Raw genomic sequence first — 142058 nt, 5'->3', positions numbered from 1 at the left:
ACACACACACACACACACAAATTACCAACACACTGAAGAGGCTAGAGTAGCAACAAGAAGCATACAAGAAATATATGTGTTTATTTACTTTTTTATTTTTTATTTGTTTGCTGGTACTACAGTTGGAATTCCAGGCCTCACACTTGCTACGTGAGCACTTTACGCTTGAACCTTGCTCTACCCACTAGCCCTTTTTGGCTTTATGTTTTTCATGACAGAACACTTGGCTTTTAGATATACATTTAGTAACTACTTCTTTTTTACCACCATCTTTGGGCTTTCTTAAAGATGGAACTACTTGACAATGGGTGCTGGTGGCTCATAGCTGTCATCCTAGCTACTTGGGAGGCTGAGAACAGGAGAATCACGGGTTGAGGCCAGCACAAACAGAAAAGTCTGAGAGACCCAATCTCAACGAAGGAAGTTACACCTGGTACATTGTGCCTGCGATCCTAAAACTACAGGATTTGTTGTTGTTGTTGTTGTTGTTGTTGGTAGTGGGGCTTGAACTCTGGGCCTGGGTACTGTCCCTCAGCTCTTCAGCTCAAGGCTAGTGCTCTACCACTTGAGCCACAGCACCACTTCCAGCTTTTTTTCTTTTTCTGTGGTGCTGAGGATTTGAACCCAGGGCCTCATATGGCAAGCACTGTAACACGGAGCCACCTTCCTAGCCCAACTACTGGAATTTTAAAGTACATAGTAGTACCTTAGGCACATACCTGGCAGGAACCATCAAAAACCCCCAGGACATGGCCAGGCACTGGTGGCTCACACTTGCAATCCTAGCTACTCAAGAGGCTGAGATCAAGATCGGAGGATTGCAGTTCAAAGCCAGCCCAGGCAGAAAAATCTGTGAGTCTCTTTTCTCCAATAAACTACTCAGAAAAGCCAGAAGAGGTACTGTGGCTCAAGTGGTAGAGCACTAGCCTTGAGCAAAAGAAGTTCAGGGATAGTCCCCAGGCCCTAAAAGAAAAGAACATCCAAGTCATGGCTCAGCAATAGAAGGCCAGCCAAGCAAATGCAAGGCCTTGACTTCAAACCCTAGTACCACCAAAAAGAAAAAAGATGGAACTGTTCCTAAGCAAATCTTCATCTTTTTGCTTTAGTTAGTTTCCAAGTAGCGTTATGCATTTTTTCCTGGGGTTTGCTTGCCTGGCTTGAATCCTCATGCTAATGGTCTTCTGAGTAGCTGTGATTATAGGTGTATACCATCATACTTGGCTTTATTGATTGAGATGGAGTCTTGCTAACCTTTTGCCCAAGTTGGCCTCCAATTAGAATCCCCTGGGTTACAAGTGGCTTACTCCTGTAATCCTAGCTATTTGAGAGGCTGAGACTGAGGGGGAATCACAGACCTAAGTCAACCCAAGCAAAAAACATCCAAGAGACTCCATCTCCAGCAAAGAACCTGAACTGGAGATGTGGCTCAAGTGATAGAATGCCAGCAAGAACCAGGCCCCTGAGTTCAAGTCCTATATTCACCACAAAAGGAAAAAAATGTAGATCATTGCAGGTTCTCAAGGTGCTTTTGAGTTGTTTTTTTTTTTGTCGGTCATGGAGCTTGAACTCTGGGCCTGGGCGCTGTCCCTGCGCTCTTCAGCTCAAGGCGAGCGCTCTACCACTTGAGCTACAGCGCCACTTCCGGTTTTCTGGTGGTTTATTGGAGATAGGAGTCTCACGGTCTCTCTTGCCCGCGCTGGCTTTGAACCGCGATCCTCAGATCTCAGCCTCCTGAGTAGCTAGGATTACAGGCGTGAGCCACCAGCGCCCCTCAAGGTGCTTTTGAATTATGAAGCCCATGGTTTTCTGGTTTCATTTTTCATGATCTTTCATTTTGGTTACTTTCATTGGCTTATCATCGTCCATATAATTTAAATTGATGAGCACCTGTTTCTATTTCCTTTTCTCTATTTTGAGACACCTTTGCAATGTATCTCAAAAGCTGGCCTCAATCTGTGATCCTTCTGCCTCGACCTCCTAAATGTTAGGATAATGGGTTCCTTCTATGTCTCACTGTGAATTTTCCAACAGTTTGGTTTTAATCTGTTGCAGTTGAGTTTCAAGATATGACTTGAGCAGATTTTGAAACAAAAATCTTAAGGAATAAAGTTATTAATCCTTACATTTTTCTGTAAAGGAAGGAAAATTTTAATATAACATGTGATGACTTGAAAGATGGTGAGAAACGTCGTATCCCCAATCCTACTTGTAAATTTGAAGATGCCTTTCATAGTTACCCTGAAGTGATGGAAAATATTAAAAAGGCAGGTTTTCAAAATCCAACACCAATTCAGGTATGCTTTCTTTGAATTCTCACATTTTACTGAATGGGATTTTTTTTTCTCCCTCAAGCAGTATCTGACTGTTGGAAGTTAAGTTAGCACACTGAGTGCCATGGTACATACTAGGTTCCATGGCTCACACCTGTAATACTAGTTTGAAACTAGCCCAGACAGGAAAAAGTCTCATGAGACTCTATCTCTAGGGAAAAGAAAAAAACAATTTTTTTAACCCCCATCTGGGGCTGGGAAGGTGGCTCAGTGGTAGAGTGCTTGCCTTGCATGCATGAGGTCCTGGGTTTGATTCCCCAGCACTACATAAGCAGAAAAGGCTGGAAGTGGTGCTGTGGCTCAAGTGGTAGAGTGCTAGCCTTGAGCTGAAGAGCTGAGGGACAGCGCTCCTGAGTTCAGGCCCCACGACCGATATCACATCTGTTGAAAGGAACTGGGAGAAAAGGGACAATAAGGGATGCAAAAAAAAAAAAATGTGCTTGCTTTTTTGTTTTATTATATTTATTGTATTTATCATTGTTTTTCAGTCACAGTCATGGCCAATAGTTTTGCAAGGAATAGATCTTATTGGAGTAGCACAAACCGGAACAGGGAAGACACTGTCATATTTAATGCCTGGATTTATTCATCTAGACTCTCAACCAGTGTAAGAATTCCATTGGCTGAATTTTCTTCTCAGGAGTTTAATTGATGCATGGGGGGTTGCCAGAGAGTACAAAGTATATCATGCAAAGGAAAATATTAATTGGAGGCATGGCTCAGCAGTAAAGCACCTGTCTAGCAAGTGTGAAATCCTGAGTTCAAACCCCAGTATCACCAAAAGAAAAAAAGAGTGTCAGAGCTGGGAATGTGGCTTAGTGGTAGAGTGCTTGCCTAGTGTACATGAAGCCCTGGATTCGATTCCTCAGGACCACACAAACAGAAAGGGCCGGAAATAGCACTGTGGCTCAAGTGGTAGAGTACTAGCATTGAGCACAGAGAGGCTCAGGGACAGTGCCCTGGATTCAAGCCTCAGGACTGGCAAAAAAGAAAAAAGAAAAAGAAAAAAAAAATGAGTGTCCTAATTGGGAAAACACTTTCAGGAAGCAACAGGTTATGTCTACCAAAAGTCTTGAGAAATATGGTCATCAAACTATTTAAGTTGCCCTATGTAAAAAATTTAAAACAAAACTGAACAAATAAGTTGTCTAAAACAGTTCTCTATTTCAGTGAGAAAATGTCTGACATTTGAAATCAAGTGAAAAAGTCCTATTAAATAAAATAGACAATAGGCTTTTCATTAGCTAGTAGGGCTTAGTGTCCTATTGTTCACTGGGGTTGTGATATATATCACTTATTTTCTGTTTCCCCACTTGATAGGAACTGTGTTTGTGTCATCTGAAACAATTTATAAAAACCTGTCCAGCTGGTTCTGGTAGCTCACACTTGTAATCTTAGCTACTCATGAGTCTTTAGACTTGAGAATCATGGTTCAAAGCCAGCCTGGGCAAGAATATCATGAGACTCATCCAATTAACTACCAAAAAGCTGGAAGTGAGGTGCAGAGCACCAGGGGCAGAGCACCATCCTTGAGCAAAAAGCCAAGCAAGAGCATGAGGCCCTGTTTTCAAGTTTCAGTACACACAAAAAAGGACAGGGAGGGAGGGAGGGAGGGAAGAAAAGAGGGGGAGGGCAAAAAGAAAAGACTTATCATGCTACCATATGCTTTTCTTAGGTATATGAATTATAATTAGTAAACCAAAGTCTATAGCATACTGAGGGAACTTTTACTCCTAAGCTGACAGAAAGCTCAAATATGTCTGGCTATGACTCATTTTGAGACTCACTGCTAGCAATCTTGGACTGAGTCCAGTCCCCAGTACCTCAAAAATTAATTAATTTTAATTAATTAAACAAATTCTACATGAATGAATGAACCAGACATCTGAGACAGGGATTTTAATATGAATGTTTCCTTTTCAAAGAGCTAGAGAAAAAAGAAATGGACCAGGCATGTTAGTCCTTACACCTACCCGGGAATTAGCTCTTCAAGTGGAAGCTGAGTGTTCTAAATATTCATATAAAGGTCTTAAAAGGTGAGTCATTTCTAGGGTCATTTCTATACCCACATATGCATGAATCGGGAAGACATTTGATTTGTTGAATTTAAATTTTTGTGATCCTAAGGATTAAACAGATCTTGAACTTGATAATAAGCAAATGTTCTACCACTGAGTTATTACTCCCCCAGCCCTATAAATTAAATTTATTTTAATCAGTTCATAAAAACAAAATCATACTTCTTAATAGGGTACCATATGTTTCAATATATGTGTATTTTTTTGTGTGTCCTATTGAAATCAGATTCAACATCTTTTCCCAAAAATTTACCATGTAGTTCATAATGAAAACATGGAGGGGCTGGGGAGGTGGCTCAGTGGTAGAGCGCTTGCCTCACATGCATGAGGCCCTGGGTTTGATTCCTCAGAGCCTCATAAACAGAAAAAGCTGGAAGTGGGTGCTGTGACTCAAGTGGTAGAGCACTAGCCTTGAGCTGAAGAGCTGAGGGCTAGCACCCAGACCCAGAGTTCAAGCTCTATGACCAACAAGAAGGAAAGAAAAAGAAAGGAAGAAGGAAGGAAGGAAGGAAAACATGGAAAATTTTTTGTAGATGTGTGTGTGTGTGTTTGCACGCGACCACCCCCCACCCCAGCCCCTGGGGCTTGAATTCAGGGTCTGCAGTCTATCCCTGATCTTTTGCCCAAAGCTAGCACTCTACCACTTGAGCCACAGCTCCATTTCCAGATTTTTGGTAGTTTATTAAAGATAAGAGTCTCACAGACTTTCCTACCTGGGCGGGCTTCAATCTGTGATCCTCAGATCTCAGCCTCCTGAGGATTACAGGTATGAACCACCTGCTCTTTGTAGCTTTTTGATACATTTTATCTGTAATCACTCTACTGAACAATAAAACCACTGGAGTTCTTGCTTTTTGTCTAACTTAGTGTTCTGCATTTTTATAACTTCATTGTGGGTCAGGCATCTACCCCACTCCTGATCCAATCAACCAACTGTAGCCATGTTGAAGTAATGGTATGAGCATGGTTCATTTTATTGTGTACCAAATGCTTAGGTTGATTGGGATTTTGAGTTGTAATAGGTTATTCTTTGCCTAAACATGATCCTCTGGATTTTTTTTTAAGTGTTTGTATATACGGTGGTGGAGATAGAGATGCACAAATACAAGATATTTCAAAAGGTGTAGACATCATCATTGCAACTCCGGGAAGACTGAATGACCTACAAATGAATAACTTTGTCAACCTGAAAAGTGTAACCTATTTGGTAATATGGAATGGGGGTTTGGAGTAATAGGAAGACAATGAACTATTGTTAAAAAAGCTTTTTAGCATGGCTGCCTATCTTACTATTCCAGTTTTAGATTCTGGGACTAATTCTCATTCCCTTTAGCATGTTAATTAGATTAGACATTTTAATTTGTTTCTGTGTGCCTGTAGAGGGCCTTGAACTCAGGACCTAGGCACTGTTTCTTAGCTTTTTCTCTCAAGGCTGTCACTCTACCACTTGAACCACAGTTCCACTTCCAGCTTTTTTGTATTATTTGGACATAAGAATCTCACAGACTTTAGTGCCTGTGCTAGCTTTGAACCTCATCCTTAAGTCTTAGCCTCCTGAGGACCTAGGATTACAGGCATAAGCTACCAGCACCCAGCTTATTTTTATGTATGTGTGTGTTTGCTGGTTCTGGGACTTAAACTCAGGGCCTCATAGACTTGCTTAGCTTTTTCTATCAAGGATGGGGCTTTAAGCCAGGAGCCAGTGGTTCATGCCTGTAATCCTAGCTACTTAAGAGGCTGAGATCTGATGATCACAGTTCAAGCTAACCCCAGGTAGGAAAGTCTGATCTCCAATAAACTCAAGAAAAACTAGAAGTGGCACTGTGGCTCTAGTGGTAGAGAACTAGCCTTGAGAAAAAGAACTTCAGAGACAGAGTCCAGAATTCAAGCCCTAGGACTAGCCAAAAAAAAAAAGAAGGATGGAGGTTTACCATTGGAGCCATAGCTCCATTTATAGCTTTTTTCCTGGTTAATTAGAAATAAGAATCTCAGACTTTTCTCCCATACTTTCTCAGATCGCAGCCTCCTGATTACAGGTGTGAGCCATTGATAGGCTGCCTAAGACATTTTAATTTCATAACTAGATTTGGGCAATTGGAAAGTCAAGTAAAATTAATGGACTGGTTACACCTGGTAACTGCAGGTAGCTCCACATTATGTTGATTTCTAGCAGCTTAGGTTGTGGGAGGAAATGAGATTAGATTCCTAAGAAACACAAAACATGATCAGCCACCTTTTTCCACTGTGAATTCAGGTTTTAGATGAGGCAGACAAGATGCTGGACATGGGATTTGAACCCCAGATAATGAAGATTTTGTTAGATGTGCGCCCAGACAGGCAGACAATTATGACAAGGTAGGTTGACCTAATTATTGTATGAAGTCGGTATATTAGATTCCCATTCTGTTCAGTTGATTTTTTCACAATATTTGAGAGCATTAGCTAAAATAATGTGAAGTGTTACTGTATCAATATCTACTTTATTCTTAACTATCAGGTTTCTGTAGGTACAGATAGGGTTTTGTTTGTTTGTTATGCTGGTTCCGGGGCTTGAACTCAGGATTTGAGTGCTCTCTCTCAGTGTTTCACTCAATGCTGGTGCTCTACCACTTATGCCACAAGATTTTTGCCGGTTAACTGGAGATAAGAGTCTCAAGGACTTTTTTGCCCAGGCTGGCTTTAGGCTCCTCAAGGCTCATCTTCCTAAGTAACTAGGATTATAATCAAGAACCACCAGTGTCTGCTCAGATAGGGTTTTATTCAAAAATGTTGTTCTTTATGGACAAATCCTTTTTTTTTTTGGGTCCGGTCGTGGGGCCTGAACTCTGGGCCTGGGCGCTGTCCCTCAGCTCTTCAGCTCAAGGCTAGCACTCTACCACTTGAGCCACAGCGCCACTTCGGGCTTTTTTCTTATGTAGTGCTGAGGAATCAAACCCAGGGCCTCGAGCATGCAAGGCAAGTGCTCTACCACTGAGACACCTTCCCAGCCCCCTTTATGGACAAATCCTATATTACAAAAAGGGTTCATCTGTCCTTAGAGGTAACATTTGAATACTGATTTTTTTTTCTCATCCAAGATAAAAGGGAGAAAATAATTATTGTTATTTTAATTATGAGCAGTTGATCTATACTAATTTCTTCTGGGCTATATCCTTTATCTTCATTTATTAAGGATAAATAATACTGAAGAAGTATACTAAGCCAGGCATTGCAAGCTTACACCTATAATCCTAACTACTCAGAAGGCTGACATCTGAAAAATCATGGTTCAAAGCCAACCCAGGCAAGAGAGTCCTTAATGCACTTAATCTCCATTTAACCACCAAAAATTCAGAAGTGAAGCTGTGGTTCACATAGTAGAGTGCCAGCCTGGAAATGAGAAAGCTAAGGAATAGCTTCCAGGCCCTGAGTTCAAACTTCAGTCCTGGCATGAATGAAAAAAGAAACAATGAAAAAAGAGGAGAGGGAGGGGAGGAGAGAAGGAAGAAGGGAAAAATAATCTAAATCTCCTGTTTTCTGTAATCTTACCCTTTCAAAAAAGAAGTTCGATTTCATTTTAATACTGGGAGGTACAGAAGGTGGTCACTCCCATTATTTTATTTTATTTTATTTTTTTATTATTTTGTTGGTCGTGGAGCTTGAACTCTAGGTCTGGGCACTGTCCCTCAGCTCTTCAGCTCGAGGCTAGCGCTCTACCACTTGAGCCACAGTGCCACTTCGGGTTTTCTGAGCGGTTTATTGGAGATAAGAGTCTCATGGACTCTCCTGCCCAGGCTGGCTTTGAACCTGGATCCTCAGATCTCAGCCTCCTGAGTAGCTAGGATCACAGGCCTGAGCCACCGCGCCCAGCCAACTTCCATTATTTTATACATGATTGAAGAAGCATTTCAAGTTAGATACACTTTGATTTAAAATTAATTTGTATTTGACATAAGAGCATAGTTTTGCCTGCTAGTAACCTTGTATGAATAAGATTAAGTTTTTTTGTCTATAAAGGCCAAGGTAAAACTAACCTAACACTGATTGCTTTATTACCTTTTAATACATTAAAATTTGCTTAAAAACGTAGCGATCCTTAACCCTTGGATTATACAAATCTTTTTACATGTCTGTGTGTGCCTGCACTGGGGTTTGAACTCAGGGTTTAGGTACTGTCCTTTAGCTTTTTCACTCAATGCTGGTGCTTTACAACTTGAGCCATGCCCCATATCTGATCTTTAGGAAGATGAGTCAGATTTTTCTGCAAGGACTGGCTTCCAACCACATTCCTCATGTGTTGGCCTCCTGAGTAGCTAGGATTACAGGCATGAGACACCAGAGCCCAGCTATAAAGAACTTTTCATTAAACCTATTTTAAATTTTCATTGAGTCGCTTTACTAGCAACAGTTCTTAGTAAGGTTATTTATAAAATATATTTTACTTATTGAAAAATGGAAATATTAACATTGTATTTATGAATAACTTGAGTTCATAGTATTTTAAAGGAAATTTAGTAATGTATTTTAATAAAAAATTTTTGAGACAGAGTCTCACTGTGTAGTCCAGGCTGCCCTGGACTCAAAGTCTTTTGCCTCAGCCTTCTAAGTGTTGGAACTATCATGCACTAGTTTGTAATGTTATTGTGTCTTATTTCCAGTGCTACTTGGCCATATGCTGTCCGTCGCCTTGCACAATCTTATTTGAAAGAACCAATGATTGTCTATGTTGGCACGTTGGATCTGATTGTAAGCTTGTTTTCTTTTATTACTATTAAACTTTTCTTATTTAAAGCACATAGGAAAAGGGATAGGGGTGGTATGATATATGTTTAGCCTGTGTGAGGAGGCCCTGGGTTCAACCTCCAACACCAAAAACAGAAACAGAAAAACACCCCATAAAACTCATAGCTAATTTTGACATGTCTATTCTAAGCTCTATGAATTGACAAATAGTCTCTAAGTATAAAATAATGCATAGTTTACATAATGTCAGGAACATTCAGGAAATGATATAAATGCCTTATATTTCTCTTCTGTGAATACGACCAAAATCTGTTTTATTTGAGGAGATGTATGTTTTACACCATTATGCATTGAAGAATGGCATCAATAATATTTGTGTGTGTGTATGTCTGTGTGCGTGCATGCATGTGTGGGTGTGCGTGCATGCGCGCAAGCACGCCTGTCATGGAGCTTGAACTCAGGGCCTGGACGCTGTCCCTGAGCTCTTTTTGCTCAAGACTGATGGTCTACCACTTAAGCCACATCTGCCTTTGTTGCTGGTTAATTGGAAATAACAATTGCATGAACTTCCCTGCCCAAACGGGCTTTAAACTGTGATCTTCAAATCTCAGCCTCCTGAGGAGCTAGGATTATAGGTGTGAGCTACCAGTGCCCAGCTACCAATAATGTTTTGAATTTTCTTGTGTGTGTGTGTGTGTGTGTGTGTGTGTGGGTGGGTGTGTGTGTGTGTGTGTGTGGCTTGAACTCAGGGTCTCACCCACAGTCTTGCTCAGCTTTATTACTCACAAGTGGCACTCTACCACTTTAGCCATGCCTCTAGCCCAGTGTTTTACTAATTAAGTGGAAATTCAGTCTCACAGACTTTTCAGCCTGGGCTGGCCTCAAACCTTGATTCTCTAGATCTCAGCCTCCTGAGTAGCTAAGACCACAGCCATGAACCACCAGCACCCAACTATTTTGAAATTTTGTAATAAATTGCCAAATACTGAATTGATACTCAAGTGTCATAATCTAATCATACTTTATTGTAAGGAAACTACCCCAAGTGTGTCAGCAAGATAATTTTGGGGGTTTTTTGTTCCAATATTGTGGCTTCAATTCAGGGCCTTGCAAACTTGCTTAGCTTTTTTCACTCAAGGCTGGCACTCAACCACTTGAGCCATAGCTCCACTCCTAGCTTGTTTTTGCTGGTTAATTGGGGGGAAAAAGTCTCTCACATTTGTCTACCCAGGCTGGTTGTGAATCCTCAGATCCTCAGATCAACCTCCTGAGTAGCAAGGGTTACATTAGATACAAGCCACCTGTGCCCAGCAGGAAGCTATTTTTGTAAATAGGGAATGTAGGTGTTCCTAAACTAACATTTGAGTGGATAAAATATCAAAGCAGAAAGCTGAGCCATAAATCTTGTGGAGAAATAGGTAATTTTGCTCTGATCTCTGCCTTTGGGTTTTCAGTACATTAGTGAATGACAGGTTTTTCAGCTGAGGGGTTTCTCCCTCACTGGGCACTGTGATCTTTGAATCTTCTAGGCTGTGAGCACAGTGAAGCAGAATATAATCATCACCACAGAGGAAGAGAAGCGAACTCACATCCAAACGTTCCTGGAGAGTATGTCACCTAAAGACAAGGTCATTGTCTTTGTGAGCAGAAAAGCTGTGTAGGTATTTCCTTTCTACCTTTATTGTAATCATCAAGCAAATGGTTTGTTTACAATTGTGTCTGTGTGCCCTGAGATTTTCAATGGCATTGCCCCTGTTTGTTCCCTGAATTCAGCTATTTGTTAGTACACTGATGGTGGTCTGGTTAACTTATATCTTTTGCTTCAGTGCTGACCACTTATCAAGTGACCTGATTCTTCGACAAATATCAGTAGAGTCTCTGCATGGAAACAGAGAGCAGAGTGATCGGGAGAAAGCTCTAGAAAACTTTAAAACAGGTACATTTACAAAACGGATATCACTGCCATTTAAAATAAGTTCCCTACCTAAGTGCCAGGACCAGCAAAGATAAATAAATAAGTAAATAAATATAAAATGAGTCTCCTAGCCTGGCATCACTGAGAGATAGCTTCTTTCCTTGGAACCCATTTCCAGGATTTGTCCTCGGTGCATGTTCCCAAAGTATATTCTAAGTATCAAATTAACAATTATATAATGAGCAATATACTCTAAATATCAAATCTCCAATATCAAAGCTCTAAAGAACTAGGTCAAACCTCTAAGAAGTAAGTAGTCAAATGCCAAGAAATAAAAAGGCTAATGTTCAAGCTGGGCACTAGTGGTTCATGCCTGTAACCTTAGCTAATAAGGAGGATGAGATCTGGGGGGTCATGGTTTGAAGCCAGCTAAGGCAGGAAAGTATGTGAGACTCTTATTAACCACCAAAAACTAGAAATGGAGCTATAGCTCAAGTGGTAGAGAATTGGCCTTCAATAAGTACAGGGACAAAGCCCAGACCCTGAGTTCAAGCCCTAGTATTGTGACAGATGAAAAGAACAGATATTAACTTGTAATGCAGGTTATATCTCAATGTCTTTGAAAGGTAGACATCTTTCTGACAGTTCGGATAGTTCAGGGACTATTGCTGAGACATGGTATCATTCATATTATAACTTGCCAGTAGTCTGATCAAATAATAGGAGTAAATGCACTTTGTGTGTGTGTGTGTGTGTGTGTGTGTGTGTGTGTGTGTGTATGTGTGTGTGTGCGCGCATGCGCATACCAGTACTGGGGTTTGAACTCAGGGTCTGGCATTGTTCCTTAGCTTTTTTACTCAAAGCCTGGTTCTCGATGACCTGAGCCATGGCTCTACTTCCAGCTTTTTGATGCTTAATTGGAGATAATAATATCTCAGACTTTCCTGCTTGGGCTGGCTTTGAACCTTGATTCTCAGATCTCAGCCTCCTGAGACTACAGATGTGAACCACCAATGCCTAGCTGTCAATATACTTTGCTGGTACTTCTTTCAGGCCTGAATGAGTCAATATTCAATTGTTGTTTTGTCAGGAAAAGTGAGAATACTAATCGCTACCGACTTGGCATCGCGCGGTCTTGATGTCCATGATATCACACATGTGTACAACTACGATTTTCCACGGAACATTGAAGAATACGTGCACCGAGTGGGGCGCACTGGAAGAGCGGGGTAAGTGACGTAGCCCACCCTGGAAAAACACCAGTTGTGGATTCTCATCCCTGCCCTTTGCACACCTTATTTTCTCTGTGCGTGTGTGTGTGTGTGTGTGTGCGTGCGTGCGTGCGTGCGTGCGTGCGCGCGCGCGCTAGAGCTTGAACTCAGTGTCCTGTGCTTGGCTTTTTCATTCAAGAGCTGGAGCTCTTCCACTTAAGCCACACCTCCAGCCAGGCTTTTTGCTGGTTACATAGATATGAGAGTCTCTGGTTTGCGTGCCCAGGCTGGCTTTGCATGGGGATTCTCAGAGCTCAGCCTCAGGAGTGGTTGAGCTTTTAGGCATGAGTCACTGGCACCTGGCAAGAATAGTGTTATCCAAAAAAACAAACAAAAACTTGCTTGGAAATGCTGTGTTCCTCACCAGATCCTGCTTTTCTGTTCAACTAGATCTCTGCCATGGTTACTTTCACGTAACTGTTTGTGATTCTATTCTGTTTCCAATTTATAGTGTTTCAACACTGAGCTGTACCAGTGATTATATTGTTGTAGACGATCTATAAACAGGCGTACTTATGAAAGAGGAACTTACCCCTTGCTACTGTGGACACACACACACACACACACACACACACACACACACACACACACACACACACACAGAGGAAGTTTTACACAACTGTAGATTAGCCTTCCCAAACTGGGGATTCTGGTTTGGGATTTTTTTCTTTTTCTTTTTTTTTTTTTTTTATGTCCGTCATGGGGCTTGAATTCTGGACCTGGGCGCTGTCCCTCAGTTCTTCAGCTCAAGGCTAGTGCTCTACCACTTGAGCAATAGTGCCACTTCCGGCTTTTTTTTTTGTTTCTGTGGTGCTGAGGAATCGAACCCAGGGCCTCATGCATGCAAGGCAAGCGCTCCACCACTGAGCCACTTTCCCAGCCCCAAACTGGGATTTCTGTATCTTCACACTGAACCCATGAGAAACAGAAAATATTTGGAAAAGAATTTCTATGTTTGGCCAAGCACAGATTATGCCTGAAATCTTAGCTCATTGGGAGAGTGAGATTGAGAAGATCAAAGTTCAAGGCCAGCCCAGGCATATACAAGATCCCTTCTCAACCCATAGCTGGGTGCAATGATACGAGCCTGTTATCTTAAGGAAGAAAAGTCCATGTGACTCCCATCTCAACTGAAGAAACCATGCGTGGTGTCATCCCAGCGACAGCAGTGAACATAGAGTAGGCAGATCACAGTCAAGGCACAGGCCTAGGCAAAAGTGAGACTGTCTGCCAGGCACCTGTGACTCCACCTCAAAAATAACCACTGCAAGGGGCTGGGAAGGTGGCTCAGTGGTAGAGCGCTTGCCTTGCATTCCTGAGGCCCTGGGTTCGATTCCTCAGTACCACATAAGCAAAAAAAAAAAAATAACCACTGTAAGCGGAGTGCTGTTGGCTCACACCCACAATCCTAGCTACTGAGGAAGGCTGAGCACTGAGGATCTCAGTTCAAAGCCAGCACAGGCAGAAAGTCCTCAAGACTCTTATCTCCAATTAACCATCAAAAACCCAGAAGTTAGCCATGCACCAGTGGTTCACGCCTGTAATACTAGCTACTAAGGAGGCTGAGATCTGAGGATCTCTGTTCAAAGCCAGCCTGGGCAGGAAAGTCCGTGAGACTCTTATCTCCAATAAACCAAGCAGAAAACCGGAAATGACGCTGTGGCTCAAGTGATAGAGCGCTCACCTTGAGCTGAAGGACTGAAGAGCTGAGGGACAGCGCCCAGGCCCAGTGTTCAAGCCCCAAGACTGGCAAGAACAAAAAATAAGTATAGCAACAAGCTCCACAACTGATGAAAAAGAAAAAAGAAAAAGCCCGAAGTAGTGCTGTGGATCAAGTGGTAGAGCACTAGCCTTGAGCAAAAGAAGCTCAGGGACAGTGCCCAGGCCCAGTGTTCAAGCCCCAAGACTGGCAAGAACAAAAAAAAAGTATAGCACTATTTGTGTTGTGCCTCTGTAGGTAATATAATTTATCTAGATGTAACTTAAAAGGAGAATATATGTATGTCATATGCAAATACCATGCATATGCTATATATATAGGAGTTGAGCATCCTCAGTTTTTTTTTGTTGTTGTTGATTGTGGGGACTTGAACTCTGGGCTTGGGCACTGTCCCTGTGCTCTTCAGCTCAAGGTGAGCACTCTACCGCTTGAGCCACAACACCACTTCTGGTTTTCTGAGTGGTTTATTGGCGATTAGAATCTCATGGCCTTTCCTGCCCCAGCTGGTTTTGAACCTTGATCCTCAGATCTTAGTCTCTTGAGTAGCTAGGATTACAGGCGTGAGCTACCAGCGCCTGGCCTCAGATTCTTATATCCTTAGGGGAGTCATGAGTCTAGCTCCTTTGGATACTGAGGGATAACTATTTAGGTTCTAAATTCCTAAAGAGAGTATTCTCAACCTTAATATTCAACACAAATTTGTGTTTCCACTTGTGTGAAAAGTTGAAATTTTTGTGCCATTACCATGGTTTAAACAGGGCCTGAGCTTGAACTTGTTTCTTGTTTGCTCACTGTTGGCACTCTACATACCTCCATCCCAACGTTTTGCTGGTTAATTGGGAGATTGAGTCTTGCGGACTTCCTTTCCAGCCTGTCATCAGACTTCATGATCTCAGCCTCCTAAGTAGAATAACAGGCATGAGCCAGCAGTGCATGGCTCTGTTTTCAATGTGAACTGTATTACGTATATAGACTATTAAAAGAAATTACATGAGCCCCTTTTCCTCTCTCTTGAAGGAGGACCGGCATGTCTATTACACTTATCACAAGAAATGATTGGAGGGTTGCCACTGAACTGATTAATATTCTGAAAAGAGCAAATCAGGTAAGTGTATGCTACGCTCTTCAATCTACATCTCAGTGTTTCTGGCACCGTAAGCCATGGATTGGGACATATTGCTTATCAGGAGTGAATGTATGCTCTGAGAACCAAAGCATGACAAACACAGTGAGGATGGGTGTATATACAACCAAGAATCTCACCTGATGTCAGTGAGAAACTGGCACAGTAGTAGCCAAGGGGATTCATAGATGATGTTCAAAGGATCCCAATATTGAGAATATGCTCAGGTCCAGATGTGAAGCCAAGCCAGAGGGACTGGTGTATATTACAGAAAAAAAGCAAGGGAAGCCAACCAGGAAGGGGAGACTATGAGAAAAAGAGGCTTAAAATGGGTAGGGCAAGCACTGGTGGCTCATGCCTGAAATCCTAGATACACAGGAAGTGGAGATCTAAAGATCACTCATCTCTAATTAGGCAACATGAAGCTGGAAATGGCATTGAGCTTCAAGTGGTAGAGCACCAGCCTTGAGCAAAAAAACTAAGTGAGAGTGTGGGGAGCCCTGAGTTCAAGCCCAGTGCCAGCATGAAGTAAGGAGGGAGGAAGAGAGGGAAGGAAGGAAGAGGAAAGGGAAGGAAGGAAGGAAGGGAAGAAGGGAGGGAGAGGGAGGGAGGAAGGGAGGGAGGGAGGGAGGAAGTTGGGTGGAGTTCTATAGCCTGGAACTATTAACTCTATGTAGGACTTAGCAGACAGAGAAATGTTCTATCATTTTATTGGTTTTTGGAAGATGTTACATCATTAGTTGCGTAGGTTTTTCTTATGATCTTGGAGCATTTTAGCATATTGAAGAAAAGAAGTCAGAATCCTAACCACATTTAATCATTTCAGAATATTCCAGAAGAGCTTGTCTTGATGGCCGAGAGATACAAAGCAAATAAACTGAAAAAAGAAATGGAAAAAAAAATGGGAAGACCTCAAGGAAAGCCCCAGAAATTTTATTAACGTTTTTGTGGCACTGCCCAACCAGAGGTACATTCCATTTATATAACATAAACATTTAAATTCTTGCCTTTTATAACTAAGTCTTGCTTGTGTCTATCATCCCTGCCACCTGGGAGTTGGAAATCCAGGAGGACTGTGGTTCAGGACCAGCCTGGGAAAAGTTAGTAAGACTCCATATCTCAGCAAAGCAAGTATGGTATGTGCTTGTAACCCCAGCTGTGAGGGAGGCCAGAAGTAGGAGGACAGTAGTCACCTGGCCTCTGACAAGAAAGAAAGAAAGAAAGGAAAGAAAGAAGAAAGGAAGGAAGGAAGGAAAGAAAGAGAGAAAGAGAGAGAGAAAGGAAAGAAGAAAGAAAGAGAAAGAGAGAAAGGAAAGAAAGAGAAAGAGAAAGGAAGGAAGGAAGGGAAAGAGAGAGAGATACATTAATTGAAAAGTGAGAAAAAATTTTTTAAAAAGAAAAAGAAAATATAGGGTCATGGCTTAATGATACAGGCATTTGCCTATCAAGCCCAAGGTCCTGAGCTTAGAACCTCTGCACTGCCAAAAAAAAAAAACTCCCAAACACCTAGGCTTTAGTAGTGTGTTTGTTACAATCAATATTCTCTCTTTAGGGCCACTAAACTACCAAGTTGTTAGGTGTTTCTTTAAATCTATTTAATGTACCTTTAGAATTAGAAGTACTAATTCAGGGTTAAAAATAAACTTGAAATTATAAATAAAGACCATTAAAAGTAGAATGCAAGCCAGGAACCGGTGGCTCAGGCCTGTAATCCTAGCCTCTCAGAAGGCTAAAATCTGATCATCACAATTCAAAGCCAGCCCCAAAGTCCCTAAGACTCTTTATTTCTAATTAACCACCAGAAAGCCAGAAATGGAGCTGTAGCTCAAAGTGGTAGAGTACTAGCCTTAGGGAAAACTCAGAGATAGCACCTAGGCCCTGAGTTTAATCCCCACAACCAACAACAAAAAAAGTATAATACAGTTAGTAAAGGTAGACACTTCTCTAAGAAACTTGTAATACATCCAGTATAAATACTGTATCTTGTGATTCAGCAGTCCTCTTCTAGCAAGGTATTCTAAAAGTATGTTTGTACACAGTAATGTTTGTAGCAGTAAAAGATTAACCAAAATATCCACTAGATATTTTATAGGTAGATAACAGTAGTAAATATATGTTATGCAGTTGTGTAAAGGACATGTGAGCCATATTTAAGATGTCTTAAGCAAGCCTGGCAAGATAGTACATGACTGTAATCCCAGCTCTTGGGATGCTGAGACAGGTGGATCCAAAGCTCAAGGTCAGTCCAAGCTACACTGAAAAATTTTGTCTCCAAAAACAAACAAAAAGATGTTTTAACTGTTAAAAGCAAATGGCTAGTGTAGGGATGGGAGGAAAAAACTGAGAGCGTGCGAGGGAAGGGATGACGTCCAAAAGAAATGTACTCATTACCTGACTTATGTAACTGTAACCCTTCTGTACATCACCTTTATTAAAAAAACAAACATTTTTTAAATGCTAGAGATAAAGCTTGGGGAAAGAGCATTTGCTTAATAGGCACAAGGCTTTGGGTTCAATCTCCAGCATTACACAGAAAAGATGGCTATTACCAAAAATGTCCAAGGATAGCTGGGTAGCTCATGCCTGTTATCCTAGCTATTCAGGAGGGAGTTGCAGCTCAAAGCCAGCCCGGACAGGAAAGTCTATGAGTCTTATGTCTACTTAACCAGCAAAAAGCCAGAACTGTAGCTATAGTCAAGTGATAAAAGCACCATCCTTTCCAAGCGAGAGTGTGAGGGCCTGAGTTCATGCCCCAGTACACACACACACACACACACACACACACACACACAAGTATTGGTAGGCATATAGAAAACTGGATCCTTGAGCACTTTTGGTGGGATTGTAAAATGGTGCTGTAGAAAACAGTACAGCGTTCCATTAAACATTAAATATAGCATAACTCTATGATATCACAAGTCCACTTCTAGCTATCCAAATTTTTCTTGGTTGTTTTTGTTTTTTTTTTTGGTCCAGTCGTGGGGCCTGAACTCTGGGCCTGGACACTGTCCCTCAGCTCTTCAGCTCAAGGCTAGTGCTGTACCACTTGAGCTACAGCGCCACTTCCAGTTTTTTCTTTTTTGCTTATGTGGTGCTGAGGAATCGAACCCACAGCCTCATGCATGCAAGGCAAGTGCTCTACCACTGAGCTACCTTCCAGCCCTAGCTATCCAAATTAAAGCACAGAAAGCAACATTTATTCATGAATAATTGTAGCAGCATTATTCATAATAGAATGGTTCACATAGGATCAATCTCATACATAATAATGAAATATTCAGCCTTACAAAAATAAGCCAGATGCTGGTTGCTCAAACCTAATCCTAGCTATTCAGAAGACAGAAATTTAGAGAATCAAGGTTTAAAGCCATCCTAGGCAGAAAAAAAATCTGTGAAATTCTTATCTTTAATTTATAAGCAAAAAGCCAAGTTGGAAGTGTGGCTCAAGGAATAGAGCACCAGCCATGAGCTAGAAAGCTGAGATGGCTCTGAACTCAAAACTCAGTACCAATCCAGGCACTGGTGGCTCACACCTGTAATCCTAGCTACTCAGGAGGCTGAGATCTGAGGACCACAGTTCAAAGCCAGCCCAAGCAGGAAAGTCCGTGAGACTCTTACCTCCAATAAACCACTCAGAAAACTGGAAGTGGTGCTGTGACTCAAGTGGTAGAGTGCTCCCCTTGAGCTGAAGAGCTGAAGGACAGCGCCCAGGCCCAGAGTTCAAGCCCCATGACCAACAAAAAAAAAAAAAAAAAAAAGCCTCAGTACCACAAAAAAGAAAAAAATATAGGGACCCTGTTAATTAATAAATTGAGGAGGGGAGGAAAGAAAGAAGAGTTATTCTGAGCAAAATATAATATACGCAGGCCTAAAAAAAAAAAAGAGTAGGCCAGCACTAGTAGATCACAACTATAATCCTAGCGACTCCAGAGACTGACAGCTGACTATTGCAATTCAAGGCCAGCCAGGGAAGAAAGTCTATGACATCATTATTTCAATTAACCACTAAAAAGCCAGAAATAGAACTAAAAATGAAGAATTTATTGTCCCATGCTACAGCATAAATGAAGCTTGAAATATTGAAGACATTCTTTAAGTGAAATAAGTCACTTACAAAAAGCCACAGTGTATGTGACCAAAATCTCAAATTCATAGAAACAATGAGTAGAGGTTGTCAAGACTAGGGAACAGGCAGTTATTACTTAATGGAGACAGTTTCAGTTTTACAAGATGAAAACACTCTAGAGATTGTTGGCACACAATGAGAATCTAGTTAACACTACTGAACTGTACACTTAAATTAATTAAGATGTCAGTAGAAGCTGAACACCCAGAGGATCATGGTTCTAAGCCAGTCCAGGCAGAAAACTCTTAAGAGTCTTATCTCCACAAGAACTGGAATCAGAGCTGTGGCTCAAGTGGTAGAGCTCTAGCCTTGAGCAAAAGAAGCTCAGGGACAACACCCAGAGCCCAAGTTCAAGCCCCTGGACTGGCACCAAAAATAAAAAAACAAAGTGTCAGTAGAACACTAGCATATAAAATTCGGTGCCCTGAGTTCAAATCCAAGTACCACCCCCAAAAAAATAATAAAAAGATTAAGATGGGCTGGGGCATGGCTCAAGTATTAGGCCCTGATGGCCAAAGGATAGCCAAACAAACAAAAAAATGATTAAGATGGTATTTTCTTTTTGTATGTCCACTCGCACACACGCGTGGGTGTGTGTGAGTGTGAGTATGTGTGTGTATGTATGTGTATGTGTGCGCACGTTTGCGTGTGCACGTGCACTTCCCAACATTAGGGCTTGAACTCAAGGCCTGGCACACTTTCCCTTAGCCTTTGTGCTTAAGGCTGGCACTCTACCATTCTGTCTTTTTGGTAGGTAGAGATAAAAATCTCACAAACTTGCCAACTAGGCTTGCTTCAATTTGAGATACTCAGATCTCAGCCTCCTGAAGAGCTAGGATTATAGGCATGAGCATCACTGCCTGACAAAATGGTAAGTTTCATGTTAATGTTCATCACCCTGAAACTTTGAAAACAAACAATTTGGGGAATAGTAATTTACTTTTCTTCTGCTTATTTTTCAGAATTCAAGATTTTTTAGAAATAGATACTATTTAAAATGGAAATGTTGAAACATACTATCAGTATGAAGAGACTTGACTGATTCCTTAAAATAATAGTGTTTTAAAATGTAGAATTCAATATTTTGTACTTTCTTTAATAAAATCAAAAGTATTTACACTTGTTGAGTGTTTTTTTTTCCCATGAGTATTATTTTTTTGGGGGGGGGGGGGAGGGGGTCCGGTCGTAGGGCTTGAACTCTGGGCCTGGGCGCTGTCCCTCAGCTCTTCAGCTCAAGGCTAGCACTCTACCCCTTGAGCCACAGCGCCACTTCCGGCTTTTTTCTTTTTGCTTATGTGGTGCTGAGGAATCGAACCCAGGGCCTCAGGCATGCAAGGCAAGCACTCTACGACTGAGCTATCTTCCCAGCCCGTCCCATGAGTATTATTAAAGATTTAGCCATCTGAGCCATCTTCCCAGCCCGTCCCATGAGTATTATTAAAGATTTAGCCATCGCCAGGCACTGGTGGCTCACGCCTATAATCCTAGCTACTCAGGAGGCTGAGATCTGAGGATTGCGGTTCAGAGCCAGCCCAGGCAGGAAAGTCTGTGAGACTCTTATCTCCAAGCGGTAAAGCGCTAGCTTTGAGATGAAGAGCACAGGGACAGCGTCCAAGCCCAGAGTTCAAGCCCTACAACCGACCAAAAGAAAAAAAAAAAGATGTAGCCTTTTTAATGAAAATTTTTTTTTGTTTTAAAAGAAAACTTTTGGGACTACAGTTTGACAATCAGACTCAAGACCCTGGCTTCCCTCCCTGACATCAAAAGCAAAACACAATCTATATCCTGCAGTATTGCTAAGGTCACTCTTTAAAATTTTTAATAAGCCAGGCACTGGTGGCTCATGCCTGTAATCCTAGCTACTCAGGAGGTTGAGATCTGAAGACTTCAGTTCAAAGCCAGTCTGGGCAAAAAAAGTTGGGAGACTCTTTTTTTTTTTTTTTGCCAGTCATGGTGCCTGAACTCTGGGCCTGGGCGCTGTCCCTCAGCTCTTCATCTCAAAGCTAGCGCTCTACCACTTGAGCCACAGCACCACTTCCGGCTTTTTATCTGCTTATGTGGTGCTGAGGAATTGAACCCAGAGCCTCAGGCATGCAAGGCAAGCACTCTACCACTGAGCCACCTTCCCAGCCCTCTGGAGACTCTTATCTCCAATTAAAAACCAGAAAAATGGTAGTAGCACTGTGGCTAACGTGGTAGAGCACTAGCCTTGAACAGAAGAGTTGAGAGACAGCATCCAAGCCGAATTCAAGCCCCATGACCCACACACACAAAAAAAGTAATAGTATGATGGGCTGGGAATGTGGTAGAGTGCTTGCATAGCATGCATGACGCCTTAGGTTTGATTCCTCAGTACCACATAAACAGAAAAAGCCAGAAATAGCACTGTGGCTCAAATGGTAGAGTACTAGCTTTGAGCAAAAGAAGCTCAGGGACAGTGCCCAGACCCTGAGTTCAAGCCTAGGACTGGCAAAATAATAATAATAAGAGATGGAAGAATATAGCACCAAAATAATAGGGAATTGGCCTACCTCTCTCTATGTTGGGGTACTAACACATGCTTCCCCCCAAGTGATCAACAACAAACAAATGAACAAGCTGAGTATTACAGGAACTGAAAAAAATGTAATTTGTATACACAAGGAGAGAAAATTGTGAAGAACGCTCCCCCATCCTGCACCCATGCGGCTAAGCCGCGAAAGGGGCTTGCGGCTGCCTGGGACTCCAGGACCACTAGCGGACTGCAGAACACAGACAGAAAACTCCCACAGCACCGGACCGGACTGGACAGGGCAGACGAGACAGAGACCAGAGGTGAGGCTTCCACAACACCCAGACCGGGAGAGCTCCCCGGCCTCATTGCTCAGCCCACAACCAACAAGGCCGAGCTAAGAGTGGCCCAGGACACTGGACCCACCATTGTCCAGAGCAGCAGCTTGCAGATACAGAGCTCTGCCACAGCACTGCTGCTCAGCCCACAACCAGTTCCAGGATCAGTGAGTACCCTGCAGGGGCCACCACCCCCCACGGGAGACCAGCCCTGGTGGTGACCCACAGAGCTTGACCTGAACCCCTTCCTCCCACCCAAGAAGGAGCACCACACTTGAAGAGGATGAAGAGGCCAGAGCCCTTCCATCGGGAGCCGTGAAATGGGTCCACACCGGCCCCTGCCCAGAACTCTGAAACCTCATGCCTATATCCTGGAGACCCAGAGCTACTCTCCCATCACTGTGCAGTAGACATTTCCAGTCACATCCCTGGGGCCGCAAAGTGCAGGGACACGTGCACAAGCCATAGCAGGCCAAGCACTGGCCACTTGTGGGGAGAAAACCTAACTAGGGGCCAAGGCACAAACAAAGTCCTGTGTACCCATAGGGAGCCCAACCCTTCAGAAGCCCATGCCTATCCCAGAGGCCTAGGTCTAACCTCAGACTGGACTGAGCTCCTTTCACCTAGCCCACGGCTAAGCACATGCACAGGTGTTTTGCTGAGCTGGGGACACAGCAGAAGCTAGCCTACCCAGTGTGAACTGGCCCGGGCAAAGCAAGGGCTGCCACCTGTCAGCTGGCCACAGTCTGACAATCCCTGAACCCAAATGCCTAAGTAACAATGAAAGCTTACAACATTCATGGACAGTCAAACAACAAATCAAATCCAAAAACCAACAATAAACAAGGGAAGGACCCCAGTGAAAGTGAAGAGATGGAGGACAAAAGAACCATTAAAGAAATGATGACAGAATTGGCCAAAGAAATAAAAGGGGAAAAGTGAAAACAGTTTCAGGAGTACAAAGAAGAAATGATGAAGGTAATCCAAGACTCCAAAAAGAGATGCAGATAAAAATAGACATGGTATACACCTCACTAAAAGATGAATTAAGCCAGGAGCCAGTGGCTCACACATGTAATCCTAGCTACTTAGGAGGCTAAGATCTGAAGGTCGAGGTTCAAAGCCAGCCTGAGCAGGAAAGTCTGAGACTTATCTCCAATTAACCACCAGAAAACTGGAAGTGGCGCTCAAGTGGTAGAGCACTCGCCCTGAGCTGAAGAGCTGAGGGACAGAGCCCAGGCCCAGAGTTCAAGCCCATGACCGACAAAAAAAAAAAAAAATGAATTTATATTTTTAGAGCTGATACCAGAAGCATAAAAAGCTCAAATTTCCACAGTGCAAACTACAGGGAAGCCATAGGTAACAGAATAAGTGAAATGAAAAATAGAATATCAGGAATCAAAGATAAAATTCTGAAGAGTTGCAACAGAAAGTCAAAGGTATGGGGAAAAAAACACTAGGAACTTACCCAAGGGAAATCCAAGAATTGGCAGGCCAAGAAATCAAATCTATGCATAACTGGGATCAACAAAGGGGAAGGATTTAATAGTAGAGGCATGGAAACCCTATTCCACAAAACAATAACAGAAAACTTTCCACATCTTGAGAAAATCTCACCGCCCTACCAGAAGCATATAGAATGTCTAGTAGACAGAATCCAAGAAGAAAGACTTCTAAACGCATCATAGTAAAAACATTACACTTGAATAGCAAGATACTGATTTGAAATGATGCAAAAATCATAGGGCTGGGAAGGTGGCTCAGTGGTAGAGTGCTTGCCTTGCATGCATGAGGCCCTGGGTTCGATTCCTCAGTACCACATAAGCAGGAAAAGCCAGGCCCAGAGTTCAGGCCCTATAACTGACAAAAAAAAAAAAAAAAGATGCAAAAATCAAAGATGGAGCTGTATTTCAATGGAAAAAAGATCAGAATCTTCCATGCCAATGAAAATTAAAGGAATTCATGAACACTAAGCCAGCATTACAAAGACTATTAATGGGAAAACAAAAACAAAAAAACACATCAGACAAAACTCACTAAAAGACCAATTTAGTAAGCACCGGAAGAGGAGACACAAAATACAGAGAAGGGGCTGGGAAGGTGGCTCAGTGGTAGAGCGCATGCCTTGCATGCCAGAGGCCCTGGGTTCAATTCCTCAGCACCACATAAGCAAAAAGAAAAAAGCCAGAAGTGGCGCTGTGGCTCAAGTGGTAGAGCGCTAGCCTTGAGCTGAAGAGCTGAGGGACAGCGCCCAGGCCCAGAGTTCAGGCCCCATGACTGGACCCAAAAAAACAAACAAAAACAAAATACAGAGAAACAAGAAAACAGCAAGAAACATGACACGTCTCTCTCTATAATAATCCCAAACATTAATGGATTCAACTCCCCAGTCAAAAGAAAAAGAACAAATTGTATCAAAAAAACAGTATCTATTCATGTGTTGTCTCCAAAGGACCCATCTACCTCACAGCCAAAGATAAAAACAAACTTGGAGTGAAGAGATGGAAAAAGATCTTCCAGCCGGGTGCCAACTGTAATCCTGTAATCCTAGCTATTCAGGAGGCTGAGATCTGAGGATCATGGTTCAAAGCCAGCCCAGGCAGGAAAGTTCATAAGACTCTTATCTCCAATAAACCAATTGAAAACCAGAAGTGGTGCTGTGGCTCAAGAGGTAGAGCATTCACCTTGAGCTGAAGAGCTGAGGGAGAGCACCCAAGCCGAGTTCAAGCCCCACGACTGACCAAAAAAAAAAAAAGATCTTCCACACAAATACACCCTGCAAGAAGGCAGGAACAGCCATATTGATATCTGATAAAATAGACCTCATTAAAATAGACTTCTCACTATACGCAGTACAAAGAGACAAGGAAGGTCATTACATATTAATAAAGAATAATCCATAAAGAGGAAATCACAGTGGTCAATATCTATTCATCAATCAATAGAGCACCTAAACACGTTAAACAAATACTCTTAGACTTACAGAACAAGATAGACTCAAACACAATAATAGTGGGAGCTTTTAACACCCCAGTCTCTCCAATGGACCTGTCAACCAACCAGAGGATTAGCAAAGAAGCCTCTGGACTAAATGACACCGTAACCCACGTGGACTTAGCACATATCCATGGAGTTTTCCATCCAACAACTCAATTCACATGTTTGTCAGCAGCCTGTGGAACATTCTCCAAAATTGACCATATAGTTCACACAAAGAACCTAAGCAAAGACAAGAAGATTGGCATAATCCCTTGCATCCTATCAGACCACAGTGGAATCAAACTAGCTCTTAACAGCAAAGCATACTGTAGAAATTACTCAAGTACATGAAGGCTGAATAGCACACTACTGAATAACACCTGGATCACAGAAGAAATTAAAACGTTCTTACAGCTCAATGGAAACACATCACAACAGAAACTCTGGGATACAGCAAAAGCAGTGCTGAGGGGAAAGGTATAGCCCTAAGTGCACACATAAAACAACTCAAGTAAATAAGCTCATGATGCAATTAAAACTGCTAGAAAAATAAGAAAAAAATAGTGAAATTGTCAGACCTCTTGAGATTAACAAAAAAGGAAATTCTAATTAACAAGATCAGAGACACCACAGGAAACATTACAACAAACATCCAAGAAATCCAAATGATTGTTATAAAGGACTAAAGAAGAAAACCTAGCAGAAATGAACAAATTTCTAGAAACATAGAAACTGCCTAAAGTAAACCAAGAAGATATAAACCAACTAAACAAAGCAACAACATGCAAGATATAGGAAGAAAGTCGGTTGCTGGTGACTCACACCTGTAATCCTAGCTACTCAAGAGGCTGAGATCTGAGGATCACGATTCAAAGCCAACCCGGGCAGGAAAGTCCGTGAGACTCATCTTCAATTAACCACCAGAAAACCAGAAGTGGCACTATGGCTCAAGTGGTAGAGCACTCACCTTGAACTAAAGAGGACAGGGACAGTGCCCAAGCCCAGAGTTCAAGCCCCATGACCGACCAAAAAAAAAAGAGAGAGAGATATAGGAAGTAACCCAAAGTCTTCCAATAAGGAAACGTCCAGACCCAGATGAATTCACCACTGAATTCTATAAGACTTCTAAAGATTAACCAATACTAATACTCCTCAAGCTTTTATATGAAATAGAAGCAGAGGGAGTAATCCCAAACTTGTTCTATGAAGCCAATATCACACTCATCCCAAAACCTGGTAAGGATCCAACCAAAAAAGAGAGTTACAGACCAATTTTCTGATGAACACAGATGCAGAGTTCCTCAATAAAATATTAGACAACAGAATCCAGAAACAACTTTAAAAAAATCATACATTATGACCAAGTAAGCTTTATCCCACAGATGCAAGCCTGGTTTAATATATGAAAATCAATAAATATAATTCACCACATCAACAGAGCCAAGGTCAAGAACCACATGATTGTTTCAATAAATGCAGAAAAAGCCTTCGCAAAAAATACAATATCCATTCATGTTAAAAGCTCTGAAGGAACTAGGAATAGAAGGAACATTCCTTAAAACAATGAAAGCTATATACGGCAGACCAACAGCCAATGTCATGCTAAATGGGGAAAAACTAAAACTATTTCCCCTAAAATAAAGAACAAGGCAAGGATGCCCACTGTCTCCACTCCTCTTCAATATAGTTCTGGTATTCTTTTGTTTTGTTTTGTTTGTTTGTTTGCTTTTTTTTGGGGGGGGGGGTCCGGTCGTGGGGCCTGAACTCGGCCTGGGTGCTGTCCCTCAGCTCTTCAGCGCAAAGCTAGCGCTCTACCACTTGAGCCACAGCACCACTTCCGGCTTTTTTCTTTTTGCTTATGTGGTGCTGAGGAATCGAACCCAGGGCCTCTGGCATGCAAGGCAAGCGCTTTACCACTGAGCCACCTTCCCAGCCCAAGTTCTGGTATTCTTAACCAGAACAATAAGGGAAGAAAAGGACATTAAAGGCATTCAAATAGGGAAAAAATTAAACATTCCTTTTTGGCAGATGACATCTTAGACCTGAAGGACCCAAAAAAACTCCACCCCCAAACTCCTACAGCTAATTAATCACTTCAGCAAAGTAGCAGGATACAAAATTAACCCACAAAAATCCGTAGCCTTTCTGTAATGCCAACAATGTAGAAATAGAAAGGGAAATCATGAAAGCAACCCCATTTGCCATAGCCTCAAAAAAAAAAACAAAACTAGGAATTAACCTAACCAAAGATGTAAAAGATCTATATAGTGAAAACTATAAAAATCAAAAGCAAGAAATTAAAGAGGGCACCAGAAAATGTTAAGACCTTCCATGTTCATGAACAGGTAGAACCAATACTGTGAAAATGGCCATACTGCCAAAAATGATATATAAATTCAATGCAATCCCCATCAAAAGCCCAATAACATTCTTTACTGAGATAGAGAAAGCAATTCAAAAATTCATATGGGACAACAAATGACCTAGAATAACCAAAACAATTCTAGGTAAAAGAAGCAATACAGCTGGTATCACAATACCAGATTTCGAACTACTACACAGCTATAATAACAAAAACAGCTTGGTATTGGCAAAAAAAATAGACCAAAGATAAATGAACAGATTAGAGGACCAAGAACTAAAACCACATACTTACAGTTATCTGATATTTGACAAAGGAACCAAAGACATACAGTGGGGGGAAAAAAGTAGCATCTTCAACTCTTGGTGTTGGGAAAACTGGGCAGCCATATGCAGAAAACTAAAAGTGGATCCCTGCTTGACATCATGCACTAAATAACCCAAAGTGGATTAAAGACCTCAACATCAGACCTGAAACTCTGAAACTACTGCAAGAGAGAGTAGGAGAGACAATAGAACTTATAGGTACAGGCAAGAACTTCATGAATAGAGTCTCAGGGGCACAACAAATAGGAGAGAGACTTGACAAATGGGACTATATTAAAACAAAGTTTCTACACAGCTGAGTATATAGCTACTAAACTAGAAAGACAGCCAAGCAATTGGGAAAAAATCTTTACCAGCAGCAATATATCAGACAAAGGCTTAATTTCCAATATATACAAGGAGCTCAAGAAACTAACCCCTCCCAAAGCTAATAAACTCAATCACTACATGGGCAAAAGAACTAAGGAGAGACTTCTCAGAAGAGGCGAGAATGGCAAACAAGAGTGGCTTAGTGGTAGAGTGCTTGCCTTGCATGCATGAAGCCCTGGGTTCAATTCCTCAGCACCACATAAGCAGAAAAAGCCAGAAGTGGCGCTGTGGCTCAAGTGGTAGAGTGCTCGCTCGCCTTGAGCTGAAGAGCTGAGGGATAGCGCCCAGGCCCAGAATTCAGGCCTCACAACCAACAAAAACAAAAAAAGGCAAACAAACACATGAAGAAATGTTCATCGTCCCTGGCCATAAAGGAACTTCAAATCAAAACAACTCTGAGATACCATCTTAACCCAGTTAAAATGGCCAATATTTTGAACTCTGACAACAGCAAATCCTGACCGGGATGTGGAGAAAAAGAAACCTTACTACACTGCTGGTGGGAAGATAAACTAATAGTAATATTACTCTAGAAAGCAGTCTGAAGGTTCCTCAAAAAACAGAGACTTTGGGCTGGGAATGTGGCTTAGTGGTAGAGTGCTTGCCTAGCATGCATGAAGCCCTGGGTTTGATTCCTCAGCACCAAATAAGCAGAAAAGGCCAGAAGTGGCGCTGTGGCTCAAGTAGTGGAGTGCTAGCCTTGAGCAAAAGAAGCTCAGGGACCAAGCCCAGGCCCTGAGATCAAGCCCCAGAACTGGCAAAAAAAAAAAAAAAAGAGACCTTCCCTACAACCCAGCCGTAACACTCTTAGGCATCTACCCTGAGCATCATAAACCAGGATATGATAAGGACACCTGCACATCCATGTTCATTGCTGCATTATTCACAATAGCCAAGGTATGGAAACAACCCATATGCCTTACAACAGATGAATGGATCCAAAAAATGTGGTACCTATCTATATACACTGGAATTTTACAGAGCCATTAGAAAGGGTAAAATAATGTCATTTGCGGGGAAACGAATAGCACTACAACAAATCATTTAATTGAGGTAAGCCACGCTCAGAGAGACAAATGGTACATGATCTCCCCAATGTGCAGAAGTTAGATTTGAAACACAATGGAACGTGACAAATTATACAGGATTCTAGACACTCACATACAGTAAGACCAAAAGAAAATAGTCTTAGGAGAAAATCACCAAATCATAATGCCCAAGAGTATCTTCATATGTATATAAAATATACATACTGAAACAAACTCCAAAGATATGGAAACAAAGGACTTTTTTCTTAATTTCTTTTTTCATTTTCTGATGACTGTATTCTTTACCTCATATACCATGTATTCATGTGCACATCTGAGTGGAGGTGGGGGGGGGAGGGCACAGAACCAGTGGAAAATGGTTGAAAAAGAGCAGCAGTGGAGCTCACTGGCTGCACTGGACACTGATGAAAGTGAACCATGCAACTCATGGGCGGAGATGGGAGGGAGGGAATGGGAGAGAATGAGGGAACAGATGATACTATGCAAAATAAATGTAATTCTTACCTGGCGTATATAAAGGTAACCCCGTTGTATATCACCTCTAAAACAACAAAGTAATAAAAAAAAAATAATGATTATAACAGATGTTGCCATTGCATTGAAAAAGAGTGTTCATGAGCATTCATCTTGGGAATAAAAAGAAAAGTTTTTGTTATTTATCTTTCTGCTTAGTGATTTAATTCTGAATTTGCTATAAGATATTTTATTGAGGTATACTTTTTTAAATGATGGCACTTCATCTACTGTGAAATTTAAACAAGTGAAATAATCAGGAGACCAAAACATGCAAGAGTTTTTTATCTTCATGTTTATTAGCCCATAGCTCTATCTTAAAGTTCTAGAAAAATCAGTTGCATTTCCACAAATGTTTCTTCCATTGTCTTTCCCTTATAGTTCTCTGTTATCTATTCCTTAATAAGTGACACATGTATCTGGGTGCTGGTGGCTCAAGCCTGTAATCCTAGTTACTCAGGAGGCTGACATCTGAGAATCTAGGTTCAAACCCAACCCGGGCTGAGGGACATCGCCCTGGCCCAGAGTTCAAGAACCACAACCGATCCAAAAAAAAAAAAAGACATATACTAGAATTTGTGTAACTGTGGAGGGAAGGGAATGGAAATTAAGGATGGAAAGAAAGAGGGAAAGATGGTTTCCAAGGGCTGAGGGGAGGGGTAAAGGAGATTTTGTTTTTCTGTTTCCCCGCTAGTACTGGAGATTGAACTCAAAGCTTTGCACTTTTGCTTTTTTGTTCTTTGGGTTTGTGTTGTTGTTGTTGTGTGAGCTGATCCTCAGGCTCTTCAGCTCAAAGCTAGCACTCTACCACTTGAGCCACAGCACCACTTTCTGGCTTTTTTTTCTTTTTGCTTATGTGGTGCTGAGGAATCGAACCCAGGGCCTCATGCATGCAAGGCAAGCGCTCTACCACTGAGCCACCTTCCCAGCCCCTAGCTTTGCATTTTTGTTTAGCTTTTTCACCCAAGGCTAGAGCCACATCTCCACTTCAGGCTTTTTGCTGGTTAATTGGAACTGAGTCTCTTTGAGACTGAAAGTTGAACTCCATAACTGGCACTTGCTTTTTGCTCATTGGCTAGCTCTCTGCCACCTGAACCACACTCCCAACCCCATCTCAGTCAATTCTGACAGCTATGTAGGGGTCATATTCATTCCCTCTTCCAGGAGAAAAGTGAGGGATACAGAGATTCGGGCCATTAGTAAGATGCAAACTTAACAGTTTGGGTCTGTACATTTAAAAATGGCTAAATGGGGGCTGGGAAGGTGGCTCAGTGGTAGAGTGCTTGCCATGACCGACAAAAAAAAAAAAAGGCTAAATTGATCAATTTTACATTATGAATACTTTGTAAGAATAAAGGAATACAGAATATGTTTTGGTTTTTTGGGGGGGTCCGGTCATGGGGCCTGAACTCTGGGCCTGGGCACTGTCCCTCAGCTCTTCAGCTCAAGGCTAGCGCTCTACCACTTGAGCCACAGCGCCACTTCTGGCTTTTTTCTTTTTGCTTATGTGGTGCTGAGGAATCCAACCCAGGGCCTCAGGCATGCAAGGCAAGCGCTCTACCACTGAGCCACCTTCCCAGCCCCAGAATGTTTTTAATTATTTCCATATCTTAGAGTTCATATTAGCATCATTTTATATCACCATATGTACATAGCCATTTTTTAATGTACTCTGTGAAGTTATTTCTTTTTTTTCATTTTTTTTCCCCTTTGGTTTACTCTCTGGTGTCACTGTTCTTGATTTTGGTACCCTGTGTCTTGAATATATGTTTATCTGAGTTGGGGAAGGGAAGGGGAATCACAAAATGGTGAGACAAAGGACAAAAAGTGAACCAATCTAACAGCCATACTCACAAGACACTATCTTGGAAATGAACTTCACAACTTGGGGGGAGGGGAGTAGTAGGGAGGAAAATTGGAAGAAAACGAGGAAGGGGATTCGACAAGAAATGTACTCCTTACCTTGTGTAACTGTAAGCCCTCTGTACATCACCTTTACAATAAAATTAAATTAAATTTTAAAAATTATTTCATGCCATAACTAGAGCTTGAACTGAGCTCAAGGGCTTACTTGGCTTTTTCTGCTCAAGGCCACAGTTGTACCATGAAAGCTATACCTCTACTTTGGGTTTTTCTGACACAGTTTCCTGCCCAGACCAGATCTATACCTCGATCCTTAATTTCAGCCTCCTGAGTACCTAAAAGTCTATGTGAAAGCAAGTCCAGAAAATGTGTGTGTGTGTGTGTGTGTGTGTGTGTGTGTGTGTGTGTGTGTGTGTGCAGATGAGCGCACGTGCACCAGGAACTGAGGTTTGAACTTAGGGCCTTGGGCTCTATCTGGGAGCCATCCCTTGGTCTTTTCTGCTCAATGCTGGCACTCTACCACTTAAGCCACAGCCCTGCTTCTAGATTTTTGGTGGTTAATTGGAGATAGGAGTCTCACAGACTTTCCTGCCTGGGCTGGCTTTGAATCTCGATCCTCATTTCTCAGCCTCCTGAGTAGCCCAGTACAGAAAATCTTTTTTAAAAAGAAAAATAAGAGAAACTAACAGAAAAAAGGAAATAAAGGTAAAATTAGAAATCTGTAGAAAGAGCTGATAGTGATCAAGATGCATTATACTCAAAAACTGACATGTTAAATTGAAATCCCTTTGTACAACTACTTAAAATAATTTTAAAAGAACATTTTAAAATTTTAGAAAAGAGGGGCTGGGAAGGTGGCTCAGTGGTAGAGCGCTTGCCTTGCATGCATGAGGCCCTGGGTTCAATTCCTCAGCACCACATAAGCAAAAAGAAAAAAGCCGGAAGTAGCACTGTGGCTCAAGTGGTAGAGTGCTAGCCTTGAGCTGAAGAGCTAAGGGACCAGCACCCAGGCCCAGAGCTCAGGCCCCATGACCAGACCCAAAAAAAGAAAAAAATTTTAGAAAAGAAATCAATGAGTCCAATGCTAATGGGCTCATGCCTGTAATCCTAGCTAAGGAGGCTAAGAGCTGAGGATCCTGGTTTGAATCCAGCCTAGTCAGGAAGCCATGAGATTTATCTCCAATTAATCAGCAAAAAAAAGCCAGAACTGGAGCTCTGGCTCAAATTGTAGAGCACTAGCCTTGAGCATAAAATCTCAGGGACAGTGCCCAAGCCCCTGAGTTCAAGCCCCAGAACTGATGGACACAAAAAGGAAGGAAGGAAGGGTGGAAGGAAAGAAGGAAAGAAAGAAGAAAAGGAAGGAAGGAAGGAAAGCAGGAAGGAAAGAAGGAAGGGAGGGAGGAAGGAAGGAAGGAAGGAAGGAAGGAAGGAAGGAAGGAAGGAAGGAAGGAAGGAAGGAAGGAAGGAAGGAAGGAAGGAAGGAAGGAAGGAATTAAGAGACAGTTTAGTGAAATTAAGAGTTTAGTGAAGCAGCTTTAATAAAATTTGTTCTTTAGTAAGACTAATCAAATATGCAAGTTTCTGGTAAGTCTGGGAGTTTAACCACATTAAACACTGATGAGATTACTGTGACCCAGGCTGTAATCCTAGCTACTTAGGAAGCTGAGATCTGAGAATTGAAGTTCAAAGCCAGCCTGGGCAATAAAGTCTGTGAGATTCTTACCTCCAAGTCATCACCCCAAAACTGGAAGTGGAGCTGTGGCTCAAAGTGGTACAGCATTAGCCTTGAGCACAAAATGTCAGGAACAGTGCCCAAGCCCTGAGTTCAAGTCCCATGACCAACAACATCAACAAAAGACTTCATAATTTTGCCACAAATAAGAATATTCACAAAATTGACAACATCCTATTTCCCTAAATCACCATAATAATTCAGGTAGTCTAGCTAAGAAGACAAAGCAGAAATGAAACATAGGACATAATCAAGGAACTTCAACAAGATTAAATTCCTGTGTGCTGGAAACATTTTAAAAGATGAAACCAGTCACTGTTGCTTCTACTTGTAATGTGACTGAAGCGGGAGGATTGTGAATTCTAAGCCAGGTAACCACATAGTGAGATCTTCTCAAAGGGAAGGTAGGGGTGGTTTCAGTAAGTCGCTCAGTGACAGAACATCTATCTAGCATTTTTTTTTTCAGTCCTGGGGCATGAACTCAGGGCCTGGGCTCTGTCCCTGAGCTTCTTTTGCTCAAGGCTAGCACTCTACCACTTGAGCCATAGTACCACGTCCAGTTCTTTTGGTTTATGGGGTACTGAGGAATCAAACCCAGGGCTTCAAGCCCAGCACTCTACCACAAAGCCACGCCACCTTCCCAACCCAAGTGGAATACATTCTTTTTTTTTTTTTTTGGTCCGGTCATGGGGCCTGAACTCTAGGCCTGGGCACTGTCCCTCAGCTCTTCAGCTCAAGGCTAGCGCTCTACCACTTGAGCCACAGCGCTACTTCCGGCTTTTTTCTTTTTGCTTATGTGGTGCTGAGAAATCGAACCCAGGGCCTCAGGCATGCAAGGCAAGCGCTCTACCACTGAGCCACCTTCCCAGCCCTCAAGTGGAATACATTCTAAGACTCAGATCTTATAAACTCTGCCAATGAAAGTGGTGCCTTCCAGGCTGGGAAGGTGGCTTCGTGATAGAGTGCTTGCCTAGCAAGCATGAAGCCCTGGGTTGGATCCTCAATACCACATACACAGAAAAAGCCGGAGGTGGCACTGAGACTCAAGTGGTAGAGTGCTAACCTTGAGTAAAACAAGCTCAAGGACAGTGCCCAAACCCTGAGATCAAGTCCCAGGACTGGCAAAAAAAAAAGAAAAAAGAAAAGTGGTGCCTTGTGTCGAGCCTCAGATAAGGCTGAGACCCCAGCCGACACCTTGATTATAGCTTTAAGGCCCCCAAGCAGAACTATGTCCAGGATCTTGAACTTTAGAAACTGTTATTTGCATTTCTTTTATTTTACACAACGATGAGTTTCACTGGGACATTGTCACATGTACATATCAATCACATATACCTCCTTCACCTTTCTTCTTTTTTTTTTGGTCAGTTGTGGGGCCTGAACTCAGCCTGGGTGCTGTCCCTCAGCTCTTCAGCCACAGCGCCACTTCCGGCTTTTATTCTTTTTGCTTATGTGGTGCTGAGGAATCGAACCCAGGGCCTCAGGCATGCAAGGCAAGCGCTCTACTACTGAGCCACCTTCCCAGCCCCAACACACACAATTTTTTTTTTTGGGGGGGGGGTCGGTCCGGTCGTGGGGCCTGAACTCTGGGTCTGGGTGCTGTCCCTCAGCTCTTCAGCTCAAGGCTAGCGCTCTACCTCTTGAGCCACAGCGCCACTTCTGGCTTTTTTCTTTTTGCTTATGTGGTGCTGAGGAATCCAACCCAGGGCCTCAGGCATGCAAGGCAAGCGCTCTACCACTGAGCCACCTTCCCAGCCCCACACACATCTGACACACAGAAATTTTGAAATGTGTGATGTTTAGACAAAAACTAATTAGTCAAAAACTAATATGATTAACACTCCATCCACATCTCAGAATCACCCCCACAGGCACTCAGCTGGTTAGCTTATGCCCCCAATATAGTAATCACAATGTTAATAAGATTAAAATTCAATTTTTGTGTTACTGTGATGTTGTAAATACACCTGGAAATATTCTCAAATGAAACGATAGCTATGTCTTTTGCACTTTATTTCTTGGTGCTGGGAATTAACTCCAGGGCTTGATATAATTCATATGTGTGTGTGCCAGTACTGGGACTTGAACTCAGTGCTTAAGGATTGTTGCTTAGCTTTTCCTACTCAATGCCAGGACTCTATCACTTGAGCCACAGCTCTACTTCTGACTTTTTAGTGGCTAGTTGGAAAGAAGAGTCTCAGACTTTTCTGCCTAGGCTGTCTTTGAACTTCGATCCTCAAATCTCATCATCTTGAAATGCCAGAATTATAGGCATGAGCCATCAGTGTCCGGTTTCATGTGTACTTTTTTTTTTAATGTTAAGTGTAGGTTGATTTTTTTATTTGCCTACTTTTCCATTTATTCATAATTGTCCCTAAACCTCTCCTTCCAGGTCTAAGTTTTCCCTTAGCATGTTCAAACTTAGTAAGTTGTTAGATACAAGAGCACAAACCGTAAGAATTTTTAAATCTTGTTTACTGAGAAACTTTAAAAAGTGAAGACAATTCACAATGGTAGAAATTATCTGTTACATAGCAACAAAGGGTTACAGACCCTCCCAAAAAAGTTTAAAGCCACAAAACAAGGAAGAAAGATAAACAAAAGTGCACAAAAAATGTGAGAACAGGAAAAAGCTAATAAACACCAGTTACCACTTGGGTGACACACTGCTTGAATACAATGGAGACTAATACTTTACCCAATACCTATTTTTCCAAGTTTGATAATGGCATTCCCAGAAACACATACAACAGAAAAATAAATAAATAAAGTTTTGCTTTATCTCTAGACATATAAAAACAAAGTGCTCCCTCTTCCTGTAAGTGTATACATTTCCTAAGACACATAGAAACAACATACAATGCACAAATTTTCCTTGCCTACTATCTAGGACAGGACATGGCTTCCAGTGCTGCATCTCACAACTTGGCACACACTCTGTTGTGTTTTTGTTTGCTTTTGTGCTGGCACTGGGCTTGAACTTAATGCCTCAAGCTCCTACTTGGCTTTTTGCTCAAGGCTGGTGCTCTACACTTGAGCCACAGCTGGACTTCCAGCTTTTTGCCGGCTCATAGGGGTTGAGAAAGTGGCTTAGTGGTAAAGTGCTTGCCTAGCATGCATGAAGCCCTGGCTTCAATTCCTCCTCAGTACCACATAAACAGAAAAAGTCAGAAGTGGCATGTGGCTCAAGTGAGCAAAAGAAGCTCGGGGACAGAGCCCAGGCCCTGAGTTCAAGCCCCAGGACTGGCAAAAATAAAATAAAATAGTCTCACAGACTTCCTGTCCAGACTGGCTTTCAACTGTGATCCTCAGATCTCAGCTTCCTGAGGCGCCACTGTGCCAGCAGTGCACGTACCTGTGCTAGGTGAGAACTAGTAGTCAATAAGCACCTGATGAAATTAATTAGCAGTGCTCGGTCTATCATCCCCTCTATTAAGGTTGATTAATTAGTGTGCACCTTTTCCCCCTTTTTTTTTTTTTTTGGTCTGGTCGTGGGGCCTGAACTCTGGGTCTGGGCGCTGTCCCTCAGCTCTTCAGCTCAAGGCTAGCGCTCTACCACTTGAGCCACAGCGCCACTTCCGGCTGTTTTCTTCTTGCTTATGTGGTGCTGAGGAATCGAACCCAGGGCCTCATGCATGCAAGGCAAGCGCTCTACCACTGAGCCACCTTCCCAGCCCCTACCTTTTCCCCTTTTATATCCTAGTAGAGTTCTTATTTTTCAGCTTCTTTTTGTTTTAACTGGCATCAACTAGTACTACAATGGGGTTTCATTTTAACATACCCATTTATGAACATAATGTTTTTGGATCATAATCCCCCTCTCCACAGTTCTCCCTCCTTCCCCTCCCCTTTCCAAACCAGTCTCATCAAGTTTTTGTTTCATTTCCTCCAACATACAGAAAAAGTCTTTGGACATTCCCCTTCCCCCTCTCCGTTCATTTGCAGCCTTCCTACTAGGACCCACACCCAGACAAGGTATGTTTGGACTTCTTACATTCCTTTTTTGTTAAAAGTGTTTCCGGGCACAGGCAGCACACATCTGTAATCCTAGCTACTACTCAGGAAGCTGAGATCTGAAGATCGCTGGAAGTGGAGCTATGGCTCAAGCTGTATAGTGTTAGCCTTAAATAAAGAAGCTCAGAAACAGCATCCAGGCCTAGTTCAAACCTCACACCCCACCAGCACACACACACACACACACACACACACACAAAAGTGCATGATAATTGATTCAAAGGGGTTTGGGTGTATTTTTTTATTTGAGACTGTGTTACTGTGTTACCCAGGCTGGTCACAAATATCCTGGGCTCAAGCAATCTTCCTGCCTCAGCCTCCTGAGTGGTCACGACTATAGATTGTCCCTCCACACATGACCTGGTAGTTTTTACATTTTTAAATAATGCTCTTTTGTTTCTTAGTCCTTGATTAGGTTCATTCTTAGACATTAATCCTTTATATTTATATATAACCGTTTTTTTTCTTTTTTGGTGCCAGTCTTGGGTCTTGAACTCTAGACAACCTGGGTGCTGTAATGAGCTCCTTTAGCTACAGGCTAGCACTCTACCCACTTGGGTAACAGCACCACTTCCAGCTTCTTCTGTGATTAATTGAAGAGTCAAGTCTCACAAACTTTCCTGCCTGGGATGGCTTTGAACTGTCATCCTCAGATTTAACTGCCCCCTCCCCCACAGCCCCAATAGCTAGGATTACAGGTGTGTGCCACCACTGCCCAGCCTATAATCCTTTCTATTAAGCTTGATTATGATAAACAGAAAACAAAATATTGTATACATTCATTTTAGTCATTCATTGCTATGGCAATTATTCCCAATTAATCACAATAATCCCAACTATTATTAATAATCCCAATTATCATTCTAGTTCTTGATCCTTTTTGGAAAACCAAACTTCAAAATTCACCAAAAACTGGAAACCCATTGTTTCTTTCATATTCAATTTGTTCTAACAGAAACGCTCTACTTACGTTGTCAATTTTGTCCTGAGAGAATAGATTGACCACAGGAATAAAATAATGCACCAGTTTTTCTGTCCTGAGACACTCAAGGAGGAATGTGACACAGTTATCAAAGCACAGCTTTAGATCCTTGGGATCCCACTGGCTGTCCAGGTGGTACCGGGAACATAAGTGAAAGAAAGCAGTTTTCACATGATAAGAACAGAATTTATTCAGCTCTTTGCGATCCTCAAACTTCTTTTTCAGCTGTTCCAGAAGGTATTTCATTAGTTTTAGGCATTTTTTTCCTGTTTAATTTTAAAAAGATCTGTTTATTATTCACAGTCTGCCTCATTTCACAACAGACTTCAGGCATCTTATAGAAGAAACACATTTGGACAGAAAATATATTTTATTATAAGCTGGGCACTGGTGGCTCACACCTGTAATCCCAGCTACTTAGGATGGTGAGACCTGGAGGATTGAGATTTGATGACAACCTGAGCAAAAAAGACAGGAAAAAAGTCTGCAAGACTCCATCTTCAAATAACCAGCAAAATGCTGGACAGGAGGCATGGCTTAAGTGGTAGAATACCAGCTGTGAGCAAACAAGCCAAGTGAGAGCTCCAGGCTCTGTTCAAACCAAAATACCAGCACCAAAAAAGAAATAAAACCACTGACCAAATATATGCTTTGAAGTTTTTCTTTCCTCTTCCCCAATCCCAGCTTAAAAGTTTTACTCTACTACCATTTAACTGAACCTCATAAAACTAATACATTACTCTTCCAGTCACCTCAGTATCTACAAAAAATTTGTTGAAGCCTGGTGCGGTGGCTCAAGCCTGTAATCCAACTAATCAGAAGGCGAAGGTCCAGGGCTGGGAAGGTGGCTCAGTGATAGAGTGCTTGCCTTGCATGTATGACACCCTGGGTTCGATTCCTCATCACCACATAAGCAGAAAAAGCCGGAAGTGGCGCTGTGGCTCAAGTGGTAGAGCCTTGAGCTGAAGAGCTGAGGGACAGTGCCCAAGCTGTCCCAGAAGGCTGCGATCTGAGGATCTTGATTTGAAACCAGCCTGAGCAGAAAAGTCTAAGACTCTTTTTTTTTTCTTTTTTGTTGGTCATGGGGCTTGAATTCTGGGCCTGGGCACTGTCCCTAAGCTCTTCAGCTCAAGGCTAGCACTCTACCACCTGAGCCACAGCGCCACTTCTGGTTTTCTCATGGTTTATTGGAAATAAGAGGCTCATGGACTTTCCTGCTCAGGCTAGCTTTGAACCTCTATCTTAATATCTCAACCTCCTGAGTAGCTAGGATTATAGAAGTGAGCCACTAATGCCCGGCTAAGTCTGAGAATTTTATTAGCCACAAAAAAGCCAGAAGGAGAGCTGTGGCTCAAATGTTATAGCACTAGCCTTGTGCAAGAAAGCTCAGGCCCTAAGTTCAAGCCCTAGAACCAGCATTAAAGAAAATTGTTGGGGCTGGGAAGGTGGCTCAGTGGTAGAGCGCTTGCCTTGCATGCATGAGCCCTGGGTTCGATTCCTCAGCACCACATAAGCAAAAAGAAAAAAGCCAGAAGTGGCACTGTGGCTCAAGTGATAGAGCACTAACCTTGAGCTGAAGAGCTGAGGGACAGCGCCCAGGCCCAGAGTTCAGGCCCCACAACCGGACCCCCCCAAAAAAAAAAAATTGTTGAAGGAGATGGTATAGTGTTTCAAATGATAGAGCATCTGTTTAGCAACCACAAGGTCCTGAGTTCGATCCCTAGTAACGCCAAAAGGTTTTTTCTTCTTTTATAAAATTATTTTACTTTATTGGACTGCAAATTTCCATATTCATCTGTTTAGCTGCTGATAAAATTTAATACTTATAAAATTATTTTGCTTTTTAATAAGTAAATTTTTACAATTTTATTTTAAAACCACCTGTGTTCTTGATTGGATATCAGTTACCTAGTTTTGGGGTTGGGAAGGTGGCTCAGTGGTAGAGCGCTTGCCTTGCATGCTCGAGGCCCTGGGTTCGATTCCTCAGCACCACATAAGCAAAAAGAAAAAAGCCAGAAGTGGCACTGTGGCTCAAGTGGTAGAGCGCTAGCCTTGAGCTGAAGAGCTGAGGGACAGCGCCCAGGCCCAGAGTTCAGGCCCCACGACTGGACCCAAAAAAAAAAAAAAAAAATCAGTTACCTAGTTTTATTAGCAATGTTTTCCTTATTGCTATGTCAAAACCTACACATAAGCCGGGCGTCAGTGGCTCATGTCTGTAATCCTAACTATTCAGGAGGCTAAGATCTGAAGATCATGATTCAAAGCCAGCCGGAGCAGGAAAGTCCATGAAATTCTTATCTCCAATAAACCACCAGAAAACCTGAAGGGCACTGTGGCTCAAGTATTAACCTTAGGCTGAACTGTTGAGGAACGGTGCAGGCCCAAAATTCAAGCCCCACTACCAACTAAAAAAAAAAAAAAAAAGACCTACACATAATTTAGAGACTACACATTGGGCATTCTTATTCCCTGCGTGGGTGCGTGGGTGCGTGCGTGCGTGTGTGTGTGTGTGTGTGTGTGTGTGCGCGCGCGCGTACTGGGGCTTGAATTCAGGACATGGGCACAACCTCCAGGTGCACAAGGCTAGCATTCTACAGCTCTTCTGCTAGCTAATTGTAGAAAAGAGTCTCATGGACTTGCCTGCTAAGGCTAGCTTCAAATTGGAATCTATAGATCTCACCCTCCTAAGCAGTTACAATTACAGGTCAGATCACTTTTATTTTTCCTTTGGTACATGGCTTTGAATTCAGGCCTTGCACTTGCAAGTGCTCTCACTTGAGTCACATCCCAGCCCTTTCCTTTTCTGTTTTGTTTGGTTGTTTTTCTGTTTGTTTGCTTAGTTTAGTTTTACAGGCTGGCCTTGGACCTTGATCTTCCTGCTTTCGCCTCCCCAGTATCTGTGACCACAGGAATTTGCAACTACATCAGGTTTGGGTGTTTTTTTTATTGTTGTTTGTTTGTTTTGTCAGTCGTGTGGCTTGAACTTGGGTCTGGGCACTGTCCCTGAGCTCTTCAGCTCAAGGCTAGCACTCTACCACTTGAGTCACAGCACCAGTTCCTGTTTTCTGGTGCTTAACTGGAGATGAGTCTCATGGACTTTCCTGCCGGGGCTGGCTTTGAGCCCAGGCTGGCTTTGGACTACGATCCTCAGTTCTCAGCCTCCTGAGTAGGTAGGATTACAGGTGAGAGCCACCAGCACCTGGCTCAGGTTTGGGTTGGTTTTTTCTTTTTTTTTTTGGTCGGTTGGGTGACCTGAACTCTGGACCTGGGCACTGTCCCTCAGCTCTTCAGCTCAAGGCTACTGCTCTACCACTAGAACCACACGGCCACTTCTGGCTTTTTCAGCTTATGTGAAGAATCGAACTCAGGGCCTCATGCATGCGAGGCAAGCACTATACCACAAAGCCACCTTCCCAGCCCCTCAGGTTTGTTTTTGAATTAAGATTTTGCAAACTCTTGTCCAGGCTGGCCTCAAACCAAGATCCTTTCACCTCCAAGTAATTGAGATTATAGACATTTATCACCACACTCAACTTAGCATGGTCAACCTTAGAATCTCAAACTACAGAGCTCTGAGTTCAAAATTCAGTAACACCAAAAAGAAACTGAAATGAATAATTTCTTTTGTAGTATATACTAATAAAAATTACTGCCACTTAGTGTGGCTTCAAATTTACCTAGTTAGTCCCTAGATTTCAACTCAGCCACACCATCCCAAAATAAGCACTTTTTTTGTTTTTGTTGTTTGTGAGGCTTGAAATCAGGGTCTGGGTGCTGGCCTGGAGCTTTTCTGCTCAAGGCTAGTGCCTTACCACTTTGTGCCACAGAACCATTTCCAGTTTGCTGGTGGTTAACTGGAGATAAGACTCTCATGGAGTTTCCTGCCTAGGCTGGTTTTGAACAGTGATCCTCAGATCTCAGCCTCCTGGGTAGCTAGGATTATAGGCAGGAGCCACCAGCTCCTGGCTAAGGACCCATATCTATTGAGTGATCCTTGGGATGGGAATATGGCTTAGTGTTGAGTGTTTGCCTAGCATGCACGAAGCCCTGGGTTCATTCTATTCCTCAGTAAGGCCAGAAAGTGGTACTGTGGCTCAAGTGGTAGAGTGCTAGACTTGAGCAAAAGAAGCTCAGGGACAGAGTCCATGCCCTGAGTTCAAGCTCCAGGACTGGCAAAAAAAAAAAAAGTGATCCTCAGGCCAGGCTCTAGTGGCTCATACTGTAATCCTAGCTACTCAAGAAATCTAAGGACCAAGGTTTGAGGCTAGCCCACACAGGGAAGTCCATGATTCTTTACCTTCAATGAAACACCAAAAAGCCGGGAGTAGAGCTATGGCTTAAGTGGTAGAACACCAGCCTTAAGTAAAAAAGCTAAGGGACAGCACCAGGCCCTGAGTCCAACTCCCAGTCCCAGTCCAAAACAGAGAGATCTTCCAGCCTCCACATGACTCACACTCTCGGGGGCTGGGAAGGTGGCTCAGTGGTAGAGCGCTTGCCTTGCATGCCTGAGGCCCTGGGTTAGATTCCTCAGCACCACATAAACAAAAAGAAAAAAAGCTGGAAGTGGCACTGTGGCTCAAGTGGTAGAGCGCTAGCCTTGAGCTGAAGAGCTGAGGGATAGCGCCCTGGCCCAGAGTTCAGGCCCCACGACCAGACCTCTCCCCCCCCCCCCCCCCCCCCCGCCACCCCGCAAAAATTTTTTGTTGTAAAGGTGATGGACCCAAAAAAAAAGGAAAAAAAAAGGAAAAAAAAAAGGGGTACATGATTCACACTCTCCCCAGGTCATCCCATCCTGATCCAACTTAACCCATCAATAATCACTTTTCACCCTTGAGCGACAGTCAACAAAGAATTAAACAAATCATAGATAATCAGCCACTTTTAAAAAAAGGATATTTACCTGCAACATTTCACTCCATCTGTTTCACAACATGTTTTAGATTTTCCATGATTATTTAAAATGTCCTTTTCAATATGAGAGAAAGATATCCGCCATGTCTCTCCTTAATTTCAAAAAGAGAAACAGAAAAGCACTTTACCAGAGCAACCATAGCTAACCAGCACACCATGGAAATGATTTCCTGAACTTTCACTCTGAGGAAATTCTACTGGAAGGTAAACCAAAAGAAGTAAACAGAAGCATAATGTAATTAAGTATTAAATAAGTGTTCTACCCAGGAACTGATGGCTCACACCTATAATCCTAGTTACTCTGGAGGCTGAGATCTGAGGACTGTGGTTTTAAATGAGTAGCTAGGATTACAGGCATGAATGGCAGCATGAATGGCTTAAATTAAAATTTACGTGTGGGTTACTACACATCTCCAAGCTAAGTACCTGATAGTACTTCTATGATTATATCCTTTTCAATCCTATCTCTCACCAAACTTTCCATCCGTCGCCAAGATAACTCTTGAACTGCCAAAAGGTTAGCTGAATACTGATCATCTACTGCTGTGGAATAAAGTATTACCAACTCTTTGTCGGTTGTGGGTCCTGAACTCTGGGTCTGGGTGCTGTCTCTGAGCTCTTCAGCTCAAGGTGAGCACTCTACCGCTTGAGCCTCAGAGCCACTTCCCGTATTCTAGTGGTTTATTGGAGATAAGAGTCTCACAGACGTTCCTGCCCTGGCTGGCTTTGAACCTCGATCCTAAAATCTCAGCTTCCTGAGTAGCTAGGATTACAGGCATGAGCCACCAGCACCCAGCTTACCAATTCTTCTTCAGTGTCTTTCCATCAACCTTTAACTGAACTCACCTTGAAAACCATGTCTTTCTTTTGCATGCTTGGGTACCAAATAAAATGGCTGTCGTCTTAAATCATTCCTAACTTTTTTTCCAAGCCAATTATGGATAAGCAGGCCTTCCTTGGTGTTAGCAGGCCAACTAGTTTTTGCTTCCAAAGCCAGGATTACATCCACAGATATCTTTTCAGGTATTTCAATAAGAAGTGTTACAGCAGGGCTCCCTGGCTTTTTCTTCTCCATACTGACATTTTGATCTGTTTAAATAGATAGAAGGGAGGGAAAGACTGCTTCAATTTTCTCTCAAAGAATGGGGTAAACAATATAACTATAATTAAAGATCTGTATCTGAGGACTGTGGTTCAAGGCCAGCACCAGAAGGAAAGTCCATGCAAATCTTTTTGTTGTTGTTGTTGGTTATGGGGCTTGAACTCTGGGCCTGGGCGCTGTCCCTCAGCTCCTTCAGTTCAAGGCGAACAACTTCCAGCTTTTTTTTTTTTTTTTTTTTTTTTTTTTTTTTTTTTTGTCGGTCGTGAGGCTTGAACTCTGGGCCTGGGCGCTGTCCCTCAGCTCTTCAGCTCAAGGCGAGCGCTCTACCACTTGAGCTACAGCGCCACTTCCGGTTTTCTGGTGGTTTATTGGAGATAGGAGTCTCACGGTCTCTCCTGCCCGGGCTGGCTTTGAACCGCGATCCTCAGATCTCAGCCTCCTGAGTAGCTAGGATTACAGGCTTGAGCCACCAGAGCCCGGCCTAACTTCCAGCTTTTTTTTCTGCTTATGTGGCGCTGAGGAATTGAACCCAGGGCCTCATGCATGCAAGGCAAACACTCTACCACTAAGCCACCTTTCCAGTCCAGTCCATGGCATTCTTATCGCCAATTAACAACTAAAGAAACAGAAGTAGAGCTGCAGCAGTTCAAGTGATATAGTGCCAGCATCAAGTGAAAAGTTAAAGGACAGAGCCGGGCACCGGTGGTTCACGCCTGTAATCGTAGCTACTTAGGAGGCTGAGATCTGAAGATCATGATTCAAAGCCAGCCCGGGCAGGAAACTCCATGAGACTCTTATCTCCACTAAAGCACTAGAAAACCAGAAGTGGTGCTGTGGCTCAAGCAGTAGAGCGCTCACCTTGAGCTCTATAATTGCTGAGGGACAGCGCCCAAGCCCAGAGTTCAGAGTTCAAGCCCCTTGACCAACAACAACAAAAAAAAAAATTAGACTGTTTGACAAAATATATACCAGAAACTTGAAACGTGTCTTCTCTGAAGGTGTTAGGGGTTAAAAGGGAGTGGATGGAGAGGGGAATGCTGGGTGAATGCAATAAGACTCATTGTGCATAGGTGAAAATGGAACCAGTTAACATGAGGGGATGCGTGGAGTTGCCAGAGATAGGACAGAGCAATGAAAGGGATGACACTGATCGAGATGCATTGTACGCACAAAGAGACATGTTCAGAAATACCCTTGTACAATTGCTTTTAAAAAAGTTTTTTTGATGCCAGTCCTGGACTTGAACACAAGGCCTAGGTGCTGTCTGAGTTTCTTTTACTCAAGGCTAGCATACTACCACTTGAGCCACAGCACCACTTCCAGCTTTTTTGGTAATTTAGTGGAGATAAGAGTCACACAGACTTTCCTGAGTTGCCCTCCCAGGACTCTGATTTAAAAAAAAAAAAAAATAGAAGGGCTGGGAAAGTGGCTCAGTGGTGTTTGCCTCACATGCATGGGGCCCTGGGTTCCATTCCTCAGCACCACATAAGCAGAAAAAGCCAGAAGTGGCGCTATGGCTCAAGTGATAGAGCATTAGCCTTGAGCTGAAGAGCTGAGGGACAGTGCCCAGACCCAGAGTTCAGGCCCCATAACCGACAGAAAAGAAAAACAGAAAAAAGAAAGACTGCGCCAAATGGACATCACTTTAGACCTCATGAGCTCTAGCTGCCCAAATGAAGACAGCTACTGGTCAGATAGCCATGGTGGTCAGACATCCAGGTGCCTTTGGGAATTGGGAGTGAGCTGGAAATACGATTCCAAGATCAGGTTTCTGGGAGGGGCGTCAGTGAGGATGTAAACTACCAAGGAGAAAAAGCTCTGAAGATCTTCTCTACCCATTGTGTGCTTTCCTTTTCTAACCGTCTTCAACCTGCCAGAGACCATCCCTGCAAACAGACCATGGACCCCCTCCTGTCATCTTCCCAGGCACCTTGCTCTAGTTATTCCCTGTCCTACATCATCTATCCTACCTTCTTTACAAGATCAGATACAGAGGATTAAAGCATCTCTACCTCTAAAATACCCCTCTTGATGAACATCTCCATGATCACTCATCTTTCTGATTCCTTCTCACCCAAAACTGCTTACACGTGCAACCTCTATCGCAACCCTGACTTTTTATTTTCTTTTCTGTGTGTGTGTGCATGTGTGTGTGTGCACGCACGCATGTGCACACACACACGTGTCATTATTGGGACTTGAACTCAAGAGACTTGAGTTCTCACTTGGCTTTTTCACTCAAGGCTGGAGTTCTACCACTTGAGCTACATCTCTATTTCCAGCTATTTGCTTGTTAAGAGTCTCACAGACCTTTCTGCCCTGGCTGGTTTCAAACCAGCATCTTCAGATTTCAGCCTCCTGAGTAGCTAAGACTACAAGCATGAGTCACCCAGTGACTTTTCTTTTCTTCTTTTTTTTGTTGGTCGTAGGGCTTGAACTCTGGGCCTGAGCGCTGTCCCTCAGCTCTTCAGCTCAAGGCAAGCGCTCTACCACTTGAGCTACAGCGCCACTTCCGGTTTTCTGGTGGTTTAGTGGAGATAAGAGTTTCACGGACTTTCCTGCCTGGGCTGGCTTTGAACCGCGATCCTCAGAGCTCAGCCTCCTGAGTAGCTAGGATTACAGGAGTGAGCCACCGGCGTCCGGCCTGGCTTTTCATTTTTTATGTCCATTGCTCCACTGAAATTGCTTTTGACAATGTCAAAAATGGCCCAGAACCGAAGATCAAGGTAGGCTGTGGCACCTCACGCCTGTAATCCTAGCTACTCAGGAAGCTGAGATCTGAGGACAGCAGTTTGAAGCAAGCCAGCACAGGAAAGTCCATGAGACTCTATCACTAGTTAACCACCAAAACACTGGAAGTGGAGATGTGGTTCACGTGGTAGAGTAACAGCCTTCAGGGAAAAGTTAAAGGACAGCTTCCAGGCCGAGTTCAGTCCCAGTACCAGCATACAAAAAACCAATTCCATGAAGGTCATGTCAACAGCATGCTAAACCTCATCCTATCCTCTTCATCCCTATCCTCATCTCCATCCTCATCCCTGTCCTCATCTTCATCCCCATCCTCATCCCCATCATCATTCAGATCCCATCCTCCTTTCCATCCTCCTCCCCAACCCATTCTCCTCCCCATAGCACTGGTATACAGATCATTATTTTAAATTTTTTATTAAATGTATTTTTGTGCTTGCAAGATTATAAGATATGGAGAATAGAAGTCAGCCTTGAACTGTTCAGCAATGTTCCCTAAAAACCTAGGAGATGAATCATTACTGTCTAATGAGTAGTAATACCATGAATGGACACACTGCTTCAGTGGCCTCACCCATCCCCAATGCCACCACATGGTGCTGACTTCCAAATGCTTACTTGCCCCCAAACGCATCCTCTGTACTGCAGGTCTGTATCCAACCATGCACTTTGCCACTTTCATTGTGATATGGTACAAAAATCTCTAACCTAACATATTCACATCCAAAGTCTCAATTCACATTTGCAAAATGTGTTTGGTGCAGTTTGGCTCTGAAGAGTCCCTGAAAGGTCCATGTGTGAAAGACTTGTTCCCAAGGTGATACTATTGGCAAAGAGTGGAGCTGTTAGGAGGCACAGTCTTTAGATCATGGGAGGGGGAGGGAGGCTTCCTCTTTCTCGGATGCTAGGCATGGATGATGTCCCTGAGCTTTTTTTTTTTTTTCCCTCAAGGCAAGTGTGCTATCACCTGAGCCATAGCTCTACTTCCAGCATTTGGGTAGTTAATTGAAGAATTAGACTTTATCTCCAATTAACCAGCAAAAAGCTGAAAGTGGAGGTAGAGTGCCAACCTTGAGTAGAAAAGACCAAGCAAGAGCATGAGTATCACAAAAAAGAAAAAAATGAAGAATCCTGCCAACTTTCTCCAGGCATATTTTTTTTTCCAGTGTAAATAGCTGTTTCTAGAGGAAGGTAGTATTCAACAGTCTGCTACAGGAAGGTCAAAAGAGATCAAAGGCTGGAAATGTGGCTCAGTGGCAGAGTGTTTGCCTAGCATGCATGAAGCCCTAGGTTCAATTCCTCAGTACCACATAAACAGAAAGACTCAAGTGGTAGAGTGCTAGCCTTGAGCAAAAGAAGCTCAAGGACACTGCCCAGGTCCTGATTTCAACCCACAACTGGCAAAAAAAAAAATAATCAAAAGTAACAAATCTGGGCTGGGAAGGTGGCTCAGTGGTAGAGCACTTGCCTTGCATGCCTGAGGCCCTGGGTTCGATTCCTCAGCACCACATAAGCAAAAAGAATAAAAAACCGGAAGTGGAGCTGTGGCTCAAGTGGTAGAGCACTAGCCTTGAGCTGAAGAGCTGAGGGACAGCACCCAGGCCCAGAGTTCAGGCCCCACGACCGGACCCAAAAAAAAGAAAAAGTAACAAATCTTTCTCTAGGGCATATCTAAGGTTGAGTTAGGTAGAGGGCAACTGCACACACATTCACTGCCACACTATTCACCATAGCCAAGTTATGGTTTCAGATATCCTTCAATGGACGAATGGATAAGAAAATATGATATAGGTATATAAACATACACACACAACAAAATTTATTCATCCATCAGGAAAAATGGTATTGTGTCATACAGAGAAATGGAAAAACCATACATTAAATGAAGTCAGACCTAAAGAGACAAAAGACACATGACATGTTTACTTTCATATGTGACCTTAGAACTAAGTAATAAATATGTTTGTACATATACAAGACCATGCTTATATATACAAACATGTTCACTAAAGTAAGGATTCCAATGGTGTAATGCCTTTGAACAACTAACTTATGGTTTAACAAAATGAATACCAGCAGACTGAAACAGGTGTGAAGCAAGGAGGTGGTGTAATCAAAGGGAAGGTAGATCAATGGAGAGGGAGAGGGGAAGGGTAGGTAACCACAATAATGCAATGTTTTTATATAAAAATAGAAGCAGGTAGCTGGACGCCGATGGCTCACACCTGTAATCCTAGCTACTCAGGAGGCTGAGATCTGAAAATCACGGTTCAAAGCCAGCCTGGGCAGGAAAGTCCCTGAGACTCTTATCTCCAATAAACCACTAGAAAACCAGAAGTGTCGCTGTGGCTCAAGTGGTGGAGCACTCACTTTAAGCTGAAGAGTGCAGGAACAGCACCCAGGCCCAGAGTTCAAGACCCACAACCAACGAAAAAAAAAATAGAAGCAGGTAAAGTGAGGGAATAGGTGGGGTTGGGAGAGATGGAGGGAGGAGATTGATGGAAAAGATGGCATTGATCAAGATATATTGTGGCTGGGAATGTGGCTTAGTGGAAGAGTGCTTGCCTAGCATGCATGAAGCCCTGGGTTCAATTCCTCAGTACCACATAAACAGAAAAAGCCCAAAGTGGTGCTGTCGCTCAAGTGGTAGAGTGCTAGCCTTGAGCAAAAGAAGCTCAGGGACAGTGCCCAGGCCTTGATGTACTCACAAACAGCATGTTGCATTGAAATCCCTTTGTACTACTGAAGAATAATTTTAAAAATAAAATCTTACCTTTCATGTTTTTAATTTCTTCCTTAATGATTTTCCGAAACTTCATCAGCATCTTAGAAGCAGATAGTATTTCCCCTTCTAAAAATTGACTCAAAGGATTTCCTTTTGGGTTTCTTTTGAACTTTACAAAGTAGTGAGCCCCACTGTTGGGGTATTCTTCTAGCTGAATTCTGGGGACTTCCAATTTAAACATGACATCAAATTCATTAGGCGAAGAAATCTAGGGAACAGTTTTAAAAAGTAGCATTTAAATATTTGCTTCTATTTTCCAAGCTACTGCAATTGTTTTCTTGAAATTTCCACTTGAAATCTACCTACTTTAAAAAGCAAGATTTCTAAAATTTGTACTGGAGATGGGAGGATTCTTACTGGTTATGATTTGTACAGCTTTTGTTTTTCCTTTTTGCCAGTCCTGGGGCTTGAACTCAGCCTGGGCACTGTCCCTGAGCTTCTTTTGCTCATGCCAGCACGCTACCAGTTGAGCCACAGTACCATTTCCAGCTTTCCCTGTTTATGTGGTACTGAGCAATCAAACCAGGCTTCATGCATGCTAGGCAAACACTCTACCACTAAGGCACACTCCCAGTCCAATTTGTACAGGTTTCAGCCTTCGACATTTTTCTCATTTTACCACAAGGAAGCTTTTTGCATGTGTATGTGCCAGTATTGCAGCTTGAACTCAGGGCCTGGGCGCTGTCCCTGAGCTTCTTTGCTCAAGGCTAGCTCTCTACCACTTGAGCTACAGCTCCACTTCTACCTTTTTTTTTTTAAGTTGCAATCCTCAGATCACAGCCTCCAGAATAGTTAGAATACAGGTGTAAGCCACTGGCACCCAGCTAAGCATTTTCTATAATTAGAATTTTAAATGATACGTGTAAGCTTTTAAAATCTACACCAGTTGCTTTTTCTGTTTCACAAAATTAAAAACCTAGCCAGAAGCTGGAGGTTAGTGCCTGTAGTCTTTGCAACTCAAGAGGAGGAGATCTGAGGGCCTCAGCTCTAAGCAAGCTTGTGCAAAAAATTCCATGAGACTCTCATCTCCACTTAACCACCAAAAAGCTGGACATAAAGCTGTGGCTCAAGTGACAGAGTGCCAGCCTTGAATGAAAATGCCAAGCCATGGGCTGGGAAGGTGGCTCAGTGGTAGAGCACTTGCCTTGCATGCCTGAGGCCCTGGGTTCAATTCCTCAGCACCACATAAGCAAAAAGAAAAAAAAGCCGGAAGTGGCGCTGTGACTCAAGTGGTAGAGCTCTAGCCTTGAGCTGAAGAGCTGAGGGACAGCGCCCAGGCCCAGAGTTCAGGCCCCACGACCGGACCAAAAAAAAAAAAAAGAAAATGCCAAGCCATGGCATGGGAAGTTGGCTCAATGGTAGAGCGCTTGCCTTGCATGCCTCAGGCCCTGGGTTCGATTCCTCAGCACCACATAAGCAAAAAGAAAAAAGCCAGAAGTGGCGCCTGTGGCTCAAGTGGTAGAGCGTTAGCCTTGAGCTGAGGGACAGCGCCCAGGCCGAGTTCAGGCCTCAAGACTGGACCAAAAAAAAAAAGAAAATGCCACGCCAGAGCTCAAGGCCCTGAGTACCAGCACGCACGCACGAGCGCGCACACGCACGAGCGCACCCACGCACACACACACATTAACCCTTACAATACTGTCTTTTATGTCATAATATATGCATTGCAGCCACTTGCCTGTTTCCATGGTCTCAAAATTTGCCCAGTTGAGCAAGGGCTATGTATGGCTATTGGTGACTCAAGAACAAGCTCTGTTATGAATTATATTAAGTGTCTATGAAGCAGTGTTTGTAGGAGCTTTAAATAACCTTCTTCATCTCCACAATAACTCTAGCCATCAAAATTATTATTTTTGTCGGTTGTGGGGTTTGAACTCTGAGCTTGGGCGCTATCCCTGCACTCTTCAGCTCAAGGCAAGCGCTCTCCTGCTTGAATCACAGACCACGTCGTTTTCTAGTGGCTAATTGGAGACAAGAGTCTCATGGACTTTTCTGCCAGAGCTGGCTTTAAACCGCAATCCTCAGATCTCAGCCTCCTAAGTACCTAGGATTACAGGTGTGATCCACTGGTGCCCGGCTCCAAATTATTATTATTATTTTTTTTTTTGGTCCGGTCGTGGGCCTGAACTCTGGGCCTGGGCACTGTCCCTCAGCTCTTCAGCTCAAGGCTAGTGCTCTACCACCTGAGCCATAGCACCACTTCCAGCATTTTTCTTTTTGCTTATGTGGTGCTGAGGAATCGAACCCAGGGCCTCAGGCATGCAAGGCAAGCGCTCTACCACTGAGCCACCTTCCCAGCCCCTCCAAATTAATTTTTTATCAGTCGGGCTTGAACTCAGGGCCTAGGCACTGTCCCTAAGTTTTTGTGCTCAAGACTAGTATTCTACTATAGACTTTGATCCACAACTCCACTCTCCATTTGTAGGTGGTTAAGTGGAAATAAGACTTTCCTGCCCACGCTGGCTTCAAATTGTGATTCTCAGATCTCAGCCTCTTGAGTAACTAAGATTACAGAGTGAGCCACCAATGCCTGGCAATATTTTTTTTCTTCTTTTGTTTTTTTAGTCCAGGACCAGACCCAGTATCAGTACCAGAACTCACTACCTCATGGTACTGAGTGCTAGCTCATTGGCTAGCACTCTACCAACTGGGCCACACCTACAACCCTTTATTTTTTCTGTATTAAAAATGCCACAGGAAAAAAAAAAATAAAAAAATAAAAATGCCACAGGGACAGAGAAAAGGGCCCTTTTCCAGGGTAGACTCATAAAATGATGGGAGCACATTTGTAGTCACCTTTTTTTTTTTTTTTGGTCAGTCATGGGGCTTGAACTCTGGGCCTGGGACACATTTGTAACCTATGAGCTTTAGTTTCCTCACCTGCATTATGAGTCAACCTTGAAGGTTACTTGAGTTCATAGAGAATGCACATGGAGAGCTTGGTTTACTTACTAGCATAGCCTGGACCTAGTTTTGTTACGTCTATACATCAGGCCTTGTAAAGGTCTCACATTCAGACCTTGGATATCTTGAGACATGTTACAGGAAGAAAATGAAGATGTGTTTGAAACTACAGCAAATATGACCTCAGGTTCTTTCATTTGTGTTGCTAACAGAGTTGTGTTTCAATGCAGCTCTAGTAGTTGACCAAGATGCCCTGGCAGAAGCTCTGAAGAATAAGGTCATTAAAGCTGCAGCACTAGATGTGACCTCCAGAACCCCTGCCAAGGGAGCAACCTTTGTTGAAACTGAAGAATGTCATTCTGACGCTTCATATTGGGAGCGCAACTCATCAAGCCAGACGAGAAATGATGGGAAATATGGTTGGAAGCATCCTGACTTCTCTCAATGACCTTCCCATTCCTAATGAAGTGGTACTTAAATGATTCATGTGAACTGAGAATCCACTGGGATGAAAAAATGGCAGATTAAAATGGGGAGAAGCTGTATTGTACGATCCACTCATCATGTAGATTAGTTTAATACTGTTGAGATGGAAGTGCTTTAGGAATAGTAATAATAAACTGGGGTTCACACTTGTAATCCTCGCTACTCAGAAGGCTGAGATCAGGAGAATGGAGGTTTTAAGCCAGGATAGGTGGAAGTTCTCAAAACCTCCATTCAGCAGTCAAAGCTGGATGTGGTGGTATAAGCTTATCATTACAGCTACCATGTAAAGCACACGTAGGACAACTGCGGGCAAGTGGGACCAGGCCAAAAGCTCAACCTTATCTCAAAAGTAACCAAAGCAAGAAGGCTTTTAGGCATAGCTTGTCTAGTAAGTGTGACACTGAGTTCAAACTCTAGTACTGCCGAAAAAGAACAGTAATAATATTTACTGCTTTATTTCTGTTATCACACCTCATCCTCAAGACAGCTCCTAAGAGAAGTTCCAACTGTTAATCTTTTATAGGTTCAGCCTTCAAACAGATCTAAATGAAAACCCTAGGCTTGGTTTTTATTTGATTTGGATAAAACCCGTGTTACATCTGCAAATTTTCTGGTTAATTTTCTTTCCATCTTCTTAAAGTCTTTTTCTAGTTTGCTTTTGATACAGAGTCTCAGGATGCAATTCAGACTGGCCTCTAATTTGGGATCTGTTTCAGCCTTCTAAGCACCGAGGTTACAGATGTGTGCCATCATATCCCTGCTTTGTTAAAATATTGATCACTTCCTGGATTACATATTTTCCCTGATACTGTCATCAGTATTCATTTATTCAATAAACAACTGTTGAGAACTTTAAAGAAAAATGCCACAGGGCTGGGAATATGGCTAAGTAGTAGAGGCTTGCCTAGTATACATGAAGCCCTGGGCTCAACTCCTCAGTACCATATAAACAGCCAGAAGTGGCACTGTAGCTCAAGTGGCAGAGTGCTAGCCTTGAGCAAAATAAGCTCAGGGACAGTGCCCAAGCCCTGAGTTCAAGCCCTAGGACTAGCAAAAAAAAACAAAACAAAAAAGTCACAATTCATCGGATGCAAATGTTCTCATGCCTGTAATCCTACCTACTCAGGAGACTGAGAACTGAGGATCATGGTTCAAAGTCAGGAGAGCAGGAAAGTTCATGGCTCTGATCTTTAATTAACCACCAGAAAACCAGAAGTGGAGCTGTGGCTCAAGTGGTAGAACACGTGCCTGAAGCTGAAGAGCTCAGGGACAGCGCCCAGGCCCAGAGTTCAAGCCCATGGCAAACAAACAAAAAAATCAGCCCAAGTGGAAAAGTTCATGATCTTTGTAGAGTATAACTTAATTTTCTGAATAGGTAGTAGCAATGTACTTCCATAGCTCTCACACCTTTGTCAGCACTTAGAATTGTCATGTTTAGTTTTGTTAATTCTACAGGAAAGACTAATTAGCTTTAATTTGAATTTTCTTGATGATTAATGAATGATGTTTAATACGTTCCTTATTTATTGATATTCGGGTTGCATACTAACCTGTTTAATTCTCTGCTCAGTTTTCAATTGGTTTGTTAATCTTTTTCTTTTCATTAAGTTTTTTTATTGTGAGAATACTGTACAGAGGGGTTACAATCACATGAGCAAGGTAATGAGTACATTTCTTTTTTTTTTTTTTGGGGTCCGGTTGTGGGGCCTGAACTCTGAGCCTGAGCGCTGTCCCTCAGCTCTTCAGCTCAAGGCTAGTGCTCTACCACTTTAGCCAGTGCACTACTTCTGGTTTTGAGTGGTTTTTTGGAGAGAAGAGTCTCATGGACTTTCCTGCCCGGGCTGGCTTTGAACTGCAATCCTTAGATCTCAGCCTCCTGAGTAGCTAGAACTACAGGTGCGAGCCACCAGTGCCCAGCCCTTTAAAAAAAAAAAAAAAAAAAAAAAAGGTATTTCTTCTCCTTTGAGATTATAATGACCATGGTCATACCACAAATAGTCAGAAGTAGGACAGAATGCTCTGAAGGCTGGTTTCGTTATCTGAGATCATTAAAAATGGCTGACCCTAACAATATGTACAAAAATATAAATAAAAATGCAAATAAAATTTTCTTCTTACAGTATTTTTAAGAAAAAAAGCAGGGCCCTGGAAGTTTTGGTATTTTCCTCCCCCGATGCACATTCTCATTGTGGTTTTGGTGGGGTGGTGGAAAGCCTGCTGATGCTGTCCACAAAGGGCAAATGGCTTCTCCACTCCAAGATGACCATGTTTACATTCTGAGATGGGAGGTGGAGGATAAATAGGTCATGGCAGTTTTTTTTTAGTTAACTTTTCCTTTTTGTCGTCATCCTTATGTCTTCTGCTTCTTGCTATCGACATCCTCCTCCTCTTCATCTTCAGCTGCCCTTTTGCCTGTAGCTGCCTCATCTTCATCTCCACCCTCACCATCACCTTCTTCCTCCCTACCTTCTTCTTCATCAAATATCTCATTATCAGCCTCCTGCTTCCCATTTTCCTCATTACCATTCCCATCGACAGGGGTGCCTCTCCACAACTTCCTTCTTCTTCAAGTCCTTGGTGGTGATCTAGGAACTGGTGTCCACAGTGACCTGGTTGGTGGGGCCAGTGCCCTGTTCTTTGTTTTTAAAGTCTTTCTGGTATGGCTTACTTCACTTAACATGGTAATCTCCAGTTCCATCCATTTTCCTACAAAAACGATTTCTTCTTCCTTATAGCTGAATAATATGCCATTGTGTATATGGACCACATTATCTTTAGTATTTATCTGTGATGGGCACCTAGGCTGAGTCCATACCTTGACTGTTGTGAATAGGGCTTCAATGAACATACCAAAGTATCTCTACTGTGTACTAAGTGATTCCTTTGTTGTTTTTAGTTCATTGAGGGACCTCCATACTGATTTCCAGAGTGGAAACGTGTGTATAAGTTTCTTTCTCATTATCCTATATCCTTGCCAGCATTTGTTATTTTCTTGATGGTAGCAATTCTGATTGAGGTGAGATGGAATCTCAATCTCATTTCCATCCCAATGTATGTGTGTGCCAGGACTGGGGCTTGAGCTAAAGACCTTTGATCTTGATTAGCTTTTTCATTCAAGGCTGGTGCTCTACCACTGAGCCATAACTCCACTTCCAGTTTTTTGTTGATTAATTTCATAGATAGATAGTGTTTTGCAGGCAGCCAGGTGCTGGTGGCTCACGCCTGTAACACTAGCTACTCAGGAGGCTGAGATATGAGGATCTCAGTTCAAAGTCAGCATGAGCAGGAAAGACCATGAGACTCTTATCTCCAATAAACTACCAGAAAACAGGAAGTGGCACTGTGGCTCAAGTGGTAGAGCACTCGCCTTGAGCTGAAGAGCTGAGGGACAGCATCCAGGCCCAGAGTTCAAGCTCCACATCAGACAAAAAAAAGTCTCACAGGCTTTCCTGCCTGGTTGGCTTCATTAGCATGTACTTCGTTGGCGTGAGCCACTAGCACCCAGCTATTACTTTATTTCTTCAGAACTTTTTTCACTAAGTCCAAACTATGTATACACCAAAATGCATTAGCACTTATGAAACAAAATTTACATATTAGAAAGTTGAGATAAAAGGATAATAAGTTTGAGACAAGCTTGAGATATACAAGAATCTGCCTCTAACAGACACACACATATGCACACATTCATACATGCACAGATGATGGAATGAGTTTTCTGTGTGTGTTGGTAGAGGGGCTTGAACTCAGAGCTTCACATTCTCAGTTAAGATTTTTTTTTTTTGTTTGGTCAGCTGTGAGGCTTGAACTCTGGGCCTGGATGCTGTCCCTCAGCTCTTCAGCTCAAGACTAGCACTTTACCACTTGAGGTTTTCTTTACCACTTCTGGTTTTCTGGTGGTTAATTGGAGATAAGAGTCTCACAGACTTTTCTGCCCTAGCTGGCTTTGAACCGTGATCCTCAGATCTCAGCCTCCTTAGTAGCTAGGATTATAGGCATGAGCCACTGGCACCTGGCTCAAGATTATTTTTCACATGGGTGGTGCTCTACCATCTGAGGCATGCCTCCACTTCCAGTTCTCTGCAGGTTAACTGGAGAAAAGTCTCTCAAATTTGTCTGCTTGGATGGCTCTGAACCTGGATTATCAGCTCTCAGCTTTCTGAGTAGTTGGAATATGTAGGAATTATTCCCTATATATTTTGAAATTTTTTACCTAGAATTTGATATAACAAAATCTATGAATGAGAACAGTGCCCATATGGAACCATGTAAATAAATTACTGAGAAGTATATTTTATTTATTCTTTTACCAAATATAAAACAGAACACAAATTTGAAATCAAAGGCTGGGCATGGTGGTGCACTTGGGAAGTAAAGCCGTGGGTCATGAGTTCTAAGGTCGGTTATGGTTACATAGTTAAGTTTGTGGCCAGCCTTGGCTATATATTAAGACTTTGACAAGACAGAGAAAAATAAGACATTGACAAGAGAGAGATGAGAGGAAGAAGAAAGAAGGAGGGAAAGAGGAGAGGGAGGGAGGGAGGGAGGGGGGAGGGAGGGAGGCAGGCAGGAAGGAAGGAAGGAAAAGAGAGGGAAGGGAAAGAAAGAGGAAGAGATGAAGGGAGGAAGACAGAAAAGGAAAGAATAGGAAAAAAAGAAATCCAAGTGTTTGCTAACAGAAATTCAAGTGTGTGCAATGCTCAATAGGAAATGTACTCATTACCTTATTCATGTAACTATAATCCCTCTTTACAGTACTTTTACAATAAAAAATATATATTTTTAAAAAGTAGGAATATAGTTCAGTCGCATGCCTCGAAGTGCTGCAAGAGAAAAATAAATATATCAAAACAGAAACACTGAGTAAAGTATATGGGATAAATATTGTTCTTCTATCTCCTTGCCTGGCTTTTCTACAGACTTCAACGTGGGACAGTTGTGAATATAGGGGAGACTGAAGAAGAACTTAAGTCAGCGGAGTGCTGTTGGGCTTTGAGACCCTGCTGGAAAATAGGCAATGAGTCAAATCTACAATTAATACAATTACAGGGTTGACGAATGTCCAGCCTATGGGCTATACAATACCTGTGAAATAATCACTAGTAGGACAGGAAAGACACAATCTCATTGGCTGCATGGCCCATCTGCCTGTACTAATAATGGCCTGCAATTTTGATGGGTTTGTTTTTGTTTTATTTTTTGCTAGTTTGTTTGGTGGGGGGAGGGAGGTTCTGGGGTTTGAACTCAGGGCCTGGGCACTGTCCTTGAACATTCTGATCAAGGCTAGCACTCTACCACTTCTGATTTTCTGCTGGTTACTTGGAGATAAGACTCTCACAGACTTCCTGCCTGGCTGGCTTTGAACTACAATACTCAGATCTCAGCCTTTCTGAGTCACTGGAATTATAGGTGTGAGCCATCAATGCCCAGTCAAATTATGTTTTTAGTTTTGTTTTGTGCTTGAACTTAGATCTTAAGGCTGAGATCTGAGAATCAAGATTTGAAGCTAGCCTAAGAGGACAAATCCTCAAGATTCTTATCTTCAATTAGCCAGCACAAAGCCAGAACTGGAGGTGTGGCTCAAGTGGTCAAGCACCAGCCTTAAATGAAAAAGCCAAGTGAGGGCTGGGAAGTTGGCTCACTGGTAGAGTGCTTGCCTTGCATGCTTGAGGCCCTGGTTTGATTCCTCAGCACCACATAAACAAAAAGAAAAAAGCCGGAAGTGGTGCTGTGGCTCAAGTGGTGGAATGTAGCCTTGAGCTGAAGAGCTGAGGGACAGCGCCCAGGCCCGAAGTTCAGACCCACAACTAGACCCCCCCCCCCCAAAAAAAAAGAAAGAAAAGCCAAGTGAGTGAGGCTCCTTAGGGATCAAGCCCCAGTACTGGCACATAACACTGACTGACTGACAGACAGACCAAGAGACGATTGATAGATAGATAGACTCACATTCGACCACACACTCACACACTCTCTTCTCTCCCTCAAGGAATCTATTACTTGTCAGGAAGCAAGTACTTGTTCCCTAACCTTCAATTTATACTAATAGTATTACTTTAATGCTTCAATCACTTGAAAACAAATGGAGCAAGTGTATCAAGCCAGGTGAGATGACTCAAATCTGTAATACCAGCTATGTGCATGGGGGAATCTCAGTTCAAGACTGACCAAGGCAAAAAAGTTTTCAGGCCAGACACCGGTGGCTCACGCCTATAATCCTAGCTACTCAGGAGGCTGCGATGTGAGGATCACAGTTCAAAGCCAGCCCGGGCAGGAAAGTCTGAGTGACTCTTATCTCCAATAAACCACTAGAAAACCGGAAGTGGCGCTGTGGCTCAAGCGGTAGAGCGCTCGCCTTGAGCTGAAGAGCACAAGGACAGCACCCAAGCCCAGAGTTCAAGCCCCACGACTGGAAAAAAAAAAAAAGAAAAGAAAAGAACAGAACCAACACAAAAAGGGACGATGGAGTGACACAAGTGAAAGAGTGCTTGCCTATCAAAAAAAAAAAAGGAAAAGCAATTAAATCTGATAGGTATGTATGTTTAAGAAGTATACATTTTAGGGGCTGGGAAGGTGGCTCAGAGGTAGAGCGCTTGCCTTGCATGCATGAGGCCCTGGGTTCGATACCTCAGCACCACAGAAGCAGAAAAAAAAAAGGCAGAAGTGGTGCTGTGGCTCAAGTGGTAGAGCTCTAGCCTTGAGCTGAAGAGCTGAGGGACAGCGCCCAGGCCCAGAGTTCAGGCCCCACGACCGGACCCAAAAAAAAAAAAAAAAAGAAGTATACATTTTTGTATCTGCAGGAATTTTCCATGACATTTGTATTAGATTTGACAAAGAGATGTTGGGGATATCTCTGATGTGCAGGAGGCCCCGAGTTCAATCCCTAGCTCCATGACACAATAAAGAAAACTGGAGTCGGACGCTGGTGGCTCACGCCTGTAATCCTAGCTACTCAGGAGGCTGAGATCTGAGGATCGCGGTTCAAAGCCAGCCCGGGCAGGAGAGACCGTGAGACTCCTATCTCCAATAAACCACCAGAAAACCGGAAGTGGCGCTGTAGCTCAAGTGGTAGAGCGCTCGCCTTGAGCTGAAGAGCTGAGAGACAGCGCCCAGGCCCAGAGTTCAAGCCCCACGGCCGACCAAAAAAAAAAAAAAAGAAAACTGGAGAAAGGGGTCAGTGGGGATGGAGTTGTGGGAGGGGAGAAGATTAAGGATTTATTCCTATGGAGTAGAGATATCCTCCTCATAGAAAACATTTTTTTTTTTTTTGGGGGTCCGGTCATGGAGCCTGGGCGCTGTCCCTCAGCTCTTCAGCTCAAGGCTAGCTCTGTACAACTTGAGCCACAGCGCCATTTCCGGCTTTTTTCTTTTTGCTTATGTGGTGCTGAGGAATCGAACCCAGGGCCTCATGCATGCAAGGCAAGCGCTCTACCACTGAGCCACCTTCCCAGCCCAGAAAACATTTCTTAACTATATTAATTTGGTGGAACTGTGTGTGTGTGTGTGAGAGAGAGAGAGAGAGAAAGAGAAAGAGAGGAGGGACCGAGGGGCTAAACTCAGCCTGAGTGCTGTCCCTTAGCTTTTCACTCAAGGCTAACACTGTACCTCTGGAACCATACTGCACTTCTGGCTATTAACTGAAGATTAAGTGTCTTATGGAGGCTGGGAACCTGGCTTAGTGGGTAGAGCGCTGCCTATCACGCATGAAGCCCTGGATTCAATTCCTCAGTTCCACATAAACAGAAAAAAGGCGGAAGGGGCACTATGGCTCAAGTGTTGGTAGAGTGCTAGCCTTGAGCAAAAAAAAGCTCAGAGACGGTGCCCAGGCCTCAAGATTGGCAAAAAACAAAAAAAAGTCTTATGGAGTTTCCTGCCCAGGCTGGCTTCTAACCACAACCATTAGATCATAGCCTCTTGAGTAACCGGAACTATTATAGGTGTCAGCCATTGGTGCCCAGAAACTTCGTGGAATTTTTTTTTTTTTGGGTCGGGTCGTGGGACATGAACTCTGGGCCTGGGTGCTGTCCCTCAGCTCTTCAGCTCAAGGCTAGTGCTCTACCACTTGAGCCACAGCGCCACTTTCCGGCTTTTTCTTTTTGCTTATGTAGTGCTGAGGAATCGAACCCAGGGCCTCATGCATGCAAGGCAAGCGCTCTACCACTTAGCCACCTTCCCAGCCCCTTGGTGGAATTTTTTTATAGCCCACTTCCAGGATCCCAGACAGAATTGACTCAGTTAACAGGGTTAGAGGGGCAGAGCTTGAATGCATTCAGGGAGAGAGAACTTCTGGCACCCAGGCCCAATAAGGCCCACAAGGACAAGTATGCTTCGCATAGACTGTTCCTGGCTGGTTGTCTGCCCTCATCATTTTTGTGTGGCCTGAGAATGATGTTATAAATATCCAAAATTTCTACACATTGAAGCTAGCTCAAAGAGGCTGAGATCCAAGAATCATGGTTTGAAGGCAGCAGCCCCAGGCAAAAACATCCGGGAGCCTCTTATCTCCAATTAACCAGCAAAAACCCAGAAGCGGAGCTGTGGCTCCAGTGATAGAGTTCTAGCTTTGAAGGTAAATTTTAATTGGCAGTGCTCAGGCCGGCCCTGCGGCCAAGTCCCAGTGCTGGCACACAGAACATAATAATAATGTGTATGGCATCTGAATTCCTCCAAAGCAGCGTCTTGAGAGTAGCTGGCCATCGGTGTGGGTTGGCTTGTACGAAAGAGGTGTAGAAAAATAAACCAACACCCGCCCTCCTACTTCCGATTAGAACTGTGTCTAATTATGATTAAAGTCTGAGTTACTTCTGAAGAGAAGCAAGCTGGGGATGTGTGGGACGCCGGGGAGGCTGGGCGTGGGGGCGATGAGGAAAGAGGGCGCAGCGCCACAGGTCGGGGCGCACCCGCGCCAGGCCGGCTCACCTTCACGCGCTCGTAGTAGCTGCCAGTGCGTAGCAGGGTGACGCCTTTAAACTCGGACTCGCGGTCCTGCAGCCTCCGAAGTAGGCGATCCACTACCTTGTTCACGACCACGGCGGCCGCCGAGATTTGCTGGCGGTTCAGCTTCAGCCTGTCCAGCACGGGCCGGGGATTCCAGCCACCTGGCGGCGCCTCGGTCCGGCGGGAACGCGGGACCTGGACCCGCGCGCCGGGGCCCGGCTCCTCCGGGGACGCGGGCGTGGTTCGGGAACACGGCTCCGCGGGGCCCGGATCCCGCGTGGAGCGCGCAGCTCCCGATCGCCGAGAGCCGGCCCTGGCGAGGGGCAGATCGGGGGCGGCTGGGTGCTCCGGACCGTCCACGCTGGGCGCGCGCGGCAGCGGCGCCCCGTCCACGGTCCGAGGCGCCTTCGCCGGGCAGGCTCGCGGGGCGCGCGGCGGCCGCGGCTTCTGGGGGGTCCGGGCGCCCCGGGTCTGCCGAGGTCGCGACGCCCCAGCGTGGCTGCTGCGGTCCGCGGCGGGCTGGGCCGCCCGGGATGCGGGCGCAGGCTCGCAGGGCTCCATCTGGGTGCCCGACGGGTCCGGCTCCGAAACCCGGGAGGTGGCAGGTCCGGCCTTGGAAGGTTTCCGGGGAGCCTTTCCGCACTTGCGGTCCATGTCTGGCCTTGTCTGTTCCCGAATGGACGGTCGGCCGTGGGAAGAGGAACTCGCGACGGCAGCTGAAAATGAAACTTAAAAAAGTGGCGCGAAGACGGCGGGCGAGGCTTGGAAGCTGGCACGAGCGGGAATTCGGAGGCCCCGCCCCGCCGAGGCCCCGCCCCGCCGAGGCCCCGCCCCGCCGAGGCCCCGCCCTCGCCGCCGAGGCCCCGCCCTCGCCGCCGAGGCCCCGCCCCTCCGGGAGAACTGGTCTCCGCACCTACCCAGTCCCCTTTCCCTCCCGAGCTACCAGCGGTGCTGGGGCCTGGGAGCCATGTGCACATAACGCCAGAGGAGGAGAACACGGTTGAGTGCCTTCCTGGGCAGACGTGTTGGCAGACCACCTAAGATTGCTTTTGGAAAGCTGTCTACTGTATTTGAAATCGGCACTGAAAACCTTCCCACTGTGGGTTTTAGTAAGGGGTTGTTATGGTTCTTTTATTTTTTATTTCTTTATGGTTACCACACAGGTGATGTGCAGTGGGATTACAGTTACATAAGTCAAGTAATAGTAAATTTTCCCTCTCTTCCTTGCTGCTGTTAATGGGAAATACAATATATTAGAACTTTGTAAGATAGAATGAGACAGATAGATACTGGTGGCTCGCATTTGCTATCCTAGCTACTCAGGAGGCTAAGATCTGAGGATCACACTTCAAACTTCTCCTGGGCAGGGAAGTCCAATTAGCCACCAAAAAGTATTGGAGTCCATGAGAATCTTATCTTCAGTTAACCACCAAGAAAGTCAGAAGTGAAGCCGAGCACTGGTGGCTCACACCTATAATCCTAGCTACTCAGGAGGCTGAGATCTGTGGGTCACAGTTCAAAGCCAGCCGAGGCAGGAAAGTCCATGATACTTTTATCTCCAATTAACTACCAGAAAACTGGAAGTGGTGCTGTGGCTCAACTGGTAGAGTGCTTGCCTTGAGCTTAAGAGTTGAGGGACAGCGTCCAGGCCCAGAGTTCAAGCCCCACGACAGACCAAAGAAAAGAAAGAAGTGGAGCTGTGACTCAAGTAGTAGAATGCCAGCCTTGGGCAGAAAAACCTCAGGGACAGCACCTGAGTTCAAGCCCCAGTTTCAGTACAAAAGTAAAAATATGGGGCTGGGAATGTGGCTTAGTGGTAGAGTGCTTGCCTAGCATACATGAGGCCCTGGGTTCGATTCCTCAGTATCACATAAACAGTAAAAGGTGGAAGTGTTGCTGTGGTTCAAGTGGTAGAGTGCCTTGAGCAAAAAGCAGCTCAGGCACTGTGTCCAAGCCTTGAGCAAGCCCTATGACTGGCAAAAAAAAAGTAAAACATAGAATGAGATGAGAATTACCTAATCAGATTAAGTATTTCACTTTCACTTTAGAAAAAAAAAGATCTTAAAGTTCCTACTTAGGCGTTTTATCCTTCCTTTTCTAAAGCCATCGAAAATGACACTAGGGCCAGTCAGGGGTGTGACTCAAGTGGTAAAAGGCCAGTCCCCCCACCCCTCCAAAAAAGGAAAGAAAGAAAAAGGAAAGAGGGACCCACTTCTGTAATCTTAACTATCTGGGAGGCTGAGACCTAAGGAAAATGATTCCAAGCCAACTCAGGTAGACTTTTATCTCCAATTGCTGGACGTGAAGGAGTGGCTAAAGTTGTAGAGCACCATCCTTGAGTGGAGAGTAGGAATCCCAGTATAGGACCAAAAGAGAAGACAGCAGGGGAGGGGAGGAAGGAAAATGAAAGAAAGGAAGGGGAAGGAAGGGAGGGAGAGAGAGAAAAAAAGAGACGAGAAGACAGAAATAAAGTGGAGTGGCTTACAGTTTAAATTACAAAAACTGCTTCAGCTGTTAGATTCTGGAGCCTGTCAATACCGACTTCAAAGTCAAGCTTTTATAACAATGCCTGCTCTATTAGGAGTTGTCCTTACAATTTGCCTTGTGAAGTTAAAATGTGTTTGTGACTCTAAGTATCACTATTCCACAATACTGTGAAATTTATGTAATCACCTAATCTCAATTTTAAAAAAAAAGTGAGAGAAAGGATGGATTAAGAGAGATGGGTGAGGGGCTGGGAAGGTGGCTCAGTGGTAGAGCGCTTGCCTTGCATGCATGAGGCTCTAGGTTTGATTCCTCAGCACCACATAAGCAGAAGAAAAAAAAAAGCCAGAAGTGGCACTGTGGCTCAAGTGGTAGAGTGCTAGCCTTGAGCTGAAGAGCTGAGGGACAGCACCCTGGCCCAGAGTTCAGGCCCACAACCAGCCCCCCCCCCCAAAAAAAAGAGAGAGATGGGTGACAATGTTGTCAGACACTTTGTGCTCATATATTGTTTTGTAGAATGGGAACTTCTTTGTACAACTACTTAAAGATAATTTAAAAATAAAATTAAAAATTAAAAAATTTTTAAAAATTTAAAAAAGGAGTTGTCCTTAGCAGCATTATTTTGCATCCCCTTCCAATGCCTGGCATTCTAAATCCTAAAGAATAGCCACACCTATATAATTACAAAATAAACTTTCTTTTTTTGTCAGTCATGGGGCTTGAACTCTGGGCCTGGGCGCTGTCCCTCAACGCTTAAGCTCAAGGAGAGTGCTCTACCACTTGAGTCACAGCACCACTTCCGGTTTTCTAGTGGTTTATTGGAGATAAGCATCTCACAGACTTTCCTGCCCTGGCTGGCTTTGAACTGTGATTCTCAGATCTCAGCCTCCTGACTAGCTAGGATTACAGGTGTGAGCCACCCGTGCTCGGCTAAACTTTTTTTAAAGTTCAAACCAGAACAGAACTCTGTGACCTTTAGCTAACTTGCAGGAAGGTGTAGGGAATTTCCAGCCAGTGGCAGGATAACCTGGATTGTATGTACTGTATGGTCCATCATTGATGTTATAAATATCCAAGTGATTTTTAGCACACACAAAAAAAGTTTCCACAGCCCAGAATATGTAACTTCTCTCCTTATTCCTTATGTATGTAAATGGATGGGATTTTTAACTTGCAGAAAAGTTTTTGGGCTGGGAGCTGGTGGCTCACATCTCTAATCCTAGCTATTCAGGCAACTGAGATCTGTGGATAGTAGTTTAAAGCCAGCCCAGGCAGGAAAGTCCAGGAGACACCTACTTCCACTTAATCATCAAAAGGCCATAAATGGAGCTGTAGCTCAAGTGTAGAGCTAACTTTGAGCAAAAAAACTGCTGGGATCATACCCAAGCACTGAGTTCATCACAAAAACAGTGTTTATTAAATAGTTGTACAAAGGAGTTTCAATTCAACCTACCAGTTTATGAGTACAATCTTGATTAGTGTCATACCTTCCATCATTCCCCCTCTTAGTCCTACCCACACCCTCATTACTTGGTTCCATTTTCACATATGTACTGAATACTTTGTTTTTTTTTTTTTGGGTCCGGTTGTGGGGCCTGAACTCTGGGCCTGGGCACTGTCCCTCAGCTCTTCAGCTCAAGGCTAGCACTCTACCACTTGAGCCACAGCGCCACTTCCGGCTTTTTTCTTTTTTCTTATATGGTGCTGAGGAATTGAACCCAGGGCCTCATGCATGCAAGGCAAGCATTCTACCACTGAGCCACCTTCCCAGCCCCTATACTGAATACTTTGACTACATTTGTCCACCCTTCTCTCCATTCCTCTGCCCTTCCTTCTCTTTGATCTCCTCCCGTGAAAAAATATGCTTCGGATTCCTGGTATTCATTTTGTTATATCTCCCCTAAGTATACCTACTTTAGTCAATCTGTGAATATGTTTTCATGTATGCTTATAATTTTTATCGAACTTCCCCATATGAGAGAAAACATGAATCCTTTATCTCTCAGAGCCTGACTTACTTAACATAATTTTTTCAGGTTCATCCATTTTTCTACAATTGACATAATATTGTTCCTGATGGATTGGCAAAGTTCCATTATGTGTATAATTTTATTAATATATATCAATATACTTATATATCATTGACTATAATATAATATTAATGTATTACATATAATATATACTAAGATAATGTTATATGTATTGATCTATTAGTTGTTGTGATTATATCAATTAACAAATTATATATTAATCTATATAATATAGATCAATTGATAAATATATACTAATTAATAAATTATATTAATAAAATATATTGATTGGTTATATTAATATATACATATATAAGTGTATGCATGCATATATGTATGTGTGTTATATCACCTTTTAAATTTTATATATATGTATTTTTTAGGGTTTTTTTTTGTCAGTCATGCAGCTTCAACTATGGGCCTGGGCGCTGTACCTCAGCTCTTCAGCTCAAGATGAGCGCTCTACCACTTGAGCTACAGTACCAATTCTGGTTTTCTGGTGGTTTATTAAAGATATGATCCACCAGTTCCTAGCCATTATTTTCAAAATTTTTTAAAAGAAATTTTCAACATAAAAAGTTAGGAGCTGAGGGCTGGGAAGGTGGCTCAGTGGTAGAGCGCTTGCCTTGCATGCATGAGGCCCTGGGTTCAATTCCTCAGCACCACAGAAGCAAAAAAAAAAAAAAGTTAGGAACTGGGCACTAGTGGCTCACACCTGTAATCCTAGCTACTCAGGAGGTTGTGATCTGAGGATCCCGGTTCAAAGCCAGCCCTGGCAGGAAAGTCTGTGAGACTCATCTCCAATTAACCACCAGAAAACTGGAAGTGGAGCTGTGATTTGACTGGTAGAGTGCTAGCCTTGAGCTGAAGAGCTGAGGGACAGCGTCCAGGCCCAGAGTTCAAGCTCCATGACTGATTAAAAAAAAAAAAAAGTGGGGGAGGGGTTTGGGGAGGAATCTTGTTGCTGGTGCCTCATGCCTGTAATCCTAGCTGCTAGAGAGGTTGAGATTTGGAGATTGCCATTCAAAGCCAGCTCAGGCAGGAAGGTCCATGAGACTCTTATCTCCAGTTCACCACCACCACCACAAAATGGTTAAGTGGAGATGCAGCTCAAAATAATAGAGCACTAAAATTGAGCAACAGATCTTAGGGACAGTGTCCAGGCACCAAGTTCAAGCCCCATGCCCAAAAATATTTTTTGTAATTCAATGCTTGATACAATATGGGGAAATATTTTTTTTGGGAGGGTCCAGTCATGGGGCCTGAACTCTGGGCCTAGGCGCTGTCCCTCAGCTCTTCAGCTCAAGGCTAGTGCTCTACCACTTGAGCCACAGTGCCACTTCCAGCATTTTTCTTTTTGCTTCTGTGGTGCTGAGGAATCCATCCAGGGCCTCTGGCATGCAAGGCATGTGCTCTACCACTGAGCCACCTTCCCAGCCCTGGGGAAATAATCTTATACACTATTAGGCACAAAGTTCTTGGGAAGTAATTTAGTGATTTATTAGAAATTATTAGAAATTCTTTTTTCTTTTTTTTTTTGTCGGTCATGAAGCCTGAACTCTGAGCCTGGGCACTGTCCCTCAGCTCTTCAGCTCAAGGCTAGCACTCTACCACTCGAACCATAGCGCCACTTCCGGCTTTTTCTGCTTATGTGGTGCTGAGGAATCAAACCCAGGGCCTCATGCATGCAAAGCAAGCACTCTACCACCTTCCCAGCCCTAGAAATTCTTAAACTGGTATTTACTGAAAATATAGATAGATAGATAGATAGATAGATAGATAGATAGATAGATAGATAGATAGATAGATAGATAGATAGATAGATCTGGTGGCTCATGCCTGTAATCCTAGCTACTCAGGGGGTTAAGATCTGAGGATTGCAGATTGAAGCTAGCCCAGGCAGAAAAGTCGGAGAGACTCAGATCTCCAATTAATCACAGAAAATTCGGGAAGTAGTGATGTGGCTCAAGTGGTAGAGCACTAGCCTGAGGCAAAAGTAGTGTATGGACATTGCCCAGGCCCAAAGATTAAGCCCCAGCAAAGACAGAAAAAAAAGGAAGAAAAAAATAGAAATAATCCAAATGCCCATTAGTTAGAGTTGATTAAATCGATCTAGGTTCCATACACAATTCTATCATGCAAAAAAATTTTTTAAAAAGCTTTAAAAAAAGGGCGGGGGGGGGGGGGAGAGGGGCTGGGAAGGTGGCTCAGTGGTAGAGCGCTTGCTTTGCATGCATGAGGCCCTGGGTTCGATTCCTCAGCACCACATAAGCAGAAAAAGCCGTTAGTGGCACTGTGGCTCAAGTGGTAGGACCCTAGCCTTGAGCTGAAGAGTTGAGGGACAGCGCCCAGGCCCCACGACCGACAAAAAAAAAAAAAGCCTAAGTCTCTGTAACCAAGTATTCACAGTGGGAAGTTGTGAGTTCTTTATCTCTCCAAGTGTTATAATTCTGCAAGGCCTGTGTATAAGGAATGTTTATTTTAATAATCAGAACGAAACTGTTCTTTAATGATCCAGTCGCTTGAACTTCCTATACGGGGAGGAGGTGTGTGGGAGGAGGGGGAAGGGGAGAAAGTAGGGAGGGAAGGGAGAGGGGGGAAGGGGAAGGAGAGAGGGGGGAAGGGGAGAGAGGGGAGGGAGGAGAGAGGAGGGGAAGGGAAGAAGAAAGAGAAGTAAAAGGGTAGGGGGAGGATAGAGAAGAGGAAGGGAAGATAGAAGAGGAAAGGGAGTGAGGAAGGAGGGGAAGGGAGGGGGTGAGTCAAGGAAAGGAGAAAAGAGGAGGGGAACGGAGTAAAAGGTGTGGGGAAGCAGGGTAGGGAGGAGGAGAGACATAAGAAGGAAGGAGGAGCAGAGGAGGAACAAATAGACATATAGCCAGAGAGTCAACACAACGCCATAAAAGAACATTCTGCACCACCCAGGCAAGGCGCGTGCGTGGTGGTCAGGAATCCCAAGGACCCCACCGCAGCTCCAAGCCGCCAATCAGTGACCACGCTGAACGTCGGCGTACTGCGCCGTGACGTCAGAGCAAGATGGCTGCGCCCTGCAGGTCTTCTTCCGGCTTCTGAGCCTTTCCAGCGGCTGGTCGGGAGTCAGCCTCGGCCGCCTTCGCCCCGCATGTTCTCCCTCCGAGGCTGCGGCCGCCGGGTCGCGGCTTCTCTCCGCAGACGGCACCTGTCGTTAGGCCGGCCCGGCAGCGACAGCGCGGCGCCTGGATCCCCGCACTTCGACGTGGTGGTCATAGGCGGGGGCCATGCGGGGACCGAGGCCGCCGCCGCCGCCGCTCGGTGCGGCTCCCGCACGCTGCTCGTCACGCACCGCGTGGACACCGTCGGTGAGGAGCGCGGTGTGGACGCCTTTTTCCAGCCCGCGAGGCCGACGAGACACCGCCCCGCAGCTCAGGGTTTCGTCCCGCCGGGGTCCCACCGGCCGGGGTCCCGCAGTCTGTCCGTTGGGGCTTGCGTTGCAGGATGCGGGAACGAGGAAGGGCGGCCCCGGCAAAGTTCAAACATACTCAGTGCTAGCTTGTTCGTTCTTGGCTTTAGAGAAGGAATTAAGCCAGACGCCATGGCTCACGCCTCTGCTCCTTGCTACTCAGGAGGTTGAGACTTGAGGGTCATGGTTTGAAGCTAGCCCGGACAGGGAAGTCTGTGAAACTCTTGTCTCCAGTTAACCACCAAAGGCTGCAAGTGGAACCGTGGGTCAAGTGGTAGGGCGCTAGCCTTAAGCAGAAAAACTGAGCGCCCAGGACATGCACACACAAACATACTGTGCACACACATACACACACTGTGCTTGATTTAGAGGAAAGTTTCCCGAGTTAATAATACCATACTTAGGGGCTAGGAAGGTAGCTCAGTGGTAAGAGCGCTTGCTTTGCATGCCTGAGGCCCTGGGTTCGATTCTTCAGCACCACATAAGCAAAAAGAAAAAAGCCGGAAGTGGCGCTGTGGCTCAAGTGGTAGAGCGCTAGCCTTGAGCTGAAGAGCTGAGGGACAGCACCCAGGCCCAGAGTTCAGGCCCCATGACCGGACCCAAAAAAAAAAAAAAAAAAAAAAATTCCATACTTATAAGGAAAGGTCAGCCTACTAAAGTAGTGAAATTATGCACCAGTGGAAAGTTACAGAAGGAAATTCAAATATTCTCTTGTAGGATGCCCTGGACAGCTCTTTCATTCCATTGGGACTGTGGGATTTTCCTTCTAGTATCTTTCAAGTTTTCTGGGTTTTTTCTTTGTTTCACGTAAGATAATTCTAGTCCCTATTAGGCACTCACTGTATGTAAGGTGACTATTATTTCATGTCAATTCTTTTTAGGTCAGATGTCCTGTAATCCTTCCTTTGGTGGCATCGGGAAGGGACATTTAATGAGGGAAGTAGATGCTTTGGATGGCCTGTGTTCTCGAATCTGTGACCAGTCTGGTGTACATTACAAAGTATTAAACAGGCGGAAGGGGCCAGCAGTCTGGGGACTGAGAGCTCAAATTGATAGGAAACTCTATAAACAAAACATGCAGGTAAGAATAAGACATGGGAATGGGCAAGATGGTGGCAGTTATTTAATGCATGGTTTCAGTGGCAGTCTCTTTTTAGAAAGAAATCCTCAATACACCACTGCTTACGGTCAGGGAAGGAGCTGTAGAAGACCTCATTCTCTCGGAACCAGAGCCAGAGCATGCTGGGAAATGCCGTGTCAGCGGTGTTGTTTTGGGTAGGTACTGCTTAATGGTGTCGTTGACCTCATGACAAATTATTTTACAGAAAGATATGGAGATTTCTTTTTTTTTTTAATTCTAGGGAATTGTATTTTCTCAGCCTAGGTAAGGGATACTAAATACTCACATTTTTCCTTTCATTTTGCCTGTCATGAAGGTTTGGGGCTCATCAGTAGTGTAGGTCCCTGTAGCCTGCATAATTGTGTTTTTTCCTCTTAGTCTTATTGTCATTTCTATTTTTTTGTAACAATACTGGCTTTTTTTGGAGGAGGAAGGGCTACTAGTGCTAGGTCTTGATTTCAGGGACTGGATGCTATCTCTTAGTTTTTTTCACTCAAGCCTAGCACTATAGTACACTTGAGCCACAGCTCTGCTTTCAGGTATTTGCTGGTTAATTGGAAATAAGAGTCTCATGGACTTTCCTGCCAGGCTGGCTTCAAACTGGGATCTTCAGATCTCAGCCTCCTCAGTAGCTAGGATTATAGACATGAGGCACTGGTGCCCTGCTTAGTTAAAAACCTTATGGTTACAAACTTAATTTTTATTTAAAGACTTGTGTATTTAGAGATTTGGGGACATGGCTCCAGTGGTAGAACCCCCGCTCTGACTCCATACTACCAAAAAAGAAGGGAGCAAAGACACCATTGGCTCATCCCACTGTGATCCTCCAGGTTTTAGCTTCTTGAGTAGCTAGGACTACAGATGTGAACTATTAGGGCACTCAGCTCATTTTAACCTTTTTTTTTTTTTTTTGGCTGGTCATGGGGCCTGAACTCAGGGCCTGGGCACTGTCCCTCAGCTCTTCAGCTCAAGGCTAGCACTCTACCACTTGAACCATAGCGCCACTTCCGGCTTTTTCTGCTTATGTGGTGCTGAGGAATCGAACCCAGGGCCTCATACGTGCAAGGCAAGCACTCTACCACTGAGCTACCTTCCCAGCCCCGATTTTAACCATTTAAGACTGCAGTTCTGCCGGGCACCAGTGGCTCACACCTGTAATCCTAGCTACTCAGGAGGCTGAGATCTGAGGATTGAGGTTCAAAGCCAGCCAGGGCAGGAAAGTCCGTGAGACTCTCATCTCCAATAAACGACTAGAAAACTGGAAGTTTTCAAGCGGTACAGTGCTCACCTTGAGCTGAACAGTGCAAGGACAGTGCCCAGTCCAGAGTTCAAGCCCCACGACCAACAACAACACAAAAACGAATGCAGTTTCGTGTCATTAAGTATATTTACCATTTTTAACCTGTATATGTTGTTATATATGTTTGTATTTTAGATCTAACTTCTATATATGAGAAAAAAAATGTGCTGTTTATCTCTGTGAGGCTGACATTTTTTCCAGCTACATCCATTTCCCTGTAAATGACATAATGTTAATCTTTCTGATAGATGAGTAGTAAAATTCTGTTGTATGTGTGTATACCACACCTTCTTGATCCACTCATTTATTGTAGCACATCTAGTCTATTTCCATAATGTGGCTCTTGTGAATGGTACGACAATGAACATGGATATCCTAGTGTCTTTACTATATCCTGATTTGTAATATTCTTGGTAAATGTCCAAGAGTGGTATCATTGGATACCATATTGTTCTGTTTTGGTTTTTGAAGACTCTCCAAACAATCTTCCAGAGTGGTTGTACTGCTTTACCTTCCCACCAACAGTGTAATAGGGTTCCTTTTCCCCCCACATCCCCACCGCATTTGTTATTGTTCATATTCTCTTCTGGCCAATCTAACTGGGGTGAGATAGACTCTTAGTGTTAATTTGATTTGCATTTCCTTTATAGCTGGAAATGTTGGGCATTTCCTCATGTTTATTGGCCAATCTTCTTCTGAGAAGTCTTTATTTAACTCTTTTGCCATTTATTAATTGGGCAAAAGGGGGGTAGTTTATTTGCTCAATAGACCCTTGTTGAATATAGCTGATAAAGATCTCCAATACTGAAGGCTGCTATTTTAGGTTAGCAGCTATGTCTTTAGCTGTGTAGGAACTTATTTTGTTGTTGTTGTTTTGTTTTTTGCCAGTCCTGGGGCCTGGACACTGTCCCTGAGCTTCTTTTTGCTCGAGGCTAGCACTCTGCCACTTGAGCCACAGCGTCACTTCCAGTTTTTTCTGTTTATATGGTGCTGAGGAATCAAACCCAGGGCTTCATGCATGCTAGGCAAGCACTCTACCACTAAGCCATATTCCCAGCCCCGTGTAGGAACTTTTTAGTTAGTTGTAATCCCATTTGTCAATTGTCTCTCCAACGTACTGAGCCTCTGGAACTGCCAGTAAGTTCTAATGTTTCTCCTACTCCTTCCTGTAGTACTTTTTTAATGCTTCAGGCCTGACATTGAGGTGTTTGATCCATTTTGAGTTGATATTAATACAAACTGACAGACAGGAGTCTTAATTTCAGTCTTATACATATGGATGTGAGTTTTTTCCAGCATGATTTGTAGAAGAGGCATTTTCCACCAAATACATTTGGCTTCTTTGTCAAATCAGGTGGCTATAAGTATGTGCGTTTATTTCTGGATCTTCCAGTCTATGCCATTGGCTTTAAGGCCTGTTTTTGTGCCAGTTTTAATCTGTTTTTTTATTATTATTATTATTATTATAGCTCCGTAATGAAGTTTAAAGTCTGGAATTGGGATTTCTCTAGCTATTTAGGGTATTTTGTGGTCCCATGTGAATTTTTAGATTTTTTTTTTCTATCTGTGAAGGACAGAGTTTCATTTTTTGGTTTTTTTTTTTTTGTAATTTTAATGTAAAGTAGTCATTCTGTGGTAACAATAAGAAAACAATTACTCTTTTTTTCTCCCTGTTATTCAGTGGATGGAAGCACAATTTCTGCAGAGAGTGTGATTCTGACTACTGGGACATTTCTCAGAGGCATGATTGTAATTGGATTGGACAAGTATCCTGCCGGACGTTTAGGAGATCAGTCTTCTGTAGGTCTGGCCCAGACTCTAGAGAAGTTGGGATTTACAGTGGGAAGATTAAAGACTGGGACTCCTCCCCGAATTGCCAAAGACTCTATTAATTTCAGCATTCTGAACAAGCAGACACCAGATAGCCCGTCCGTACCATTCAGCTTTCTCAATGAGACTGTGTGGATTAAGGTAAAACAAGTCATGAAAACCTGGCTTTACAGGGATACTATAGCAAAGATAGCTAAGTCATTTCTTTTCTTTTCCTGTTTGGTTGTTTTTTTTTTTTTTTTTCTTCTCCATTTGTGGACTTGAACTCTGGGCCTGGGCGCTGTCCTTCAGTTGAAGGCTCAAGGCTAGCGCTCTACCACTTGAGCTACAGTGCCACTTCCGATTTTCTGGTGGTTTATTGGAGATAAGAGTCTCACGGACTTTCCTGCCTAGGCTGGCTTTGAACCGAGATCCTCAGATCTCAGCCTCCTGAGTAGCTAGGATTACAGGAGTGAGCCACCAGCACTCTCTGTGAGATTCTTCTCTCCAATTAACCACCAGAAAATCAGAAGTGGTGCTGTGGCTCAAGTGGTAGAGTGCTGGCCTTTAGCTGAAGAGCTGAAGAGCTCTGGACCAGTGCTCTGGTCCAGAGTATAAGCCCCACAATCAACAACAACAAAAAAAGAGTAAATAGTATAATGAAACTTTAATCATCACTCGACTTCAGCATGTAACTTTTTTTTTCTGTTTTGTTTTTTGTTTTGGTTATATTGGTCTGAGTTCTGGGGCTTGAACTCAGGGCCTGGGCACTTCCCTGAGATTCTTTTTTTTTTTTCTCTCTTGGTGGTGGGTCCTGAATTCTGGGCCTGGGCGCTGTCCCAGAGCTGTTCAGTTCAAAGCAAGTGCTCTACCACTTGAGCCACAGCACCACTCCCACTTCTGGCTTTTTCTGTTTTGTAGTATCAAGGAATCAAACCTAGGGCTTCATTTATGCTAGGCAAGCACTCTACCACTTTGAGCCACAGTGCCACTTCTGGGTTTTCTGGTGTTTAGTTGGAGGTAAGAGTCTCATGGCCTTTCCAGTCTGGGCTGGCTTTGAACTGTGATTCTCAGGTCTCAGCCTTCTGAATCTCTGGGATTATAGGTATGAGCTACTAGCGCCTGGCTTCCTTCCTTCCCTCTCTTCCTTCCTTTTTTTCTTCTTTTCTAGTGTCTTGCTTAGACTTAGGTTCATCTTTTGGGTTCCTTATCTGGGACAGGAGTACTTCCTAAGTAGTTCACTCCAGGCATTATACATACATTGAATATCTATTAAGGTAGGTAGATGCTTGGCACTGGTGGCTCATGCCTGTAATCCTAGCTACTCAGGAGGCTGCGATCTGAGGATCGCGGTTCAAAGCCAGCCCGGGCAGGAAAGTCCATAAGACTCTTATCTCCAATAAACCACCAGAGAACCAGAAGTGGTGTTGTAGCTCAAGTGGTAGAGCACTAGCCTTGAGCTGAAGAGCTGAAGGACGGCCCTCAGGCCCAGAGTTCAAGCCCCATAACCAAAAAAAAAAAAAGGTAGGTAGATATTGTGTGGGCTTTATTTGGATCAGAGACAAACCACATATCTGGTTATTATGTTTATAGCCAGAAGATCAGCTGCCTTGTTACTTGACCCACACCAACCCCAGAGTGGATGGCATTGTCCTTGAGAACCTCCACCTTAACAGTCATATTAAAGAAACCACAAAAGGGCCTCGGTAAGGACAAAATATCAGTACTCAATTACTTTAGGGAATAATGTCCATTTTTTCTTGTCATTATTAATGCTGTTACTCATTTGAATTTCTTTTATTCCAATGTCCTTTTCTAGATACTGTCCCTCTATTGAATCAAAGGTGTTACGCTTTCCAAACCGTGTCCATCAAGTTTGGCTGGAACCTGAAGGATTGGATTCTGACCTTATCTACCCCCAAGGCTTGTCTGTGACACTGCCAGCTGAACTGCAAGAAAAGATGATCACAAGTATCAGAGGCTTAGAGAAAGCTAAAATGATTCATCCAGGTAAAGAGAATCACAACCTCCTTCAGAGCAGCTCAGCATTATTAGTGAGAAGCTTGTAGCTACTTTCATTTTGTCTTAGAGCTAAGCATTATTAGTGAGAAGCTTGTAGCTAATTTCATTTTGTCTTAGAACCTCAGAAGATGAAGCTCAATGTTTATACATTTAAAATAGGCTTGTTTTTTTTTTTTTTTTGCAGGATATTCATTGAGGGGGAAAATCCAACTCTGCTTTTTATTTATTTAATGCAGTTTTCTTTGTCAGGTTACGGTGTTCAGTACGACTACTTAGACCCCCGTCAGATCACACCTTCTCTTGAGACTCATTTGGTTCAACGACTCTTCTTTGCTGGACAAATAAATGGCACCACGGGTTATGAGGAAGCTGCAGCTCAAGTAAGAGCTTAATCAGATGTTACAATAAGTCAGAAAGGAAGCTCACACCACTGGCTCATAATCCTTACCACTCAGGAGGCTGAGATCTGAGGATCATGGTTTGAAGCTAGCCCATGCAGGAAAGTCTGTGATACTTTTAATCTCTAATTGATTACCAAAAAGCCAGAAGTAGAGCTATGGCTCAAGTGGTAGCTTGCTAACCTTGAGCAAAAATGCTTAGAGGCAGAGTCCAGGCCCTGGACTTATGCATGGGCATGTGTGTGTGCGCATGCACACGCGCACACACACACACACACACACACACACACACAGCTCCAAGGAGACATAGCTTGTCAACACGGCATGTTCCTATTATGCTGAATGTCTCCACCTCATGGCCTGCTTACAGGCCTGTTCCTCTTCCCTGCTTGCAGATCTTTCCAGGTGGTATGCTGGGTGAGATAGCTGTGTGCTCAGTTCATAATGGCCTTGTAAACATTGCAGTCCTCTCATAGGGTGTGATAGCTGGAATCAACGCCAGTCTGCGGGCCAGTGGCAGGCCACCCTTCATTGTGAGTCGGACAGAAGGCTATATAGGAGTATTGATTGATGACCTCACCACTCAGGGCACCAGCGAGCCATACCGAATGTTCACCAGCCGTGTGGAGTTCCGCTTGTCACTGCGTCCTGATAATGCTGACAGCCGGCTCACATTCCGAGGTAACTCCACCGAGTCCTGTGACCTGATTTATTGTTCTTTAAAACTTCTCTTATCAGGCACTGGGATTGTAGCTTAGTAGTAGAGTGTTTGCCTAGAATTCATGAAACCCTGGGTTCAATTCCTTGATACCACATAAAAACAACAGAAAGGGGTCTGGGAAGGTGGCTCAGTGGTAGAGCACTTGCCTTGCATGCACGAGGTCCTGGATTCAATTCCTCAGCACCACATAAGGCAGAAAAGCCAGAAGTGGCGCTGTGGCTCAAGTGGTAGAGCACTAGCCTTGAGCTGAAGAGCTGAGGGACAGTGCCAGGCCCAGAGTTCAGGCCCCACAACTGACCAAAAACGAAAATGGAAAAAAGTTATTAAAGAAACCATAAAAATAAAATAGAATGTTTAAAAAAACAAAAAATTTCTCATGGCATTCGTGCTCTTCCATAGGGTACAAGGAAGCTGGCTGTGTGTCCCCACAACGATATGAAAGAGCTTCTTGGATGAAATCTTCTTTAGAAGAAGGTATTTCTGTATTGAAATCCATTGAGTTTTCCAGCTCCAAATGGAAGACATTAATCCCACAGGCTTCTATGAGCGTTAATAAAAGTCTGCCTGTCAGGTACGTACTTTTTTTCCTAGTGGTATTGGAGTTTAAACTCAGGGCCTTATTCTCACTTAGTTTGCTTAATCTGCTTGCCTTCTACCATTTGAGCTACACCTGTACTCCTAAATAGTGCACACGCTGCTCCTGAGTCTTGAATTCAGGGCTTAGGAACTGTTCTTCAGCTTTTATGCTCAAGGCTAGCATTCTGCCACTTGAGGCACTGCTTGACTTCCTGTGCTTTGGTGGTTAATTGGAGATAAGAGTCTTATAGACTTTCCTGCCTGGGCTGTCTTCAAACCACAGTTCTCAGATCTCAACCTCTGAGTAGCTGGGATTACTGGTATGAGCTACTGGTGCCCAGTTCAAACAGATTTTAAATAATATTGCCATTATTGCTAATAGTGGTAATAAGTAGAAGTTTATTGTTACAAGTATTAAGTTCACACTATAGAAGTGAACACCTGACTCAGTGAAGAACAGGTCACTAATAAGGATGGTGGGTGTTTTAGCCTATTTAGGCTATTGTAGCAAAAATTCCTTAGGGCTGATAGTATTGCTCAGCAGCAGGGTACTTTTTTAGTTTGTTTAATGCCCCAGCACAATCAATCATCAATCAACAAGTAAATAAGAAGCTTTTAAGAACCGAACAAATGGAAGTGGCGCTGTAGCTCAATTGGTAGAGCGCTCGCCTTGAGCTGAAAAGCTGAGGGACAGCACCCAGACCCAGAGTTCAAGCCCCACGGCCGACCAAAAAAAAAAAAAAGAACCGAACAATTTATATACAAGAAAAATGTACTTGTCACAGTTCTGGAGACTTGAGAAGTGCAGGATCTGGTACCAACAGATTCGGTGTCTGGTGAAGCTTATTCTCCCAAAATAGCACCTGCTCCTTGGACCCTCTCATGGCAGAAGGAGCAAACAGACTCCCTCCCCCATGATGCTTTATACAGCTTCTAATCGTGTTCCTTATGGCAGGTCCCACTTTATAGTAATAGCAACAGAAAATGAGGATCCAACATATGGGAAACACCCAACATGCACACCATAGCAGTGAATATATTTTGCTACCACCAGTTTTAGTCCATTTGATGTTATTATAAAAAATAGCTGAAGCTGGGTGCCAGTGGCTCACCCCTGTAATCCTAGCTACTCAGGAGGCTGAGATCTGAGGATTGCGGTTCAAAGCTAGCCTGGGCAGGAAAGTTGGTGAGTTTTTTTTTTTTCTTAAAGGGGTTACAATTACATGGGCAAGATAATGAGTACATTTTTTTTTTTTTTTTTTTTTTTTTGGTCGGTCGTGGCTGGGCCTGGGCGCTGTCCCTCAGCTCTTCAGCTCAAGGCGAGCGCTCTACCACTTGAGCTACAGCGCCACTTCCGGTTTTCTGGTGGTTTATTGGAAATAGGAGTCTCACAGTCTCTCCTGCCCCGGCTGGCTTTGAACTGCGATCCTTAGATCTCAGCCTCCTGAGTAGCTAGGATTACAGGCGTGAGCCACCAGTGCCCGGCCAATGAGTACATTTCTTATCAAGCATTGTAGCCTCCAACTCTATTTCCCCTTCCCATCCTCCCCGCCCCCCACTCTCCCCTCTTTTTTTTTTTTTTGGGTCCGGTCGTGGGGCCTGAACTCTGGGCCTGGGCGCTGTCCCTCAGCTCTTCAGCTCAAGGCTAGCACGCTACCACTTGAGCCACAGCGACACTTCCAGCTTTTTTCTTTTTACTTATGTGGTGCTGAGGAATCAAACCCAGGGCCTCATGCATACAAGGTAAGTGCTCTACCACTGAGCCACCTTCCCAGCCCTACATACTGTATTTTTAAGGCAGTTTATCTAAATCACCAATTTGGAAGTGAAACTCCCAAGTCTGGGCAGCCTCATCTGTTGGGCGTCTGCTGAGAGTATGGTACAGGTGGCATCATGATAGTAGAAGTAGGGAGAGGAGGTCACAAAGTGAGGCCAGAAGCCAGGGGATCAGGTGCCACAGTTGATCTTCTTACAGCAGCTCACTAGTGAGGACTAACTTCATGAAACCCATATTAATCTCCCCTCCCCGCCCCTCCTTTTTTTTTCTCTTGTGGAACTGGGATTAAAGTCAGGGCCTTATACTTGTTAGGCAAATGCTGTACGTCTTGAACCATGCCCCTGGTTCCTTTAGTTTTAGGTTGTCTTTCAGATAGTGTTTCTCATGAATTTTGTCCAGGCTGGACTCAAAACTGCAGTCCTCCTGTTTTTGCCTCCAAATGCTATAGTGGGTATTACCACTATACCCTGCATAGCATCGGTCTTTCCTAGAGACAACACCCCCCAGCAATCTAATTACCTTCCATCATTTTTCCTCCTGAAGGTTTCACACCCACTCACACTGGGAACCAGGTGCCCAGAACATGAGCCTTTGGAGCACTCTCAAACCATAGTGTCCCCAGAGAGGAGTGGCACTCTTGGTCTCAGGGTCAGACACAGGAGTTTAAACAGATTTATTGAAGTGAAATGAAAGCAACCCCATGGGAGACTGAAGAGGGCAGTTCAACCACATACCCAGCCACAAATGCTGAGTCTTCATTTTTACCACCACAACAAAAAAACAGTGTTTCCATTTCCTAGAATTTGTTTTGGTAGGAAATATTTCAGATGTTCAGAGGAGTTAAAGCCTTTGTGTTCCTTCCGCTAAGTATGTCCTTCTTTAGTCTGTAAGTGAATAGAGTGCTATATAAGTTATCATGTCTAGTTGTATTTTAGATCTAGCTTTCACATATGAGAGAAAATGTGCCATTTTTCTCTCTGTGCTTGGCTTACCTCACTTAATATGATTTGTTCTAGGTCCATCCATTTCCCTGCAAAGAATATAATCTTATTCTTTCTAAGAGATACATAAAATTCCATTGTGTATATGTACCACATTACAAATGTGCTCTTTATAGAGTTTAGATATTCTAAGTATGTTTTCTTTTAGAAGTTTTACAGTTTTGAGTGTCCAACGTCATTAGTTGCAAAGTACATTTTTCCCAGACTTACTTATTGTCTTGGCTTTCTTGGCAAATCATTTGATCAAATATATGACAGTTTAAAAAATTTAATTTTAAAAATAAAAAAAGCCAGGTGTCAGTGGCTCATGCCTGTTATCCTAGCTACTCAGGAGGCTGAGATCTGAGGTAGGAAAGACTCTTTTGTCATTGTTGTTGTTGGTCATGGGGCTTGAACTCTGGGATTGGGTGCTATCCCTCAGCTCTTCAGCTCAAGGTGAGTGCTCTACCACTTGAGCCATAGCACCACTTCTGGTTTTCTAGTGGTTTATTGGAGATAAGAGTCTCACGGACTTTCCTGCCCTGGCTGGCTTTGAACCATGATCCTCAGATCTCAGCTTCCTGAGTAGCTAGGATTACAGGTGTGAGCCACTGGCACCTACTTCCATGAGACTCTTAGCTCCAATTAACCACTAGAAAACTAGAAGTGACGCTGTGGCTGAAGTGGTAGAGCGCTCGTCTTGAGCTGAAGAGCAGAGGGACAGCACTCAGATACAGAGTTCAAGCCCCACGACTGACCAAAAAAAAAAAAAAAAGAAGGCTGAGATGAGGATCCCAGTTGAAAGCAAGCCCAGACAAAGTTTGTGAAGCCTTTCTCTCCATTTAACTACTAAAGAATCCAAATGGAGCTGTGGCTCAAGTGGCATAGCACTAGCCTTGAACAAAAAACCTCAGAGACATGACCAGGCCAGTGCCGTGCACTTTGCCAGTCTTGGGGTTTGCACTTCCAGCTTTTTCGTTTATATGATACTAAAGAATCGAACCCAGGACTTCATGCATGCTAGGCAAGCACTCTACCACTAAGCCACATTCCCAGCCCCCCTCAAAAACTGTTTTTTTTTTTTAAGCCAGAAATGATGTATGGCTCAAGTGACAGAACACCAGCCATGAGTAAAAAGCCAAGCAAGAAGAACAAAATGCCCTGAGTTCAAGCCCCAGTAATAAAAAAAAAAGTGTTACATAAGGGTTTATTTCTGTTCTTTTCCTTTAGTCTAAATAGCTTTTTCATAGTAACACATTGTTTAGATTACTGTAGCTCTAAAAGGCATTTTATTTTTGTTATTTTTTAATGCCATTCTGGGGCTTGAATTGATGGACTGGACACTGTCCCTGACTCTCATGGATGGTCCTGCCCAAACTGGTTTTAAACCACAACCCTCAGATTTCAGCCTCCTGAGTAACTAGGATTACAAGCATGAGCCACCAGCATCTGGCCTATCGTATGTTTTAAAACTAGGATGTGGGGCTGGGAAGGTGGCTCAGTGGTAGAGCTCTTGCCTTGCATGCATGAGGCCCTGGGTTCGATTCCTCAGCACCACATAAGCAAAAAGAAAAAAGCCAGAAGTGGCGCTGTGGCTCAAGTGGTAGAGCACTAGCCTTGAGCTGAAGAACTGAGGGATAGCGCCCAGGCCTAGAGTTCAGGCCCATGACCGGACCCAAAAAAACAAAAATAAAAATAAAATAAAACTAGGATGTGTGAGTCCTCCAATCATCTTCTTTAAAATTGTTTTGACTATTCCCTTGAGATTACATAGGCTTTTATGATGTAATGTTCCATTTCTGTGAAAGTGCCGTGTCAATAACTTTTTTTTTTTTTTTTTTTTTTTAATTGTAAAGCTACTATACAGAGGGTTACAGTTACATGAGTGAGGTTATGAGTACACTTCCTCTTGAATATTGTTACCCCCTCCATTGTTTTCCCCCTACCATCCCCTCCCTCCCTCCCTTCCCCGAGGTTCTTTTTTTTTTTTTTTTTGATTGTGATTGAATGATTACATAATTTCAAAGTCACAGGTTCATTCTAACTTCCCTGGAGCAAATTGTCTACCACAGTCTGTAATATATAACAGTGTTCACATGTTATATACCATATTTGTGATCAGCAGCATGGGGATATTTAGTAGTGGTTCAACCAGATGAGCGGGAGTTCTTTGTTTCTTAAGTCCTGTTAGTTTTGTCGTATTACCTAACCTTTTGGATTTAGCATCCACTTATCAGGGAGACCATGTACCGTTTGTCTCTTCGTTCTTGGCTTACCTCGCTCAACATGATTCCTTCTAGCTCCATCCATTTCCCTGCAAATGCCATTATTTTGTCATTTCTGATGGCTGCATAATATTCCATTGTGTATAGATACCACAATTTTTGGATCCATTCATCTGTGGTGGGGCACCTAGGTTGTTTCCATATCCTAGCTATTGCGAACAGTGCTGCAATAAACATGGAGGTGCACGTGTCCTTGTATATTGGTTCCTGTTGTTCAGGGTAGATGCCTAGAAGTGGTATGACTGGGTCGTAAGGGAGGTCAATCTTTAGCTTTCTAAGGACCCTCCAGACTGCTTTCCAAAGTGGTTGTATAAGTGTACATTCCCACCAGCAGTGTAATAGGGTTCCTCTTTCTCCACATCCCCTCCAGCATTTGTCGTTGGCTGATTTGTGGATGTGGGACATTCTGACTGGGGTAAGGTGGTATCTCAGGGTTGTCTTTATTTGCATTTCCTTCACCACCAGGGATGATGAACATTTCCTCATGTGTTTCTTTGCCATTTTTATTTCTTCATTTGAGAAGTCCCTCTTTAGTTCCCTTGCCCATTTAGTAATTGGTTTGTTAGGTTTGGGAGGGATTAGTTTCTTGAGTTCCCTGTATATACAGGATGTTAACCCCTTGTCTGATATATTGCTGGTAAATATTTTTTCCCAATTAGTTGGTTGTCTTTCTAGCTTAGTTGCGATAGATTTAGTTGTGCAGAAGCTTTTTATTTTAAGGTAGTCCCATTTGTCGAGTCTCTCTCCAACTTGTTGTGACCCTGGGACTCTGTTCAGGAAGTTCCTTCCTGTGCCTATTAGTTCAAGTGTCTCTCCTACTCTGTCCTGCAGTAGTTTCAGAGATTCAGGTTTAATGTTAAGGTCTTTAATCCATTTTGAGTTGATGTTGGAGCATGGTGATAGGCTGGGGTCCACTTTTAGTTTTCTGCATGTGGCTGCCCAGTTTTCCCAGCACCAGCGGTTGAAGAGGCTGTGTTTCTTCCATTGTATGTCTTTGGCTCCTTTGTCGAATATCAGCTGGCTGTAGGCCTGTGGATTTATATCTGGATCTTCTATTCTGTTCCATTGGTCTTTGGGTCTGTTTTTGTGCCAGTACCATGCTGTCTTTGTTATTATAGCTCTGTAGTAGAGTTTGAAGTTCGGCATGGATAGCCCTCCCATATTGTCTTTATCCCCTAGAATTGTTTTGGCTATTCTAGGTCTTTTGTTGTTCCATATAAATTTTTGGACTGTTTTCTGTATTTCAGTGATGTACGTCATTGGGATTTTAATAGGAATTGCATTGAATTTGTATATTAGTTTTGGAAGTATCACCATCTTTACTATATTAAGTCGGCCTATCCAGGAGCATGGGAGGTCTTTCCATTTCCTAGTGTCTTCTGCAATTTCTTTCTTTAACTTTTTATAGTTCTCATTAAATAGTTCTTTTACATCTTTGGTTAGGTTAATTCCTAAATATTTTATTTTTTGGGAGGTTATTGTGAATGGGGTTGCACCCTTTATTTCCCTCTCTTCCTTTACGTTATCAGTGTATAGGAAGGCAACTGATTTTTGTGGGTTTATTTTGTATCCTGCTATTTTGCCGAAGTGACTTATGATTTCTAAAAGTTTGGGGATGGAGTTTTTGGGATCGTGGAGGTATAGTATCATGTCATCTGCAAAAAGGGATAGTTTAACTTCTTCTTTCCCTATGCGGATCCCTTTAATGTCTTTTTCTTGCCTTATTGCCCTGGCTAAGGGTTCTAGGACTATGTTGAAGAGGAGTGGAGACAGTGGGCATCCTTGCCTTGTTCCTGTTTTTAGGAGGATTGGTTGTAGCTTTTCCCCATTAAGTATAATATTGGCTATTGGTCTGTCATAAATGGCTTTTATTGTTTTTAGAAATGTTCCTTCTATTCCTATTTTCTCCAGAGCTTTTAGCATGAATGAATGTTGAATTTTATCAAAGGCCTTTTCTGCATCTGTGGCGATAATCATGTGATTCTTGACCTTGGCTCTGTTGATATGCTGGATTACATTTATTGACTTACGTATGTTAAACCATCCCTGTGTCTCTGGGATGAAGCCTACCTGATCATAGTGTATTATTTTTTTTATGTGTTTCTGGATTCTGTTAGCTAGAATCTTGTTAAGGATCTTTGCATCTGTGTTCATCAAGGAAATTGGCCTGTAATTCTCCTTTTTGGTTGGGTCTTTGCCTGGTTTGGGGATGAGTGTGATATTGGCTTCGTAGAATGAGTTTGGGATAGCTCCCTCCTTCTCTGTTTCTCTGAAGAGCTTGAGGAGTATGGGTATTAGTTCTTCTTTAAAGGTCTTATAGAATTCAGCTGTGAATCCATCTGGTCCTGGGCTTTTTTTTGTTGGAAGACTTTTGATAGCTTCCTGTATCTCATTATAGGATATTGGCTTATTTAATTGGTTAACTTCTTCTTTGCTCAGTTTGGGTAACTTGTATTTCTCTAAAAATGCATCCATTTCCGCCAGATTTTCTTCCTTTAGAGAGTATAGCTTTTGAAAGTAGTCTGTTAGAATTGTTTGGATATCTTGGGTACGTGTTGTGATGTTTCCCGTGGCATCCCTAATCCTATTAATATGGGTTTCCTCTCTTCTTTTTTTAATTAATCTTGCCAACGGGCCATCAATTTTGTTTATTTTTTCAAAGAACCAGCTTTTTGTTTGGTTTATTTTGGTTATGGTTTTCTGATTTTCTAATTGGTTAATCTCTGCTCTCAATTTGGTTATCTGGCTTCGTCTAGTAGCTTTAGGTCCCATTTTTTCTTGTTTTTCTAGCTGTTTTAGTTGCAACATGAGATTATTTACTTGGTCTGTCTCCATTCTCTTGATGTGGGCACTGAGGGCAATAAATTTGCCCCTCAGGACTGCTTTTGCTGTGTCCCACAAGTTTCTTTGTGAGGTGTTTTCATTTTCATTGAGTTGTAGGAAATGCTTTATTTCTTCTCTGATCTCTTCTGTTACCCAGGCCTTGTTAAGGAGTGTGCTGTTCAATTTCCATGTATTAGAGAAATTTCTGCGGTATGCTTTGTTATTGAGAGCTAGCTTGATTCCACTGTGGTCAGATAGGATACAGGGGATTATGTCGATCCCTTTGTATTTGCTTAAGTTCCTTGCATGAACTATGATATGGTCTATTTTGGAGAAAGTTCCATGAGCTGCTGAGAAGAATGTGTACTGTGTTGTTTTAGGGTGAAATACTCAGTAGATGTCAGTTAATTCCGCTTGAAGTATGGCCTCACTTAATTCGGTAGCTTCTTTGCCAATCCTCTGGTTGGTAGACCTGTCCTTTGGTGAGAGTGGCGTGTTAAAGTCTCCTAGTATTATCATATTGGGATCTATTTTATTCTGTAAGTTTGAGAGCATTTGTTTAACATATCTGGGTGCACCGATATTTGGGGCATATAAGTTGATGATGGTTATATCCTCCTCTTGGATTGTTCCCTTTATTAATATGTAGTGTCCGTCCTTGTCTTTCTGTACTGATTTTAATGAAAAGTTTATTTTGTCAGATATCAGGATAGCTACACCTGCTTTCTTATTGGGGGAATTTGATTGGTAGATCCTTTTCCACCCCTTCACTCTGAGTTTGTTTGTATGTTTGGCTGAGAGGTGGGTCTCCTGAAGGCAACAGATGGATGGGTCTTGTTTTCTGATCCAGTCCTCAGTTCGTTTTCTTTTAATTGGCGAATTCAGCCCATTTATATTAAGAGAAAGTATAGAGAGATGCATTGTTGTCCCTGCCATTCCGTTTTCCTAAGTTTTTCTTCTTTCCTTTCCTCCTGTGCTTGCTCAGTTAGACTTTGAGTAATGCCTGTTTGGGGCAGGTCCCAGTTCCTGGTTGCTTTCTTCAGGTTGTGTCCCCCCTCTTAGAATTCTTTGTAATGCCGGCTTAATGTTTATGTATTCATTTAGTTTTTCTTTGCTATTAAAAGTTTTCAGTTCTCCATCGAATGTGAATGCTAGCTTTGCCGGGTATATCAGTCTGGGTTGGCAGTTATTGGCTCTCAGGGCTCGTATGGTGCTTTCCCTTTTTTTCTTGCATTCATTGTTTGTGTGGAGAGATCTGCAGTGATTCTAATTTTTTTCCCGTTGTAGTATAGCTCCTTCTTCATTTTTGCTGCATGCAGGATTGTTTCCTTATTATTCAGATCCATCATTTTTACTATAATGTGCCTAGAAGTGTTTCTCCTGGGATCTTGCTTGTTGGGTGTTCGATAAGCTTTTGTGATGTAGTTAAGATGGTCGTTTTTGAGGTGGGGAAAATTTTCATTGACTATCTTGTTAAATAGGTGTTGCATTCCCTTGCTCTGGAATTCCTCACCTTCGTCCACTCCGATTATGCGAAGGTTAAATTTTTTAGCATTATCTGCTTGCTCTTGAATTTCCCTTTGGTTTAATTTGAGTGATTTTTCCATATCTGTCACTTTTTGGTCCAGTTGGTGTATTCTGTCTTCTGTATCTGACACTCTACCTTCCATTTCATTCACTCTGTTGACCGTGGCTTCTATTGTGGTTTGCATGGTGGAAATGGATCCCTTTATGGATTCAATGTTGGTTCTCAGAGTACTGATCTCACCTCTCAATGAGGTGAGATCAGTATGCATTACCTCTAATTTGGCGTTTATCTCACTTCTTACTGAGGTTTGTGCAGCTTCTATTTTTGCATCCAACTTTTGTTTGATATCCTGTATATCTTTTGATAGTTCATCCTTGTGCTCTTTCAATTTCTGATCCATTTCTCGCTTTATTTCTTGAGTCATTGCCTCCAGCAACCCTTGGATGTAGTTTTTGTCTTCCATTCCTGCTTTGCTCCCACTGGGGCTCTCCCCTGCGTGGCTGCTGGCTTTTGAGGTGAGCTTGCTGTCCTGGGTAGTGGTAAACCTTGTGATTTTTCTCTGTGATTTTCGCATGGGGGTTCAGGAGACTGCTCTTCAATCTTGTTTTGGTGTGTCTGTCTTTGTTTGGTTGCTGATTCTGTATTGGTAGAGAGAGTCTGTGCCTGATCTGGATTCTGTTGGGAGCCTATTTCCAGCTGCTATTCTGACTTACTTAGGATTTTCAGCTCTCTGCTGTAGCAATTCCCGCCTTTGGAAGGGTTGAGCAGCCTAGACTGCTTGTGTTTGCTCCTGCGGGTGCTCTTGGGAAGATCAGATGCTCTGGATGCACTCTCCCAAATACTGGAGTCTGCTATGGGCTCCTGATGTGTTTTTGTTTGTTTGTTTTGGGCTGGTTGTGGGCTTGAACTCTAGGTTTGGGTGCTGTCCCTCAGCTCTTCAGCTCAAGGCTGGCACCCTACCATTTGAGCCACAGCCCCACTTCTGACCCTTTTTGCTTTGTTCAGGCGCCGGTCCCCTGGCCTGGTTCCGGCCCCAGCCTGGAGCGCGCTCGTTAGGCCTGTGCTAATGTGTATACCACCTAGGTTATGCAGCCTGGAGGACACAGTTCAAATTTCTTCTACTATTGGTAGTCTTGACCCAGGGACGCTGTTCCTGGCTTGGGCATTTAAGCTCCCTTCCAGGGGCGCTCTTGCTCTGGCCTGGCCAGCAGAGTGTGCTCCACCGGCTGGTGGAGCTCTCGAACAGTTCCCAGTTTTAGTGGGTCCTGTGGTCCGGGTGTTGGGGTAGGGAGTCTAGGTCAGGGTCTGGGGATTCCCTCCAGCTCTGGTCTCCCTTGATGGATTCACTGTCCCCTGTGGGGTACTCACCCTGTAGGTCGTCAGTTGTTGTTGCAATCCGAGTTCAGTTGGGGTGGTTGCGGCTGGGTTGGGCGGCCCCCCGCCGGGTAGTTGCGATCGCGATTGGGCGGGTGGTCTGCGGACAGGTCCCTTTGTCGCGCTGCTGGTGCCGGGCGGCTTTGGCGGGATGGAGCCTCTCCGCTCCGGTGGAGAGTGAGGGGTGGGGGTGGGATCCTCGTGGAGACTCCCGGCTGGTAGGTTTCTCTGTTCCTCTCAATAACTTTTTAAATTAATTTTAGAGCCCCATGTAAATGAAATAACACTACACTATAAAGTAATTGCAAACAAGGCCCTTAGAATAGCCAGATTAAGCTGGGTGCCAGTGGCTCACGCCTATAATCCTAGCTACTTAGGAGGCTGAGAGCTGAAGATCACAGTTCAAAACCAGCCCAGGCAAGAAAGTCCATGAGACTTTTTTTTTTTTTTTTTGGGGGGTCCGGTAGTGGGGCCTGAACTCTGGGCCTGGGCGCTGTCCCTCAGCTCTTCAGCTCAAGGCTAGCGCTCTACCATTTGAGCCACAGCGCCACTTCCGGCTTTTTTCTTTTTGCTTATGTGGTGCTGAGGAATCGAACCCAGGGCCTCGAGCATGCAAGGCAAGTGCTCTACCACTGAGCCACCTTCCCAGCCTTCCATGAGACTTTTTATCTCCAGTTAACTACCAGAAAACTGGAAGTGGAAATGGTGCTGTGGCTCAAGTAGTAGAGTGCTAGCCTTGAGCTGAAGAGCTGAGGGACAGTACCTAGGCCCAGAGTTCAAGACCCATGACCAATCAAAAAAAAAAAAAAGAATAGCCAGATTACTCTTATTTCTTTTCAAAGTACAGTGAACAAATACAGCATTATCTGTATCAGTAAGTTTCTTTTTTGTGTATCGGTACCAGACTAGAGCTTGAACTCAGGGCCTGGGCACTGTCTGTTAGCTTTATCGCTCAAGACTGGTGCTCTACCAAGTGAGCTACAGCTCTACTTCTTGCATTTTGGTGGTTATTTGAAGATAAGAGGCTCATAGACTTTTTTCCCCAGTCTGGCTTCAAATTGTGATTCTCTGTTCTCAACTTCCTAAGTAGCTAGAATTACAGAAGCTACCTGTGCCTGGCTCAGTAAGCGTTAATAACTGATTCTGCCCAATGCAGAAGCATTGTAAGGAGCATTGCAAACACGAGGGAAGTGTGGTTACAAGCCATTCACCCTCCTTACTGCACAGACTTCTATAGAACCCTGCTAACAAGAGTTTCATTATATTGTCAAATCACAAGGAACACACTCTATAGGTCATGCTATGTCCTAATTGTCCTTTTGTATTCATGTCAAAGGGGCTTGAACTCAGGGCCTGGGCACTATCCCTGAGCTGCTTTTTTTTTTTTTTGGGGGGGGGTCTGGTCGTGGGGCCTGAACTCTTGGCCTGGGCGCTGTCCTTCAGCTCTTCAGCTCAAGGCTAGCGCCCAGGGCCTCATGAATTCAAGGCATGCGCTCTACCACTGAGCCAGCTTCCCAGCCCCACTACATGGAATTTTGACAGTTCTCAGTTCTGTTTGGACAACCAACTACAGGTGGCCTAAAGCCTGTTGGGCTAAAACAAGGGGAGAAGACAGTGATAAGTGCAACTAACTGGGACAATTACCCATTTTCAGGCAATTCATACAGGTTACCAAAAAGATTATGCCAAAATATTAGTACTGCATGTAGATCACGTGAGAGGGTAAGATTTCCAGTAACTTGGTTCATGAGCACTTGTTAGGACCCAACTAGTGAGACTTCAACTTCACTTATTTTTCAGAAGCACTGGTACTCTTTTAACCCAAATTTGATCCCACATACTACCCAGAGGTGGAGGCAACTGGACTACTTTTTGCTGAAAATTGTTTAAAATTCCTTTATAGCCACAGTGTTACATAACTTTCCTGTCTTTGCAGAGCCCTGGATGTTCTGAAGTATGAGGATGTTGACATGGAGTTGTTAGCCAGTGTGGTGCCAGAACCCTTGAGAAAGTACACTGAATGTACAGAGCTAGCTGAAAGACTGAAGATAGAAGGTACAGAGTCCGGCTTTAAGTACATTCTCAGTCCAAAACAAAATTTTCTACTTAAGTACTTTCTACTCTTTCTTCTGTTTGTGCAAATTTAAAAGGTATAATTTGGGCTGGGAATGTGGCTTAATGGTAGAGTGTTTGCCTAGCATGCATGAAGCCTGCATTCAATTCCTCAGTACCACATTAACAGAACAAGCCAGAAAGTAGTGCTGTGGCTGAAGTGGTAGAGCACTAGCCTTGAGCAAAAGAAGATCAGGGACGGTGCCCAGGCCCTGAGTTCAAGCTTCAGGTCTGGCAATAGATAGATAGATAGACAGATAGATAGATTCAACAGACTTCCGTGCTGATGGCTCCTGCTCTAATCCTAACTACTCATTGGGGGCTGGGGGCTATGGCTCACTGGTATGGTAGAGCACTAGCCTGGAACAAACCTCAGAGACTGTGCCTAGGTCCTGAGTCCAAGCCAGGGGGAAAAAAACAAAAAACAAGCTGGGTACCAGTGGCTCACACCTATAATCCTAGCTACTCAAGAGACTGAGGTCTGAGGATTGTGGTTTAAAGCAAGCCTGGGCCGGAAAGCTGATGAAACTCTTATCTCCAATTAACCTTCAAAATGCCAGACTGGAGGTGTTGCTCCAGTGATTGAATACCAGATATGAGCAAGAAAGCTGAGAAACAAGATCAAGCCTTGAATTCAAGCTTGTACCTGTACAATCGATCAACAATGAAATTTATTTATTTATTTTTTGGCCAGTCGTGGGGCTTGAACTCTGGGCCTGAGCACTGTCCCTCAGCTCTTCAGCTCAAGGCTAGCACTCTACCACTTGAGCTACAGCGCCACTTCCATTATTCTGGTGATTTATTGGAGATAAGAGTTTCATGGACATTCCTGCCTGGGCTGGCTTTGAACTGAGATCCTCAGATCTCAGCCTCCTTAGTAGCCAGGATTACAGGCATGAGCCACCAGTGCGCAGCTGAAATTTATTTATTTATTTATTATTTATTTATTTATTTTTGGTCGGTTGTGAGGCTTGAACTCTGGGCCTATGTGCTGTCCCTCAGCTCTTCAGCTCAAGGCTAGCACTCTACCACTTGAGCTACAGCGCCATTTCCAACTTGTTCTGTTTATGTGGTGCTGAGGAATCAAACCCAGAGCCATATGCATGCAAGGCAAGCACTCTACCACTGAGCCACCTTCCCAGACCCTGAAATTTATTTTTTTATTTTTTTGGGTCCAGTCATGGGCCTGAACTCTGGGCCTGGATGCTACCCCTCAGCTCTTCAGCTCAAGGCTAGCGCTCTACCACTTGAGCCACAGCGCCACTTCTGGCTTTTTCTGCTTATGTGGTGCTGAGGAATCGAACCCAGGGCCTCATGCATGCAAGGCAAGCCCTCTACCACTGAGCCACCTTCCTAGCCCCTGAAATTTAATTTTTCCTTGACCTTTTTTTCCTATTTTCTCCATCTAAAATTCTAGGGGGGCTGGGAAGGTGGCTCAGTGGTAGAGCGCTTGCTTTGCATGCATGAGGCCCTGGATTCGATTCCTCAGCACCACATAAGCAAAAAGAAAAAAAAAAGCTGGAAGTGACACTGTGGCTCAAGTGGTAGAGCGCTAGCCTTGAGCTGAAGAGCTGAGGGACAGCACCCAGGCCCAGAATTCAGGCCCCACAACCGGATCCCCCCCCGCAAAACAAACAATAAAATTCTAGGAATAACTGTCTGATTTTTGACAGTATTCGAAATTATTCTATCACTGACAACACTTCAAAGCTGATACAGAATTGCAGAGGCATCCCCTCATACATGCAGCACCTGTTAATCAGCTTATTGACCATCATGTCACAGAAGTCTAGTTCTTTATGCTATTTCACTCAAGGCTGACACTATACCCCTTGAGCCACAATTCCACTTCCAGCTTTTTGGTGGTTCATTGACAATAAGAAGCTCAAGGATTTGTCTACCAGGTTGACTTTGAACATGGATGCTCAGCTCTCAGCTTCCTCAGGAGGTTTTAAAGCAGGCATAAGCCACCAGCAGTTGGCTTTCCCATTTTTTATTTTATTTTTTTTAATTTTTATCTTTTTTGGTCCAGTCGTGGGGCCTGAACTCTGGGCCTGGACGCTGTCCCTCAGCTCTTCAGCTCAAGGCTAGCACTCTACCACTTGAGCCACAACGCCACTTCCGGCTTTTTTCTTTTTGCTTATGTGGTGCTGAGGAATCGAACCCAGGGCCTCATGCTTGCAAGGCAAGCGCTCTACCACTGAGCCACCTTCCCAGCCCTCCCATTTTTTATTATGAACATTTTCAAACAAAAATATGGAGGAGCTGGGTGCCGCTGGCTCACGCCTGTAATCCTAGCTACTCAGGAGGCTGAGATCTGAGGATCTCGGTTCAAAGCCAGCCTGGGCAGGAAAGTCCTTGAGACTCTTATCTCCAATAAACCACTAGAAAACCGGAAGTGGTGCTGTGGCTCAAACTGTAGAGTGCTCGCCTTGAGCTGAAGAGTGCAGGGACAGCGCCCAAGCCCAGAGTTCAAGCCCCACGACCGACCAAAAAAAAAAAAGTATGGAGGGCTGCCAGCCACCAGGGCTCATGCCTATAATCGTAGCTACTCAGGAGGCTGAGATGTAAGGATCATGGGTCAAAGTCAGCCCTGGCAAGAAAGTCTTCAATTAACCACCAGAAAACTGTAAGTGGTGCTGTAGCTCAACTGGTAGGTAGAGTGGTCGCCTTGAGCTAAAGAGCTGAGGGATAGCACCCAGGCCAGAGCTCAAGCCCCAGATGGAGAGAGAGAGAGAGAGAGAGAGAGAGAGAGTGTGTGTGTGTGTGTGTGTGTGTATGTGTGAAAAGGGCTTAGTAGTCGCCTTGAGCTAAAGAGCTGAGGGATAGCGCCCAGGCCAGAGCTCAAGCCCCAGATGGAGTGAGTGAGAGAGAGAGAGAGAGAGAGAGAGTGTGTTTGTGTGTGTGTGTGTGTGTGTGTGTGTGTGTGTGTGTGTGTGTGTGTGTGTGTGTGAAAAGGGCTTAGTAGTCGCCTTGAGCTAAAGAGCTGAGGGATAGCGCCCAGGCCAGAGCTAAAGCCCCAGATGGAGTGAGTGAGAGAAAGAGAGAGAGAGTGTGTATGTGTGTGTGTGTGTGTGTGTGTGTGTGTGTGTGTGTATGAAGGGCTTACCTCAGTGTTTAATTATTTAGGAATTGCCACTGGAATTTCCTAAATTAGTTTGCAGTTTTATTTTGGTCAATAAATATTAGATGCAAGTTGAGTAATCCAGAATAATTCTAGGAAACTATGACTTTAACCATGGCATAGCCACCATTTTCCTTGTCTTTTAAAGACAGTAACATCAATAAAGATGAAGTAGCTGGATACAGGTGGCTCACACCTATAAGCTAGCTACTCAGGAGCCTGAGATGTGAGGATTGTGGTTCAAAGCCAGCCTGGGCAGGAAAATCTGTGGATGGTTTTCAAATTGCTACTTTGATCTCCCGAACTAGACAGATTTCTTGAAGGCAGAAATTAGTGTCAGATTGTATTATTTTTCTTGTTTATAATTTTGTACTAATGTATCATATACAATATTGCCCTACACCTTTTTTTTGGGGGGGGGAGTCCGGTCGTGGGGCCTGAATTCTGGTTCTGGATGCTGTCCCTCAGCGCTTCAGCTCAAGGCTAGCATTCTACCACTTGAGCCACAGCGCCACTTCTGGCTTTTTTTTTCTTTTTTTTTTCTTTTTGCTTATGTGGTGCTGAGGAATTGAACCCAGGGCCTCAGGCATGCAAGGCAAGCACTCTACCACTGAGCCACCTTCCCAGCATTATATCATTTGATACTTAGAACTGCTCTGTTCCAGAGAGATAGTAGCATCATTACGCAAATTTTATAGATAAGTAGTAACTTGCTCGAGGTCACTTATGGCGAGGAGCAGAGCTGGAACTTGAATTTAGTTTGTCTGACTGCAGTGTCTGTTTTCTTTTGTTGCCACAGAGACCTTTAGAAGAGATCTGAGTGTGCCCTTGCCATGTCCAGCAAAGGATCTCAGACCCCTCATTAGGTGATGGATGAGCCTTGCTGGGGTAATTCATTGGTAGAGCAAGACTCAGAGGAGATTTTCTGTTTGAGTTAGAGATGGAAGCAAATGCTTTCACAGCCTCAGAGACCTCCCTCCCTCCAGTAGAACAGAGAACCATGATTTAGGTGATAGTTTTTTGTTTTGTTTTTGTGTATGTGTGCCAATACTGGAGCTTCAACTTGGGGCTTGGGTGCTGTCCAGAGATTTTTTTTCTTTTCTTTTCTTCTTTTGCCAGTCCTAGGGCTTAAACTCGGGGCCTGGGCACTGTCCCTGAGCTTCTTTTGCTCAAGGCTATCATTCTACCATGTGAGCCATAGCACCACTACCAGCTTTTTCTGTTTATGTGGTACTGAGGAATCAGACCCAGGGCTTCATGCATGGTAGGCAAGCATTCTACTACTAAGCCACATTCCCAGCCCAAGTCTGGAGATTTTTTTTTTTTTTTTGCTTGAAGCTAGCACTCTACCACTTGAGCAATAGATCCATTGTCTGACTTTGTACTGGTTATTTGAATATAAAAGTCTAATGGAGGGCTGGGAAGGTGGCTCAGTGGTAGAGTGCTTGCCTTGCATGCATGAGATCCTGAGTTCGATTCCTCAGTACCACATAAGCAAAAAAATCCTTAAGCTGAAAAGCTGAGGGACAGTGCCCAGGCCCAGAGTTCAGGCCCCATGACCAACAACAAAGAAAGTCTCATGGACTTTGCTGCCCATGCTGGCTCTGAACCACAATCCTCAGATCTCAGCCTCCTAAGGAGCTAGGATTACAGACATAATTCACTAGCACCTGGCATGAATTAGGTTGTTTTGTTTTGTTTTTGTTCTTGTGGTCAGTCGTGGGGCTTGAACTCTTGGCTTGGACGCTGTCCCTGAGCTCTTCAGCTCAAGGCAGTGAGTGCTTTATCGATTGATCCACAGCGCCACTTCCGATTTTCTAGTGGTTTATTGGAGATAAGAGTCTCACGACTTTACTGCCCTGGACTTTCCTGCCCCAGCTGGCTTTGAATCATGATCCTCAGATCTCAGCTTACAGCGTAGCTAGGATTACAGGCATGAGCCACTGGGCGCCTGACTTTTAAGACAGATTTTGATATCCGGCATCAGGTGGCTTACGGCTGTAATCCTACCTACTCAGGAGGCTGAGATCTGAGAATCGCAGTTAATTCAAAGCCAGCCTAGGTAGAATAGTCCATGAGACTCTTATCTCTAATAAACCAATAGAAAACCGGAAGTGGTTCTGTGGTTTAAGTGGTAGAATGCTCTCATTGAGCTGAAGAGCTGAGGGACAGTGCCCAAGCCCAGAGTTCAACCCCATGACTGACAAAAAAAAACAAAAACACAGGTTTTGAATTTAGTTAGGAACGAAGTACTTTAATTACAATATAATTACCAAATTATCTTCCTAATTCCACTTTTAAATAAAAACTTTATTTTATTTTATTTTTTTTTGGGTCCGGTAGAGGGCCTGAACTCTGGGCCTGGGCACTGTCCCTCAGCTCTTCAGCTCAAGGATAATGCTCTACCACTTGAGGCACAGTGCCACTTCCGGCTTTTTTTTTTTTCGGCTTATGTGGTGCTGAGGAATCGAACCCAGGGCCTCATGCATGCAAAGCAAGCGCTCTACCACTGAGCCACCTTCCCAGCCCCTAAATAAAAACTTTAATCTTCGCTAGGATTACAGATGCGAGCCACTGGTACATGGAAAATTATCTAAATTATGTGTATTGTCAACTAAGAAGCTTCCCTAACAAGGGAAAATAAGGGCTTCTCTAGTATGCTCAAGGTTCCATCCCCAACATCATATTCAAACAGGTAGTACTAGGCGCTGGTGGCTCATGCCTATAATCCTAGCTACTCAAGAGGCTGAGATTTGAGGAATACAGTTCAAAGCCAGCCCAGGAAGGAAAGTCGTGAGACTCATCCTCAGTTAACCACCAGAAAATGGGAAGTGGATCTGTGGCCCAATTGTTAGAGTTCTCGCCTTGAGCTCAAGAGCTGAGGGACAGCACCCAGGCCCAGAGTACAAGCCCCATGACTGACCAAAAAAAAAAAAAAGTATGTGTGTATGTACGCACATATACATGTATTCATATGTTTATGTGTGTCAATCTATATACATATATAGACTCATCTCTAGTTAATCACCAAAAAAGCCAGAAGTGGAGCTGTGGCTCAAGTAGTTGAGTTCTAGCTTTGAGCAAAAAAGTTCAGGGACAGTGTCCATACCCTGAGTTCAAGCCCCAAGACAAGCACCAAAAAAAAAAAAAGAGTCACACTGCCTTGAAAAGCAAATTCAATTCTTTTTAGTTTTCTAGGTACTTCAGTTGAAAAAGACATAAACTAAATGGCAGAGCGTTGTAGTTTAATATACAAGGTGTTTTCTTTATCATAGCCTCAGTTTCCTCATCTGCCTGGTGCCAAATGAGTATCAAATAAGTCGGGTACACAGAAGCTCTTTGTAACTAGTTTAGGGTTATACAAATGTGGGTTGTTGGTATAACCTGGATATCAACATAATTCTAATTTTGTTCACCAGCAACTTATGAATCAGCACTGTTCTATCAGCTACAAGAAATAAAGGAAGTTCAACGAGATGAAGCTCTCCAGCTGCCCGAAGACCTGGATTATTTGACTATCAGAGATGTGTCTTTGTCTGATGAAGTTCGAGAGAAGCTGCATTTCAGTCGTCCACAGACGGTAAGAAAATAGTGGGATAAGCTGGGCACTGGTGGCTCACGCCTGTAATCCTAGCTACTCAGGAGGCTGAGATCTGAGGATCGCGGTTCAAAGCCAGCCCGGGCAAGAGAGACCATGAGACTCCTATCTCCAATAAACCATCAGAAAACCGGAAGTGGCGCTGTAGCTCAAGTGGTAGAGCGCTCGCCTTGAGCTGAAGAGCTGAGGGACAGCGCCCAGGCCCAGAGTTCAAGCCCCACGACCGACAACAAAAAAAAAAGAAAATAGTGGGATAAGAACAAGTTATAAATAAAGAAACAGTGCTGGGGAGGGAGAGGAGGGGGAGCCGGGGAGGAGGAGTTGGGGAGATAGGAAAGGAAAGGATGGTAGGGGAAAAAGGAGGAGGTAACAGTGCTCCATAGGAAATGTACTCATTACTCTACTCATGTAACTGTAACTCCTCTGTACAGTATTTTTACAATAAAAAACATATATGGAAGGAAAAAAAACAAAAAACAGTGCTTGGGGCTGGGAAGGTGACTCAGTGGTAGAATGCTTACCTTGCATGCATGAGGCCCTGGGTTCAATTCCTCAGCACCACAAAAGCTGAAAAAGCCAGAAGTAGCCCCACAATCGGACCCAAAAAAAAAAAAAAAAGCTTAAGGACAGGGGCTGGGAAGGTGGATCAGGATCAATGGAAGAGCGCTTGCTTTGCATGCATGAAGCCCTGGGTTCGATTCTTCAGCACCACAAAAACAGAAAAAGACCGAAGTGGTGCTATGGCTCAAGTGGTAAAGCACTAGCCTTGAGCTGAAGAGCTGAGGGACAGCGCCCAGATCCAGAGTTCAAGCCCCAGGATGAGCAAAAAAAAAGATCAGCCTTGAATAAAAACGTTAAGGACGGCACCCAGCCCCTGAGTTCATGCCCCCTGAACAAAGAGGGAAGGAAAAAAATAATAACTTAAAAATACATCATCTTTGTGCGGTGGTATATGTCTGTATTCCCAGCTACTTGAAGGACTTAATGCTAGGCTAGGAGACCAGAACCCAGTCCCAAAATCTAAATATTTTAACATAGGCTTAATTTATAAGCTATAAAGTTGCTGTAACTTAGCGAATGGAAGTGATTTGACATGGCTGGCTCCTGTTCTCTTGTGCTTTAATCCTTTAGATCGGGGCTGCCAGTCGGATACCTGGAGTGACGCCTGCTGCCATTGTCAACCTGCTCAGATTTGTGAAGATGGCTCAGCAGAGACAGGCAGCTGCACAGGAACTGCCCCCAGCTAAGCCGTGCCCACCTGCTGCACATATGTTTCAAGAGCTCTAGCTTGGGCTGGGAAGGTGGCTCAGTGGTAGAGCGCTTGCCTTGCATGCATGAGCCCCTGGGTTCCATTCCTCAGCACCACATATGCAGAAAAAGCTGGAAGTAGCGCTGTGGCTCAAGTAGTAGCTTGCTAGCCTTGAGCTGAAGAGCTGAGGGACAATGCCCAGGCCCAGAGTTCAGGCCCCACGACCAACAAAAAAAAGCAAAACAAAAAAAAAAAGCTATAAACCATTTTACTCTTTTCCTTGGAAACTCTAATGCAGTGACCCTACTGTATACCCTAATATATAACATTCAGCAAAGAAAGACGATAGACCAAAACTCAACCTGAAGCCGGGTATGATTCTACACATATGTAATCTAACACTCAGAAAGGAGGCTAAAGCAGGATGATCATGAGTTCAGTGCTGGTTTACCCAGTGAGACTGTTTCAAAAAAATAAAAAGAGCCGAATCCAGGCACCAGTGGCTCACGCCTGTAATCCCAGCTACTCAAGAGGCTGAGATCTGAGGATCACGGTTCAAAGCCAGCCCAGGCAGGAAAGGCCGTGAGACTCTTTTATCTCCAATAAACTACTAGAAAGCCCGAAGTGGTGCTGTGGCTCAAACTTTAGAGTGCTCGCCTTGAGCTGTAGAGTACAGGGACAGCGCCCAAACCCAGAGTTCAAGCCCCACAACTAACCAAAAAAAAGCCGAGTACTGGTGATTTACACCTATAATTCTGTCTACTCAGGAGGCTGAGATCTGAGGATCATGGTTCAAAACCAGCCCAGGCAAGAAAGTCTATGAAATTCTTATCTCCATAAACTATCCAGAAAAAGCCAGAGGTAGCATTGTGGCTCAACTGTTAGAATGCTAGCCTTGAAAAAAAAATCTCAAAGACAGTGAGTACCCATGCCCTAAGTTCAAGCCATAAAACTGGAAAAGGGCTTTGCAAGCAAGCAAGCAACCTAAACCTGAAAAGAAAACAATCAATATACAGATTTGCTTACTCACAGAAGTAATTTGCTTACAGGTTTATCTAGATGTAATCTGTTCTGAAAGAATATTTTGCCTGGTTATATAGGTCAAGAAACTGTTAAAGCTTGATGATTATTAGGGCTGAAAATTGAGACTTCAGGTAATTTCTAATTTTAGAAGTGATAGGTATGGTGCAAATGGATTGAGATTTCTGTACTTGAATTCAAGAAAGCTCTTGGAAATAGATCAGAAATCACTTGTTTCCAACCTGCACAATGTAGAAACTTGATAACCTGATTAAGAGAATAAAGGTAGTCATTCTCAGTCATACACTAAAGTTATTTTCTTCTGAAAGAGTCTTGGCCATGATTTACACTGAAGACAGGTTCTAGTGCCTAGTAAATAGCATGTCCTAGTTTTGAGGTCAGAGTTGAGTTTTTAATGGGTAGCATGGGGATGGGGCTGGATCATTTGCTGGCTCCTGGCACAGTGCCTTTCTGGGTATCAGGGAGGTGACATAACCACTTGGGCCAGCCAACCCTGCCTGCCTTGGAATGGCAGCCTAGATCTGTCAGCCTGGAGAGAATGGGCTAAACAGGTGCTTGGGAGAGGTTCCAGGGCTCCAGAGTTGCTTTGGCTGTAGACCGCTATGTCAAGCCTGGTCATGAGTATGAGGCTCCAAGTATCTTGGTATATTTGCATGTGGCCAGTTAATGTAGTTGAGGTTTTTGTTTGTTTTTGTTTTTGGTCCTTGGGCTTGAATTCAGGGTCTGGATGCTATCTCTTAGCTTTTTCTTTTCTTTTTTGGTCAGTCATGGGGCTTGAACTCTGGGCCTGGGCTCTATCCCTGAGCTCTTCAGCTCAAGCGAGAGCTCTACCACTTAAGCCACAGTACCACTTCCAGTTTTCTGGTTGTTAATTGGAGATGAGTCTCACAGACTTTCCTGCCTGGACTGGCTTTGAACTGTAATCCTCAGATCTCAGCCTTCTGAGTAGCTAAGATTACAAGTGTGAGCCATCAATGCCTGGCCCTCCCTTAGCTTTTTGTTGTTGTTGTTGTTGTTGTTTGTCGGTTGTGGGGCTTGAACTCTGGGCCTGGGGGCTGTCCCTGAGCTCTTCAGCTCGAGCAAGAGCTCTACCACTTGAGCCATAGCTCCACTTTTCATCTTTCTGCTTGTTAATTGGAGGTTAAGTCTCATGGATGTTCCTGCTGGGCTAGCTTCAAACTGATCCCCAGATCGCAGCCTCTAATAGGATTACAGGTGTGAGCCACTGGTGCCTAGCCAATTCCATCCAATTCTAGTCTTTCCAGAAATTAGGTCTGTAGCAAGTAAACACTATTTGTGGCCGGGCATCAGTGGCTCACACCTGTAATCTTAGCTACTCAGGAGGCTGAGATCTGAGGATCAAGGTTTAAAGCCAACCCAGACAGGAAAGGCTGTGAGACTCCTATCTCCAATTAACCACCAGACGACCAGAAGTGGGGCTATGGCTCAAATGGTAGGGCTCTCGCCTGAGCTGAAAAACCTCAGGGACAGGGCCCAAGCCCAGAGTTCAAGCCCCATGACTGACAAAAAATAACAGTATTTGTAATCCTGGATCATTTAGCAGATCCTTGATTTAGTAATTTTGAAAGGTAATGACTTGGGCTAGGGATATGGCTTAGTGATAGAGTGCTTGCCTAGCATGCGTGAAGCCCTGGGTTCAATTCCTCAGTACCACATAAACAGAAAAAGCCAGAAGTAGCACTGTGGCTCAAGTGATAGAGTGTTGGCCTTGAGCTGAAGAGCTGAGGGACAGCGCCCAAGCCCAGAATTTAAGCCCCACGACCGACAAAAAAAAAAGCCCTGGGTTCAATTCCTCAAAACCACATAAATAGAAAAGGTTGGAAGTGTGCTGTGGCTCAAGTGGTAGAGTGCTGGCCTTGAGCAAAAGAAACTCAAGGACAGTCCTTAGGCCCTGAGATCAAGCCCCAGAACTGGCACCAAAAAAAAAAAAGTAGTGACTTGTCTTTTAATTATTGTAGCTACTTCTGGATAAAATTCTTATTACAGAGATAATATTAACTATAAGAATATATATTTTTAAACTGTAGAGTGAAAATTGACTACGATTTGTGTACATATTCAAGAAATTCTCATCAGTAATTATCTTCAAACATTAATAAAAGTCTTACAGAAAGATCAGAAGTCACCATTGTTGCTGTCACTCTAAATGCAGTCTGAAAATGTGCAGACATAGAGAAGGGGAAAGGAGAATGCTAAGGGAGGGTGAGCTTGCTTAGAATATATTGCAAATACATGTGGAAATATAACAGATCCCCTCTGTATAATGTAAACTCATATAGGTGATAGGTTCAGAGAAGTGATAACCATGTGGAGAAAGGATATTGAATACTGCCTATTTAACTCAAGTAAATACTATTTTTTGTTGTAAGACCAGGACTCAAACTTAGTACCTGATGCTCAGTGGCTAGTGCTCTACCACGCTTCCAATCCCAATCATTACTATTTTTTACTTTCATTTTTCTGTTAAATATAGGAAAAGAAGCAGTGAATAGGAATGGGATATCAAGTGGAACATCAAAACTTGGCTGGGCACTGGTGGCTCACACTTGTAATCCTAGCTACTCTGGAGGCTCAGATCTGAGGATCCTGGTTTGAAGCCAAGCCCAGGCAGGAAAGTCTGTGAAATTCTTTATCTCCAATTAACCAGCAAAAGACCAGAAATGGAGCTGTGATTCAAGTGGTAGAGCACCAGTCTTGAGTAAAAAAAAACCAAGAATGTAAGGCCTTCAGTTCATCAAGTCCCACTACTGGCCAAAAAAAAAAGGCCTGAAATGTTTTGAGAGGCTTGCACAATTTCAGTTTGAGCCTAGAGACACTAGTCTTAGGAAAAACTGAAAGTGTGTCACATTTAATGGAAATCACTAAGTTCTGCCAGATACCGTGTAATGGAGCCAGGGCCTACCTTTAATCCCCACCACCAATAAAAAAGAAAAACCAGTAGTCAATGGCTCATGCTACTAGCTACTCAGGAGCTGTAATTTGAGGATCTTGGTTCAAAGCCAGCCTAGGCAGGAAAGTCCATGAGACTCATCTCCAATGAAGGAGCAAAAAGCAAGAAGTGGAAGTGAGTGGGTTGTGGTAGCTCATGCCTACAATCCTAGCTACTCAAGAGGCTGAGATCTGAGGACCACGGGTCAAAGCCAGCCAGGGCAGGAAAGGCTGTGAAGCTCTTATCTCCAATAAACCACTCAGAAAACCAGAAGTGGCACTGTGGCTCAAGTGCTAGCCTTGAGCTGAAGAGCTGAGGGACAGGGCCCAGGCCCAGAGTTCAAGCCCCACAACCGACAAAATAAAGTGGAAGTGTGCCTCAAGTGGTAGAGCACCAGCCTTGGGCAATAAAGCTAATACCCAGTCCCTGAGTTAAAACCCCAAGACTGGCACAAAAAAAAACAAAAAAAAAAATCTCCAAACCCACAGAGTTTTAAATGTTAACTTATACAAAATGTCATCATTTAAAACATATCAAAAGAGCTGACTTTCTGGCATGCAATTAGGAAAAAAAGAGCTCAAGTGATCTTGCTCAATCTAGTCACTTCAAAAGAAAGTCCCCTAAATTCCTGGCATTAGTCAGCTTCCACTTGAGTGAGCCACACTTGTGATTTCCTCTCACTACAGGCCTCACTGCTAAGCCTAGTGCTCACATTCAATTCAGCAGAAACAGCAATATTTAAAAAAGGAAACAGCAGTGCATGTGCAAAACCACTGAAGGAGGGAGGGAGTCGGGGCTGGTATGAGCTGGGCTGGGTTAAGCCATCCTGGCTTTCAATATGCTCTTCCTTCCTGCACAAGAGCTTGAGTTTTATTACTGAGTAGGTTATGGGTTGTTGTTTTTTATATTTCACTATCATTGAGCTTCATCATATATGGAAGTAACTATAGCTTTTTCTTTGATCTTTTTTTCTGTCGGTTGTGGGGCTTTAACTCTGGGCCTAGGCGCTGTCCCTCAGCTCTTCAGCTCAAGGCCAATGCTCTAACACTTGAGCCACTGTGCTACTTCCAGCTTCTTCTGTTTATGTGGTGCTGAGGAATCGAACCCAGGGCTTCAATGCATGCTAGTCAAGCACTCTACCACTAACCACACTCCCAGACCAACCATAGCTTTTTCTGTGTCAGAATTTTAATTCCTACCTAGCCAGAGCTGTGGCTCAACAGTAGAGAGCCTGTCTACCAAACATGAGATGCTGAATTCACATACCACTATAAAGCAGTACATTTTTTTAATTACGTTATTTGCACATGCAAAAAATAGAATAATTAAACTTGTTGAAATTGTTTTAAAGAGCCAGGCACCTGTGGCTTATGCCTGTAAGCCTCGCTACTCAGAAGGCTTGAGATCTGAAGATCACAGTTCGAGGCCAGCCCAGGCAGAAAAGTACCCATGAGACTCTTAACTCCAATTAACCACTCAAAAACTGGAAATGGCACTGTGGGTCAAAGTGGTTGAGTGCTAGCTTTAAACAAAAAAGCTTAGGAGGAAATAATGTGGCTTAGTAGTACAGTGATTGCCTAGCATGCATAAAGTCCTGGGTTCAATTCCTTAGTACCACAGAAACAGAAAAAGCTAGATGTGGCACTGTGGCTCAAATGGTAGAGTGCTAGCTAGCCTGGAGCAAAAGAAGCTCAGGGGGAATGAGAGGGAAAAAAGATTGTTGCTGGGCACCAGTAGCTCACACCTGTAATCCTAGCTACTCAGGAGGCTGAGATCTGAGGATCACGGTTCAATGCCAACTCAGGCAAGAAAGTCAGTGAGACTCTTATCTCCAATAAATACTCAGAAAAAGCTAGAAGTGGTGTGGCTCAGCCTCAAGCACAAAACCTCAGTGATAGTACCCAGGCACTGAGTTCAAGCCCCTAGACTGTCAAAAAAAAAAAAAAGAGGAGGGGGGGTGAGGTAAGGAGAGACATGGAATGAATTTGGAATACATTGTATGTATGTATGAAAATGTCACAAAAGCCCAACACTTGTGGCTCATGCCTGTAGTCCTTGCTACTCTGCAGGGTGAGATCTGAGGATGGTGGTTCGAAGCCAGCACAGGCAGGAAAGTCTGTGAGAATCTCCAATTAACCAGTAGAAAACTGAAAGTGGCACTGTGGCTCAAAGTGGTAGAGCATTAGCCTTGAGCAAAAGAAAATTCAGGGATAGTGCCCAGGCCCTGAGTTCCAGCCACACAACTGACCAAACAGAAAAAAATGTCACAAACCGCTAATACAATCTTCTAAAAAGGAAGTTACAGCCGAGCGCTGGTACACCTGTAATCCTAGTTACTCGGGAGGCTGAAATATCAGGCGTGCAGTTTGAAGCCAGTCTCATCTCCAGTAACTACCAAAAAGCCAGAAATGGGGCTGTGACTAGGGACAATGCCCAGGCTCTGAGTGCCAGGACTAGGGGGAAAAGAAGTTTCAACCCTTAGGGACTGTCCTGTTCCAATTATGTCAGAAATATCTGGGAAGCCACCAGTAGATCTGAGGGCTTGTGATCTAGCTGAGGAAAATTAACCTTTCCTCCTAGACTCCCTCTCTATACTACATTTATTTTCATTTTGGCTTATTTTTATATGGCTCTAGTATGGAATCTCATTCATGCTAAGCAAACCTTTCAATCTGATTATCTTAATGTATAAGCTTTTCCATGCAGGCAGTACAGGGGGTAGACATTCATGGTTTTTTGTTTTATTGGTCGCTTCTTCAGCTCAAGGCTAGTACTCTACCCCTTGAACCACAGCGCCACTTCTGGCTTTTTCTGCTTATGTGGTGGTGAGGAATCGAATCCAGGGCCTCATAAATGCCACCTACCCAGGCCCCCCCCCCCCCCCCCGTGGTTTTTGATTTAATGGATTATTACCAAAAGCCAGAGGAGGTAAAACTCAGGTTCATAGTAACATTAGACAAGACAGCCAAAAGGTGTAAGTGACCTAAGTGTCCTTCCACAGACAAATGATTAACACAAAGTGAGGCCAGGCCAAAGAAGGCATGTTTCCTCTCATACGTGGAAGTCATATCTATGTTGTAAACATACGTACAAACATACACCAAGCCACATGCATAGTTACACAAACATTAAACATGGTACATGCAGAGCATAATTCCACTGGCGCAGCAACTTTGAACATACAGTCTAACAAAATGAATACCAGGAAGTTAGCAGTTGAGGTGTTGGGGAGTGGTGATGTCAAAAAAAGGGGTCACTCATCCCTGTAATCCTAGCTACTCAGGAGGCTGAGATCTGGGGACGGTGGTTGGAAGCTCGCTCAGGCAGGAAAAAAATCCATGAGACTGACTCTTTATCTCCAATTAGACATTTGAAAACCTGAAGTGGAGCTGTGGCTCTAAGTGGTAGATCACTAACCTTGCATACAAAAGCTCAGGGACAACACCAGGCCCTGAGTTCAAGCCTCATGAGTGAAAAGAAAAAAAAGTTGGGGCCAGGTATGATGGTGCATACCTTTATCACAGCACTTGCAAGGCAGAGGCAGAATTGTTAAGTTCAAAGTCAGCCTAGGATACACACAAGACTTTGTCTCAAAAACCAACAACAAAGACAGACGTGGCTGGTCCCTCCCTGTCTCTCCATATGATGCTCTGTACCACCTCTTCCCAGCAAAATGGTAGTCATCCCTCAACTAATCTTGGACTTCCAAAACCATGAACCAAAATAAGCCTCCTTATTTGGTGTGTGTGTGTGTGTGTGTATGTGTGTGTATGCACCAATACCAGAGATTTTGAACTCAGCCGAAACATTGCTTAAACGTTTTTGCTCAGGGCTGGTACTTTACCACTGAGCCACAGCCTAGCTTTTTGGTGGTTAATTGGAGGTCAGAGTCTCATGAACTTTTCAGCCTCTGCTGGCTTTGAGCCATGATTCTCGGATCTCAACCTCCTGAATAGCTAGTAATGCAAGCATGAGCTAGCTACTGGTAACCCAGTATCTCTTTTATTTAAAACAAAAACACAAAAAAACACCAGCCAGGTGCCTGTGGCTCATGCCTGTAATCCTAACTATTCAGGAGGCTGAGATCTGAGGATCAAGGTTCAAAGCCAACTTGGGCAAGAAAGTCCATGAGACTCTTATCTCCAATAAACCACCAGAAAATGGAAGTGGTGCTGTGGCTCAAGTGGTAGAACACTCTCCTTGAGCTGAAGAGCTAGGAACATCACCCAGGCCCAGCGTTCAAGCCCCACAACCAACAAAACAAAAAACACAAAACACCCAGCCTCAGGAAGCTGAGATCTAAGGATTGTGATTCAAAGCCAGCCCAGGCAGGAAAGTCTGTGAGACTCTAATCTCCAATTAACCACCAGAAAGCCAGAGTGGAAGGCTGAGAATGAGGCTTAGTGGCATGCATGAAGCCCTGGGTTCAATTCTTCAGTACTACATAAACAGAAAAAGCTGGAAGTGGTGCTGTGGCTTAAATGGTTGAGTGCTAGCTAGCCTTGAGCAAAAAAGCTCAGGGACAGTGCCCAGGCCCTGAGTTCAAACCCCAGCACTGGCAAGGAAAAAAAAAAAAGCAAGCCTGAGTGGAGGTGTTCAAGTGGTAAATTGTTAGCCTTGAGCACAGAAATTCAGGCAGGCTCTGAGTTCAAGCCTGAGGACCAACACACACACACACACACACACACACACACACACACACACACTAAATGGCTTGGTAACTTTGGGAAAAGTTTGGCATACACTTGCCACACAGCCCACCAATCAGAAAAATGTGTAGTCACACAAGTAAAAACAAAAATATGGAACATACAATCCTATCATCTCAAACTAAAAGAAAAGTAAATGTCTCTCACTGGGAATGGAGACAGGCTAAATTGTAAGAGCACTTGCCCAGTATTTGAGAATGCGGTTTCAATCTCCAGCAGGGGGCGCAGTGGGAACAGAAATATAATTTTAACCAAACATGGTGGTGCATAGCTATAATCTGGGAAGCTGATGCAACAGAATGGAAAATTTGAGGCCAATCTCATTCTCATAGGAAGATTAGAGAGAGCGGTAGATGGTGTTAATCTAACTAAAATTATAATGTATTCACATCTGAATTACCACGACGAAAAGATTACTGCTGCCAGGCACCTGCAATGCCTGTAATCCTAACTTCAGGAGGTTGAGATCTGAGGATCAAAGTTCAAAGCCAGCCCAAGCAGGAAATGTCTCTGGTACTCATCTCCAATTAACAGTAAAAAAGAAAAAAAAGAAAAAAAAAAAAGCCAGAAGTGGAGCTGTGGCTCAAATGGTAGAATGCTAGCCTTGAGCAAACCCTGAGTTTAAGCCACAAGAAAAAAAAAAAAAAAAAAGACAAACAGAAACAAAGATACTGTTTACTATGTACGGACAAATCTCAAATGGATCTTGGTAAATGAGAAGATAACAGAATCAAACAGCTATATACCCTGGAGACTAATGGTTCACACCTATTATCCTGGCTACTTAAAGCTGTGAGATCTAAGGAGTGTAACTCAAAGCCAGCCAGGGAAGAAAATCCCTAAGACTCTTATTTCCAATTAACCACCAGAAAACTGGAAGTGGTGCTGACTCAAGTGGTAGAACTCTAGCCTTTTGTGAAAAAGCTCAGAGATCGCCCCTAGGCCCCGAGTTTAAGTCCCACAACACACACACACAGAGCTATGTCCTATGAGGCCACTTATGACACTCATGCAAAAATGAAACTTTAAAAACAGAAAATAAATGAGTAGTTACTGGTTAACAAAGGGCTAAAAGTGCAGGAGAGGGTTTGACTACATACAAATGAGTACAAGGCACTTTTCAAGCATGACATTTTTTTTCTAGCTCCTGATCTTCAGTCCTCAGCCTCCTGAGGTAGCTAGGATCACAAGCATGCACCATAGATGCCCAACATAGCTTTTTTTTTTTTTTTTTTTTGACATCACATGAGGGAGGGCTGGGAATGTGGCTTAGCAGTAGAGTGCTGGCCTGGCATGCATGAAGCCCTGAGTTCAATTCCTCAGTACAGCATAAACAGAAAAAGCTGGAAATGTTAAGTATTGCTGTGGTTCAAGTGGTAAGAAGTGCTGGCCTTGAGCAAAAGCTCAGGGACAGTGCCTGGGCCCCAGGATTGGCAAAAATTAAAAATTAAAAATCAGTCCCTCCCAGAAATTTCCAGAGTCAATCATTTAGCAGCTATGCAGCAGTTTGTAAATATTACTCTTAAAAGTTAGTATACAGGGCTGGGAAGGTGGCTAAGTAGTAGAGCGCTTGTCTTGCATGCATGAGGCCTGGGTTCGATTCCTCAGCACCACATAAGCAAAAAAATAAAAATAAATTAAGTATCCAGGGGCTGGGAAGGTGGCTCAGTGGTAGAGCGTTTGCCTTGCATGCATGAGGCCTGGGTTCGATTCCTCAGCACCACATAAGCAAAAAGAAAAAAGCTGGAAGTGGCGCTGTGGCTTAAATGGTAGAGTGCTAGCCTTGAGCTGAAGAGCTGAGGGACAGCGTCCAGGCCTGAACGGCCCCACGACCGGACCCCCCCCTAAAAAAAAAAAAAAAAAAAGCATCCAAAGCCAGCACCGGTGGCTCACCCATGCAATCCTAGCTACTCAGGAGGCTTAGATCTGAGGATCATGGTTCAAAGCCAGCCCGGGTAGAAAAGTCTGAGACTCTTATCTCCAATAAACCACTAGAAAACCGGAAGAGGCATTGTGGCTCAAGTGGTAGAGCTGAAGAGCTGAGGGACAGTGCCCAAGCTCAGAATTCAAGCCCCATGACAAAAAAAGTCAGTATCCAGAGGGCACTGTACTTATGGAGTTAGGCTTTTAATTTAGTCCTGGTTGTTTCCCAGAGGCCTGCAAGTAATGAATGGATTGTGAATATGCTGGTACTCAGGCTTAAACTGATTGCTGGGTACTGCTCAAGGCTGACACTTGAGCCACAGTGCCACTTCCGGCTTTTTTCTTTTTGCTTATGTGGTGCTGAGGAATCAAACCCAGTGCGCCTCGAGCATGCAAGGCAAGCACTCTACCACAGAGCCACCTTCCCACCCAGCCCCACCATCTTTTTCTTGAGGTGGGTTCTACCTTTCCAAGCTGGCCTCAAATTCCTGGGCTCAAATGATCTTGCCTGTGTCCTGAGGAGCTGGGACAAGCAAGCTAATCTTAATAAAACCCATAGCCTTGCTGGGCACTGGTGGCTACTGGTACCTACTACTATCCCAGTAACTCAGAAGATGATGTGAAGTCAGCCTGGACCAAAAAAAAAATCCTGTTTTCATCTCCAAAATAACCAGTACCAACTGGGGAAACATGAGGTCCTAAATTCTAAAAATAACAAGGTGCCAGATTAAGTGTTAATCAGGTTTACGGTGGGAAAGGTAGGCCCAAAAACTAAAGCTAAATTAAGTTGGTGAGGAGCAAATGCCAAGGGCTCATGCCGGCAATCCTAGCTACTCAGGATGAGATGTGAAGATTGGGGTTTGAAACCAGTCCAGACAGGAAAGGTGAGATTCTCATCTCCAATTAACCACCAAGAAAGCCAAGAAGCAGCTGCTGTGGCAAGTGGTAGAACGCTAATCTTAAGCAAAAAAGCTCAGAGAGCAACCAAATCAATCCTAACTCATAAAAGGACACACACCACATGTAAACACATAGGCTAAAGTAAAGGGGGAAGGACTAAGGAGTGGTTGAAAAACAATGCCAACTTTTTGCCCATCCTGGGACTTCAGGGCTGGGTGCTATCCCTGAATCATTTTGTGCTGAAAGTTTAGTAGTGCCCTACCACTTAAGCTACAGTGCCACTTCTGGCTTTTAGGTAGATTAGAGATTGATCTGACTTTCCTGCCTGGGCTGGCTTCAAACTGCAATCTTCACACCTCAGTCTCCTGAACAGCTATCATTACAGGTGTGAACCACTGGCGTCCAGCTAACAAGGCCAAGTTTCAATCAAGCCCTAGTAATTTAAAAAAGATGCCTTGTTTGAATCTGCCCAGACTACCTTTGCCATTCTTCTTCTGAAATCTTAATCCCTGCATATGAATTTCAGCCAGGCCACACCAGCACTTATTACACACAGGTAATCTGACAGCCCACCAGTATTTTTTAGCCATACTAACCAAGTATACAATCTCCTTTCCTTTAAGTCTATTTCTGATATTAAGTTACTGTAGATTTGTTACTTTATCTTGTGGTCTAGAATTAACCAACAGGTGGTGCTAAGACTAAGAAATTTTAAGGATTGGTTAGCTTTCCTTCCACGACTGTTGGAGGTACTTAAACCCAACAATTCCAATTTTCATTATCCACTCTGAAATACTGGGCAGGTTGTTCAGGCCACAAGGAAAATTCCAAGATCACCTTTTGCGCCTCATGAAACACAAAATTCTGATCTTGACTTACAGCCTTCACATAGCACCAAGACACTCTGGCTCACTTTGTCTAGATAATGATCCCAACCATAGCAAACCAAAACTGCTGTAACACTGAAGTCAACAGATTTGCTTCACAGATGTCCTATAACATCCAATTAAATTATCCTTTGTGCCAGTAATAACCTAGCCTAGGGCCTAGAACATGCACTTTCCACAATCCCATGGGGCACAATTACTGACAGCTGGGTACTAGTAGCTCAACACCTGTTAATTCTACTCATGAGGCTAAGGTCATAATCCCAAACCAACTAGGGTGCATTTCCAACCAACCTAGAAGCTGGAATAGCTGTGGCTCTTTCTAAGAGCACTGACTTTGGGGGGGTGGGGGGATGCTTACAAACAATCCTATGGCCGTGAAACTCATGCCAAGCAACTTGCTCACTTGAATTAGATCTAAGAACTACTTTATTTCCAACATGAAATCCCAATCCATTTCAAAATCCATAGACACCTGCTTGTAATTATAATTACCTTGTCTTTTCAACAGCACCAGCTACTCATACTTTGGTCTACTGGATTCTAGGAAGCTTTACCAAGTTTATCTCCTTCCAAACTAGCTCCTTGAATTCCCATCCCAAGCTTTCATTTTGCCTGAAATCTAGACATGGCTTAGTACTATTTAAACCCAAGATTACAGCTACTATGATGACAGCACAGAAAGCAAATTCTAATTACCTGGGACTAAAGTGAACTAGATGTAAAAACACTCAGTTTCTTCCAACTCAAATCCCTATTTTAGTCCCCCAGATAGCTTGAGTTACTATCAGGACTGTTATGATTTTACCTTCTAAAGTCTCTATTACCTTACAAAGGTCCTTACCAGTAACTTGCCAAGACACACAAGACTGGATATCCCCAATAGGTTTCAGATACCCATCCTAACCAACCAGATAATAGGCTGCAAAATTTTACATTCCTACAGAAATTTTTGACCAAAAGATGACACAGGTTTCTCATTAAACTTTGTTTTAATGGGTCTCAAAATTCTGTGACAGATTTTTGGTCATGTTGTTTCCATTAAAAAGTACTGATTTTTAAAAACTAATAACTTAAAACTGCCACACAAAAAAAATGGTCCACAAAACATTTTCCTTTCCTTCTGAAGGTTTTACGATGCATTGTTATCATTAACCAGTCTTTTACTATTAAACTTAAATGGCCAATTGAGATAAACAGTTCTGAGACCGTTCTTCCACCACTGGTTAAGACTGAAGTGGCAGGTGTTAGGGGTAATATTCATTTAGCCTTCTGAGCTTTCTGGGCAGACTTGGTGACCTTGCCAGCTCCGGCAGCCTTCTTGTCCACAGCTTTGATGACACCCACAGCAACTGTCTGCCTCATATCACGAACAGCAAAGCGACCTATCAAGAAACAAGGTTTCGTTATTGCCAGAATACACTTCCTATGAGAAAAAAGCCTCTTCCTACAGCAACTCATTTTTAAGTTTCAGTGAGCCTTACCCAGAGGAGGATAGTCAGAGAAGCTCTCCACACACATGGGCTTGCCAGGAACCATGTCAACAATGGCAGCATCACCAGACTTCAGGAATTTAGGGCCATCCTCCAGCTTCTTACCAGAACGGCGATCAATTTTCTCTTTCAGCTCAGCAAACTTGCAAGCAATGTGAGCAGTGTGACAATCCAGCACAGGGGCATAGCCAGCACTGATTTGGCCTGGATGGTTCAGGATGATCACCTTAAGGAAACAAAGTCATTTAGAGGAATTCCACTTTTTGGCTTTTTAGTTTTTAAATGTATTTAACTATCTTGTTACCTGAGCAGTGAAGCCAGCTGCCTCCATGGGGGGATCATTCTTGCTGTCACCAGCAACGTTGCCACGACGAACATCTTTGACTGACACGTTCTTGACGTTGAATCCCACATTGTCCCCAGGAAGAGCTTCACTCAAAGCTTCATGATGCATTTCAACAGACTTTACTTCAGTTGTGACATTGACAGGAGCAAAGGTGACCACCATGCCAGGTTTGAGAACACCAGTCTCCACTCGGCCCACAGGGACGGTTCCAATACCTATTGTATTCAGAAAATTATATGATGGAAGGGCAGAGGGGCCTTGGCTGCCAAGGTAGTCTTGAAATTTTCAAATACCCAACTTACCACCAATTTTGTACACATCCTGAAGGGGCAGGCGCAAAGGCTTGTCAGTGGGACGAGTTGGTGGCAGGATGCAATCCAAAGCCTCGAGCAAGGTGGTACCACTGGCACTGCCGTCTTTACGGGTGACTTTCCATCCCTTGAACCAAGGCATCTGAAACACAAGATTGCCAATTTAATGTCATCAATTCTTGCCACTTCCAGATTTCTTTTTAATGTCTTGAAAGCCACTTACATTGGCACTTGGCTCCAACATGTTGTCACCATTCCAGCCAGAAATTGGCACAAATGCTACTGTGTCAGGGTTGTAGCCAATTTTCTTAATGTAGGTGCTGACTTCTTTGACGATTTCCTCGTATCTCTTCTGGCTGTAGGGTGGCTCAGTGGAATCCATTTTGTTAACACCAACAATGAGTTGTTTCACACCCAGTGTGTAAGCCAGAAGGGCATGCTCACGGGTCTGCCCATTCTTGGAGATACCAGCTTCAAATTCACCAACACCAGCAGCAACAATAAGGACAGCACAGTCAGCCTTTGAGAAAAAAAGAACTTGCCATGTTAATGGAGAATGAAAAACCCTGACTTCATATTACTGGACTATTTTTAGACATTTCACAAACCTGGGATGTGCCTGTAATCATATTCTTGATGAAGTCTCTGTGTCCTGGGGCATCGATGATGGTCACGTAATACTTGCTGGTCTCAAATTTCCACAGGGAGATGTCAATGGTGATACCACGTTCACGCTCAGCCTTGAGTTTATCCAAGACCCAGGCATACTTGAAGGAGCCCTTTCCCATCTGTAATAGTTTAGAGTGACCATATTAAGATGTCATCCAGCCCTTAATTTCCCCCTACCCATCCATTAAGATTACTCCATGTTTAAGCTCAAGTTTTCAGTCACAATTACCTTTACGCCCCCAAGCCTAGCCATTGGCTTAAAAAAAAATCTACTTTAGCCCGTTTCCCCTTTGACTTGCCTCAGCAGCCTCCTTCTCGAACTTCTCAATGGTTCTCTTGTCGATGCCACCACATTTATAGATCAGATGTCCGGTAGTGGTGGACTTGCCCGAATCGACGTGTCCAATGACGACAATGTTGATATGGGTCTTCTCCTTTCCCATTTTGGCCTCGACTTAGTGGTGGTTTTCACGGCACCTTATCCAAAAAAAGACCTTTACGTAAAAGCAGTGTCGAGTACCAGCCGCGATCGAAAACCCAAAAGGGCAAATTCCAAGAACTACATCCGGTGCCAAGCTGGCCTCCAGTCTCCACCCACCGCGGGTGAGTGAACCTCCGCCGCACAATATCCCCTCCCCCCCAGCTGAGAGAGCAGCCACGCTCTGCAGGCGCTGCGGGAGGAATCGGGGCGGCTGGACGGCGCCAGGCCGCACGTCGGGGTCACAGGAAGCAGCGGCCAAGGCGGGGACGGCCTTTCCCTTTGTGTGGTGACTCACCCGCCCGCTCTTCCCGGGCCGCCGCGTCCTCCATTTTGAGCTCCCTGCCACCGGGGCCGGCAGCGGCCATCTTTCCGCGCACGCAACTGGTGCCGGTCGGGGCTGGTGGCCCGCGGCGGGAGGACCCCGCGGCGAGGCCGCACCCCTACGCCGCCCGCCGTAACCCGCCGCCCCACGCCCGCGGCGGCCCGCCCGCCCCAGCCCGGCCCGGCCCAGAGCCCCAGGCACCGCCTCGCCGGACATGTGCGCTGCCCGCTCGGACCCCGCCGCCCGCCGCCCCCCGACGGCCGCGCGGCCCGACGCCCTGCCCGGCCCCGACGCGGCGCCCTGGCGGGCGAATGGCATCGCCGATGGGAGCCTGCCGACGAAGGCGGCCCGAAACCCCTTAAATCACACCGCAGCGGGGCAGCCGGGAGAGTGCGAAGGCCCCGCACGCGGCGGCCCGGCGCCGGGCCTGGCCTCGACTCGAGCACGAGGCGCAGCCGTCTCCAAAAAGCACCAGGCCTCGCCAGCCCCTCCCCGTCCCCCCAACCCGGCAACACGCAATTCGGGGCCGAAAACCTGGCACAGGCGGCCCCGAGCCACCGCGGGAGAGGCAGGCGTGCGAGGGCCTCCGCCGGCCCCGGGCGGGCGGGCAGCCAGGCCCGCGGAAGCCACACCCGAAACCCACCTGCGTTCTGACGGCAAACCCGTTGCGAAAAAGAACGTCCAGGGCGACTACGGCACTTATATACCGTGCTCCCCCACCCGCGGGAAGTGGGCGGAGCCAGCACACGACACCGCTTTCCCAGTTTGCCCCGCGCCGCCTCCACTCGGCAGCGGTTCAATTGCCGTCCCCTCCCCCCTCTACCCCCCCCCCCCTCTCTGTTCCTGAGCTCGGGGACTGTGGGCCAAGTGGGCTCAGCCCATTGACCCGCACCCGGCTCCTTGCGCATGCTCCTCTCGACCCGGATGATGACGAGGGCGAGGGGCGGGGCCACAGCAAAACCCTCTTTCCGAAATTAGTGAGAGCTTAGCGACGGTCCCTGGGATTCCCAGAGGCTAAGGCGAGTCCTTTTGTATGAATTACTCCGGGACGCTGCCTGGGTGGGGCCGGGAGGAGCGGGAGGCCTACGGGGGCGCCCTGCCACCAGTCCTGGCTTGGTCGCCGAGGTTGAGCCTGGGGGTGCCCCTTCACCCCGCAGCCCACCTGCTGTCCTTCCAGCCATCTGGCTCGTCCAGGGGTAAAAATCAACAAAAAGAAACCAGAGGCGCTTGGCTGTGGGCAGCCGGGCCGGGGGCTGGCTGCTCCCCACCCCACACCCGGGCCTTTCGGGTCCCGGGCGCTGTGCCCGGCCCCAGAACCCCGATCCGGGTGGGGCGGGGTTCTGCGTGCCCAGGAATCCCAGGAGGGCTCGGCGCCCGGCCGGCCTCGTGGTTCCTTCCATTCAAAGCCAGCTTTTATTGAAAGCGCAGGACGCCCTGGGCCCGCTGGACCCACTCAGGTCCGAGCTGCAGATCAGGAAGAACTTCAGTCCTACACGCTTAGCTTTCGCTCCTATTCTGCGCCTGGTAACCCTCAAAAAAGAAAAAAGATGTGGAGTGTGTGTCCACTCTTGTACTTTTTTTTTAAGAACAGCCATTTGATGGCGAGCACGAGGAACCTGGAATCTTTCAAAATCCAGCCTTTCCACGTGATCTCAGTTAGAGACTAAGATCTACAGCCTCAGCAAGTTTATCCGCCCAGATCCAATCCCTGCTCCGGGAAGTCACTGGCTGCTTCTCCAAAGTGGACGATCCTGTTTATGGGGATAAGTTTGCAAGGAGATGAGGCTTACTTAACCTTTTGAGAGAAGTTGTTTGAGATGGGGTCTTGTTAGGAAGCCCAGGCCGATCTATATAACTCCTGGGTTCAGGTGATCCACTTCAGGGTCCCAAATAAATATGACTGCAAGTGGGTCTTTTCAGAATAGAAATGTTCTCTAAGGAAAGGAAACCTTTTTCATTTTTGTACTGGTACTGGGGTTTGAACTCAGGGCCTGAATGTGAATCCCTTAACACTTTAGCTCAAGAGTGGGGCTCTGAGACACACTTTTACTTGTGCCTTTTTGTTTTGTTTTTTTCCATTGTGGTTGTTTGGGGGGGGGGAAGGTTGGTTTTGGGGGTGTTTTTGTTTTGCCAGTCCTAGAGGGCTTCAACTCTGGACCTGGACACTGTCCTTTTTGTGCTCAAGGTGAGCAACAGCACCACTTCCAGTTTTTTCTGTTTATGTGGTACTGAGGAATCGAACCCAGGACTTCATGCTTGTTAGGCAAGCACTCTACCACTAAACCACATTCCCAGCCCCTTTTGGATTGTTAATTGGATTTTTAAGAGTCTCCGGGAACTTTCCGGCCCAGGCTGATTTCTAAGGGCCATCATCTGGTCTCAAGCCTCCCCAGTGTAAGGTCTGAACGGGGACACCTCCCTCCCTCCTGGCTAAGTTTCTGCCCAGTATCAATTACCTGGGTAACTGGCACACCTGGAAGCAGTCACCCTCCCCTCCTGCTAGGTCACATCCTGGGCCACCTCGTGACCCCACGTGCCTCCCATCTGACCCTAGGAGGGTCCCAGACCCTGAGGTCTCATCCAGATCCAGTATGGCCACACCTTTCTCTCACCTGGCCACAGCTCTTCCTGTCCCTGGCCTAGATAAGTCCTGCCCCAGAGGTACCTTCCCCACCCCCCCTTTCCTTTTCAGCCATGGTTCTCCACCATGCTTGGCAGGGGCAGCAGATCAGTAAATAGCTTCTTTTCCTGTCTGAGTAGCGCGTGTGGTGGTCTCCTCATTAGCTACCTAATGCAACCTATCTATTTAATATACCTTACATTGAGCAGCTTGGATTTACTGGCAGAAACCACTGGTGCCCCATAGGAAAAAACTTTTTTTTTTTTTGTCCTGGCCTGAACTCTGGGCTTGGGCGCTGTCCCTCAGCTCTTCAGCTCAAGGCTAGCGCTCTACCACTTGAACCACAGCATCACTTCCGGCTTTTTCTGCTTATGTGGTGCTGAGAAATCAAACCCAGGGCCTCATGCATGCAAGGCAAGCACTCTACCACTGAGCCACCTTCCCAGCCCTGGAAAAAACTTTTTATTGTTTTGTTTATTGGTGGGTTGTTTATTGGGGGTTGAAAAAATAAGCATTAACTTGCCCATGTAATTGTAACTCCTCTGTACGGTATTCTCACAATAAAAAATAAAAAAAAACAACACATTAAATGTTAGTGGGAATCTGGGAATCCAACCCAGTACCACAAACATGGCAGGCAGGTACTCCACCACTGAGATAACATCCCAGCCTTATGAACATTTTTTTTAGTAGCTTTGCTCCTGAATCATTATATCTCTTCTTCCAGGTATAAAACATTACTGGCCCCACTTCTCAAAATAATATTTGTGAGCTTACTTTTTTTTTTTTTGTCGGTCGTGGGGCCTGAACTCTGGGCCTGGGCGCTGTCCCTAAGCTCTTCAACCCAAGGCTGGCCCTCTACCACTTGAGCCACAGCACCACTTCTGATTTTCTGAGTGGTTTATTGGAAATAAGAGTCATGGTCTTTCCTGTTCCAGCTGGCTTTCAACCATGATCCACAGATCTCTGATTCCTGAGTAGCTAGGATTACAGGTTTGAGCCACCAGCGCCCAGTTTGTGAGCTTAGCACATTGCCAGTGCTAAGGGAAACTTTCCACTCAAAATGCACCAGCCTTGAGCCACACCCACACTTCAGGCTTTTCAATGAAAATTGGAGATCAGGGTCTCACTGACTTTTCTGCCCTGGTTTGCAGTCAAACCTTGATCCTCAGATCTCAGACTCGTGAGACTCCCTTCTCCCCATTCTCTCAGGAAAAAACTCATCTTGCTTTACTGCTCCTTACAGATAGAAATTTCTTTTCTTTTTTTTTTTTTTTTGGGTCCGGTCGTGGGGCTTGAACTCTGGGCCTGGACGCTGTCCCTCAGCTCTTCAGCTCAAGGCTAGTGCTCTACCACTTGAGCCACAGCGCCACTTCCGGCTTTTTTTCTTTTTGCTTATGTGGTGCTGAGGAATCGAACCCAGGGCCTCAGGCATGCAAGGCAAGCGCTCTACCACTGAGCCACCTTCCCAGCCCCCAGATAGAAATTTCTTAAAACCAGGTTTCTTTATTTCTTCATGAAGTTTTTGCTCTTCTTGTTTTATTAACTGATCATTTTAGGGCTGGGAAGGTGGCTCAGTGGTAGAGTGTTTGTCTTGCATGCATGAGGCCCTGAGTTCCATTCCTCAGCATCACATAAGCAGAAAAAAAAAGCCGGAAGTGGTGCTGTGGCTCAAGTGGTAGAGCGATAGCCTTGAGCTGAAGAGCTGAAGGACAGCGCCCAGGCCCAGAGTTCAGGCCCCACGACTGGACCAAAAAAAAAAAAAAACAACTGATCATTTTAATCAAAGAATTTAAAACCATTCAGGTTTCAGTAGAAATGCATAACAAGTCATTTTCTTTACACAAAAGCCTTTAATGCAATCCCCATATTACTAGTTTCTCTGCTTTCACAAATCTTTTTTGCTTCAAATTTACCTAGTGTTTAGCCAATCATATACTTGTGGAATAAAATTAGCTTGATACCTTGATCCCTTTTTGCAATAGGAGAAAGTTGTAAGAAGTAACAATGAGGGGCTGGGAAGGTGGCTCAGAGGTAGAACGCTTGCCTTGCATGCATGAGGCCCTGGGTTCGATTCCTCAGCACCACATAAGCAAAAAGAAAAAAACCAGAAGTGGTGCTGTGGCTCAAGTGATAGAGCACTAGCCTTGAGCTGAAGAACTGAAGGACAGCGCCCAAGCCCAGAGTTCAGGCCCCATGACCGGACCCCCCCCCCCAAAAAAAAAAGAACAATGAAAAAAATGACAAGCAATAGAATAATACAAAAATATAGAGGCCAGATGCTAGCTATTACACTTGTAATCCTAGCTGTCCAGAAAACTGAGATCTGAGGATCAAGGTTCAAAGCCAGCCCAGACAGCTAAGTCCATGAGTGTCTTAATTCCTATTAACTGCCAAAAAGCTAGAACTTGACATGTGACTCAAGTGGCAAAACACCAGCCAACCTTTCTTGAATGGAAAAATTCAAGTAAGAAAACTGATCCAATTGGCTGAGAAGGTGGCTCAAAGGTAGAGTGCTTGCCTTGCACACATAAGTGAAGCCCTAGGTTCGATTCCTCAGAACCACATAAGCAGAAAAAGCCAAAAGTGGCGCTGTGGCTCAAGTGGTAGAGTACTAACCTTGAGCTGAAGAGCTGAAGGACAGTGCCAAGGCTCAGGGTTCAGGCCCCACAACTGACAAAAAAAGAAGAAAAGAAAACTGATCCTTGTGAAATATGCTCTGTGAAATGTGGCTCAAGTGGTAAGTGCTATCTGTGAGCAAAAAGAAGCTCAGGGACAGTGCCCAGACCCTGAGTTCAAGCCTCAGGACTGGCAAAAAAAAAAAAAAATGTCTGCCCAGACTGATCCTCAGATCTCATAAACTAGGATTATAGGCATGAGCCATCAGTACACAGCTAATTTTTCATCTAACCAGTACTGGTTGAATTCTCTCTCTTGCTTGGCTTTATAAATTAAATTTTTATTTTTATTTATGTGCCAGTCATGGGTTTTGAACTTAGGGCCTAGGCACTTCCCTAAACCTCTAGTGCTCAAGGTTAGTAGTGCTTTATCATTTGAGCTATTGCCGAATTCCAGCTTTTTCTGAGTGGTTTATTCAAGATAAGAATCTCACAGACTTTCTTGCCTAGGCTGGCTTCAAACCTGGACCCTAGGATCTCCATCTCTTAAGTAGCTAAGTTTGTAGGTATGAACCACCAGTGCCCAGCATGGTGGCTTTTTTGCTCAAAGCAAAAAATCCACACCTCCACATCCTGAGTTTCTGCTCATTAGAGGGAAGAGTCTAGCTGGGCACAGGAGGCTCAAGCCTGTAAACCTAGATACTCAGAAGGCTGAGATCTGAGAACTCTGGTTCAAAGCAGCCCAGGCAGAAAAGTCCCTGTGAGACTCTTATCTCCAATTAAACACTCAAAAACTGGAAGGGGTGCCCTGACTCAAGTGGTAGAGTGCAAGTCTTGAGCATAAAGAGGCTCAGGGACAGCGTTCAGGCCTAAAGTTTAAGCCCAGAAACAACAACAACAAAATAAAAGGTGAGAGTCTGCCTGGTTCTAGCTTCAATCTGTAATCCTCAGATCTAAGCCTCCAGAGTAGCTAGGATTACTGGTGGTAGAGTGCTTGCCTAGCATGCATGAAGCCCTGGGTTCAATTCCTCGGTACCATATAAACAGAAAAAGCCAGAAGTGGTACTACAGCTCAAGTGGTAGAGTGCTAGCTTTGAACAAAAGAAGTTCAGGGACAGTGTCAGGCCCTGAGTTCAAGCCCCATGATTGGGAGGGAAAAAGTGTTCCTGAAACAAAAAGGATAGTCAATTTTTTTCATTTTTGTGAGTTCAAGTCCCATGATAGACAAAAATAACTTAATTAAAAAGGGAAAAATTAAATTAGCTCCAAATCTATCCCAGAATGTAGGTGAGTTTTGCCCATGCCCTCTGCAGCTAAACAAGGAGACTTTGCAAATGTCTCACAGAGATGATTTCCAAGGTATCAGAGAAACCACACACAGTAATCCTCACTTTCTCTTTTTTGTTTTGTTTTGTTTTTGGGGGGTCCGGAACTCTGGGCCTGGGCGTTGTCCCACAGCTCTTCAGCTCAAGGCTAGAGCTTGAGCCACAGCGCCACTTCCGGCTTTTTTCTTTATGTGGTGCTGAGGAATCGAACCCAGGGCCTCAGGCATGCAAGGCAAACACTCTACCACCTTCCCAGCCCCAGTAATCACAACAAGCTATGTAGACCACATCTAGTTGCTCTGGATGTGAGCAGGCCCTTTTTTCCGGGGCGGGGCGTCATCTCCACCTCTGTGTTCAATAGGCAATCATACCTTCCAGCCATCGGGCCGCCATTGCGGTGCGTTTGGGGGAGACCCGGCCGGCTCTCTGGGCCACATTGGCTTTTCTGCTTTGGGCAGGGGCGGGGGCCGGAGCAGGGCAGGTCCCGGGGAAGCCAGCGTGGGCCTCCCACTGGGTGCTCCCTCCTCCTCCCCCTTCCCCCCCCCCAGCAGCGCACACCTGGCCGGTCTCAGGCCCGCGCGGCCCGCCCCCAGCCACGCCCACTTTGAGCTCACCTTTTACACTGCGGAGGAAGGGCCTGGCGGAGGCCTCGTGGCTCACCCCAGCAAACGGTACCGACTCCAACCTCCACACGAGCTCGCTCCCCTGCACCGCGAACCCCAGCTGCAGAGTGCTGCCCACTGTCTGGGCTGCTGGAACGGGAACGCTGTTGACACGCTTGCAGATGGAGTTGGGCTTGCAATGTAGTTTATACTCCCCCCCCCTCTTTTTCTTCCTGTAGGTCGTGGGGCCTGAACTCAGCCCCTCAGCTCTCCAGCTCACGCGAGCGCTCTACCCCTTGAGCCACAGCGCCACTTCCGGCCTTTGCTACGGTTAGAGTTGCAGGGACTTTCCTGCCCCAGCTGCCTTAGAACCGCGATCCTCAGATCTCAGCCTCCTGAGTAGCTAGGGTGACAGCCTGAGCCACCCGCACCGGGTTTACCTTACAGTTCTAATTTGAATGATATGATTAGAGAAGAAGGTGGCAAGGTGCCTTGCCTGCAGTTGGGCCTGTGACACCAACCTGAGTCATTAAAGAAAGTAAACTCATAAGTAAACTCATTAACATCTTTAAACACCTGTAAAATAAGTAATAAATTAGCATAGTGCAAATTATACAGTGGAATACTACTATCTTTTTCTCAGTTTAAAAGTTAGAGAGGCAAGCACTCTACCACTAAGCCATACCACATAAACAGAAAAAGCCACAAGTGGTGCTGGGGTTCAAGTGGTAGAGTGCTACCCTTGAGCAAATGAAGCTCAGGGACAGTGCCCAGGCCCTGACTTCAAGCCCCAGGACTGACTGGCAAGAAAAAAAAAGAAAGAAAAAGTTAGAAAGCTGTGGTGGACCAGTGGCTCATACCTGTAATCGTATATTCAGGAGGCTGAGATCTGAGGATCACAGTTCAAAGCCAGTCTGGACAGGAAAGTTGTGAGACTTTTATTCCAATTAACCCCCAGAAAACCAGAAGTGGTTTTGTGTCTCAAAGTGGTAGACTATGAGTCTTGAGCAAAAGAGCTCAGGGACAATGCCCCTCCACTGACAAAAAAAAGCTAAGAGACAGTGCTTAGGCCCCAGTACTGACACAAAAATAAGTAAATAAAATAATAAAAATATGAAAGCTGCAGGGTGTCAGTGGCTCCTGCAATTCTAGCTATTCAAGAAGCTGGGATCTGAGGCCTGTGGTTAGAAACTATAGATCAAGCAGACAAATCCTTGAGACTCTTATCTACAATTGACAACTAGAAAGCCAGCCGTAGAGGTGTGGCTCAGGTGGTAGAGTGCCAGCTTTGAATGAAAAAACTAAGTGAGAGGGTGAGGTTCTGAGTTCAAGTCCCAGTTCTAGGGCACATGCGCACCTGCGCGTGCACACACATACGCACACACATACACACACCCCCATCTGAAAGCTGTTGATTAGTAATTTGGGCTGGAGAAAGAGAAAGTAAATATTCTGAGCAAAATGAACTGAGCAAAATGAACTCTGGGTGCAAATAATACACACACACACATGAATGACAGGAGGGCTGGGAATGTGGCTTAGTGGTAGAGTGCTTGCCTAACATGAATGAAGCCCTGGGTTCAATTCATCAGTACCACGTAAAGAGAAAAAGCCAGAAGTAGCACTGAGGCTCAAGTGATAGAGTGCTAGCCTTGAGCAAAAGAAGCTCAGGGACAGTGCCCAGGTCCAGGACTGGCAAAAACAAAACAAAACAACAAAAAACCAGGGCTGGGAAGTTGGCTCAGTGGTAGAGTGCTTTGCGTTGCATGTATGAGGCCCTGGGTTCGATTCCTCAGCACCACATAAGCAGAAAAAGCCAGAAATGGCACTGTGTCTCAAGTGGCAGAACACTAGCCTTGAGCTGAAGAGCTGAGGGACAGTGCCCAGCCCCAGAGTTCAGACCGCACAACTGACAAAAAAAAAAAAAAGGAAGAAAGAAAGCAAAGAAAAGAAAAGAAAAAGAAAGATTAAGCTGGGAAGGTGGCTTAGTGAAAGAGTGCATGCCTTGCATGCGTGAGGCCTTGGGTTCGATTCCTCAGCACCACATAAGCAGGAAAAAGCCAGAGTGGTGATGCAGTTCAAGTGGTAGAGCGCTAGCCTTGAGCTAAAGAGCTGAGGGACAGCGCCCAGGCCCAGAGTTCAGGCACCACGACCGGACCCCCCTCCAAAAAGAAAAAAAAGAAAGCTAAAAATATTTCTACCATTTCTCTCATGCTTCCAAAATGCCTCCCTGGATACACATACTCTCATTTGTTATGAAGGACAATATTTTTTTTCTCACTATATTTTTTTAGTAAATTCATAGTTGGTAGACAATAGTCATTTTCAATATTTGTGTGTGTGTGTGTGTGTGTGAGTGTGCATGAATGCATATGCATACACCAGTCCTGGAGGCTTGAACTCAGGGCCTGGGCACTGTCCCTGAGCTTTTTTTTTTTTTTTTTTTAATCAAGGCTAGTGTTTTTCTGCTTAAGCCACAGTTCCACTTCTGGCTTTTTTGGTGTTTAATTGGGTATAAGAGTCTCATAAGCTTTCCTGCCCAGGCTGGCTTCAAACCTCAGTCCTCAGATCTCAACGTCCTGACTGTGAGCCCCTGGCACTTGGCCATTTTCAGTATTTTTATGTTACTATTGCTAAAGTAATAAATGAAATCCTGACCAAGACAAAGTTGGAGACTCTTCTTAGATATTTTATTATTAATGTGATCTTGAATAAATAACCGTTAAACTCATTATTACACAGATAAAATAAGTCTAATACCTATTTTATAGATTGATTATAAGGATTGAAGATAATCCTTACTGAAGATAATTGTCTAAATCAAATAATTACCTGATCATGGTTTGAAGCCTGGCTGGGGGCGGAGGAGGAAAGTCTATAAAACTATGTCTTCAATTAGCTGGGCAAATGCTGGACTGGAGGAGTGACTCAACTGGTAGAGCACCAGCTTTGAGCAAAATGTCAAACAAGAATACAAGGTCTTGGACTGGGAAGGTGGCTCAGTGGTAGAGGGCCTGCCTTGCATGCATGAGGCCCTAGGTTCGATTCCTCAGCACCAAATAAGCAAAAAGAAAAAAAGTCGGAAGTGGTGCTGTGGCTCAAGTGGTAGAACGCTAGCCTTGAGCTGAAGAACTGAGGGACAGCGCCCAGAGTTCAGGCCCCACGACCGGACCCCAAAAAAAAAAAAAAGAACATAAGGTCTTGAGTTCAAACTTTAGTACTGGCACAAAATAAAAACAATTTTGTTTTTGTAGGTCCTGGGGCTCTTCAGCTCAATGGGAGCCACTTTTGAGTGATTAGAGATAAGAGGGCTGGGAAGGTGGCTCAGTGGTAGAGTGCTTGCCTTGCATGCATGAGGCCCTGTTTGATTCCTCAGCACCATATAAACAGAAAAAGCTAGAAGTGGTGCTGTGGCCCAAGTGGTAGAGTGCTAGCCCTCAGCTGAAGGGCTGAGGGACAGCGCCCAGGCCCAGAGTTCGAGATCCATGACTGACAAAAAAAAAAAAAAGGAATGATTCATATTTGTCTGGCTTGAACCTTGATCCTCACATCTCATTCAGTCTTCCGAGTAGCTAGGATTATAGGTATAAGCCGTTAGTGCTTCACTTGTTTGTTTGTGAGTCAGGATCTGGTTATATAGCCCAGGTTGGCCTTGAACTCTTGGTCCTCTTGGCACAGGCTTCGGGATCTTATGATTTCCCAGGCATATGTTACTATATCCCTATATCCAGTTCAAAGGTTATTTTGGTTCAAATACATTTAAAAAACTCAAGTCTTTTTTTTTTTTTTTTTTTGGTCAGTCGTGGGGCCTGAATTCTGGGCCTGGGCACTGTCCCTCAGCTCTTCGGCTGTAGGCTAGCGCTCTACCATGTGAGCCACAGTGCCACTTCCAACTTTTTCTGCTTATGTCGTACTGAGCAATTGAACCGAGGGCCTCATGCATGCAAGGCACGAGCTCTACCACTGAGCCACCTTCCCAGCCTTACTCAAGTCAAATTTGAGACCATTCCAAAACCGATATTTATGTCTCCTAACAACTCTTGCTTAACTCACACAGATAACCCAAATTTCAATAACTTTTGTCCTAGTTTGAGTCAGTTCAGTACAAAGATCAATATTAAGTTATATTCCTGCATTTTTCTGATAATGCTTAAAAGTCAAAAGTGGACCACAATGGTAATTTTTATTTTTATTTTATTTTTTGTCGGTCTTGGGACTTGAACTCTGGGCCTGGGCGCTGTCCTTCAGCTCTTCAGCTCAAGGTGAGTGCTCTACCACTTGAGCCGCAGCACCACTTCTGGTTTTCTGGTGGTTTCATTGGAGATAACAGTCTCATGGAATTTTCTGCCTTAGCTGGCTTTAAACTGTGATACTCAGATCTCAGCCTCCTGAGTAGTTAGGATTATAGATGTGAGCCACCAGCCCTCAGCTTCCAATAGCTCTTTTTGAAGTTGTGAACACTAATTATACATTTTTACTCCTGCACCACACACCAGTTCATTTAGCTTGTCTGCTTAATCACTTTCATTTTCATCTTTCCTCTCTGTTGAACTATTCCAGTCCAGGAAGAATAATTTTGTAAGAACACTTTATTAAATAATTTGGACATTTTTTCTGTTTGTTTCTTTGCTTTATAAAGGTGAACTATTGCTCAATTTGTACGGCTTAGTTTGCAATTATAAGTGTAGCAAGTCAGTATCAACTCACAGTTGCTTTCATTAAAATTCAAGCCAGAGCCAGAGATTGGTGACCCCATGAAATTGTAGAGTTGAAAAATGAAAAATTGGTCTGGGCCAAGTGGGATATGCCTGTAATCCTAGCTATGCAGGAGGCTGAGATCTGAGGGTCGCAGTTCAAAGTTACCCCGGGCAAGAAAGTCCATGAAATTCTTATCTCTGATTAACCACCAGAAAACAGGAAGTGGCTCAAAGTGGTAAACTCCTAGCCTTGAGTGAAGAAAAGCTCAGGGACAATGCCCAAGCCCTGAGTTCAAGACCACCCTCAGAGAGAGAGAGAGAGAGAGAGATGAGCTCAGGAGCCTGGAATTCAAGCCATGATACAAATACAAAGGAGAAAAAAAATTTATATATATATATAATGTTCCTGGCACCTAAAGCTGTAAAGGAAAAAAATTAAATTTACCATATTTAATCTAAATGTAAGTAATTATTTTGTGCATGTGTGTCTGGGGAACCAGGTCTTTTTCTGTCACATGAGCCATCCCTAGTGTTTTCCCTTCCTCCCCGCCCCCGGTCCCCCCCCCCCCCCCACTCAAGCAGCCCTATCTTAGATCTGTCCGTGCTGCCAACCTCTCCTTATCCCTGAACCAAAGCACTGCAGTCTTGAAAGAGAGCCTGAGGCCAAGGCCACTTCTGATGCAGATGCTGCAAATGAACACGAGATGAGGTGGAATCTAATAAACTCCGAGGTCCACGTAACATTACTCTTCCCTCCCCCCCAGCCTCCATCTGCCCCACCCCTTGGACTTCACACTTTCTGCTCCACATTGAAAGAGCCCTAGTTGCCAAGGGGGGATAAGAGGGTGGGTCTCCATCTCCCCCTCAGCCAAGTCTAAGGAGACTTGCTTGTCCCTCCCACGCTTCATTCCCAAATAAAGCCTTTGGTATGTTGAGTTTGAGTTCCCTTTCTGCCCTTTCTCTTTATTCTGATACCCTCAGGACTCAGTTTCCTTACACCTTCCTCCCCTGTTTTTCTTTTGTAGTGAATTGTGTGGGATAGGTTCTGACTACCTTTGCCCTGGCTGGCCTTGAATGCCTGCCTCCCCTTCTGAATATCTGGGATTCTAGGCATGCACCACCAGACCCAGCTTGCAGAGGTTATCCCCATCATCATTCCCCAGAAAGCATGAAAAACTAGCCACGACGTTTTGATTGTAGAACAGGAAGAAGCCAGAATGTCTACTATTTGGATTTTTATTTTTTATTTTTGTTGGTCATGGGGTTTGAACTCTGGGCCTGAGTACTGTTCCTGAGCTCTTGAACTCAAGGCTAGCACTCTATCACATGAGCCACAGAGCCACTTCCATTTTCTGAATGGTTTATTGGAGTTAAGAGTCTCACAGACTTTCCTGCCCAGGCTGGCTTTGAATCACAAGCCTCAGACTCAGCCTCCTAACTAGCTAAGATTATAGGCGTGAGCCACTGGTGCCCAGTGGATCTCTTTCTTTCTTTCTTTCTTTCTTTCTTTCTTTCTTTCTTTCTTTCTTTCTTTCTTTCTTTCTTTCTTTCTTTCTTTTTCTTTCTTTCTTCCTTCCTTCCTTCCTTCCTTCCTTCCTTCCTTCCTTCCTTCCTTCCTTCCTTCCTTCCTTCCTTCCTTCCTTCCTTCCTTTCCTTTTCTTTTCTTTTTCTTTTTTTTTTGTCAGTCGTGGGGCTTGCACTCTGGGCCTGGGAGCTGTCCCTCAGTTCCTCAGCTCAAGGATTACAAGTGTGAGCCACTGGTGCCCAGCTCCCTGAGCCTTTTGTGTTCAAGGCTGGCAATCTACCACTTGAGCCATAATATCACCTCTGGGTTTTGAGTGGTTAATTGGAGATAAGAGTCTCACAGGGACTTTTCTACCTGGGCTGGCTTCAAACTATGATCTTCAGATCTCAGCCTCCTAAGTAGCTAGGATTACAGGTGTGTAGCACCAGTGCCCAGCTATATATATATTAGCCAGCCTTGGGGCTTGAACTCAGGGACTGGGTACTATCCCTGAGCTTCTTTTGCTCAAGACTAGTACTCTACCACTTGAGCCAGAGCATCACTTCTGGCTTTTTCTGTTTATGTGGTACTGAGGAATCAAACCCAGGGCTTCATGAATGCTAGGCAAACACTCTACCACTACACCACATTCCCAGCTCTATTTTTTACTTTTATGTTTTTGTTGTTCCTGGGGTTTGAACTCTGGGCCTGAGTACCATCCCTCAGCTCTTCAACTCAAGGAGAATGCTCTATCACTTTGAGGCACAGCACCACTTCTAGTTTTCTGTTGGTTAATTAGAGATAAGAGTCTCACGGACTTTCCTGCCAGGGCTGGCTTCAAACTGCAATCCTTAGATCTCAGCTTCCTGAGTGACTAGGGTTATAAGCATGAGCCAGTGGTGCCCGGCTACTTGAATTTTTTAAACAGTAGCTTATTTAGTTGAGGCTACTGCTGGTCAGCATCAGCAGGTCAACAGGAGACTGTCATCAGGGTGTTGACCCAGCCAGCCTAGTACATGTGCTAAAACCACTGGAGTGAAGGTCTGAAGGAGCAACATCATTGCCTGAAGAACTGTGCTCAAATACAGAGCTGAGGTTAGGAAGTAATAACAGATTTACAAAATTAAGATGTATCATATTTATAGACTAATATGGGGAATTGAAACCCTTAGTAGAACTACTTAAAGATAATAATAGCTGGGCACAGGTGGTCCTCTCCTGTAATCATAGTTACCCAAGGAGCTAAGATCTGAGGACTATGGTTTGATGCCAATCTGAGCAAGAAAGTCCCAGGGACTCTTATCTCTAAACTCTTAACTACCAAAAATCCGGAAGTGGAGCTGAGGCTATAGTGGTTAGAAGCTCAGGGACAGCATCTAGGACCTGAGTTCAAAATCCAGGATTGAATTTTTTTTTTTTTAAGAGAAAGAAGGCTTGTGACTCAGTGGTAGAGCGCTTGCCTAGCATGCATGAAGCCCTGGGTTCGATTCTTCAGTACCATATACACAGGAAAAGATGGAAATGGCTCTATAGCTCAATTGGTAGAGAGCTAGCCTTGAGCAAAAGAAGCTCAGGGACAGTACCCAGGCCCTGAGTTCAAGCCCCAGGACAGGCAAAAGCAATAAAGCAAGCAAGAAAGAAAGAAGGAAGGAAGAAAAGAAATAAAAGAAAGGGGCTGAGAAGGTGGCTCAGTGGTAGAGTGCTTGCCTTGCATGCATGAGGCCCTGGGTTCGATTCCTCAGCACCACATAAGCAAAAAGAAAAAAGCCTGAAGTGGTGCTATGGCTCAAGTGGTAGAGCACTAGCCTTGAGCTGAAGTGCTAAGGGACAGTGCCCAGGCCCAGAGTTCAGGCCCCACAACCGGACCCCCCCCCAAAAAAAAATAAAAGAAAGAGGGGCTGATAAGGCGGCTCAGTGGTAGAGTGCTTGCCTTGCATGCATGAGGCCCTGGATTCAATTTCTTAGCACTGCATAAACAGAAAAAAATGGAAGTTGCCCTTGGCTCAAGTGGTAGATGTTAGGTTTTTAAAAAGAGGTCGCCGAGTAAGAACTGCACCACGCACGTGGTATTCAGGTAAGGGGTAGGTTTATTCAGTAGACCTGCTGGGACCAGGCAAGGTTGGCACTCCACGCGGCTGGCAAAAGGAAAAAAGAGGGCGGTCTGGCCGCGGTTTAGGCCTTATATAGGGTAGGGGGTGGGGAAGGGTGTGTCCAGGTAAAGGGAAGTGGGATCAGGTGGGAGAAAGGTGTGGCCACATCAGGTTAAGATGTGACCTCAGCGGATGCGGATGTGACCTCTTCCAGGTGTCCCAGTTGCCTAGGTAACGCAGGTACTGGGTGAGGTCTGTTCGCCGTCCAGGAATGGACCTTACAGTAGAGTGCTAGCCTTTAGCTAAAGAGCTGAGGGACAGAGCGCAAGCCCAGAGTTCAAGCCCCACGAAAACAAAAAGAGAGAGAGAAAGAGAGAAAGAAAGAAAGAAAGAAAGAAAAGAAAGAAAGAAAGAGGGAGGGAGGGAGGGAGGGGGGAAGGAAGGAAGAACAGGCAGGCAGGCAGGTAGGCAATAACAATAAACTCAACCAACATTTAACTGTTAGAATTGGATTAAAGCAGTGTGTCGGTGCGGTGGCTCTCACCAGTAATCCTAGCTGCTCAGGAGGCTGAGATCTGAGGATCAGGGTTCAAAGCCTTATCTCCAATAAACCACTCAGAAACAACAACAACAAAAACAGAAGTGGCACTGTGGCTCAAGTGGTAGAGCGCCTTGAGCTGAAGAGCTGAGGGACAGCGCCCAGGCCCAGAGTTCAAGCCCCACGACCAAAAAAAAAAAATTTTTGGTTTAGAATTGGGTACCATTGACTCAGGCCAGGTGGTAAGAGGAAATAACATCAGAAATGCAAATACCAGTCATAAGGAGTTAGAATTACAAACCACAGTTTAAAAACAAATAGACACAACTCCTTAGTTTTCACCTGCCAACGGTCCGAGCTTCTCTGAAAGGATGCACTTAGCTTCCTGTAGAGACAGAACTAATTTCAGAGCAACAGGAACCAGGATACGACAAGGACAACTGCACTTCCACGTTCAGAGCTGCACTGTCCACAACAGCCAAGACGTGGAAACAACCCAGATGCCCCACCCAGATGAATGGATCCCAAACCTGTGGTGCCTACAGACAACGGAATTTTACACAGCCATTAGAAAGGACAAAATAATGACATTTGAAGGGAAATGGATGGAACTAGAACAAGTCATGTTGAACCAGATAAGCCAAGAACATAGAGACAAAAGGCACGAGATCTCCCTGATAGGCAGATGTTAAATTCAAAACTCAGCAAGATAGGACAAAGTAAACTGGACTCAAGATACCTAAACACAGTGAAACCAAAAGAAGTCAGCCTTGGGAGAAAAACACCAAATTGTATTACTCAAGCACCTTTTTTTTTTTTTTTTGTCAATTGTGGGGCCTGAACTCTGGACCTGGGTACAGTCCCTCAGCTCTTCAGCTCAAGACTACCGCTCTACCACTTGAGCCACAGCACCACTTGTGGCTTTTTCTGCTGATGTGGTGCTGAGGAATTGAACCCATGGCCTCATGCATGCAAGGCAAGCACTCTACCTCTGAGCCACCTTCCCAGCCCCTCAAGCACCTCTTCATAGGTGCATAAAATCATATACAGACTGAAAAGAATGCCAAAGGCAAGGAAGCAAAGGACCTCTTCTTAATTTGTCTTATCATTTTTTAGATGACTATATTCTTTATCTCATATATATACATATATATTCATATATGTCTACATATCTACATATATATATATATTTATGCACATCTAAGGGAAGCTGGGAAGAGGGCACAGAATTAGTAGAAAGTGGGTGAAAAAATACAGCAGAGGGGCCTATCAGCTGCACTGGACATGATGACAGGAACTAAGCAACTTAAGCGCAGTGATGGGAGGGAGGGAATGAGAGAGAAAGAGGAAACAGCAGATACTAGACAAAAGGAAAGAAATGTACATACCACCTGATCTGGAAGAACTAGTTTTATTGTAAATGTTCATAGAGTGCAAAAGCTTTATAGATTAGAATGATGTGGTATTGATGAATCAAACCCAGGGCTTCATGCTTGATAGGCTAGCCCTCTACCACTAAGCCACATTCCAGCTGTAATTTATTTATTTATTTATTTTTGCCAGTCATGGGGCCTGAACTCTGGGCCTGGGCGCTGTACCTCAGCTCTTTAGCTCAAGGCTAGCGCTCTACCACTTGAGCCACAGCACCACTCATGCATGCAAGGCAAGCGCTCTACCATTGAGCCATCTTCCCAGCCCCCTAATGTAATTTTTTTGAGGCAAGATCTTGGCTATGTAGGCCTCAAACCTCCTGATTCAGCCTCCCCAAGGGACAACACATCTGGCAACTGATTATTGATATCAGTTGCTCTGCTTTCTTGCCCTCCCTCCCCCCCCTTCCTTCCTCTCTTTTTCTCTTTCTTTCTTTCTGTGGTACTGAAGTTTGAATCAAGTCCTTTCATTCACTCAGCTGAGCCACACCTGGAGCCATGCTTTTAGCTGATTATTTTGTTTTGTTTTGTTTTATCGGTTGTGGGGCCTGACCTCTGGGCCTGGGCGCTGTCCCTCAGCTCTTCAGCTCAAGGCTAGCGCTCTACCACTTGAGCCACAGCACCACTTCCAGCTTTTTTTCTGCTTATGTGGTGCTAAGGAATTGAACCCAGGGCCTCATGCCACCTTCCCAGCCCCTTAGCTGATTATTTTGGAGACACAGTTTCACCAAGTTCTCAGCTCAGGCTGACCTTGAAAAACCATCTTTTGGATCTTAGCCTAATGAGTAGCTATGATTACAGGTGTGCACCACCAGTACCTGGTAGTACTTCTCTTCCGTCCCCTCCTCCCCATCTTTCTCATTTCTAGTACGAAAATGGTAGAAAGTCACATACTAAAATGTCAACAGCCAGGCACTGGTGGCTCATGTCTATAATCTTAGCTGCTCAGGAGGCTGAGCAGAAAAATCTGTGGGACTCTTTTTTTTTCTTTTAGCCGGTCATGGGGCCTGAACTCTGGGCCTGGGCACTGTTCCTCAGCTCTTCAGCTCAAGGCTAGAGCTCTACCACTTGAGCCACAACACCACTTCCGGCTTTTTTCTTTTTGCTTATGTGGTGCTGAGGAATCGAACCCAGGGACTCAGGCATGCAAGGCAAGCGCTCTACCACTGAGCCACCTTCCCAGCCCTTGTGGGACTCTTATCTTCACCAAAAAGCCAGACATAGAGGTGCATCTCAAGTGGTACAGTTACAGAGCCTTGAGTGAAAAATGAATGAACAGTGCCTAGGCCCTGAGTTCAAGCCCCAGTACTGTACACAGACACAAACACACCACAACGTTAACATTGGTGTCTCCTGTTAGTGGGACTGTGGGTAGGTAATTTGCTTTCTTTTTCTTCCCTGCTAGTTTTAGATTTGTCAGTGGTAACCTAGTCAATCAACTGAAAACATTTATGTATGTATGGGAAGGGAGAAATCTGTGAAAGGAACAACAGGATAACTTTCTTTTTCCTTTTGGTTGATCCTGGGACTTGAACTCAGGGCCTGGGGGCTGTCCCTGAGCAATTTTGCTCAATGCTAGCCCTCTATCAATTTGAGCCAAAGCTCCACTTCCGGCTTTCTCGTGGTTAATTGGAGATAAGAGTCTCGCTAATTTTTTTCTGCCTGGCCTAGCTTCGAACTGCGATCCTCGGATCTCAGCCTCTAGAGCAGCTAGGATTGCAGGCAAGAGTCTGGCTTCTCTTATCTTTTATCAGCTACACTGTGATTCAACCTTTGTCCTGTCAGGGAGAGAGCAGAAAACCTTAGCCAATGAACAGCGCAGAATCTCTGGGGGCGGGGATCTCGCCGGTGGAGCCTGCGGGCCCCGCCCTCTACCCTGGCTGGAGAGAGAGAGAGCCCTTGACATAGAGGTAAGTCGTCGGCCGGGCGCCGGGAGGGGGCGTGGCCGAGCCGGGCCCCGCCCACGCCAGGGGCCGTCCAGCTGAGCACAGCGGCGCAGCTCTGCTTTTTGCCCTTCTTGCTCGCCGGGAGATGGACTCAGCTTCACAAGCACGCTCTCATGGTTAGCCAAGGGGAAGAAATTGGGTTTATACTGGCAGGAGTACTACTTTAGCTCAGGCCACCGGCCCCCACTTGGCAAATAAAGAGACGAGGTGAAGGGCGGAGAGAGGAGATTTCTTCCATGGCAGCCATAGGAAGACAGCGCCTCAGTGCATCTTCAGTCGTCTTCAGGGGTGCAGACATTGGCTTCAGGTTAGAGAGGGAGCACTGGGTCAAGGACTGACAAAGGCATGCAGCCCCAAGTCCCAAGTGGGGTGTCAGGTTGCCTCTAGCGGGAGCAGAAGCAAACCTGTCAATCACTGTTGATTGGCAACTCTGTCCCGAACTTCTGGCTTTTTTGGGAGGTGGGAGTGGGGGGGGGGTAAGGCTGGGAAAGACTCACACTGGGGCTTGAACTCAAGACCTACTGGCTTTTTCTGCGCAAAGCGAAAGTGTTGCTCTATAACTTGATCTATACCTCCACTTGTATTTTTGCTGGTTAATTGGAGCTAAGAGTCTCTCAGATTTGTCTGCCCAGTCTGACTTCAAACCAAAATCCTCAGATCTCAGCCTATGAGTACCTAAGATTACAAGTGTGGCCACCAGTGCCAGACATGGCTATTTGGGGACCAGGGGTGATGAGGAGAGGTTTTTCTTTTTTGCCTTTTGCCACAAAACAAGGAGATGGCATTGCTTGTCTGGGACAGGTTGTCTTTTGTTACAGATTATTTTTTTGGGGTGGGGGTCCGGTCGTGGGGCCTGAACTCTGGGCCTGGGCGCTGTCCCTCAGCTCTTCAGCTCAAGGCTAGCGCTCTACCACTTGAGCCACAGCGCCACTTCTGGCTTTTTTTCTTTTTGCTTATATGGTGCTGGGGAATCGAACCTATGGCCTCATGCATGCAAGGCAAGCGCTCTACCACTGAGCCACCTTCCCAGCCCAATTACAGATGATTTTCTGTGGTAAATCCTATTCTCCCTGGGACCGAAGGAAAAAATGGCTCAGTTCAAAAGGTACAGATGCAAAGTGGGAGCTGAGTGTACAGTTTTTATCCTACTTTTAGTTGATTCACAGCATCTTTTGATTGCCTCTGTGTGTGTGTGTGTGTATGTGTGTGTGTGAGTGTGTCCTGGACCTGGGGCTTGAACTCAGGGCCTTTGGACTGTCTCTTAGTTTTTGTTTTTTGTTTTTGCCAGTCCTGAGCTGGCACTGTCTCCAAGCTTCTTTTGCTCAAGGCTAGCACTATAACATACCACTTGAGGGCTACAGCACCACTTCCAGCTTTTTCTGTTTATGTGGTACTGAGGAATCGAACCCAAGGTTTCATGCTAGGCAAACACTCTATCACTAAGCCACATTCCCAGCCAGTCTCTTAGTTTTTTTTTTTGTTGTTGTTCTGGGTCCAGTTGTGGGGCCTGAACTCTGGGCCTGGACATTGTCCCTCAGCTCTTCAGCTCAAGGCTAACGCTTTACCACTTGGGCCACAATGCCACTTTTGGCTTTTTGCTTATGTGGTGCTGAGGACTCGAACCCAGGGCCTCATGAATGCAAGGCAAGCGCTCTACCACCGAGCCACCTTCCCAGCCCCACCGTCTTTTAGTTTTATTTATTTATTTATTTATTTTTTTGGGGTCCGGTCATGGGGCCTGAACTCTGGGCCTGGGCACTGTCCTTCAGCTCTTCAGCTCAAGGTTAGTGCTCTACCACTTGAGCCACAGTGCACTTCCAGCTTTTTTCTTTTTGATTATGTGGTGCTGAGGAATCAAACCCAGGGCCTCATGCATGCAAGGCAAGCGCTCTACCACTGAGCCACCTTCCCAGTCCTCGTCTCTTAGGTTTTTTTGTTTTTTTTTTTAATTTTCAGGGCTGGAGCTCTACCATTGAGCAACAGCTCTACTCCTACTACTTCTAGCTTTTCAGTGGTTAATTGGAGACACACGTCTCATGGACTTTCCTGTCTGGGCTGAATTCAAACCACAATCCTTGGATCTCAGCTTCCTTAGTAAACCATTGGGATCCAGTTTAACTGCATCTTTTTTTTTTTTGGTCCAGTTGTGGGGCCTGAACTCTGGGCCTGAGCACTGTCCCTCAGCTCTTCAGCTCAAGGCTAGTGCTCTACCACTTGAGCCACAGTGCCACTTCTGGTTTTTTTCTTTTTGCTTATGTGGTGCTGAGGAATTGAGCCCAGGGCCTCAGGCATGCAAGGCAAGCGCTCTACCACTGAGCCAACTTCCCAGCCCCTTTAATTGCATCTTATAGGGATTTTTATTTTTATTTTTTAATGCCATCTCCAGACTGAGGTGTTTCTTCCAGTTGTGAAGAGCACCTTCACATGCTTTAAACTATGCTAAAGGCACAAGTCTGGACTCTTCAGAAAAAATGAGCCACCAGGCGCCAGGCATCTCCCCAGCAATTGTTATGATGGAACTTTCACATTAGTCACCAGAACTGGCTGGATTCATCCTTTATAAAAGCTATTCTGAGTCACACCTGTAATCCTTGCTATTCAGAATGCTGAGATTTGAGGTTCAAAGCCAGCCCAGGCAGAAAAGTCTGTGACACTCTCATCTGCAATTAAACACCAAAAAGCTGGAAGTGGAGTTGTGGTTCAAGTGATAGAGTGCTAGCCTTGAGAAATAAAAAATAAAAAAGCTCAGGGACAGTGCCTAGGCTCTGAGTTCAAGTCCCAGAACTGGTGAAGAAGAAACGGAGAAGGAGAAGAAAAAGAAGAAGAAGGAAGAAGAGGAGGAGGAGGAGGAACAGCAGCAGCAGCCCAAAGTGGAACTGGAACTCAAGTGTCCAGTGCCAGCCTTGAGAGAAAAAGCAAACCAGTGCATGAGGTTTTGAGTTCAAGCCCCGGTGCTGGAACATACACACTTACAATCCAACAAACAATTCCTGTTCAAATGACTTGATCTTAGGATTTCTCAGCCTATCATTTTCTTTATGTGTTTTTCTTTTCGTGTTGCCTTGTCTTCAAAGAAGGAGAAATATTTATCTTCTTTGATCTTTGAACTCAAATTTCTCTCTATCAGCACTGGAAAACAAAGCTTTTAGAAAATTGCTTGACTTTCAAAGGATAACTCAGAGGCCATTGTGGATGACAGTATATTTTGCAAGCACATGGAAATTGAGAGAATCATCCAGACATTCTGGAACAGACCAGTAATTCCGGTACTCAGGAGGTTGAAGCAGAATTGGGAGTTAGGCTATATAACTAGAGTTAGTTACCATAAAGCTACAAAATAAAAATAAAAAAAGAATTGTAGCACTGGTTTGGGAGTATAGCTCAGTGGCAGACTGCTTACCCAGTATGTATGAGATCCTGGGTTTAATCCACTGTATCATAAAAAAATAAAAATAAAAAGCCAGGTGCTGGTGGCTCATGCCTGTAATCCTAGTTATTCAGGAGGCTGTGATCTTAAGATCATGGTTCAAAGCCAGCCCAGGCAGGAAGTCCATGAGACTTATCAATTAACCACCAGAAAACCAGAAGTGGTGCTGTGGCTCAAGTGGTAGAGCACTCGCCTTGTGCTGAAGAGCTGAGGGACAGTGCCCAGGTCCAGAGTTCAAGTCGCACAACAGACAAAAAAAAAAAAACCAAAAAACCAAAAAACAACAACAAAAAAAAGTAAAAAAAGAAAATCACAACTGATGGTCATAATAAAAACTAGACACGTGTTAGAAAAGGCACACCACACACTTACAAATTTAAAAAAATTATGTCAGTACAGGGGTTTAAACTCAGTTTTATATTTGTTTGGCTGGTGCTCTACCATTTGAATCTACCACCTGAATCAGCCTGGATCTTAGCTGATTAGGGAGTCTCAGGGACTTTTCTGCCATGACTAGCTTTGAACTGTGATCCTCCAGATCTCAGCCTCCCAAGTAGTGAGGATTGGGTATGAGCCACTGGCACCTGGCTCAAAGCTTTGTTTTGTTTTGTCTGTAGAAATATTGATGGAAGCTGGGTGCCAGTGGCTCACATCTGTAATCCTATCTATTCAGGAGGCTGAGATCTGAGGGTCAAGGTTCAAGGTCCAGCCCAGGCAGGAAAGTCCGGGAAACTCTTATCTCCAATAAATCACCAGAAAACCGGAAGTGGCACTATGGCTCAAGTGGTAGAGAACTTGCCTTGAGCTGAAGAGCTGAGGGATAGCGCCCAGGCCCAGAGTTCAAGCCCCACAACCCACAAAACAAACTATAATTTTATGGTTATATGTGTAATATATAATATATATAAAACTATATACATGCATTGTTACTGCTGTTGTGGCTTAAACTCATAGCCTGAGTTCTGTCCCTTAGCTTTTTCTGCACAAAAGTGATCTCTACCACTTAAGCTCCAGCTTCATTTCCAGCTTTTTTTTTTTTAGCGCATGCTGGTTGTGGGTCTTGAACTCCGGGCCTTAGCCCTGTCACTGAGCTTTCTTGCTCAAGGCTAGTGCTCTACCATTTTGAGCCACAGTGCCACTTCCAGTTTTCTGGTGGTTAATTAGAGATAAGAGTCTCATGAACTTTCCTGCTCAGGGTGGCTTTAAACTTCAGATCTCAGCCTCCTTGAGCAGCTAGGCTTTACAGTGGCCAGGCCACTTCCTGCAAAAAACAGGAAAGCTGGTTAATTATAGACAAAGAATTTCTTAGAGTTATCTCCAGGGCTGACTTCACACCTTGATCCTAGATCTCACAGCCTCCTGAGTAGCTGGAACTACAGGTGTGAGTCAGTAGCCCCTGGAGTTTGGCAGAAGTGAATGCCTAGAAGGAAACAATGTATTCCCTGGGCTGAGGGCCTGCTGAGAGGTCCCAGAGCCCTCAAGGGTAACAGTTACTGCTCTTCAAGTCTGGGAGTCAGATGATTTGCTAAAGACATTGATGTTCAGACCTCCAAAGTGTGCTGGACTTTGAGCTTTTTTTCCATTTTCATGTTGTTGTTTTGTTTTTTTTTTTGGTCGGTCGTGGGGCTTGAACTCTGGGCCTGGGCGCTGTCCCTCAGCTCAAGGCGAGCACTCTACCACTTGAACTACAGTGCCACTTCCGGTTTTCTGGTGGTTTATTGGAGATAGGAGTCTCATGGTCTCTCCTGCCGGGGCTGGCTTTGAACCGCGATCCTCAGATCTCAGCCTCCTGAGTAGCTAGGATTACAGGCGTGAGCCACCAGCACCCGGCTTCCATTTTCATGTTTTTGGGGTGGTTGACGGGGTTTGAAGTCAGGGCTCATGCTTCGCTAGGCAGACGTATCCTTTGAGCTAGTCTTTCAGTCCTTTTGATTTTCTTTTTAGTTATTATCAAATAGGGTCTCCAGTTCTTGCCCAGAGCCAGCTTGGATACAGATCATAAAGTATCCTCCTAGGGGATGGCTTCCAACTAGTGGGAATTACAGGCAAGCTGAATTACATTCAGCTTGTTGGTTGGGATGGAGTCTTGCTCACTCTCCCCCCCCCCCCCCCCCCCACTGGCCTTAGACTTTAATTCTCTAGCTCTCTGCCTCCCAAATAGTCAGGAACTTTACGAACCTTTTGATTAACCAGTGCTAAGGTGTACTGGTTAAATGATGCAGCCTGCTGACTGTTTTGGTGCAAAACACCAAATAGGAATAGGATTTGTACTTTGTGTGCATGCATGCCTGTGTGTGTGTGTGTGTGTGTGTTCCAGTACTGGGGCTTAAACTCAGGGTCTGGGTGTTATCCTCAAGACTGGTGCCCACTGGGTGCCGGTGGCTCATGCCTGTAATCCTAGCTACTCAGGGGGCTGAGATCTGAGGATCTCAGTTCAAAGCCAGCCTGGGTAGGAAAGTCCATGAGACTCTTATCTCCAATAAACCACTAGAAAACCGGAAGTGGAACTGTTGCTCAAGCAGTAGAGCGCTCGCCTTGAGCTGAAGAGTGCAGGGACAGCGCCCAAGCCCAGAGCTCAAGCCCCACCACCCACCAAAAAAAAAAAAAGACTGGTGCTCTACCACTTGAGCCACAGCTCCATTTCTGGCTTTTTGAGAGTTAATTGGGTGCTGGTGGCTCATGCCTATAATTCTAGCTAATCAGGAGGCTGAGATCTGAGGATTGTAGATGGAAGCCAGCCCAGGGAGAAAAGTCCCTGTGAAACTCTTATCTCCAACTCTGGGCCTGGGCGCTGTCCCTCAGCTCTTCAGCTCAAGGTTAGTGCACTATCACTTGAGCCACAACGCCATTTCCGGCTTTTTTCTTTTTGCTTATGTGGTGCTGAGGAATCGAACCCAGGGCCTCATGCATGCTAGGCAAGCACTCTACCACTAATCCACATTCCTAGTTCGCATGAAATTCTTTTTATGGTCAGTGGTGGGCCTTGAACTCGGGGCCTGGGCACTGTCTCTGAGCTTCAGCTCAAGGCTAGCATTCTACCACTTGAGCCACAGTGCCACTTCCGTCTTTCTGGTGGTTAATTGGAGATAAAAGTCTCACAGGGTTTCCTGCTTGGGGTGGCCTTTCTTTTTTTTTTTTTGTCGGTTGTGGGGCTTGAACTCTGGGCCTGGGCGCTGTCCCTCAGCTCTTCAGCTCAAGGCGAGCGCTCTACCACTTGAGCTACAGCGCCACTTCCGGTTTTCTGGTGGTTTATTGGAGATAGGAGTCTCAGGATCTCTCCTGCCCGGGCTGGCTTTGAACCGTGATCCTCAGATCTCAGCCTCCTGAGTAGCTAGGATTACAGGCGTGAGCCACCGCGCCGGGCTTAATTTTTTTTTATTATTATCTTTAAGTAGTTGTACAAAGAAGTTCCCATTCTATAAAACAGTATATGAGTACAAAATGTCTGACAACATTTTTCCAATCCTGGGGCTTGAACTCGGCCTGGGCACTGTCCTGAGCTTTTTTTGCTCAAGGCTAGGACTCTAACCCTTGAGCCATAGTGCCAATTCCCGCTTTTTATGTGTATGTGGTACTGAGGAATTGAACCCAAGGCTTCATGCATACAAGGCAAACATTCTACCACTAAACCACCTTCCCAGCCCAGGGGCTGGATTTGAATCAAGATCCTCAAATCTCCACCTCCTGAGTAGTTAGGATTATAGGCTTGAGTCCTTGGCACCCTATGGTCAGGAGACTGTTGACTGTTATCTCCAGTTAACCAGAAAAAAATCTTAGAAGCAGGGGCTGGGAAGGTGGCTCAGTGGTAGAGTGCTTGCCTTGCATGCATGAGGCCCTGGGTTCAATTCCTCAGCACCACGAGCAAAAAGAAAAAAGCCGGAAGTGGCGCTGTGGCTCAAGTGGTAGAGCGCTAGCCTTGAGCTGAAGAGCTGAGGGACAGCACCCAGGCCCAGAGTTCAGGCCCCACGACCAGACCCCCCCCCCCAAAAAAAAATCCTAGAAGCAGAGCTGTAGCTCAAGTGGTACAGTGCTAACTTTGAGTAAAAGAGCTAAGGGACTCCAGTAGTGGCACACACACAAAACAAACACACACAGGGGACAGAAGCAGAAGGTCCAAAGTCTTCAGACATTCAAAGAATGCTTGCCTAGGATTTTCACAAATTCTTGTACCCAGGCCAGGGGATTCCTGAATATTTAGTGCAAGAAGGAATTGCAATAAGCTCCCATTACAGATTTGCACTTTTTTTTTTTTTTTTTGTCGGTCGTGGGGCTTGAGTTCTGGGCTTGGGAGCTGTCTCTGTGCTCTTCAG

At 44.5% G+C, this 142058-nt stretch overlaps 4 protein-coding genes across 4 annotated transcripts in view; 2 read left to right on the top strand and 2 right to left on the bottom strand.

Moving 5' to 3' along the window:
* The window catches only part of Ddx43 (DEAD-box helicase 43), a 50867-nt gene extending 30533 nt beyond the window's left edge, over positions 1-20334 (top strand). Inside the window, exons 6-17 of the mRNA XM_042687108.1 lie at positions 2138-2294; positions 2819-2937; positions 4256-4366; positions 5474-5615; positions 6663-6763; positions 9046-9133; positions 10660-10787; positions 10957-11066; positions 12136-12274; positions 15054-15141; positions 15986-16126; positions 20248-20334. Coding sequence (XP_042543042.1) covers positions 2138-2294; positions 2819-2937; positions 4256-4366; positions 5474-5615; positions 6663-6763; positions 9046-9133; positions 10660-10787; positions 10957-11066; positions 12136-12274; positions 15054-15141; positions 15986-16099 — 1297 coding nt within the window. The 3' untranslated portion in view covers positions 16100-16126; positions 20248-20334. The remainder of the gene's footprint in view (positions 1-2137; positions 2295-2818; positions 2938-4255; positions 4367-5473; positions 5616-6662; positions 6764-9045; positions 9134-10659; positions 10788-10956; positions 11067-12135; positions 12275-15053; positions 15142-15985; positions 16127-20247) is intronic.
* Positions 20335-38080: 17746 nt separating this feature from the next.
* Cgas (cyclic GMP-AMP synthase) lies at positions 38081-62827 on the bottom strand. Its single transcript, XM_042687107.1, has 5 exons — positions 62156-62827; positions 49838-50057; positions 44061-44303; positions 43203-43306; positions 38081-38567 (listed from the first exon to the last, which is right to left on the bottom strand). Exons 1-5 carry the CDS (start codon positions 62825-62827, stop codon positions 38217-38219), a joined length of 1590 nt encoding a protein of 529 aa, XP_042543041.1. The 3' UTR covers positions 38081-38216.
* A 6951-nt stretch (positions 62828-69778) lies between these two features.
* Mto1 (mitochondrial tRNA translation optimization 1) lies at positions 69779-99016 on the top strand. Its single transcript, XM_042687122.1, has 12 exons — positions 69779-70022; positions 71005-71204; positions 71281-71398; positions 74225-74514; positions 75946-76058; positions 76172-76362; positions 76624-76754; positions 77249-77453; positions 77893-78064; positions 90773-90891; positions 97492-97652; positions 98802-99016. Exons 1-12 carry the CDS (start codon positions 69806-69808, stop codon positions 98955-98957), a joined length of 2073 nt encoding a protein of 690 aa, XP_042543056.1. The 5' UTR covers positions 69779-69805; the 3' UTR covers positions 98958-99016.
* A 13286-nt stretch (positions 99017-112302) lies between these two features.
* On the bottom strand, positions 112303-115693 carry Eef1a1 (eukaryotic translation elongation factor 1 alpha 1). Its single transcript, XM_042687120.1, has 8 exons — positions 115595-115693; positions 114448-114625; positions 114088-114267; positions 113703-113999; positions 113471-113621; positions 113127-113383; positions 112814-113048; positions 112303-112714 (listed from the first exon to the last, which is right to left on the bottom strand). The coding sequence occupies exons 2-8, from the start codon at positions 114589-114591 to the stop codon at positions 112590-112592; spliced, it is 1389 nt and encodes a 462-aa protein (XP_042543054.1). The 5' UTR covers positions 114592-114625; positions 115595-115693; the 3' UTR covers positions 112303-112589.
* Positions 115694-142058: the final 26365 nt, after the last annotated feature.

Source organism: Dipodomys spectabilis, unplaced genomic scaffold, assembly GCF_019054845.1.
Source record: "Dipodomys spectabilis isolate Male_0828 unplaced genomic scaffold, ASM1905484v1 ptg000102l, whole genome shotgun sequence".
NCBI classification, from domain to species: Eukaryota; Metazoa; Chordata; class Mammalia; order Rodentia; family Heteromyidae; genus Dipodomys; species Dipodomys spectabilis.
Note: the sequence above shows the minus strand (reverse complement) of the source record. Positions and strands in the feature narration are given on the sequence as shown.

Excerpts from the sequence above, each read along its gene's own strand:
- Cgas (XM_042687107.1), bottom strand. The coding sequence starts at position 62,827 with ATGGACCGCAAGTGCGGAAAGGCTCCCCGGAAACCTTCCAAGGCCGGA. Across the intron at positions 44,304-49,837 it reads AGAAATTAAAAACATGAAAG|ATCAAAATGTCAGTATGGAG; the intron begins GTAAGATTTTAT and ends CTATTTAAACAG. Across the intron at positions 38,568-43,202 it reads ATGGAGTGAAATGTTGCAGG|AAAAAATGCCTAAAACTAAT; the intron begins TAAATATCCTTT and ends AATTAAACAGGA.
- Mto1 (XM_042687122.1), top strand. The coding sequence starts at position 69,806 with ATGTTCTCCCTCCGAGGCTGCGGCCGCCGGGTCGCGGCTTCTCTCCGC. Across the intron at positions 71,399-74,224 it reads TGTCAGCGGTGTTGTTTTGG|TGGATGGAAGCACAATTTCT; the intron begins GTAGGTACTGCT and ends CCTGTTATTCAG. Across the intron at positions 76,059-76,171 it reads GAAACCACAAAAGGGCCTCG|ATACTGTCCCTCTATTGAAT; the intron begins GTAAGGACAAAA and ends GTCCTTTTCTAG.
- Eef1a1 (XM_042687120.1), bottom strand. The coding sequence starts at position 114,591 with ATGGGAAAGGAGAAGACCCATATCAACATTGTCGTCATTGGACACGTC. Across the intron at positions 114,268-114,447 it reads TCGAGAAGGAGGCTGCTGAG|ATGGGAAAGGGCTCCTTCAA; the intron begins GCAAGTCAAAGG and ends AAACTATTACAG. Across the intron at positions 113,622-113,702 it reads TGTTGGAGCCAAGTGCCAAT|ATGCCTTGGTTCAAGGGATG; the intron begins GTAAGTGGCTTT and ends CTTGTGTTTCAG.